Raw genomic sequence first — 128980 nt, 5'->3', positions numbered from 1 at the left:
TCAGCCAGGCCGCAGGGGCTCTGAGGTCTGGTTAGGACTCCCACTTTACAGATGAGCAAAGTGAGATACTGGAGCTGAAGTACCTTGTCCGAGGTCACCCTGCCAGGCCGTATCAGAGCTCTGATTTGAATTCGTTTTGGTCCCTATCTAGCAACCTTTGAACTTCACTTCAGAGGCCTTTATACATAGCAGGGGCTCAGGAAATGGTTTGTTTGTTTTTTTTTTTTGAGATGACACAAAAACGAAGTGAGGCTTTTTTTTCAGAGGCCAGAGGAGGAGACTGTCTCCTGGCCGCAGAGCTCGGAGGAGGTTTGCATCCCTGGTAACCCTTCACAGGACCTGCTGCGGGGAGCTGAGTGCTTTGTACCTGGTTGCCTGGGCCAAGAGGTGAGCCTTGAGGAAAACAAACAATCTAATTCCAGGGGGCCCTCTGTGGCCTCTCCCTATCCCTCCCCTCTCCCCTCTCCTCCATCCCCTCCTTCCTTTTCTTAAAAAAAAATTGTTTATTTTTATTTGTCTGCACTGGGTCTTTGCTGCAGCACGCGTGATCTCTGGTCTTTGCTGTGGTCTGTAAGACCTCTACTTGCGGCATGCGAACTCTTAGTTGTGGCATGTGGGATCTGGTTCCCTGACCAGGGGTTGAACCTGGGTCCCCTGCATTGGGAGCTTGGAGTCTTAGCCACTGGACCAGCGGGGAAGTTCCCTTCCTTCCTTCTTTCCTCTTTTTTTCCCCTTCTTTCTGCCTTTAAATCTCGCTCTCCCTTTTTTCTTTTTCTTTCTTTTCCTTGTATTAAAAATGACCGAGAAGATTTCCTTTCGCACACTTCTTTTTCTTAGCTGCGATCGCGCGGGGTGTTGGGTGCTGTGTTTGGTGAGGGAGCCGACCGCCTCCTCCTCCAGGCCAGCAGCCCTGCGCTGAGTCACTCCGGTCCGGCCCCGCATCCCGCCCCGCCCCCGTGGCGTGTTGGAGCCCCGCATCCTCGCCTCCACCTGCTGCCCCTCCCGTCGCGGCTCCCTTCATTAATCCCCGGGGGCCTCCTTGGAAGGAAGGCTGGCCACACACAGGCGAGTGAGCCCTGGTCTCTGCCCGCAGCTGCTCAGGACAGAGAGAAAATTCTTAAAGCCTGGGACGGGGTGGGGGTGGAAGCCCCCGGAGCAGGGCTACGCGGTCTGGAGGCAGGAGGATGGAGCCAGACCCTGAGAAGGGGGCGGTGAGAGGGACGGGCTTCCGGGGTGCAGCCTGTTATCTGGGCAGGAGCAGGGCCCGAGGCCCATGCCTCTGCCCAGGGAGAGGGAAGGGGCGCTTGGTTTGCAGGGAGGGGGTGGCCGGCTGGGGATGCGGCTTCAGTGGGCCTCAGTGTCCCCATCCGTCACCAACTGGGGCTCAGCCACTCATCTCGGGTGTCCATTCCGACCTGTCAGGATGGCGAGTCTGGGGCAGGCTGGGGGTTCCGTTTTCCTCTTGGAGGGATGCTGGGCCTCCTGACCCACAGGGACGTGGCAGAGTGGTGAGGCTCGCCTCTGGGTGGCCTGCGTGCCAAGGCAAGACCCCTGCCCCGACCGGGATCTCAGCAGGGCTCGGTGCGGGCCGTGTGGCCTGGACGGTGCCCCACCCCCAACCCATGCCCTTGTGCCTCCTGAGTCGGTTCTTGCTTCTTTAGGACCTGGTGGCCTCCCGGAAGGCAACACCTTACTCAGGTGAGGGCTGCCGGTCTGACCTCGAGCAGGGCATAAATGGCACCCAGGGGCGGATGCGGGGAGACGAGGAGCAGATGACGCGCGGGGAGGGAGGCCGGTGTGGAGCTGCCCCTTCCTTCCCCTGACGATGGAAGGCTCCCATCACGCCCGCCGTTTTCCTGTCACCCATTGTCATCTGAGGTGGCTGAGGTTTGTGAGCTTTTCTAAGCCGTTGTCAGGCTATGGGAGACACAGTCCTGTGGCTTCTTAACTGATCATTTCTCATGTGATGACTGACAGGTGGAAAGGGGACTTGGGGCCTCTGGGGCTGTGGCCACAGCCTGGGAGACACAGGGACAGGGGGGCACCCCCCAGGGCTTGGGGTCTCCCTCTGGGGGTGAGCCCCTCCCCAGCCTCAGATTCCCTCTGAGGTAGGTGGACCGCATCATCTCTTGGCTCCTCCCAGTTGAAAAGTTCTCTGATCTAAATCCATCCATCAAACACTATTTTGAGGGTTTCGAAGTGAAGCCTGGGTGTTTTACATCAACCTACACACCTACCCTGAATATTCATCGGAAGGACTGATGCTGAAGCTGAAACCCCAATCCTTTGGCCACTTGATGCAAAGAACTGACTCATTGGAAAAGACCCTGGTGCTGGGAAAGATTGAAGGCAGGAGGAGAAGGGGGCGGCAGAGGATGAGGTGGCGAGATAACATCACCAACTCAGTGGACGTGAATCTGAACAAACTCTGGGAGGTACTGGAGGACACAGGAGCCTGGCGTGCTGCGGTCCATGGGGTTGCAGAGTCTTACGTGACTTACAGACTGAACAACGACAACAGCACAGTTATGTCACTGCTCCCAGGGTTTGAAAGTCTCTTTTGACAAGCATCTCAGGTGAACACATTTCTGGACCAGAGGGGCTCTGTCTCATGAGCCTCTTTTTCTGAGGAGCTGACTACTCCCCTCTACATCCTGTAGGTTTGTTTGCTCCCAGTGGGAAGTTGCACAGTGATGAAGGTCTCTGTGTTACTCTGAAGGCCCTCACGTCTTCAGTGTGATGGGGGCAAGCTCAGTGAGAGACGGATTGAAAAAAAAACAGTGCCATCAGTAAATATCAGAGGATGGGGCAGGGGGAAGAGCTCAGAATAAGAATCCTAAGTACAGTTATGTAACAAATCAGGCATGCTATTATTCTCACGGAGCCATACTTCTGCTCCCCAAATTGACTGGTGGAGGTATTTCCAGTTCAGGTCCATTTGCCGTTCTGTTCAAGCTCATGCTGTTTCTGGCTATGGTGACTGACAGGCACAGCCCTCCAGCATCCCAGATGCTGGTTCACGGTTCCCAGCCCCCTCTGAGGTTTTGTTGGGTCGCATGACTAGCTCTGACCAATGGGCTGTGAGTAACAGTGACATGTGTGCCTTCCCGGTTGTGGCACGTAAGAGCCAAGGGGACATTTTGATATCACTCTTCTCCTGGGGGCCACCAGGAGTGGCTTGGAGAGGCAGGAGGGCCGCTGACGTGCAGGGAATCTGCCTTTCTTGTGTCAAACTGTCACCATTAGAGATGATTTTGTTTCTGCAGCACAGCCTGTCTGAGGCTGACTAATGTGAGGATGTAGAAATGAATGGTACCCACATCACCGGACTGGGAGTTCTAACTCTGAAGCTCCTGCCTGGGAGCACTGGGCTGGCTGTGGAACTTGGTTTCCCCTCCGGGAAACTAACTGATATCCAACTGGTGGGGAGGGACGTTGGAAGGGTAGATGTCAACAGTCCAGCCCAGGCTTGGCGCGTAGTAGGGGCCCAGACTGTGTCTGTTCTCGTCTGGAAGCCCATCCCCGTGTTTCCACTCCTTCGCAGCCTAACAGGAAGGCAGTCCTGTTACATCCACGTCATTCATGCCTGCGTTTGGTCAGAGCTGCAGATGCCTGTGTCTGGGCGTGGACCCAGCACTTCTCAGAAGTGTGAACCCTCCAATCAGCTCCCCCACAGCTGCACACACAGGCTGGAAGGTGACAGAGCCATCCGGAGTCAGTCCTGCCCAGGCTTCAGCTTTCTTAAGAGGGGTCCATGGGAGGTGGGGTGGAAGGGAGGGGGTGAAGAAAAGAATTTTCTTTCCCATCTGGCACGTGTAGGAGCTGGGCTGGTTTTGTTGGCTTGGATGATTCACTAGTGTGAGGGGTGGTGGGGGAGGCGAGGCCAGTGGGTCTTCTGTTTCACCCCAAATACTTTTCAGTAGAACTCCAGAGACCCAACTCCTATCCAACCCCATATCCCTAGCCCTGAGTGGTCGTCGGCTACACTGCAAAGTGGTTAATTCTCTGTTGTCTCTGACTTTTTGAAATTCTTTGTTTATTAAACCCCAAAATGAAAATGAAACCTGACCACACGCCAAGCTAACACCTCAAGCGGCTGAAGGATTTCAGAGGCACAGGCTCATGTTTTAGAGTCAGCCTTGTGGAGATGCTGGGTGTGAGTTTACTTGGGGGGAGGTGTGATCTGAGGGCTGATGGGAAGGCCCTTCTGTACCCTTAGAATTTCCCCCACTGACTTTCTGCTCTTCCCCAAGTTCTGCCTTTATAATAGGAGTCTGAAGTTCGTGCAAGTGCCAAGTGGGAACAAGAGGCCAGCAGAGGTGTATACTTGGGGGTCCAGGATGGAAGGAGGAACCCAGCATCCATCATCTCAGCTTCTGCTTTCTTCTCTGTGCCTCGATCCCGGCTTGGCACATGACGGGAGCGTGTACCGGCTTCCGAGGGCCACCGTGACAAAAGCTTCACAGGCTGGGGGACTTACAACAGCAGATGTTTACTGTCTCACCATTCCAGGGTGGGGAGGCAGAAGTTGGAAATCAAGGTGTCAGCAGGGCCATACCCCTGCTGAAGGCCTAGAGGACGATGCTTCCTTGCCGCTCTCATTTCAGATGGCTGCTGGACTGATCTTTGTCTCCATGGACATCCTGCCTTCTTCTCTGCGTTTCTCTCTGTGCATCTTCTCCTTTTCTTATAAGGACTCAAGTCATATTGGATTAAGGGTTCACCCTAATCCAGCGTAAGGTTGCCTTAACAAGTGATATCTATAAAGACTCTTCCCCAATAAGGTTACACACCCAGGTACAGGTGTTAGGATATCAACATATTTGGGGGTGGGTTGGACACAATTCAATCCATAACAGGGCACAGCCCATATTTACCAAGTGAATGATCAGACACCAGGGGAGCAGAGAGGGCTCTGGACAATGAGGGGCAGCTGGCTCTAGACAGGGGGGCTCTGCAACTAAGATGCTCAGATATGTCCAAACATCACATGGGCTCGGATGCCTGAGAAAGGCTGGCCTTCACCCAGTTCACCACTTTGAGGCCCGGGGTCCTTCCCTTCCGAGAGCCACTGGCGTCCTTTTCTAGGCCTTTCTATTCATTAAGTGACTATAGAGAGACCAGACCCCAAGCCGAGTTTTGATGAGATGGAGAAGTAAAAGATACAGTTCTGACTCCCAAGGAGCTCCCAGCCAAGCAGGGAAGATGGCTGGGATGGTAGTTTTGACACCGCAGGCTGTAGACGTAGGTCTCTAATTCGAAGCGGAATCGTGGGAAGATGTGGCAGAGCAGGGTTTTTTAAAAACTGTGGTTTAAAAATATTTTATTTTATCCAAGTCAGGCCCCCTTACCGTGATCTGAAGAATACTTGACCTCACAATCTCTGGGGAAAATCTGGGCGGTCTGACTAGGATCCGGATTTTCTCTGCTAATACCAGGGCGTGGGTACTGCTGACAGAAGCTCTTGCGCACGATGGCTCGGGGCTGGAAGCAAAAGCGTCTCAAACACTGGTTGTGAAGTTTCCAGGGGAGACTGTCCTCTGCAGGAGGAGCAAGAGCCACCCTGTAGCCTTCCCTGTTCCAGAAAGATCCGCAGTGAATACATAATTAGGCCCTCTGTAATTACCAGTTTGAATCTGCCTAGGACACTAGGGCTCCCACCCCCTAATTTACCTTATAAATTTATTCTGCTAAAAAAGTCGAAAATGTCAGTCTTCTGTGAAAGCTGCATAAATGAATTATCTCCCCGGATGACAGAAGGTGGGAAGGAGGGGGAAGCTTCGAGAGGACATTCTTTATTGTGTGTGTCTAAGAGTACCCCCCAACTTAGCACCAACCCGCGCAGAGCCCAGCCAGGCAGCGGACGCCGATGGGAAGGGGACAACCCCAGCTTCTCAGCATCCCTGGCAGGTGGGGAGAAGCGCTTTTAACACCTGCCCCTTTGGACTTCAGAGAATCCGGCATGCAGCACCAGGCAACAGAGGCCCCCAAACAGAAGGGAAAGAAGCGGGGAAAGGCAGCTTTTTAAAAAGGGTCCCACCAAACCTCTTCCCTCAGTGGCCCCTGCCCCTCGGATGGTACCCTGCCAGGACAGTGTTCACTGCATCTCAAAGCCAGGTGCATCCCTGCCCCCCACACCACAGAGCTCTTCAGAGTCCAGTCACTGCTCCCCTGATTCTTTTAAGAAAAATGTAAGGTAGATCTTCTATGCCATTTTAGAAGGTTTGAAATAATAAGTTCTTATAAAAGCGCTGCTGGTCACTCAGTAGTGTCCAAATCTTTGTGACCCCCATGGACTGTAGCCCACCAGGCTCCTCTGTCCATGGAATTCTCCAGGTAAGAATACTGGAGTGGGTTGCCATTCTTTTCTCCAGGGGATCTTCCCAACCCAGGGAATGAACCCAGCGTCCTGCATTGTAGGCTGATTCCTTACCTTCTGAGCTACTGGAAGTGAAGTGAAGTGAAGTGAAGTGAAGTGAAGTCGCTCAGTCATGTCCGACTCTTTGTGACACCATGGACTGTAGCCTATCAGGCTCCTCTGTCTGTGGGATTTTCTAGACTAGATTACTGGAGTGGGTTGCCATTTCCTTCTCCATCTGAGCTACTAGGGAGCCCTTTTTAAAGCCCTGCTAACCCCATCATCCTAACACAATAGTTGTTGTCATTTCTGTCTCTCTTTCCAGTCTTTTCTTCATAGGTGGTCAGTTTTTCTCCCCTCCTGCTCCCTAACACAAAGTATATAGGAGCCTCAACTTTAAGTTTTTAATTTCTTGTGGCTGATTATAAAAACGTAAATGTCGGCTATGGGGAATTTGGAGATTAACAGAAGAAAATGAACGGTGAGCCCCCATCTCCAAGATGATGCCTGCACATTTCTCAGTCGTAGTTTTGTGCGCTTGGCTTTTTCAAGGCCCCCATGCAGGTGTTTTTAGGTCTTATGCTGAGGTCTTGCTGCCTCGTTCATTCAAACCTACTGTGTCCATCACTGTCCAAGGAGAGAAGGTAGACCCTGCTGTCTGCTTTGAGGAGCTCAGAGCCCAGTGATTTGCTATAGCCTGCGTGGTGATAAAGACAAGGTCTCCAGAACATAGCAGGTGCTTCACCACACATAAATATGTTCAAGAATGAAGTCTAGGGAAAATTACTCTTTTCACTCCTGAAACAAAATACTCAAGTGTATACCACAGGTTGGGTTGAATGTGAATTTCCTCTTGACATCAGCATAAGGCTCCATGATAATAATATCTCTGATGTGCTACATTTCTACTATGGGCCTGGTCCCATGCTCCAGGCTTTCAGACAGATTATCTGATGTCCTTGCTGAGAGTCTTGGAGGACTGGGATAGGAGGACCTGGGACGCTGGGAAGGGAAGCAGCTTGCTTGAGGTCTCCCAGCAAACAGCAGGGGCGGTGGGGACCTGACCGCTGTGCCTCTTGGAGGTGTGGATCAAGAAGCTTGTGCATCTCGCAAAGTTGCTAGAAGAATAAACACAGGTCAGGGAAGGGACCAGGCTCTGCACTCTGTAACAATCTGCGCCAGGATTAGTGATTTGTCTGATCTAAACTTTAACCAGCAGACCCCCCGTCCACCCCTGTTCTCTTGTCTTGCGCGTCAAGCCCCTTTCCTCTGCTGAGTCCTTTATGATACTTGGCATCTCCAGACCTTCTTTATTTTTGCTCCTTCATCCCATTTCTAGATGATTTGGTTTCAGAGCCATGGTCATGTTTTCTGAATTTTGCTGTTTCCCCAGGGTGTGTGTGTGGGGGATTCCTCTATTAACCTCATCTTTGGTTCTTTTTATATCTCCTCTTTTTCCCTGGGTCTCGGTCCTGCCTGCACTCACTTTCCTTCGCTGACTTAATTCCATACCCAGCGGGGCCTCCAGGGGCCGCCTTGCAGGGTGGCTGGGAATCCAATCTGGCCGGAGGCTGGGGGCATGTTTGTACCAGACACCAACTCGGCAGTGATTCTTGCTTTGCCTCTTCGAGACTGGCCTTGACTTCCTGGGGATGAAGGGCCCTCTCTTCCCAGGATCAGATAAGATAAACTTCTTGAGTTTCTGACCTAGCAGGCCTTGAGGGTCTGGGAAGAACTCTGTACTCGGTGTTTAGGATCCCCGCCCCCTTCCCTGGATTACTCCCATGGCACTGGGGAGGCACGGCCATGAGAACCTTCGGTGGTCTGTGACGCGGCCCCTGTGGTCCTATCCTGTGTCTGCTTCACCACACAGTCCTTGGAGCAGGGGTGGAGGGCAAATTCAGGTCTGTCTGGACGAGGAACCATACGACCGTCTTGGTGCCCCGTACGTGCTTGGCGCGTGGCAAACCCCCCATCCACCCTATCCATGTGTGATGTTGATGTGTGAGTCACAGCGATGCTGTGGGCTGACTGCTGGGTGCTAGCGACCGGGCCTGTGCTCACCTCTGCTCAGGCAGTCAGCCCACAGGTGCCCTGGAGCCCCATCGGACCAGGGAAGTCACTGAGCTGAGAAGGAAGGTCCTCTCCTCTCTCTCTGGACCAACTGGCCAGTGGGTGCCTGGTACACAACCCGAGACCCCAGGTCTGCGCCCCCAGCTGCACGCAGAGGCAGGATCATGCAGGACGGAGGGAGAAACTCGAGTTGGAGGTGGCAAACAGCTCTCCTGGGCACCGACAAGAGTCTGGCCTTCTCTCCTGGCAGGCTGCGTTTAGGGGGCCGGTGACTCATCCAGAACCAGCCTCCATTTTTCGTGTGGAGGAAAGCCTTGATGGGCGCTGGAGGCTAATTGCACTGCGCTGGGAGTAATGCAGCTGCTGTAATCCCTGTCACCTCTAACGACGCAGTGGGAGCTTCCGGGGCATCACGCTGGGCGTTTGGGGGCTGTCTGCATTTTTGGTGAGTGTCACCGTCAGAGGTCGGGCAGGGCACCAGGGACAACCAGGGAAGCGGCCACGTCTTTAATTAAAGGAGGCCCTCTTGTGACCACTGCTCAGCCTAATAAGTTGTCTTCAGTCACAGAGAAAGTTGCTATTAGACCTGATAGGAAGCAGCAACTCAGAACAGCTTAGCTCTCAGGACGAGACCGTGTTTCCTAACAGTTTCCAGGAATGACATCGCCACCTGGCCTGGATATTCCGGCTTTCGGGGGCGGGGGGAGTCTTCCTGTGGCCCTCTCCTGGGAACCTGGGGACTGGCCTGCATTCACCCCTTACTTGGGAAGTGTAACCCTTAGAGATCGGAAGAAACCTGGGAATAAGACAATTCAATAAAGTCACAATAAAACATCCAAAGCCTTTCATACTTTTTCACTTTCTTTAACTCAATTTATTTTTCATTTTGTGGACAGAGATTTAGTCTGGGTATTAGTTTATGATTCTTTTTTTGCTGAAGGAATTACTCAACACACACACATATAAAAAGGAAATATTATTTTTATCATTTATTTTGTGCCATGTATACCATAGGAGAAAAAAAATGGAGCGAAATCACTTCAGTACCGCTGTGTTTTTCATTACAAAGTTATTACATATAGAAATTACTCCAAATTATCTGAAATGAATGGAAATTATGAGGTTTAAATTCCCCAGGTTACTGCAGGCACAGCTCTGGAAATTTATTTTGTCATCTTGCTGAACATAATTGCTACAACAAAATTTCTTCCATTTTACAACTGCAGCATAACTTATTTATACCGGTGTAGCTGTAATTTTACATCAATAAGTTGCATGGGAAGGAATACACAGGTGGTAATTGAAAACAATAATTTGTGCTGAAGTCCAGGTGGAACGGTTGGCTGAGGAAAAGACTTCAGTTACCGTCGGCAACGGCGTGTGTCACTGTGGCCTCCTCCCACCATGGTGTCGGACACCCGTCAAACCGTCCAAACGCCCTCCGGCTTGGCCCCTGTGGCCGTGGCGGGGAGAGCCAGGGCTGGTCTGCCTTTGCACCATGGCCCGTGCATCCTAGTCCTAAAACTGAGGCCACGGGACCCCGGGGGAAGTCAGGGAGGCCCCGGTACCCCCCCACCCCCCCAGCTCCTGCCTTTGTCTCCTCCTGCTGTCTGACGCTTCTGGGTTGGGGGCCTTTAGGTGTGTGCGTGCTAGGTTGCTTCAGGCATGTCCGACTCTTTTTGACCCTATGGACCATAGCCCGCCAGCTTCCTCTGTCCATGGGATTCTGGAATTCCATGGCAAGAGTACTGGAGTGGGTTGCCATTTCCTCCTCAGGGGGATCTTCCCCACCCAGGGATCGAACCCTCATCTCTTCCATCTCCTGCATTAGCAGGCAGGTTCTTTACCACTAGCGCCACTGGAGCTAATTAAGGTGTTTGATAGATATCAGTTGGAGTATGAGTTCTTGCCAGAAACAACGACAATTCGATTCCCCGAACACGACGCAGAGCGTTAAATCCACTAATGCTTTCTACATTACTGTGTTCCTACCCAGCTGGAATGTGTGGCCTGGGTACAATACCGAAACGGTCCCCAAACAGGCGTCCTCACTCCTCAGTTCTCTAATTGTTCCTGTTAAGCAGATACAAATAATGAAACTGCAGATGCCTGTGCTAAATCCTAGCAGCTGATGAATCTATGCTTTGGAATCTGGAGGTTCAAATTCAGATGTGGCAAAAAATCGACCATAAATCTGCCGTGTGTAGATGGTAGACCATCGGAGACAGGTCAGAGATCGGTGTCTTTGCTCCTGTGCAGGGTTCCATTTCAGGACACGTGGGAGGGAGAGAGAGAAAGATGGGCAGAGGGAGAAGCAGAGTGGCTTTGTCGCAAGTTCAAATGGGAAACGTTACTGCCACATCCATATTTTAAAAGCCATTCTTGTTTCAATGATTCCAAAGGCTTAGAATCACACTAAAATCATTTTTTTTAAAAAGGACCCAGTTTAAACTAATACCAGAATGCACAGTAATCCGGAATCTCAGTTTTCCCTGGGCAGCATTAATTACCTTTTGTTGTTGCGAATTGTCTGCCTTGTAAATCGAGCTTTGTAAATTGTGTGTCTTCAAGCAGAGGCAGTGTTTTAGAATGCACACAATTGAAGAACTTTGACAACTTCCACCTTCTGTAGACATATTATTCTATCTCCACTAATGCGCCTGCGGTTCAAACTTTGAGTTGCAGAGGCTTGTTTATTTGTCAGCTTGCAACCTGCACCCTCCTCTAGTGGGTGGAGGGAATGGCCCTTAAATGTTTTCTAGGATACAAGCTACCTTAGTTGAATTCACTCGAAAGTGTACATGGCTGTTTCTAAAACTACGAAACCGCAGATGAGGTCTCCCAGATCCTCCTGTCTTTTTCAGCTCTGGAAGGCAGAGCCGAAGAGAGGTGTTGGCCGGTTTTTAGTTTTATTTTTTGGTAAGCGCCCCCTTGCAGCATCCTCATTAGCAGTGCCTTTGCCTGACTCATGCCTCTCTCCTCTGTTCCTGCCTAAGCGAGTGCTTCCCCCTCACTTCCCTTTTTCACCACTTCCTTTGTAGAGCATCACAGCGCAGACAGGAGTGTTCAGAGCCTGCGTTCAGATTGGGGGGGGGGGGGGGGGGGAGCTCACAACTGACTCAGACGCGTCTACAACTCCAGCTTAGCATTTACTGAAACTTCCTCTTTCTCAAACTGCTTAAGGATACAAACTAATTAATCCTCACGGCCTCATAAAACCCTTGTTAAGAAGGTGATCATTATTGCCTCCTTCGCCGCCCCTCCCCATTTCCTATCAGCAGACACCTCACTGTAGCTCCAGTTCCGACGACAGCCTCTGACAGCCAGAGCTGGGTCTGAAAATACTCTTCTGAATCCCTGTTCTTTTCCCAAATGAACCATTTTAATTCTCTTTCTCTTCCTTGTCTGTGCTCTAAAGAGGGGGGACTGATGGTCACTAAACCATTGACTTCAAGCTGGTGTCTGGGGGGGCGGGTGTGTTTTGCATTTTCAGATATGCAATTTGGAGAGTTGATGACAAGACAGAAAGCAGAGGAGAGATCCTTTCTGTGCAACACACACACACACACACACACACACACACACTCGCCACAGCCACGCTGATCTCTGGACGTGGTGGGTGGGATCTGGTGAAGTCTGACCATCCTTGTGAACAGTATTCCCACCAAAACGACCAACTGGGTGATGCCAATCCCGACCAAATTTGAATTGATGACTCAACTAAAGAATTAAAATTAGCAAGGCAAGAAAATTCCAAATGAGGTGAGAAAGCTGTAGAAATAGTTCCAGATCCCCTAGTACTGAGCCATTCAATATCATTTCTGATGACAGGGACAGAGCTAGGAACATTCGATGTGGGTGTAAGTCTTTTTCATATACGGAGAGCTGGGTAAGTATTTTTTTTTAAGGAAAATAATACATGAATCAGGAACAGTGACTTTGGTTTAACCCCTCATAGGCTGCAGCTATGAAAACAGCAGGCAGGGAAGCCTCACAGATTTCCAAGAGCTTCCATCCTTCCGGAGTCAGAAATCTACCACTGAATCAAGCCCAGGTATTACTGCAGACATGAAGAAGGTGTGAATGATGTCATGCTTTAAGAAAAGCAATGCTGCTACATTCAGTGCATGGAAAGAATCAAACCAACACTTGTTGGAAGGCAAGTTTTGTGGTTCAGCCTCTGCTATAAGGTGACAATGCAAAAAAACCAAGACAAAACAAAACTCCAAATCTAGCAAAGCTTTCATTGAGAGCTATTGGGTCCTAGAAATTTGCTGTAATATTCAGAAATGACATAAAGTAATTCTAGAAGATATGCCAGGAAGCTTAAGATGCCTTTTTTGTCTTTTGGAATTGAAAGCTCCTAGAGATTCAGAAACAGTGAGGAAGGAGATAAGGACCATCTTGGGAGCCTGATTAATATGTACGTAAATATGATTTGCTTAGGACTTCCATTGCGGTTTCATAAAAAGTTTAAAACAAGTCAATCCACCGATCAGATGGATGCATTTTATTTATCCTCACCATCACAATCAATAGCATTTACAGATGCTGAGGAATAGAAATCACTAGACACAGTTTGCTTCTGAGTTTGCCCAACTGTGAATACGAAACAATTTGCCTTCTCTTTGCCGGGATTTTTTTTTGTTTGTTTGTTTTTAAGCACCAGAAATAAAGCCCAGGATAATTTGATAAGACAGGTTTTTGAGTTTTTATGTTGCTGCAAGTTATCTGACTACATTTTAGAGGGTGGAGCCTTGTGTAAAAAAAACAAATGAAACATCCATTTTCTTTCCGCAGAAATTTTGAGAATTCCCACTTTTACTGACACTACACATCTTGATTGGTTCCAGTTTTTTGGTAAAGACGTAATACAAAATATAACAGCTCAGAAGGCAAAGACAGCATTGCAGAATCTCGAATAGTGCTAAGAGTTAAGTACTGAGAACTGTTCAAAGAATTTTAAAAAAGCCTGGCTTGGGGGGAGGGTGTCCTGTGACAGTTTAATCTGCCCCCACTGCATGGCACACTGGGAACCAGAGCCCCACACAAGGTTAATAAAAATGCACTTTAATTTGACAAAAGGATTTATCAATCTCGAACTATTCCTCAATAAAGAAATTTAAAGAGACTGAAAAATATGAAGGATTATCTGCTGGAATGCACTGCGAAGCTAGAAATATTTGTGAGTTCAAAAAGCTTTCTGACACCTTCTTCTTTTTTTAAAAGATAGTGCAGAAAATGTGGCATTTCTTTCCATCTGATCCCTGTCTGCACAAAGACCCAGCTCTGGGCCCAGCACACAGTAGGTCTGCAGTAGGTTTTGGAGAACACAGCTGGAAGTATTGTGGTATTTAGCGCCATATTTGTACTCGCACTTTCCCCTTTTATATTTTCATATGTTAAGCACCTGCACCCCCCTCCCCTCCATTTTGGGGAAGGGAGTGATTTTATTCTAAACAAAGCCTTGGTAGATCAGAGTATGGTGTGTGTGTGTATGTGTGTGTATGTGTGTGATCAGAGTATGGGGGGTGTGTGTGTGTGTGCGCGCGCGCGCGCAGTAACCTCAGAAGGTTCTTGATCATCGGCCTGCCAGGGGTCCTGGGGAGAGTAACAGGGCCGGGGCTGGGGCCCGAGCTCCGCCACTCGCTCCGCCACTCGCTCCGCCTGCCTGTTGTCTGGGCATCAAGCGAGTGGGGAAACATTAGCGCGGGCCAGCTGCCGAAGCCGGGCGGGGTCGAGGGAGAGGTCAAGGTCGGCGGAGAGGCGGCTATTGATCCGGCTTGGAACGCGAGACAGGGAGCCCAGCAAGACTAAAGGGGGAGCTGTGAGACCAGACATTAACAGCTTTCAGCGCTAATGATGCCCGTGCCAGACGGGCAGAGGGAAAAAAAGGAGACTGGAGCGGCAGCTGGGATCGCTCGCTGCTTGCGCCCGGCCGCCTCTCCCGAGAAGAGGAGGAGGAAGGCGAAGGGGCCAGCGCGGGGCCGGGCAGGGGCAGGGCAGCCTCTCCCCGGCCGCCGCGAGGTGGAGCGCGCCGGCGGGCGGCGGCGTGTCCAGCCCTGCGCCGGCCCGCCCGCGCGTCCTTCTTCCCGCCGTCGGGGCAGCGCGGGGCCAATGAGGAAGTGCTCCCCGGGTCAGTCGCGGCCCGCGCCGCCCCTCGCCCGCTACTTCCTGCTGGGGGTGGGGCGGGGTGCCCCCTCCCCAGACGCCGCCGCCCGAGCGCGCGCGACTTGGCAGCTGCCGCTGCGCGCCCCCCTCCCCAACCTCCGACCCCGGATGCCTCGCTTAATCCACAGGGGGCGGGGGGCGCTTTCTTGAAGGGGGGCTACCCAGTTCCACCCCCACTGCCCGCAGACCCGAGTCCCCATCCTTGTAATCAACCCCGGGAGAGCGAGGGTCAGCGTGCTGGGATTTCGGGCGCCGGGGAGCAGGCGGCGTGGAACCGCCGGCGATTTGAGTCCAGACCTGCCTGCGTGCGCTCTGTGACCTTGGGCCACGCGCTCACCCTCTCTGGACTTCACACCGCCCAGTTCTCAGCAACAAAAAAAGCTCTCCCAAGTTTAAGAATGTGGGCGAGTTGGGATGGCCGGTGTATGGTATTCTTGAGAAGTTTATTAAAGGTGCGTGTCGGCATTTTTTTTTTTTTTCTTTTTACTTAGGCCACTTTCCTGGAAAGATTTTCGTGGTGGGGCTGGAGGAGAGGGAGGTGCTTCCAGAGTTTGGACCACGTGGAGGTGGGGTGTCGGTGGTGGGTGGTGGGCATGCAGTCCCGGGTGGGGAGGTCGTGCGGACTGGCTCTTCGCCCGCCCCCCTTCACCCCCCTCCGCCCAGTCTCTACCAGCTCTTCCCCCGACCCTGCAGCCCGGTCCACAAAACTGCCTGCTAGAACATATTATTATTTTTTAGGGGGGGTGGGTGGCTTGGGCAGGGAGCTCTTTCTGTCCTCGCTAATGGACGCTGCGCTCTGGTAAGTTGTTGGTGCCGTCGCCCCACCCAAGACCTTGGGGGTGAACAACGCCCCCACCTCCGCCCCCGCCGCGTACCCCTCCAGGGAAAAGGCCCCGAGGGAGGCGGCGCGCTCGGAGGCGTCACGGCCCAGCCTTGCGCTCCCAGGAGGCCGCCAGAGCCCGGCCTGGGGGCGGGGTGAGGTGGGTGCAGCTGGGCTCGCCCGCGAAGCCCAGCCCCGAGCCAGGCCCGACCCGCCCTGGCTGCCTCCCGGCCCAGACCCGAGAAACCCTGGGAAGGGCGAGGGGGCCGGCCGCGTGGCGCGTCCAGCCGGGAGGTCAAGTCGCGAAACGGATGAAGTTGGCCGCGGCCGGAGGAGGGACGGGGAGGTTGCGGGGGGCGGGGTGTGGATGTCCACGCGAACCGCTCCTGGCCTTGTCCCCGGGCCACGGACAAGCTCCCACACCTCCTCTCAGCCTCGCCGGCTGGAGATCAAACGGCTGACAAGGCAGCTGTGTCCTTCCTTTCCAGACTGACGGGCGATTTCAAGTCCTGCCCTAGGCGGAGGAGCCCTGGGGGTGGGGGGCGTTACTTCCAGGCTGCAGTAATTGTCAAGGAGTGGGAGGGGACTGGGGGACCCGAGGGGGTCACCCACGCGAGTGTGTCCAAAGATCCGGCCACACCTACTTCTGGGTCGGCAAGTATGAGACGCTCTCCCACGTGGAGCACCCCTTCCCCTCACCCCCATGCTTCCGAGAAACCTCGGCATTAGGGGTGGGCTCCGTGTTTGACCCCCAGACTGAATGGGTCACCGCTAGTGACCCCCAGGGAGCGCAAAGATTTCGGGTGGACATGCCTTCGGGAATGGGACTCCAACAAGGTCTCACGTTTCCCCGCCCCCCAGTGTGCCCCGAATTCTCTCCTCTTAGTATCTTTTATTTTGTCCCCGTGGCTCTCCCACAGTTTGAAATACCAGGATTTATATGGAGACACTTTTTGGAAGTTTAACCCCGACCCCTCAATAAAATCAAAGTGAAAACAACCAAGCTACTTTCCAAGGAAGACCGAGCAATTGACCATGTGCCCCCAGTTCCCGTGTCGACCCCAACACTCTTTCATAGCCGCCGCCCCCCCCCCCCACAAGAGCTTTCGAATGAGTGGGTGGGGACTTGTGTTGCTTCAACTTACTTCCACGCACACCGCACTCCGCCCCCCTTCTCTGGGGGTCCAGCTCCCTAGAGGGGAGGAGGGATGGAGAGGATTTTCTTTTATTTAAAAATATCTTGCCCACGGCCCTCCCTCCCTCCCCCCATTTTGCGCTGCCAGTGCACGGGGAGGAGAGGAGCGCACACACACAAAAAAACGCTGCACGTGTGGCCGGCCTGAACTGCGGGTGTGCGCACGGGCGAGTGTGTGTGTGTGTGCGCGCGCGCGCGCGAGTGTGCCTCTGTGTGTGTGCTTTCTTGTTCTCTTACAGGGTACAATGTTAAAAAGCCACCGCTAGTCGCCCCCAGTGCTCCGACTCTCTGGGTCTTTTTGTCTCTAGTGCAGATTAAACGTCACGTCCGCACTTGAACTTGAATTTTATCCCATTGTACAGAGGCAGCCCCAGCCATAGAGAGACCGAGAGCTCCCAGAGAACCCGGACTCCGCCATCTTCACGTTGCAATCTATAGCTCCCAGTCCGCGCCCGCACCGACCCAGGCGCACTGGGCGAGCCGCCCCGCAGCCCAGCTCCCCCCGGGCCAGCGGCTCCAGGGGAGCGCTGGGGAGCGCTCGCGGGGACCCGGCAGCCTCTCCGGCCGGCGCCAGCCTGCCAGGTGGACTGGGAAGGAGCCGCTCCTGGAGTCCCCCCAGAGCCTCGGAAGGGTCAGTCTCCGAGAAAAAAACAGGCAGCCCGCAGAAAACCCAGAAACCACCGAACCGGGGCAGTTTTTACATTGCTTTGGGTTTTTTGAGGGGGCGGGGTGAGGGGGTACGAGACAAGTCCTCAAGTTTTCTTGGCTGTTTTTTTTTTCTTTTCTTTTTCTTCTTTTATTTTTTATTTGTTTGCATTTTCCCCCCTTCCCCCTCCCCCCCTCCTGGTAGAAGTGCGCTTTCCACCTACCAGACCCTGAAAGAAAGTGTCAGGAGCCGGTGCAAAATCCGATTTAAGTTCAAGGAGACATTTGGAAGTCCAGGAGGCCAAGCAGTTTGAAGAAGTGTATGCAATTTTTTTTTCCTTGAAAAGAATATATTTTTGAAGAAGCCAGCCAGTCCGCGGCAAGCAGCAGCAGATTTTTTTTTTTTTTTGCCTTTCTCCTATTTTAGATCGAGAGGTTTTGCTTTTTCTTTTTCCTTCTCTTTTTCTTTTTGCAAACAAAAGAAAAAACAGCATAGAAGAAAGCGCAAAATAAAGAAGAAGAAGAGGAGGAAGAGAGGGCAAGAGAGGAAGGAAAAAAAAAAAAACAACCAAAACACCAACCCGGGCAGAGGAGGAGGCGCGGCGGCGGCAGCGGCGCGGCGGCAGCGGCGGCGGCTCGGACCCCCTCCCCCGGCTCCCCCCATCGGTCCAGCTCTCCGGGCGATGTCAGAATAGATGCCGGGGCAATGTCCCGCCGCAAACAGGGCAACCCGCAGCACTTGTCCCAGAGGGAGATCATCACCCGTAAGTGTCTGCGGCGTGCGCGCGAGGGGCCGGAGCGTGGGGCTCCGGGCGCCCAGGGCTGGGGACACCGAGCCGGGTGCAGCCGGGCCGGGTGCCCGGGCGGCCCGCGGGCTCGCACCGGGGCAACGGCGTCGGCCCAGAGCCTGGTTGCGGGGGGCGGCAGGAGGGCCTTAGGAAAGTTTCTTTGCAGCCCGGGGAGTCCGGGCGCTGCGCAGTCCGATGCGCCCGGGGCTCGGGGGCCTGCGGAGCGGGCTCCGGGGCCGGGGAGGGGGCGCGCAGGCTGGAGGAGGTGTGTGTGTGTGCGCGCGGAGCCCGGCTGGACGCTCGCCCCTCCGAGCGGCGTGTGTGGCGGCGGCGGCGCTGGTGGCGGGGTTTGGAGAGGCGGGGGGAGGGGGCTGGGGGAGCGGAGGGGGAGGGGGGAGCCGGGAAGTGGGGAAAAGTTGGCGAGCGCGTGGGTCCGCGCTGACGGCGCGGGCGGAGGGGAGCGGGGTGCGCTCGGGCCTGGGGGAGACGCGGGGCGAGGGGCGGCCGCCGGCTCCGAGTCCCCCCAGTCGCGGCACCCGGCCGGGCCGGGCGCCGGCCACGCCGGTCCTCAGATTCCGCTGCCGCCTTTCTCTCCCCTCCTCGTGCTATTTGCAAAAGAATCCAGCTGCGCGGCTGTTTGCCGGGCTCCTGCACCCCCACCCCCATTTCCCCACCTCCGTCTGTCTCCTGGGATGTTCTTGTCTTCTTTCCCCCCACTCCAAAAAAAAAAAAAGGTGGGGGACATCGGGGGCTGGTGAAAAATCCTCGCCACGCTGGGGGGGTGGTGGGGGGAAAGGGTTGTCAGCTCGGAGTGGGAAGAGAGGAACGTGCTTGTAAAATAGTGGGGAAAAAAAGAAAGAAAAGAGGAAAAAAAGGGAAAGAGACCTATCCATCTCTTACCCATCTGCCTATCTCAGATCTTTCATCTTCCCCTATCTAAATAAACAAGGCAGGGTCGCAGTGGAAATCCACCGGCTGAAATCGTGTGGATTTCAAGCAAGTGGCGGGGAAGGCAAAGTCAGGCAACGGGGCAGAGACGCAGCCGCTTCCAGCGCCCGGGTCGGGTTTATTTAGCGAAGGGAAGAAGCCTGCGGGAGCGGGCCAGGTACCGGGTTGGCAGGGGAGCTCGCCCGGGTGCCTCCACACTTGCACCGGGAAGGTCGGCTCGCCGCGCTCCCTGCCAGCCGCAGCCCGCGGGGCTGCTGCTCCGCCGTGCGCAAATCTTTCCCCGCGGTCCTTTCTCTTGCGGTGCCGGAGTCGCCGTTGCTTTTTTTTTTTTTAATTTTTCTTTTAAATTGCAATAGAAATAAAACATCCTCTGGGTGCCATCGAAACCGCGGGCAGGTTGTGTTCCTTGCCATCCTCCGATCACCTTGTCAGGCTGGGGCCCGCTGCCGGCGCCGAGCTGGAGAGGGCTGTGCGCCCATCCGCCGCCGAGGACTGGCTGCGCGGCGGCCGAGAGCCGAATATTTATGTTATATTTTAACAAATTTAAATAAATAAATAAATATATAAAGGGGTTCTCCCCTCCCCTGAAAACCCAGCATAGGAGCCATCTGCTCGGAGCCTTCGCTGCTGCCATCTCTTCTTTGTTACAGCTGATACATTAGTAAGAATTTGTGGATTTATGATTATTTTTGGGGAGGGGAATAGATATGAAAGTGGGCTTGCCTTGGGAGAGGGACGCCTTTCTGGAGGGAGGGAAGAGGGCTTCTCTGATATTTTTCATTATTGTAACACCAAAGAAGACTTGCTGGTTGCATTTAAAACAAAATGTTTTGCAACCAGATTTGAGCCTGGTTTGATCAAGGTCCTTTTCGCCCGTTGACATTTAGCCCTTTATCGAGCCTTTAGCAATCTCTTATTCTACACCCCCACTCCCCACTTTAGATGGTGGAGCGGCTGTTAGAATGTCTGTAGTTGCAGACACCTAATTTCTCCAGGAGGCAATTTGCCCCACAGAGGCTCTGTATAATTGCAAGGGTTGCTTTTGAGGAGGGGGAAGTTGGGGGGGGTGCTCCGGGAGGGGGGAGTTATGAGGGGGGCATTGCCAAGCTGGCAGCAGCGAAGGAGCCAGGAGTGTTTGCATTTGTGTGTAAAGGGGGAAAGAAGCAGGTAGGTTCGCTTTGCTTTTGCCCTCTCCCCGTCTGGCATTCCTGGGACCTCGGGAAGAAGCCCTGGCCGCGAGCACGGGTGGCGGCTGGGCGGCGTGGGGGGCCAGGGGTGCCTGGTGCGACATCCTTCCCTCCTTCGTGGCTGTCTCAGCCTTGCTCAGAGCAGAGCTGGGGATAGCCTGGCTGACACTGGGACAGGGGCTGGGAAGGAGAGATGGGGAGAAGGAGACCAGGGGATGGGGGGGCCAAGGATATCCTGCCTGCTCTTCAGGGGCCCATGGAGCCCAGGGCATGTGCAGAGGTTTAAGAAGGGAGAGTGGTCCAACCAGTTCTCAGACAAGGCTATTTATTATCCCCAAAGCAGCTGGCTTTTCTGTCTGTCCTGTGTCACCCTGGAGGTGGGACTGCAGGCAGGGGGAAAGGCAAGAATGGGATGCAGTTTAGGCTTAGGGCCTGTACAAATGTGTCTCTCCTCAACGATGCAGGAGTCGTGGGTCTCAGGTGCTCTGGAGCCCTGGCCAGCCAAGTGGGTGCTGTCACAGCCCTGATCGGGGACCCATGTTTTAGCTTTTAAATGTGAAAGAAACTACCTAAAGCATGGTACGTCTTCAGTTGGGTGGCAGCCCGCTGGCTTCAGGTTCTTTTGAGATGATGCAACTTGGGATAACTGATGGTCTGAGACATAGAAGAGCACACAAACCGCATCGATAATCTTGGGGGTGGGGGTGGGGGGCTGGCAAGGCGGAGAAGGACTCCATAATGAGCTGGTTAAATTTACAGACAGGGCCAGGGAGAAGAGGAGTGCGGGAGGAGAGTGTGGGAGACAGCTGGGGATGAAGACCTAGGCTTCTGGTTTGTTTCAGAATGTTTGACCCAGATGGATGTGGCTTTCAAAGCCGGAGGACAGACACAGCTATTAATAAAAACAAATGCAAAACAGCCCAGTGACAATAGTGAAGAGGGGAGGATGAGGGACAGTGGACTGACCAGGCAGAGAGGGAAGGGCTGTGAGCCGGCTGTGCCAGGCAGGGTGAATGGACAGGCAAAGGAACCCCAGCCTGAGACTTCCCGGAGGAAATAGCAAGCCCGGGGTAGATAACTCAACTCCAGTGCAGGTGATTTTATTTTTCAACAACCCCCCCAACAGGTTTCCTTGGAAGATTAGTAATTTTCCGTACGAATTCACGATTTTGCAAAACAACTAGAGAGACCCAAGATTTGATGCAGAAGTTAGGCTCACCGTGTTAATTCCATGGTTGCCTTTTAAATTAGGTTTTGTTGTAGCTGTATGTTTTGAAGGCCGCTGTGCTTACAATTATCTTAACTCCCCAGGGTAGAGTGTATCTCCAGGTGTCCACGTATCTTTCAAAATTGGGCCTCTGATAAATTTCATCAGATCTGGGCCCCTCTGTTTTTTTGATAATTCTGGGAGGGGGGAGTGAAGTTTGTCCCCCTTCTGCACAGAAGGGAACCCCATATCATTAGAAGTGTGACATAAGTCAGCTGCTCTGATTCTAAGGGAGAGTAAAACTGTGTTCATCCAAGGTGTTATGCCAGGCTGATTTTATTCATTTGTAATTCACACCTGAGAGAAGACAGCCGTGAGCATATTTTAACAACCCCTAGTATTTTTAAAGGGTAGTCTTTCTCCCCCTGAAAATTGTGTACAGTGGCATATTTCTTTCTTTCTTTTTTTTTTGAGGGTGGGAGGTGGGGGGGGGAGTGCCCTCTGTCTGTTCTTTGGCCTTGGCGATTTTTGTCTGGCCTTCAAAATATGTCGTAACAGAAAAGCGAGTCATTTCTGAAACGCCGGAGTGAAGACAGTTGCTTTGGGGAAGCCGGCCTTAGGAACGTGGAGGGAGGCTGAGGTCAGATTGGTTGGGATGCTTTGATGGGCACTGTGCAGGGCTAACTGGGTCTTAGGGTTCCAAAGGGCAGGCCAGCTGTGGGTGCACTGGGCAGTAATCAGCCTTCTGTCTCAGGGGAACTGGAAGCAGGCAGAGCAGTTGGGTTCCCACATACAGTTCCCCGCTGCAGAACACACCAGCTTCTAGCTCCTTATCAGAATCGAGCTCTTGGCACTTGCCTTTGGGCTCAGAACACGGCTTGCCCTCACCTTCCCTTTTTCCTTTTCATCTCCTTTCTCCGATCGCTTTGCATTCTCTGTTGCTTGTTGTGATAAAAGACTTTCCAAAATAAACTTTCAGTTGAATTGGCTTTTGGTGGATGGCAGGGCTGCAACGCCCAGCGGTGCCTGGCACCACTTGGCAGCTAGGGGGAGCTCGGTGCCCGTGTCATGCGTGGAGCTGGCGCCGCGAGGGGCCGGGACCGGGCTTCCATCAGCCGCGAGAGCCGTTTACGTTGCTGCAAAATGTCTTAAGTGTGAAGTTGTAATATTGATTTTCCTGCAGAGAGTCGAGCAGGACAAAATGAGAATATAAGTTTGAGAAATCTATTTTCAAGCTATCGGCATTGATTTACAAGCCTTCGCTAGGCAGATGGGGGGACAGTTTTTCTTTTTAATTTTTTTTTTTTTAAAACAATTGCAATGCTTAGTTTTGCACGAGTGTGTTTTCCTCTGGTTCGTCTGTGGTCTTGACTTTCTGAATTCCATTGGATCGCCGAGGCACACGGGATGGAGTGTGTGTGGGGGGGTCTGGGAAACGTGAACCTCGTTTTGTCCGTTTCTGTGTTGTATGTCACAGACCCTGGGATCTGCCGCTGCCGTGGGGAGTCATGTGTCTAAAACAGCTTGATGAATGGAAATCCTTTCAGCTCAGATTTTATAACACTCGGATTCTCAATTCCATTTATTAGGTAATGTTCCCACTGTACTAAGGGGAAAAGCATCAGTCCCCAAAGAGATAAAATGCCAATTCAAATAACATGTAAAACTTTGTTTGAGAGGAGTATGTGCTTGCGAGACCCAGCTTTGCTAATGCCTTTCACCCCGAACGGTGCCCTTAATGGACGGCCTTTAATGAGACGATTTCTCCCCTAACCGTGTAATTTTGTGCTGGGGAATATGTGTGCTTTTGATCACAGGATTTCTGGGTCTATAATGTCTTCTTCTCCAAGTTCAAGAAATCTGCAGACAGCACAGTTAACCCTGAGTCTCCTGTGTTGAGTTCAGTCCATGGGCAGAAGAGGTTACGTGGAGACAGGAGAGGAGTGCTTTATTCTAACCTGAAAGAGAAATAAATTAGGTCAGACAAAAGCCTAGCGCTGTCATCAGCCGGGGAAAGAGCCTTCACTCTGCAGTACAGAGGGCCAGCAATTTATCTGATGATTTCTCTACTTCATTTAATGTTTGAGTCAAGCCTGTTGTAAGCACAGTGCGGCAGTGAGCTCATTTGACAACTCAGAGATAAAACGCCACTGTTGTCTTGAACCCTTGGGCTGGGGCCGTGGCCTCTGGCCTGTAGAAAACCGTTTAAAAAAAAAGTCATTTCAGAAATCCCCAATCCTTTGCCTTGGAACTTGGGGGAGTTTCACAAGCTGTAACTAAATACAGACTACAGGTTCGACAGCGTGTGAAGAAAATAATTATACGAGCGAGGGTCAGGATGGAGTTCCTGACCTTTGGGGACCATCTCCTGCGTCTCCTGTGGCTTAAGGAAGGACCCTCTGGCTGTCTGGTTAGGTCCTACCTTTAGCTAAAACTCTCCAAGGACTTTGGACTGGGTTTGATGCTGTTGTCACATTTGGGAGAATGATGGAAAATAAATGCTCTTTGGGGACTGTGGCCACCGTCAAGTTGTTGATGCTGCCCGAGCATCCTTCTCTGAAGGTAGTGTTAGCTTTGGGCCTACTGGCATTTTTTTTTTTTTAAAGGGAGAGGGCACGGCAGAACACCAGGGATGGATGTCTGTGTCACCCGGGTGCTCTGAGTGTGGCTTTGTCACTTTCCAGCTCTCCGTTTAATCCCACGATGGGGCCTGGGGGCCCATGTGTTCTGTCCCCCACCCCCTGTTCCTCATCCCACAACCCTTCCTTCCCAGACAGCCAAACGTCAGTGAGATCTACCCGCGCTGTCGTCCCCTCCCCAAGAAAAGCTGTTTGCTGACCGGCACCCTTGAGCAGTGGTTTTCCCCAGGCATGTATAAAAAGTGCCGAGAGCAGGCTATTTGGAGAGACATGAAAGCAGAGGGACACACTTTGAGCGTCTTCCGCACGAGCCGGTGAGGGGAGCGAGGGGAGAAGCATCGTTTTTTTACTGGCAGAAGTGACACCAGATCGCGGTTTGATTAATGGTGCTACATTCAGGGGGACTCTCGTCCGGCATTTTGACATATGCAAGTCTTTTGTGTAGTTGCTGAAATTCAAGAAATTCATTCTTTATTTCTTTTTTTCCGAGGCAGCTGATAATCTGCTTGGGTGTTGAATTAGCCAGCCCGAGCTCTGCTACGATAATGAAATCCCAGACCACACCGAATTAGGTAACTTCAAAGTAAAAAAAAAAAAAAAAAAATCCTCTGTTTTACACAACTTTTTTATGACCCCCTTCGACTGAACTGCTGAAATGCAAATACACTTGAGAATGTTCTAACGAGTTCTATACTAAAACAGCAAGCAAAAATGACTCAGTTAAGTGGAGAGCCAGCATTATTGTGATGAACGCGAGCCTCAGAAATGGATGCACCGCTGAGAATTAAAAAGCGGGGGGGGGGGGTCAAGTTTAAATTTCTACCTTGGAAACGAGATGCTGGAAGCAGTTTCCACTCTTGCTGTTTTGCTGTGAGCCTCAGAGCCTCGCCTCCAGTTAAAGGCTCTCAGTTCAGCATCCTGTGTGGACTGTCCCTTTCTTCTGTTTAGCACCTTTGAAAAGGCGCAGCATTAAATAAAACAAATCTCTTCATTGGGCCTCGAAGAATGCTTTTATATGTTTTATTACGAGCTCTGTCGTGTCTGAAAGTTGAAGGTGTTTGCAGGTTTGTTGAATCTTCTGAATGTGTTTAGAAGGATTTCTATAGCAAAGCATTTTTCTTTAAAGATCTATCTGATTTCTCAAAACGTAGGTCACTGCATGCTTTGGTATCATGGGCTTGACTTTCTTCCCAGTCACCTGTTAGTAGTGGAGGGCTCTGTGAATACACCTGAGTGGTGTTTCCTTGTTCGTGGGGTCTTTTTCCTGCTTTTGGATGTGTGAGACCCGGCCTCTGGAGCTCAGTTTTGGGGGATCTGGAGAGGCAGGTACACTGGGGGAGGTGGGAAGTTTGGACTAAGTCTGTCGAGCAAGTTAGGGGAGTTTTCAGGGAGCCGATTTTAACATGCTTAAGTACCCTGAAACCAGGCTGGGGGCATAGAGGACAGTGTGTGTATGTGGGAGGGGGGTGCTCCTCTTACCCTCAGAACCTCCCCCTTCCTGAAGAGTGCTGGCTGGGTTCTTCCTGCACCCCAAACATCTCGGATCAGGAGTCCCCACTTCTCTGAAATGCAGGTCAAGCCTGGGCCTTCTGGCGATAGGCCCGGTCAGCCAGACCCCGGGTCGTTTTCACGGACAGGGACATCCACATTACAGATAAGGTTGTGCCCCAGCCTCCTTCTTTCTGTCCAGATGTCAGAAATACGGAAGATTTCACTTTGAGGCAGGTGCTGCGTTTGGCACGGAGCAGGCAGGGCCTGGTGGGGTTGGTGGCGGGCCCCGCCCGGCCTGTACCCTTCCCTCCAGTGTGAATGTGGCGCGGGGCCTGGGCCCCCAGTGATGTGACACCTGGAGTGGGCTGGAGTCTTCCTCCTGCGCTCCTCCCGGGAGGACGGGTGGTCCAGGAAGAGAGAGCCCAGACCTGTGGGATCTGCCTGGGACCAGCTCGGCTGCCCCCTCCCCGGGTCCAGCAGCAGCCCCAAGCCTTTCTTGGAGGCCAGACGGGGCTGGGTCCTAACCCTTCCTGGCCCTTTGAGGACGTTCGAAACACGTGCCTGGCTGGGATGAGGCTCATCTCCGACTCCTCTGCCGGCCCCGCGTGATTCCCTCCGAGCGGAGAACTTCATAAACCTCTTGTCGAGCCTTTAGGCGTCCTCTAGTCATAGATTATTTTCTCTGCCAGGAATTGATTCCTTCTCTCTCCTGTCTCCACTGCCCACGCCTCCCCCGCTTCCCCAGCCCCCTTTCCGCAACGGTTGTCATTTTCTCTTGGATCCAATAAATTAAACATTGATGGCAGCTCAGAAAGTGTGCTCCGTCGAGGGGTGCATTTTGGTGGCGCTTAGGGGTCTCGGCCCCTCTCTGGATGTTCACGGGGAGGAGAGTGACAAATCCTTTCGCAGACTGTTGGTTTGGAGTTGGCTGGCGGAGGCTGTCTTCGTAGGAAGCAGGTGTAACGTGTCTTCCCGTCGGATGCGGCGCTCCGGCGCGTGGATGCTCAGCGTCTCTTGTAAACACGCGTACAAATAGGATGGCGGCGGTGACGTTGGTGGCACAGGATTTTGAGAGCCTGGCATCCCTCCCCCACCGCCTTCCCCTACCCACCCCACCCCCATCACCGAAACAGTACTTCTCCGTGGGTTTCTCCTGGTCTGTGGCTTAGCCATTAAGGACAGAGATTTGGATTTGAATCGACGCAGGGTTAAGGGGACGCCGGCCTGTGTGCTGTGTGTGCTCTGGGGACAGCAGGAGGCCGGCCCCTTGGTTGGAATTCCCCGAAGGGCAGGTGCCGGGGTGATTAGAGGAGACCCCAGGGCGGGCAGGGCCCTTGGAGCCCTGGCTCCAAGGAGCGTGTGAGGGGGGTGGGGGTCCCTGGCCAGGTAAGGCCCGCTAAGCCTCTGCAGCTGCTGGAGGGGGGGGCCTGTGGGCCGCTTGGCCCGGTCGGTGTTAATGATGTCTTTCCATTTCTGTCTTCTGCCCAAATTCCTTCCCTGCCAGCCCCGAGGCATGGGGGAACTGGTCTGAGGATCAAGTGTTTCCCCGTCCACTTAACAGGAATGTCCATTAGTATCTGTGAACCCTGATTTCATTGCTTCTAAGTGCATTTATGAGCCGGGAGGAGGCCTCGCCTTGTAAATGAAATGTGGTTTTGTTGTAAAAGAAAATGACAACAAACGTGTAGCTGTGTGTGTGTAAATATATATTTGTCCATGTGCTTTAGGATGTCACGTTTCAGAACCCACCCCAGCCAGTACCTGCTGTTGGAACAAGTCATCAGCTGCCCTCAGTCATCTTTCCTCCTGTTGAGTCAAACGTCTCAGCCATGCGTCGACTTTATTCGGCTCATGACAGTGAGGGCAGCAGGGTTTTCCAGAGCTGCTGACTCTTGGGGGAGCTTTGCATGAAAGCGGAAATCCTCTCACCTGGTAGATGAGGAAAGGACCTCATCTTTGCCTTCTTTATTTTTTTAAAGGCTGGAGTTTGCAGGACAAGGCAGCCAGAGGGGCTGGTTTGTAGGGTCTGGGAGTTTGAAAGGCTGTTTTGTGTATATGTGACTTCTCTTTCCTGGTGCTTTCTCATCCCTGGGTGGCAGTTTGGGCGACTCTGCCTGTCACAGTGGGGGCCCGGTCCTCTGAGCCTGTGTGGGCAGTGGATCTCCATTCCGCCCCCACAGGACTGAGGAAGGAAGGTTTTGGGGGGGGGTAGGCCCATCTCACTGTGCCCTTCTCTGAGCCCGGGCAAGTGGTTCTTTCTCCTTTTATTTCTTCTGTGAGCGATCGGCTTCTAAGAAGGGACACAGGCGCACACGCACACACATGCACCCCCACGCCCAGCTCGGTATCCGCCTGCCAGAGGAAATGAAACCACAGCCCGCCTTTGGGGGGTGTCTCCGAAGGCCTCAAGCATGAGATTCAGCAAGCTGTCTGGGTCCACCCGCTCTGACCTAAAAGTTTGACAGTTTGGGGGTTCGGGGTGACGTTGCTACCTTCCTGGGAAGTGCCTCCCGCAGCAGCCAGAGCCCAGGGCTCCATGCCCCGGGGGAGTGGGATGGGGTGGGCAGAGGAAACCCCAATCCTTGAAGTTGGGCGAACACCCCCTGTCATCTTCAGGAGTTTTACTTTCAGCACCACACGTGGGAGGGGAAGGAGATGTTTTTGTTTCTTTTCCTCCTGGGTGCCTTTGGAGGAGGCACAGGGCTGGATCCTGGGTCTGGGGACCCGAGTTCAGAGCTGTCTTTGGGCTGGGACTCCAGCGGGGCCTGGCTGCCCAGACTGGCTGGCTGCAAGAGGGCTGGAGGTAGAACTCAGACCTGCAGCCCAGTCAACGGCCTCGGATACTTTCAAACTCAATTACTGGGGCTCACGAGGGCTTGCAGCAGGAAGAAAGTGAAAAGGCAAAGACTGCCAAATAAAGGAAGGAATACCAGATGTTACCAAAACAAAACAAAACAAAAAAAAAAAGAGGAAAAGGAAAAAGTGCTGGTACAGAGTCCCTTAGCAAAAGATGGAGAGGAGAAGCGTGAATACCTGTGAACAGGCCTGCGTGACCTTTGCTCAATTTTAAATCAGCCTGTTTCTTTTGCAAGAGAAGAGAAGTTTGAGATTATGTAGCTTAAAATCCCCAGCAGAGAGGAACTATTCAGGCTTCTCAAAATTCCCACCGGGGAGAATGGACTGACGGACTCGGCTGAAAAAGTTTAATGAAAAGCAAAACCAAGACAAGGGAAGTCAAGATGAAATTAGATGACAGAAAACATCTCCCCATCCACAGAAAGGATGATCAGGTTGGGGTTCGGATGGATGAACTATTGTCTTTGTTTGTTTTTTATCAAATGCCCTTATGGATGCTGCCAAGTGCCGGGTCTGCTCAGGAGGGCCCAGTACCTCCACTCTCCCTACCAGAGAATTCACCTCTGTTTGATTTGAATTCTCGATTTCATTTTGTCCTTTTTTTTTGCTTTTTCAGCTCATTTCCTTTGTGCCTCTCTTTCTTTCTCTCTCTCTCTTTTTTTTTAACAAAACAATATTTTGACATCCTCCTCCCATTTATTAAGAGTTCCTTCTCTAGAAATGGTGCACAACACATCCTTATATTTCTAAAGAACTGTTTTCACAGCCCTCTCCTTTGGCTCTGAAATTATGTATATGTAATTGGTAATTAAAGGTGCGAGCTTTTCAATATAAACAGTATTGCTCAATGTTAGATCATTAAAGGGAAAAGAGGCACCGAATAATTACCTTTAACATTCTGACAAACCGTGAGCCGGGAACCCGGTCCCCCCTAGAAACACTGTTCGGCGTGAGGGTTGTGATTACATTTTAACCATAGCAAAGCATCTTTTCATAAAATAAATTGGTAAATTAATTATGTAGCATTGTCTTCCAACTCCTTTTTAAGTAAACTCTGATTTCTTTTTAAAGTGTAATTAATGGTTTCTGGGGCTGCCTTTGTGCACACTGTTTTCTCTTACCTTCTAGGTTCTTTCCTTTTTCTTTTTTGTTAGAGGTATGCACACAAGAGATTTCGGATTTCTTCGTCTGCGGGGTGTTTTGGGGCGGCCACACTTCCAGTGCATTTCTACATGTAATTCATCGAGGGCTCTGCTTTTCTAGCAACACGGGCGGGATCTCAGGTCGTCACTTCCCTTCTCCGCAACACCTGGGCGCCCACCCGCGCGTGCATAGGTCACGCGTGTCCCACGTCCTGTGCTGCCTGCTTGGTCTCACGCACGGACTCTCACAGGCTCTGGAAAAGCGTGTGCTCAGAACACACAGAGCAGTGATTTATAATGTAGGATGGAAGATGCCACAGAATTTTTTCCTTAAATTATCTGTTCTTTGGCTCTGGCCCGTCAATAACTTCACTGCCACGGAATGTGTTTTCCTCCATTCCGTTTCTTCCCTCTCTTCTTCTGTGGTTTTCATTATCCTTTCTTAGATGCCATACAACTTAAAACGTACCTGCCTCCTCGGGTTTCAGACCTCTGGCTGCCCCCTGGCTTCTCGGAAGACCCCACCACTGGTGCTGTCTACACAGCCATTGACATTTGCTCTTGACCAATTCCACCTCGAGTTTGCTCAGACCCTGAGCGTGGATGCAACGTCGCTGTCCAGTTGCCTTATTTATGACCTGTTGGTTGGCTGCGTCTCCCAGGTTTCCCGAGGGGGTTGCTGCTTTTTGAGGCGTTTACTAGCTTCAAAATATTTGGGTCCCTTGCCCCCTACAAAACAAAAATGAAAGGAGGTAGGTAGATCGGCTGCTAAAGAAATATGAAAACATACAGCCCATTGCAAGTGTGGTTTGTCCTCTGCCAAGAAATGCTTTTGGAGTCTGAAGAGTTATTTTTTTTTTTCTTTTCTTTTTACTGGGAATGAAATAAAAACCGACCAACAAAAAAGGACAGTAGGGAGTTGGTGAGAGTCGGCAAAATCTACAAAGCGATGGGAGTCTGACCAGGAGCAGAGTGTTTGGCAGGGAAGCCGGCTGCCTCGTTCAGCTGACTAGCCGCGTCTCTTCCCTGCATTTTTTTTTGTTTGTTTGTTTTTTTCCCTTCTATATTTCTTTCTGAACCAATGCTCACATGTTGCTTTCTGAGCCCGGGTCCTTTCTTTCTCTTGGAAGGACCAGCCCCGGGACGCCTGTCTGGGTTCCTGTTTTCCTCTGTGGTGTGCAGCCAAGTCTCAGGTAGAAGAATGCAGGCAGGGGCGCTCATGAATGGGGAGGACCTGAATGAAGGTGGGAGGGAAGAGGGGTGTGTGACTCCCGCCCGAGCGGGGAGAAGCAGCTCTGGCTCGCTGTTCTAAGCCTTGGCTGCCCGTCGGAATCACCTGAGAGCCTTTAAAAAAAAAAAAAGAAGACAGCCTGAAGTTTGACTCCCAGTGTCATTGGTCTAGGGTACTGCCTGGGAGCCCGGGGTTTTCAAAGCTCCCAGGTGGTTCTGAGATGTTGCAAAGTTTTCGAGATGCCTCTCCATCACACTGCCACCAGATTGGGGATGGTCCAGCCCCCAGTGGAACCAGGATGTGTGTGGATGTGCAGGTGGTCATGTGCGTGTCCGTATGCTGAACTGAGGGGAAACTGGCAGGAAATAAACTAGAAAGCAGTAAGATCTGCACCGCTTAAGGGGCAACCTCTGGGAGCTGCAAGGGCTGCTCCTGGAGCCTCACTTTGCCCATCTGTGGCATGCAGGATGGCGAACCCCTTATCTCCAGGAGTCTTGGTGGGGGGGAGCGTGGTGAACCCCTCGCATCCCGCAGTAGAGGGGCCTGCTTCTTGGTGGGGAAGGGTTGGAACGAACGATGGGTCTTGTGACTCCTTAAGCCCATCTTGTCTTCTCTGCCCCTCCCCTTGTGCTTTCTCTCTCCAGCAGAGCCTGAGCATGTGGAGGCCGCCATCCTCGAGGAAGACGAGGGTCTGGAGATAGAGGAGCCTGGCAGCCTGGGGCTGATGGTGGGTGGCCCCGACCCTGACCTGCTCACCTGTGGACAGTGTCAGATGAACTTCCCCCTGGGAGACATCCTGGTTTTTATAGAGCACAAGAAGAAGCAGTGTGGCGGCAGCCTGGGGGCCTGCTATGACAAGGGCCTAGACAAGGGCAGCCCTCCACCCTCCTCGCGCTCTGAGCTCAGGAAAGTGTCCGAGCCGGTGGAGATCGGGATCCAGGTGACCCCCGACGAGGATGACCACCTGCTGTCACCCACGAAAGGCGTCTGCCCCAAGCAGGAGAACCTCGCAGGTATGAAACATTGCCCTTGCCTGGCCGCTGCAGAAGCCCACTCACCCGTCGGGTCCCAGGCCCGCCCTCGCCCCTCGCTGTGCCGGGGAGGGGTGGGGCTCGCCCTCTGTCTGAGGGTGTCAGTGCTGGGAGGGCCCGCGGGGCTACCAGGATGGGCTTGCCCTTGCTGAGGGGCCAGCATCCGGGTGACCCTCGGGAGGAGACAGGCCTAGGGCTCAGAGAGGCCCAGCGGGCTGAGGCTTGCTTTGCTTTTGGCAACGGACTCCCGTGGTGGGGGCCTCATCCACAGCTGGCCGGGAGAGCAGGACGGACCTTGGGAAGGCTAGCTGGCTCTGACTTTGCTGGTGTCCTTGGCTTAGTCTCTGGCTTTGGAGCCTGAACGTCTCGGGTTGGAATCTCTTCTGCACAACTTGGATAAAGTCAGTTTCCCCATCTGTGAAATGGAGCGAATGAGACCTATCTGTTGGAGGTCGTTGTGAGGCTTGATGAGATGTTGCGTGTGGGCAGGGCCTGCTGGGGGCCCTCGTTTTTCTCGTCCACTCTCTGGCTTCAGTTTCCCATCTGTCCAGAGGCCCCTTCTGATGTTGCCTGGTCCTCGGAGTGGGCCCGGGGAGCGGCTCGTGGGAACCTGGCTGGAGCCGGTGCTTCTTGGGGGAGGTTGGCCATTGCCTGTGGCATGCCCACCTGGTGGGCCACCTGGACGCTGGCTTTGATCACCTGAAGGACACGTGCAGGGGCTGGCATCCTTGGGCAGGCCCAGGGAGTTGGCCTCAAGTTCTGTTCGGGTCAAGGCCATGGCACGCCAGGGCCTCTTTTAGGGAGCTTGTGCTCCATGCAGCCCAGAGCGGTGGCTTCCGGTTTGTCCTCCTGAGCTCAGGGCCCAGGTTGGCCCGTGTTTCCTAGAAGCAGTGGGACGCTCTCGGAGCACGTGCAGGGCTCGGATCCTGCCAGGAGACTTTGGACGAGCTCCTTCGGGGTCCGAGCCTCAGTTTCTCCCGGTGTCACCAGGAAGGACAGTCCTGGCGGGCCGGGTGGGTAGGTTCAAAGAGCAGGAGCTCCATCAATGCTTTGCCGGTGGAGCTTTTCTCTTGGGGGTACCTTCTGGCACTGCAGCACGCAAGCAAGTGGCTGGCCAGATGACTGTATCCATCTCCACAGCGTCTGGGTCATGGAAGCCAGTGGAGATGCTGGGTGCTACCTGGCCGGGGCGGGGGGTGGTGAACCAGGTGGAACCAGGACACTCTGCTCCCATGGGTGGGACAGATGAGCATGGCCAGGAGACCCCACCCCCCATCCCACCATCACCCAGGAGGCAGTTAGTCAGGGTGATGCAGCAAGTCCAGCTGCCCTGGGGCAGCCACCGGGCAGCTCTGTGACCCTGAGCCTCCCTTTGCCCGTCTGTACAATGGGGTTAATGAGCTCTGTCTCTGGCCTGCAGTGGAGTGCCGAGTCCTGCAGGCATGGGCTGGGCCCTGGGGAGACCCCGTCCAACCAGACTGGCCTGTGGGGCTGGCCTTCTGGCGGGTGTCCTGGCGTGAAATCTCCCACACTCTTAACTTGCCCAGGGCGTTGAGGAAAGTGTCCGCCGTGTTCAGGCCCAAGTCCCAGCAGCCCTGGTTTCTCAGAGCGCCGAGTGGGTCTGAGCGATCCTGCTTTCCTCAGGGCCGGAGCCCTGGCGCGGAGGAAGGCGTTGGGCCCCTTCTCTCTGTCTGACGCCGAGAGCTGGTTTTTGCCAGCGGCGCAGACACGGGGCGTCAGTGCGCACAGACCTTTCAGGAGTGGCTGCTGCCCACGAGAGGGGCCCCATTCATGGTTCAATGGAAAGGCTTCCTGCTTTCGCCAGGGCCCATCCAAATCCTCATTTCACAGAGAAGGTATTTTCCAATGAGAGGCTGCAGATCGTTGTGGGTAGGTTTGTTTAAGAAAGCGACTAAATATGATTTCATAAAAGGCAAAGTTAATCTCCACGGCGGCTTTGTCCTCACCCCCCACGCCCCCCGCCGCCCTCTGTCCCCACTCCCTTTCTCGGGGTTGTCATACTGCAGCGGCCTACAGTATTTTTATTCTGTGTGTGACGAAAGATATTCTTGGCCTTTTCTGTTCAGCAACAGGACGAATGGATTTCTTCATTCTCAAAAAAATATGTAAAATAATCCCTTAGAAGTCTAAGGAGATATGTTTGTTCAAAGCATTTAAAATGTTATTTTAATCAAAGGCACGAGACAGTCTCCATGCTGTGTCAGCTAGAGACGACCATTCCGTTTTAACAGCCCATCATGATTTTTCTTTCCCAGACTCCTTTTTTGCCTTTTCCCCTCCCTACTTTGACACCAACTTTTCCCTTCTTCTTCTTTTTTTTTTTTTTAATTTAATAAAAAGGAAAGATTAAAGAATAAAAACTTCCGTAGCTCAAATGTATAAAGTCATTTAATATGGTGGGAGCATTAATTATTTTAGCTTAATTGAATTCTGAGGACTGCAGTAGTTGCATTTTTGTAGACAAGCCCTGTTTATTATTTCTCTGTGTAGATTAACAGTAAAGGAAACACAGATAACTTTAGTTATTTATTGTAAAATAAATGTGTCAATTCATGTGTAAAGCAAGCTGCTGAAAGATAATTGAGTCTTTATATTTTAAGAGGGGGACTAGGAATTCCAGGCGCTTCTCCGCCCGGGCTTCCGGAAATCTACACAGCTGTTGCCCCAGCCCTGGGCAGCGCTGGCCTTGCCCAGGCCTTTTCTGTCCCTCCTTCCTGGCTGTGGCTGGGAGGGGATGCTCCAGCCTGTCCATGCTCCCCTGTCATCCGTGCAGCTGGCCTTGGTCGGTAGCTGGTGTGGGTGGTGGGTGGCGCTGATTGCGAGGACTTGGCCTCTGACTTGGTGGTCTGAGGCAGGGCGCCCATGTGGCCGTGAGGGTCCTGCTTTTCCTGGAGCCCACAATCTAAGCATGGTCCAGACAGGCGGGTCCCAACTCTCTTCCTACCAGGTGCTTCTAGAGGCTGGGCTCCAGAGATGGGCTAGGCAGGGTTGGTCTGTAAATATGTGGGGGGGGGGTCCCTTCTACTGTCAGGGGCTTCCCCAGAGGTTCAGTAGTTAAAAATCCACCTGCCGATACAGGAGATGCAGGAGACATGGGTTCGATCCTTGGGTTGGAAAGATCCCTTGTAGGAGGGGGCATGGCAACCCACTCCAGTATTCTTGCCTGGAGAATCCTGTGGACAGAGGAGCTTGGCGGTCCGCGGTCCGTAGGGTCGCAAAGAGTTGGACACAAAGTGACTGAGCATGCACTTCCATGTTAAGGACAGCCCCAGGCTGAGAACCCAGCTGGAATTCTGTGAGTCGTTACCCCAGAGTGGCACTTGTTTCTTGGGATGCCATTCTGGAGATGGGTATAAAAAGATCAGTTAACTACTTTTTTTTTTTTTTTTAATGACAGAGGAGTAGGAGAGTGGAAAGAGGATGTTTCTGAAGCTTTGTCTCCTAGGGCAGCGGTCCCCAACCTTTCTGGCCTCAGGGACTGATTTCGTGGAAGACAGAGTTTTTCCACTGACTGGGGCAGGGTGGGGGGTGGTTTGGGGGTGATTCAAGCACATTACATTTCTTGTGCACTTTACTGCTATTATTGTTACATCAGCTCCACCTCAGATCATCAGGCATTAGAGCCTGGAGGCTGGGGACCCCTGTCCTATTGCATTCATTCATTCGTTCAACTAGTACCTACTGCCCTTTCCCCACCCTGGACATCCCCACTGGAAAGAGCCCCCATGGGGCAGCAGCATGGTGGGAGGGTGGCCACGTGGGCACAGGGCCAGGGTGTGAGCTGCCCTGCCCTTGATGCATATAGTCGAGTTCTGGGGTGCTGCTTTTTGAAGATGTGCTGGGCCTGGAGGAGGTCCCTCGAGCTTCTGTCCAAGGCAACCCCCCAAGCAGACGGAGGGCTGGTGCTGGCCAGAGGTAGGGGCTTTGGCTGGAGCTCTGACCCAGGGGCAGGCCTCTGATACACGTCTGTCTGTATTGGAGTTCTTCCTGTTTCTTAAGATCCCTTCCCGCCGCATCCTCCCTGCCTCTGAGGAGGGTTCTGATGGAGCTCAGGGACCCATTCATCGAGGGTAGCAGGAGTAGTGAGCCCTGGGAGGGGAGGTGAGCGGGGTCCAGGCTTTGCCAAGAGCATGAGTCTCTGAGCTCTTCTCTGGGACGGGCGTCCCGAGGAGGGGTGAGGCAAGGCGGGGTTAGGGGATTTGGGTTTGCCATCCACACTGGTGAGCCCAAGTCTGCGCCCCACCCTGCTTTCTGCTGGCCACTTGCAGTGTGACGTGCCCTTCTGAGCTGCAGGGTCCTCATCTACCTAATGATAATTGTGACATTTAGAAAGGATGTGTGCGTGGCGTGCATGCTGCGAATACGAGTGGGCCCCTCTTCCTTCAGGGATGCTCTGCTGTCTCTCTCTGGCTCCATCATCTCCCGGTGTTAGAATAGTGACCATTGGTCTCCCTGGGATCTGGGAGAAATTTCCACTGGGTTCTGAGGCTGCCCGTCAGAAGCAACTTCAGGACGACAGTCACGTGTGCCGTCTGGTGTGTGGCCCCTCCTTTCCCATCTTCGGTCACATTACCATCATCTGGTGACAACGTGAGGGCAGGTTGCCCGGGAGGAGGCGTCTGGAGGGTTGAAGGAGCGAGTTGCTCTGGTGCCCGTCGGCCAGGGTGGGATTTCCAAGCCCCCCCAGGCAAGTCGCTTCATTTTTCTGGATCCCGGCTTCCTCGTCTGCACCTACTTTTTTGACTTCATGCTCAGAATTCAATGAGATGAGAGTGTTAAGCGCCCACCTGGTACAAGGTCTGGTCTCAGGTAGACCCCGGAGCAATGGAAGCATCTGGAAAGCTTTGAAAAGAGCGTGGACCTTGCCTGGCGGTGTGAGATGCTTGCCTTTCAGAGTCAGAGTCCTGAAAACTTATCTTGGATGTCTCTCAGCCATTCCCTACAGCTTGCGCCTTAGAATTCCCATTGTATAGCCCCTGATCACAGGTATTTCATTTTTGCGCGTTATCACCCCTACCACAACCAAATGAAGCTATCAGGGGAGGAATGAGCCATCAGCTGTCAGCCATAGGTTTGCCTTTTCTTTGCTCCTTACCCCAAACGCCAAGTGTCAGATTTCTGGAGAAATGCAGGAGACAGGCGGCAGGTGACAGGAGGTGGCAGGCCCCCCTCGAGTGGAGGCGGCCGGCAGGTCCGTGCTGTGATGGCTCCGCCTGGTTCCTTTGTCAGGAACCAGGAAGGACTGGAGATGCACCTGGAGGTGGAGGGCAGGGTTCACGTGGCAGGCAGGGCACACACCCCCAGCTTTGGTTTGGGGTCCCAGTGACAAAATGCATTGCAGAAAAGGGCTTCTGCTCAGCCAGGGGATTTACACTGCTGCTCAGAGAATGCTCGTTTCAGACTGTAAAAAATAAATAAAATAAGTGTGAGAAAAGAATATTAGCTTGGCCAGTGGGAGAAACTAAATAACTTGCTCGTGCTGGAAACTGGAGATAAACCCCACTTGCAGGTTGTCTTAAAAAAAAACTTGCATTTGATATATTTAGAGTTGTTATTTTCCCTTCAAATTAAGATTAGTTAAATCCATGTGTGTTGTGGCATGGATTATATTTTTTTTATTACTAAATCATGACAGCTAATTATTAGTTCTGTCTGCACCAAGGGGTTGTGGACTGTTCTGTCTGAGGGACATGGCCCTAGGTTCTGGCTGGGGTGCTGGGCATTGCAGGACTGACCTCAGAGCTTGGGCAGGGCTGGTGGGTGGTGGGTAAGAGGGGGCCAACCTGGTCACCTGCTGACATAGGTGCTTTTCTTGGGTTGAAATCTCACCTTGAAAGATGTCAGTCTTGAAACAGATACTGTTAACCCCACTCTGAAATAGATATTTCTAATCCCACTTTGAGTTGGGGCTCAGAGAGGTTAAAGACTTGCCTGAGGTCACACAGCAAAGTGGAATCAGACTTGGGTCTGCCTGGCTTCTTCATATAGCACAGGGTATGGAGGCTTTTAGGGAGAGGGATCCTAATTTGCCTGGCTGGTGGAGCCATTGATGGCAGGCACTATCTCCAGACCCCATTCAAGGTGGTCTTTGAAGCCTGTCCCAGGTGTGACTCTTGGAAACACTGCCAGGAATCCTCAGGCCCCCAGAAACCTTGGTGCAGTCCCAGGTTGCCCACACTTCCTGGTGAAGGTTTGGAGAGACAGGTGGCAGAAGAGCAATAAAATAAAAGCAGTAATACATGAATTCAGATAGACCAAGGCTAGAACTGGTATTTTGCCAGTGACTTGTCCTAGGACCTTCAGCAAAGTGTCCACCTTTCCAAATCTCAATTTCCTATAAAATGGAGTTAATCTTTCTTATCGGTCAGGCTTGTTCTAAGGTGTGGTTTAGACAATGTATGCGTATACTGGCTTCCAGGGGGCTCAGTGGTTATGAATCTGCCTGCAATGCAGGAGACGCAGGTTTGATCCCTGGGTCAGGAAGTTCCTCTGGAGAAGGAAATGGCAACCCACTCCAGTATTCCTGCTTGGAGAATCCCATGGACAGAGGAGCCTGGCAGGCTACAGTCTGTGGGTTCGCAAAGAGTCGGACACGACTGAGAACACACCCATACACACACACGCACACACACATGCCTGTTACTAGGTCCCTGTGCATTTGTAACTGTTAAATAGTAGTCGCCAGTGGAGTGCGTGGGGTTCCAGCCTGAGCCGGAAGGATCTCTGCCTTTGCCCATCCTTGCCTGTTAAGAGACTTGTCTGAGCTTGTGTACTTGGTTGTTGGCAGGGCTCTGACCACACCAGGCTGCCCAGCCCTGCAGCTCAAGGCAAGCCGTTTCCTCTCTCGGAGCCCTGGTTTCCTCTCCTGTAAACGGGGATGGGCGGCCTCAGGGAGGCGGGAGACGGCAGGTAACCTTTGTAATCTGTTCACACCATGGCAAAGAGTGTCAGTAAGCTCCACAACACGACTGTAGCACTAAGTCATCGCTGGAGGTTGTATTGAACTAAGAAGGAGATGCAAAATACCGGTCAGTGAAAGGGTCAGTTCCTCCCCTCTTTCAGGTTAGGGACCTTACTATCTGATTTATATAAGCGGATCCATACTTCCAGCAGGAGTGCAGAAAAGGGGAAGGAAAGTAAAGGAAGAGAGAGAGAAAGGTTCTCAAGCGGAGAACTTAACCAACATTCAGCCTCAATTATTATTATTATTATTAGGATTTTTATTTGACAGTAAATAGTTAGCAGTTGACTTAAGTTTTTTATTAGCCTTTTGACTGCTGCCCCCCCCATCCCCTAATTTTCATGGCTGACTAATGCATAACCAGCAGCTCCAGAATCTCTCAGGAGTGGGCTAAGACAGCTCCATAAATAAGGCAGCCTGGATGTCACCCCGTGCCCTTGGATTCCTCTTTCACCGAGGAGACAAAAAGATTTGAGTTTTTCGTATTTGGGTTTTTAATTTAACACATCCTTATTAGAGCTCACAACGTGCCAGTCACTGTTTGAAGGGCTTTACACGTATTAACTGATGTAATCCTCTCAGCAGCCTCACTGTGCAGAAGAGGAGGCTGGAGCACAGAGACGTGAAGTCACTGGCCCAGGGTCACACAGCCAGTGAGCAGGGGCTCCGGGTGTGAACTCCGGCAGTCATGTTCCTTCCTGTGGTGAAGCGTGTGCTGCCCGTGGTCACATTTCATCCCGAGTTCCCATCCACCGTCTCTGCCCCACTAGGGCGGTAAATCAAATACTACTTTCATTTTGTAGATGAGGAAACCGAGTCACAGCGAGGGAAGGCGCCTCGCTCACCCACCCTGCTCTGTGCTGAGTCGGAGGGCGAGGGACGGTGCCTGCCTAACCCGCCCGGTCCTGTGAGTCAGCGGCATAGTCGTGTCTAGAAACCAGGCTCCTGACTTCCAGCCAGGAAGTGACCTTCACAGGGCGGTGTGAGGGGTCCTCACCCGGTCATCTCCAGGGAGCCCAGGCACCCGGGGTTCCTGTGGGTCTTTGTGGCTGGCAGGGCCCCTTCTGCTCCCAATTTCCTAAGGGTGAAGCTCTGTGACGGAACCTGGGGTGTAGTGTGGGGTGCACCCCACTGCCGTCCTACACATGTCTCTGGAATTTTTGTGCCTTCTATCGTCTGTACAAAAGTCATCTTATTAGGAGCTGACCCCCAGGGTCAGGACTGGGTTAGCAACAGGCCTGTGGGCTTATTGCATGAAGCCTGGGGAGAGGCAGGCCCTAAACCTGCGGCCTGCATGTTGTGTGACCTTGAGCAGACCCTCCCCCTCTCTGGGCCCGAGCTTCCTCAGTGGAAAAGGAGTGACCAGCGCTTTCTAACAGATGCAGGAGCCTGGCGGCAGGGTGAGGGGTGGACTCCAACTTCCCACCTAAATTCCCTCCCCCCCCTTTTTTTAAAGAAGCCTAAAAGTTTAGTTTTATTGAATAAAGAAAGTTTATCCCAGGACTTTCCTACATAGTGGGCTTAGGAAATAAGTTTTCTTTGAAGATATTGGTCACTGAAAATGAAAGTATCACCTTAAAGGATATACGGGGTCTCTTTCTGCTCCAAGCTGTGACGATTCTTCCAGGAGGATTTGGTGCTGCCCTGTGACAGGCATCCAGTTTAGACTCCGGGTCCCTCGAGTGACCAGGCCCCCTCTGGGCACTGTCCCTCATCCTGTAGATGTGGGCTGCTGGTGTGGTTGTTAAGAGGACCTCTCCTTCCCCAACTGTATAGACCTCAGGCCCCACAAAATCTGGACCCACCTGGCCCAGGCACTGCTAGGCGGCAACCAGTGACCTAAGTGGGCAGGAGTGTCAGCTTTGCTGGAAGTGAGCCCAGGGAGGCGCTCCAGATGGCACAGGGGATCAGGTCTCGGGGGTGGGGAAGGCCTTTTTGGAGAATGTAAGGCTTTATCTTGTTTGTGTGCGGAAGTGTGCAAGATCCTGGTTCTGGACCAGGGGTCCAACCTGCACCCCCTGCGTTGGAAGCACAGAGTCTTAACCGCCAGGGATGTCTCAAGGCTTTGCTTTATTTTGTTTTTAAGTGGGTTTCCTTAGGGTCCTCTTCCTCATCCACTGGTTTTGATCTGGAGGGGGAGGGGCGGCCCCCAGGAAGGAGGAGTCTGTGGGGAGGCCGGGTCACGTGGGAGGGGGGAGGCCTGGAGCAGAGAGGTGGGACCCTGTGAATGAGAGACTCCTCTGGGAGAGGGGTTGCCCATTGCTGCTCAGACAGCATGGAAACTGGGACCCCAGGCTCCTTGGGGTGGAAAAATAGCAACGAAAGTGTCTTTGGTTGGAGGTGAGAAGTCAGAATCCTCCCTTCCTTGTGGAGAGGAGAAGGCAGTTCCTTGGATGTGCCTTCAAAAGCAGGTGGATCCCCCCCAGCCTGTGACAGCCAGCTGGTTCTAAGTCAAGGCACTGTTTGATCAGGGCAGCTTCCATGGCCTTCACGTTGCCAGTGTGGACACAGCCTTAGGTGTAGGCAGGTGAGTCCAGACTCAAAGGTGTGAACAGGTCCTTGCCCACCCATGATGAACCTGCGTGTGCAGAGACCCGCAGCCTGTCAGCCCCAGTGCCTGGGCTGCAATGGTGTGTGGGGGAGTACATCTGTCTAACCCAGCCGTGTCCAAAAAACATGCTTGTCACCCCCCCACCCCCCCGCCCCAACACCAGGTACCAAAGGGATCCAGGAAAGTAGCAGAGAAAGCACTGGCTTTATTTCAAACAGTGAAGGGACCAGGGATCTGACCCTCATCCCTTGCATTGGAAGCAGGTAGCCCGCCTGCTTTTTTGGTACCTGGTCCTCTGGCTTTTTTGGGCCAGAGCTTGCTTGGCATCTGGAGAGTTTAGCGCCCCCCCCCCCCCAGCAGGGTTTTAGGGGTCCTCCCCTGGGGCTGGGGGTCAGGGACTGCCTTTCCTGGGTTTAGTATGACCACAGTCGTCTAGGGTCCTTCCTTTCCCTAAAGGAGAAGCAGGACAATCCTTTGATGGCCCCCTCCCACCCCAGCGACTGGCTGAAAAGGTTGAGGCTGGTAGACCCCACAAAACCAAGTTCTCCAAGGGAGCCAGTGGAGTCTTTCCCCCTCCCACCCCGAGTTCAAAGCCAGCCAATTAAGAAATCTAAACAGTGTGGTCTTCTCCCCGCTTCGTTGACATCACTGGCTTGTAAAACTTTCCCTGCAGAAGGAGGCGAGGCGTCTTGATTCCCCGGGGAAAAAGAAGTATGTAATTTTCCTGACCTGGCCTTTGCTTGGGATCAGGAAGCGGGGAAAGAGACACAAACGGGGCCTAAGACACAAACAAGGTCCACGCTCTGGCGTCGGGGTCGTGCCACCCGCGGCCCCGCGGTCCCAGACGTGTGCGGGCAATGCCTGGCTCCCCCGGTCCGGCGAGGCTGCCCCCGCAGTTTAGGGCCGGGGTCGCTTGTGGGGCCTGGGTCATCGGCGCTTTAGCGGGGAGGGTGGGAAGATGGATATCTTAACTCCGCCCAATTCTTGAGACTGAACCCCTTTCCCGCTCTCCTGAAACCGGGCGCCACCTGCCCCACCACTAATGCAATTGTCGGTGAGTCGGGACGGTTGCCACGTGTAAGACACCTCTGGCCGCCCCCCTCCCTCGTCCCGCCAGGATCTCCAGTGACTCCTCCACCCCAGGCCTGGTTCTCTCCCCTACCCCCGAAGGCGCCCACCACCTGCAAATCATCCCCTCCGCCGTGGGAGGGGGGCGGGGACAGCACTTGAGGCCCCGCCCCCTGGGGGGCCCCTCCAAGGTGGGGGTCCCTTAGTCCCTCTTCCCAGCCGAGACCAGGCACACAATAGCCTTTTCCGTGGCGGGTAACGCCGAGCTCTGGCGGGGGCGCAGGGCTCCACCCCGACCCCTTACGGGAAATGGGCGGACACTCTGGCAACTTCTTGATGGCTCTGGGGCCTCCCCTGTGGCCGGTGCCCCTCTCCAGATCGGGCATGCCAAGGCTCCGCTCGAGGGTCGTTGGGCGCGTCTGGGTCCCGCTGGGGGCAGCCGGGCTGGCCGACTCTCTCGCGGCCACTCCGGCCTGCGCCCCTGGCGCGCGGGCTGTGCGACCATCAGCCCTTCTTTCCTGCCCTCCAGGTCCCGGGCCGCCGCGGCGCACGTACGCTGTGTCTTCCAGGGGCGGGAGGGCCGAGGGGGGCTCAGGCCCATGCATAATTCGGGGGCTTAATGGACCAGCTGCCCGAGCTGGGCGGCAAGGGGCGGGCGGAGGAGGCGCAGCTGACCCTGCCCACGTCTGGCCTCACCGGGAAGGCGCGCTCCTTTCTTCCTCCCGTGACAGCTCCCCTCCCCCCTCGGGGCCCGGGGTCCGAGGAGGGCGGAGGGCTGGGGGCGGCCGACTCCTCGGGTCGGCCTAGGGGAAGGGGGCTTCCTTCGCTCTTCCAGGCCACTTTTCCCTGGGGGCGGAGGCGTGCAGTGAATCCGAGACCCACCAGGACCCGGCGCCCGAAGGAACCGGGGGGGGGGGGGTTGGAATGCAGGTTTCTTGGGAGCACTTGGCTGCCCCGGAGTCTTTCTTTCCGAGACCCTCCCCACCCCGCCTCCCAGTCCCCAGGCAGCCCCCTGCTCCGAAGCCGCCCAACGAGCTCGCCCCTGGCCCTGGGCCAGCCCCCTTCCCTGGCAGCGCTGGAGATGGATGGAGGCGGAGACCCAAGGTCAAGGGCGGGGAGGCCGCCGGCCGGGGGGCCCTTTGTGCTCTCTGGGCCGCCCCCTCCTCCCACCGCTGCCGCTGCCCCCTCCCCGGACCCCCGGCGGGCGCCCGCGCTGGTGACCTTCCTGGGGGCGTGGGGAATTGCATTTCAGGACCCAAGAAAAGTCCTGCGAGCGGCTCCCCCTCCTCGAACCGCAGTGCACAGGGGGCGGGCCTCCTGGGCTGGGGTGGCGTTCCTTCGCGGGCTTTGGTCCCGGATCTTGGGGAGGGGCTGGTGGGGGGGTGTCCCCTCTCCTCCTGCTGCCTAAGCTCTGGAGGGTCGTGCCGCCCTCATCCTCCCGCCTTGGCCCGACAGAGCCCGGCGGTTCCCTCGATCCAGGTGAGGCTCGGTTGGAAGGCGCCTTCTTCAAAGAGTCCCCTTGTGCATAATTTGTGTCCATTCGGAGCCAAAAAGCCCAGTCCAAAAGTGGTGTTCTTCGGAGCTTTTTTTTTTTTTTTGCGGGGGAGGAGAGGGAGCCTGTTTTTCTAGAGGGAAATCCTGGGGCTGGGATTTAAAACACTCAAGAACAAAAGTGTTTTCCCAATTGTGTGGGAATGCAACCCTCCACCAGAATGGGGCACAAAGCCTCCTGGAATTACAGGGAATTAATGTCAGTCCTTCCTCCAGGCCGACCTCTTACAATAACTCCCCCAAAGAGAATTTGAATGCAAATGGTCACCTTGCTAGGAGTCTCTCTTTATTTTTGCTTCCTAAAAATTGGCCTCCAATTGTTTAAAGCACTCCAACAGGCCCTTAAAGACCCAGAAAAGCATTGGTTGGACGCCCAATGTATTTACCACAAAGCTCTTAAGAGAATGTTCAAACATTTTCCCAAAGCTGTTGCTCTGGAAATAAAAATGTATGCTGTTTGCCTATAGAAGATTAAAAGTTTACCTTCACCATGACAGCTTTTCTAGCTAGAATTGGAACCATGTCTCTATTTTCCATTATTTCAGAAATAGGTCTATATCAAGCGGAATATATTTGCTGTAACGAGAGTCAAGATAATTTGAAAAAATATGTATATACATATATATTTATGATTTGGGCTGACCCAAATCATAACAGAATATTAATATGGCACTCTCTCTGCTCTCAGAGGCTAATGTTTTTTGTAAACAGTGCCTTCGTGGCATTTTGAGTAAGAGTTGATCTTAAAAAAAAATCTCAGATTTAGCTTACCCGAACTTTTGAGCAGCTTGCTTTTTTTCTGCTGGAGGAATCTGACGGCATTTGTCAATTTTTTTTTGAAAGGCCTACGGAAAAGGTAACAAATTCAACACTTGGGAACTCAAAGCCGCTGCCAGTCCTGGACAGGAAGGTTTTCTTATGTGCCTGGACTTGCTCGTTGATTTCTCAGACGTCCATTTATAACAGTTCTAACAAGATAGAATCTGCCTTTGAATATCTGTAAATACGGGTAAAGATCACAATCCCGCACGCATAATGGTCCAAGACTGAAGAGGCAGATTCTCGTGTTTGATTAATATTTATGTTACCGGATTCCTTTACAGAAAGAAAGAAGAAACACTAATTATGGGTGTGTGTTCCAGGGGCCCCGTGCTGGGTCTGTGCAGTTCCTTTAGAGAGATGTCCATTTCAGGATATTTGGAGACAAGGTGTGTGTGTGGGGGTGGGGGATGGGGGTGACTTCAGGTTTTGCTTGCAAGACAGGTAAATGTGCAATTGGTGATTTAATGACTGTCACAGGGAGGAGGAGGCCACCTTATTTCTGTTTTCTTTGACGACTCAACAGTGATGAAAATTATGAGTGATTTCTCCCTCTTGATTTCGGTTAAGGTTTGGGGCAGAGTGGTGGAAGGCTCTCGTTCAGAATCCTCAGAGAGAGCCCGCAGGCCCCCGAATCCTCGTCCTCCTCTAGCGGACACACACCTCTCTGTGTCTGAGTGGCCGGTGGGCTGCCTTTGAGGCGTGTTGTTCTGAGCCATGGGACAGGTCTGCAGGGCCCAAGTGGCTAGCCTTGTCACGTGTGGAAGCTTTGCTTGAGAATGAGGGATTTTGTGGGTTGGATCGTGTTGAAATACCCGTGGAATTGGTAGCCGGAGGGATCCCAGGGAGGCCTCCTCCAGAGGTACATTAAGCATCTTCAACATTATTACTTTGAGCAATCTAGGTTTTCTTAGAGGGTTTTCTAGGAGCGTGGCCTCCAAGGCAGCATCTGACTCTGGGTTAAATTTGTCTCTGCCCTTGCTGATTATGTAGGAGCACCCCTGATGTAGAGACAAAAACACCTACAGGGCTGAAATGGGTTTGTTCTTAAACAACCCAGGGCAGACCAGGTCATCTCTTCATATCTTCATCTGTGAAATGGGGCTATCCCATTGTTTACGCTCCTGCCACCATCCAGATATGAAAACACACCATTCTGGAGGAGTGAAGTACGGTAATTGCTGATTGCAAAGACATCATGAAAGTGTCGACTGTTTTTGTTTAGTCCACGGGGGCAGGGTGACTAATTTGCAAAAGGGAAGGGAACCAAACAGCTACTTGTGCAGCCTGTCATTCTATACAAGGGGAAGGAACTAGGGGGTTGAGGAGGGGTGTGAGAGGCAGGACCTGAATTTCCGATTGAGGGACCTGATACCAATAGGAGACCCCTTTCCTCATCCTGTTTCATTTTAGGGAGCTGCCCCCTCTCCCTCAGCTCCTGGTTATTGTTTGGGACTGCCGTATGATTCAGAATCCGAGTACAGAGCTGTTGTCCTTGACCTGAACACCCCAGAAAAGGTGTCTTTCCTGATATGTGTTGTCTGGCCCCAGGAGAGGAGCATAAAGGGAGTGTAGATTTGGGAGGGGGAGGAATGCATACAGCAGGCAGCCTGTAAGTGCATAGTCTTGCTTGGTGCAGGTGAGGAAAGTCTCGGTTTGCGATACCACCGCATTGCAAAGCTAACAGAAATTGTGTATGCCCACTGAGCACACAGCTGGCTGCCCTGAAATGGTACCTTCACAGGGGAAATGGGAGGCCCACGTGTCCTGTTGGAGCTTCGTCTTACATTTTTGTTGTTGTTTTTCTTTCGATGAGGCTTTGAGTCTTTTTTTCCAGCAAATCCTGAATGACCTGAATTCGATTTTTAATAGGAATCACCTCTGGCAAGGCCCCAAACCTCTGGCTTAAGTTTGCTCGTTGGAAAATACCAATGCTTTCTTTGTATATCTGGTTGGTTCCCTCTAGGAGGGCCAAGACCCCAGGCTTGAGGGTGGGAGTGGGGGAGTGTGGCACTCTGCCTTCTCCACAGGGGATGCGGTGGAGCCCTGGTTCCCTGGCATCGGCGTGGGAGCTGCAGTCGGGTGGCGGGGGCACGGCAGATCCGCGTAGCCTGTGTTGGTGCAGGCTTGGAGCCAGAAGCTGGCTGGTGCTCCTTAATTGAATACAGATCTCAGTCTATTCCACGTGGGCATGCAAGGGTGGGCAGTGAAGGCAGTGATATTTTCCTTTGGACTTGGAAGTCCAGAACCCCCCAACCTGGAGAGCTTCCTCCCTGGTCCCTGCACCCAGCTCACCTGGTTTTGCAAAAAGAGGAAGGCAAATGGGTGGCTGGGGGCGGGGGGCGCGGTGTACAGGATCTTGCTGCACCCGTGTAAATATTGTTTGTGTGAACTGTGTCTTCTATCTTTGTTCGTGGCAGCTCGTTAATTAACCAGCCGATTACTGCTGCCTTCTTTTGACACATGCATGTATTTTGGGGCAAAAAGATTCTTGTTCTCCTAAAACTCTGAACGGAACCATTCACAAAGTCCTCATCTATCCTGGGTTCCGGGCTGCTCCCCGTCTTCTCTCTGTCCCCCACGGTCCCCCTGCCTTTCCCCCACCCCCAACACCGTCCCCTCCTCCCCACCCTTCCTTCAACCCAAGTGGGCTTGTAGTTGCGTGGAGGACAGACGCTAAACACAGCTAAATAAATCATGTTTACGCTTGGCGTTCTTGGTAGTGAAAAATCTGTTGGCTGTTTTTACTTCCTTATTTCTCAGCATTTGCTTCCTACCTGTTTTTGAGCACATGCCCAGAAATAGTAGTTTTGTCAAACGAGGGGATAATGCCAGCCAGCCTCTCTCTCTGCCAAGGAAGCTGCTGCATTTTGCAAAACAGAGTGACGTTTTTTAAGTGACACTAATGTTTTTTTTTCCTTTCCCCAAAGAAATTAGGATGTAGACTGAGGGTATTAAAATGCACTTAGGGAAGGGGGTGGGGGAAAACCCACCCAGTCACTCCCACCCCACAGCATGGGGACCTGCGGCTGGCAGGTTTAGAAAGGGTCTCACTTTTGTGTGCACTTGGCCGCTCCAGGGGCCAGAGGCAGCCGACGGATGAGAAGGGGCTGTCTCGACCCCGAGAGCTGAGTCAGGTTCATTTCAGCCCCAAGACTTAATTTTCTCTGCCATTTTGGATGATGTGGTACATGATTTTTTTTTTTTTTCCCGTGTTTTCTGGTTGGTTCTGTGTCTGTTTAGCTTCAGAGGCCTCCTGAGCAGTGCTGGCTGTGATTACCCTCAGGTTGTAAGCTCAAGTCTGGTCCAGGTTCAGAGAGGGGAGCTTGTTGGGATTCTAGCTAGACTATCATTGTTTATATAGAAGAGCAGCCAGGGAGGCGTCCCTTCCTCTGGGTTTTTATCCACGATGCTGTTTGGGCGGTCTCTGAAAAGTCATTTTCACCATGTGAGGCTGTTTGCTGGGCAGAGAGTTACAGCCGAATATATTAACTACAGATTTAAAAAAATACATTTTTTTTTTAAACCGTTTCAAAATCAAAACAGTGGTACAGAAATGTTGGGTGTTCCTGCCAGGAGGCGAGGCTGGTCTTATCAAGGAGTCTTTGCAGTGAATTCAGTTTGAGTGCAGGACATCGGCTCTGCTTCAAAGAGAGCCGAGGGGAAAAAAAAATGACAACAAAATCAAAGTCAGCGTGCTCTGATTCCCCCCCCCCCAGTTTCTAATGGGAATACTCTGCAACAGAAATGATATTTCCATTGAGGACCCCACTACCCGTTTCTTTAATTACATTAAATAGCGGTATAAACCTCAGCTGAACATAAACCCCTGTTACAGTGGCGCTGGGAGTGAGGCTAGATTGAATCGCAAGGAGCAGTGTTACTGGTGTTAATGTGCTAACAATCTTTATTAAATTAATCCTGCGAAGTGTTAATTTTTACAAATTTTGTTGTGCACACACTGTACGTCACCGTTGGTGTGTTGGGAGAGGAAAATGATTTCGTGTCGAAAAGGAAGTAAGAAGGTGGCTGTCAGACGGCTCCCTTAGAAGGGAAATTTGTGATTTTCGCCGTCAAATGCTACCTGCGCTGAAAGGAAGGCTCACAATATGTATGTGAAATGCCATCTACATACAGAAAACTCAGTTAAAGGGAACTACTTTGTTGAAAGTAATTACAGGCCTGTTCATGTTTTAGTCAGTGACATTTCAGACTTGGCTTAGAAATATAAAGAGGCCATAGAAAGATTTTGTTCTTACGTGATGCAAAGCATTGAACCTCATATTCTATATGTCCATTAGCAAAAGGTAAAAAAGAAGTGAAAGGAAAAAAAAATAGATTTAGTCAACAACAAATGCAGGAGGGAGCTGGGGTTTTTATTATAGCAGTAGAGATCAATTGCATGTAACTCTAATAAATAGAACTAAAACCAGAAAAAGCATTTTTGCTATAGCAGGTTTTTTTTTAAATACAATTAGATTTTTCTGTTTTTTTTTTCCTTTCCCTTACTTCCTCTCTTCCTCCCTTCCTTTACTATTTATTGTTTTTTAAGCATTCCACTAATCGAGTTAAATTTCTAGTCCTTATAAAACAAGGAACTCTGCTGGCCCTTGTGGTTGCATATTCCCTTACTGCCCAGGTAGAGAATTTTATGGTTTGCTCATAAAAAAAAAAAAAGGTCGATGATGCCTGTGTGTGCAAGCATGTGCTCAGTTGTGTCTGACTCTTTGCGACCCCATGGACTATAGCCCGCCAGGCTCCTCCGTCCATGGGATTCTCCAGGCAAGAATACTGGAGTGGGTTGGCCATTCCCTTCTTCAGGGGATCCTCTCGACCCAGGGATGGAAGCTGCATCTCCTGCATTGGCAGGCGGATTCTTTGCTATTGAGCCAGCTGGGAGGTTCCCGACGCCTACCTTCTTCAAATCCACCACTCCGCCTGTACCTGCTGGCCCCTCCTGCCCACTCCTCTCGGGCTGAGTGATTGTGGGAACTTCCTTGCTGGGCTCGGCGTTGACTTGAGGGTCTTCTCATTGGATGTGCTGCCTTGTTTTCGTTCTTAATTCTCTGGGACTCTCACAGTTCAGACTCGGTCTTTGTGATTCCATCGTGCACTCTTCGCATGGCAGAGCCAGTGTTGGAGTTGGTGGGATCTGCAAACCACGACCACCTGTGAGCTCAGCAGTTTGTGAACGAGTGTCAGGATTCAGTACTCCCAGGGTTCACTCACGTGCCAGGCCCAGTGGATGCTGACGCAAAAGATAAACATGCCCTTAGTTTAAAACCCACTGTAGGCACCAAATCTGAAGAATCACTTCCTGGCTTACTTCCCTTCATGTGACACGTGACTTCTGTCTTGGCTGTGGATTCCTCCCCACCCGTCCCTTCTGCCTGAAATGAATGGGGACGTGTCTAAGGCCTGCCTGGCCAAGCTGGTCATTGGACCCTGGCCATCAGGGAAAGAGTCACAGCGTCCTGACCCCAAGTCCCAGATTCTTCCTGCTTGAGATCCGAATGATCTAACCGGTTTCTGATTTCCACATGTAGACTGAGCTTTTCGGCCAGGGGTGCTTCGTGAAGATACATGTATTCGACTGTGGCTCCTGCTGCTGCCCAAGAGAAAATTACCGGAGGCTCTTGGGTGTGTCGTGTTTCAGGGCAGAAACGCTAAAGATGGAAGCCACTACCCAGCTTCTGATCAGAAGGCCCAGATCAGGGGGAAGGGGACATTCCTCTGCTAGGTATTGGTTGGCTGTTTTTGCTGGCGAGACTCATAGAGTCTGTCAACTCGGGTTTGTCCTTGGCCTCTGTAGTTTGCATGGAATGCATGCAGACATTTTACCATGTCCATGTTGCTGGTGTATGCATGCGTGCGTGTATGCATATGTGTATAATCTCTCTATAATAGATGTGCATGCATACATTTTTCTAGCTAGTGAGACACGTGGCTTCACCTTCTGTTGTCCCCAGGCCTGCCCATTCCAGGATTGTGGGTCCTCCTTTGGCTGACCCTCCCTGCTGAGGTCGCCCCAGAGGATTCATACCTGTTTATCTGTGTGTGGCCGGAAGCCATGGCACACAGGCCTCCCCTCCCGGCTGGAGGTCGAGTGAGTGTGTTTACTGGTGTGCCGGCAGTTCAGAGAGCTCCAGAGATTTCCGCAAAAGACAGCAAAAGGGGAGTCTGAGCCGTGTGCTCTCTCCTGCTGGTGCCCGCTAGGGGCTGGCATGGTCAGCCTCGAGTACTTGGTCAGCTGCCTCTGTCTTATCCCGAATGGTCCTTAGGGTGTGGTTCAGCCTGCCTCCCCAGCAGCGCCTGAAGTCTCCGCTGCTCCCTCTCTGGGCCCTTTGGAAGGGCCATCGAAGGTTCTGGAATTTGTGATCTAAGCTCACCAATCCTTGACGCAGGGCGTGGGAAGGGTTTTGCTGCCTGGTAGTATTTTAGCTGTTGGCATCTTGTGGAGATTGGGATTGGAGGCATTGGAACAGTTGCTTTTGGACCTGGCGGGGGCGGGGGGAGCCATGTGCCCGCTTCTAATTGCAAGACGCAGCTGCTTGGGGAGGGGGGTGTTCCATTTTTGAGCCCTGGTGGAGGGAAGATAGTGAGTTTGGTGGCGGGGTTGGGGGGCACGGTTGTTCCCGTCCTTGCCTCTCCCTTTTCTGGGGTGTGGGGAGCAAAAATAGTTGAACTGGGTGATTCAGCGTGTCGGATCTCAGGAGCGCACGGGGCGGGGATGGGGCCACGCACAGCGGAAGGCTGCCTGGCTTTCGGGAGTCAGGAGGGCTGTGCTTCTGACATCCTCTCAGAGGCTGGGTCTTCTTGAGAATGTGTGGGCAGGAAGATGCCTCGAGGTCACTGTGGGCTCCAAATGGTCTCTGGATGGTCCTTGGGGGTATGGCAGTGGATGGGGCCTTAAGCCCAGAGATGTTCTTGCAGGCTCCTCCCTCTCTGCTGCCTGGCATCAGGTACCCACGGTTGTTCCTCTCTAAACCCAGCCCGGCCCAGGCTGCGATGAGGGATGCCAAGCAGCCCCTTCCACCTGTGTTGGGATTCCCACCTCCCAGCCAGGTAGAGGACGGCTGTTTGCAGCATGTGGCCCCAGTAAAGGCCAAAATGGATGGGAGCTATGTTTTTATGGCCCCCTTGGAATGACCCTGAAGGAAGGCTTGAAACACAGCTGTGCAAACCCCTTGAGACTTCATTTCTCCTTTTCCTTGCTTCTTTTCAAAAGGATACTTACCCATGTATCCCCAAGCCCAAACCCACGGTAGTCAGGCCTTCCTGATGGGTGTTCAGACTCGTGTGACTAAATTTGATTCCAGTAGTGGGAACTGGGACTTGGGGAGTCCCAGCTCCCATAGAGGGTTTCACCTCTCTGTGCACCGAACACTCTGGTGCAGTGACCCAGCCGTGCCTCACACCCACTCATCCAGGGCTGGGGACCTGACCTTGGGCTTGAAGGTTCTCATGGTGACTTGCCGTGTCCACTTCCCTTTCTGCTTTGACTTACTGTTACATATTTTATAATGAAATGCAGAACAAGTTCTAGTCTTTTCTGGTTCCCAGAACTTGGTTATTAAAAACTAAGAAAAAGACATGAAATAATACCTGTAGAGTGAAGGAATTTATCCCCCACCCCACTACCCCTCCCCGGGGACCCATATAGCTCTGAAACTGAGTAACAAAGAAGACTGCTTAGAATCTGTCTTGTCTCTTCCCCCTGTCTCAGCCACTCCCCCACTCCCTACCTCCTCCCTTGTTCCTCCCCAAAAAGGAAGAGAGAGAAAGAACACAGAGGATGGGAAAGCTAGGGCTTGTCGGGTGAGTACCGGCTGCCTGTCTCATTTAAGGTAGCACTCTGCTTCTTTCAAATAGGAAATTGCCAAAATGGATGTCATCGGCTGCTAATTAGATGTATTTTAACTGCAGGATCGTTTTACCAGCTAATACCCTTATTATGTGCTTCACTGTGAACCCGTGGTGGAGCTGTTAAAATAGGAGCCTGTGGCCCTGGCAGAAGGCTCAGGGAGGCTGGGGGATCCATGGAGCCCTTTCCCTCTGTGGCCCCACAGGGGCCACACCGGACTCCGTGCTGGAGGCTGAGTCCACTCGCCTCCCGGAGAGGTCCCCATCTTCCCCAGTGACTACCTGTCTTAGGTGATTTGACCAGGGCCTCAGTAGAGGAGGCCGTGAGTTCTCTGGGTTGAAGACCCCGAGAATCACACCCTCTCTTGTTCTAGACATCATGGTCCCCTGCCTTTGGCCTCGAAGCAACAAATGACCATGTACTGTAGATAGACCTGGCAACTCAAGGCCGTATCCTCGTCATGAGGTGCCCCAGATAGGCAGGCCAGAACCTCCAGCGCTGGGTTTTCAAGTCTAAGCTGGCCTCCCTCCGTCTTCCCTCTACCAAACCAGACCGGTGGCTTGCTCAGTCGGGTCCAACTCCTTGCGACCCCATGGACTGTAGCCCACCAGGCTCCTCTATCCATGGGATTTTCCAGGCAAGACTACTGGAGTGGGTTGCCATTTCCTTCTCCACTACCGAACCGGAAGGAGTCCCGATTCCCCATCAGGGTTGAAGGGGGGCTGGGCTAGGACCAGAATCAGGATTCTTCAGTGAGAGCACAGCATTTGACTTCTGTGATTTCTCTCTTTCTCTCTCCTCTCGACCCCCTCTGCCCTGCTTAATACATAGCTTTTTTTTTTTAATCATCCTTAAGACAAAGTAGCTGGCAAAATATTGAAGCGATCAGAAAGAAATGTTTTTATTTGCCTGGGTGCGAATTGGGTTATCTGCCTATCTTGTTTATGAAATTCGGGGCTGCCTTTCCTGCAGTCTGTTCGCCTCTCAAATCTTTCCCGGCTCCCATTTCCATATTTCTGCGTGCATGTTCTTTGTTAATCACTTGGCAAGTGCTTATTTGAATATTAAAAATTTCTTTAATCATCAAAGGCAGGAGCACAGTCTCATGAATATTCATATTTTCCCCCTCCTCAGACTGGTGTCTCGTTCATTACCCTGCAGTAAAAGCCAAACAGCCATCAATCGCCCTCATTATAGGCTCTGGCCGTTGTGATTGGCTGCTGCTGCCCAGAGCTTTTTTTTTTTTTTTTTTTAAATTTTTTTCCTCTTCTCCTATGAGCTGTCTGTACCTGCCAGCAGCAGCCCCCCCACCTCTAAAAAAAAACCAAAATCAACAATGCAAGAATAAATTTCTCTGGTTGAAAAACAACTCTGCAAACTTGTCAAACAGTCCTCGTGGTTTGCTGCCACTGAAGTGGCCACCAGCGCTACCTGCCCCCACCTGCAAAACAAAACAAAACAAAACAAGAAAACCAAACCAAACAACCAGGAAAAAAAAAGTGTGTGTTGTGGTGGGGGGTGGGGTGGGGAGAAATTAAATAAATAAATAAAAAGGAAGAAACTTGAGCCTCAGAGATGAATATTTGTCAAGAGAGTTGACGTAAGTCTCATTTGCATAATGACTTTGTACTTCTGCATTAATAAAATTTGCATATGAAGCCATGTTAATTACTCCTGATCATGCTTTTTGCATTCATGCATAGTAATTTTCTCCGACTTGTGAGAATTAATGTCTTGGCATGGGGGGAGGGGGCGCGGGGACCATCAGGTTTGCTTGCCAGTGGTCCGCACTCACACACACTCGCTCCCTGTCTGTCTCCCCTCTTTGATCTATGACTCATTTTTGCACTATCGGTAGGAGTTCTTGGCTTAAAAAATGTATCAATTGAAAGGCAGCAGTAGGGAGAAAAATATACATCTCCTGTACCCGTGTATTCTAGAGCTCCTCTTTGCTAGCTAGGGATCTGTAACCCTCCCATGTGGGAGGGGATACGAGGATGCAGCGATGGGAAAAAGGCGAGCCTTCGCCTCGAAACCAGGCTGGGGCTTTTCCAGGCGTTTTTTTGTGTGTCTGCCTCGGTCGGTGTGGGCGTGTTTGCTGGGTACTGCGCATGTGTGCGGAGTGAGGGCGGAGGACCATCTGCAGGGCCCCCCCGCCAGAAGGGACATGGTCACAGACTCCCCCACCGGAGGGAGGCATTCAGAATCACCCGGATTTGGAGCTTCGGAAACGTTTTAGGGGTCTTGTTTCTGGACATTTTGTCCCTCCTTGTTTGCATGGAGCGACAGTCCCGCCCCTCTGGGCTTGGTGGTCTCGGACATCCAGCCTCAGTTTTCCTTGTTTGTGGACAGGAGGCTCCTGATAGCCATCTGATGGGAAAGCTATTGGGCTTCAACGAGATGACGTGTGCAGCCATTGTTGGCTTCTCTTTCCTGTAAGGAAAGTGAACTTCCACGACAAGGAGTGAGCCAGCAGAGGTCTTATTTCTAAGCCACCTCGGATCCCTCGTAAAGCCGAGATGGCGTCTGGGCGTCCCTCCACCGCATACCTCGGTGCACGTGTGTCTCTAACAGGTCCAGAGGGGAGCCGGCCTGGACCTCAGAAGAAAGCGTCTTTTTAAAATGAGTGCCTTGCAGGGCTTTGTAGGGGGCCATCGCTGCCGGGTTGTGGCGGGGGGAGGCGGAGACCCATAGGGAGTTAGGGAAAGTTCCAGAACGGAAAATAAATGCATGATAGTGACGGTTATTGGGTGTTTACTGGCAGCCTGGCTCTGGCCAGGCGTGTCCTGACCTTCCTTAAAAGGCGAGGCTCTGAGACGGTGACTCAGCCCGGGTCACGCGGCCGGGAGATGGCAGAGCCGAAGCCGGACTCTGAGGCAGCCGGGCCTCTGCGCTCCGGGCTTCCTCCGCCTGTCTGTAGGTGTATAGTCTGGTCACAGGGTCGAGTGCTCTGTCCAGGGCATTCTGGATTCCCTGGCTGCATTTTGCGAGGTAGCCACCCCCAGGGCTGGGAGGTGGTTTGGGACAGATGCTGTGGCCAGTCTTCATGTCGGGCTTAAAACAAAAAAACTGAGATAAGGTTCACATAATGTACGATGCACCGGTTTGAGGTGCGCAGTCGCTGGTTTTGAGTTTGTTCACAAGGATGGCCGTGCAGCTGTCAGCACACGGAGGCCAGAGTGGCCCTGCTCACTAGCCCTGACCTCCCGCCGCCCACCCCGTTCTGGGCCCCTGATAGCCACTCCTCTCCTTTTCTGGCGTCTCCCTGAATTTGCTCTTCTGGACACTTCCTGTCATCATACAATAGGTGGCTCCTCGTATCATCTTTGGCTTTTGCAGCTTCAGAAAGAGGCTGTTTTGGAGTTCCGCCTGTGGGCGGGGTTCTGGTTTAAGCTGCTCTGGGTGGGATAGGGGGACCTCCCCCAGGGCAGAGGGGTCTTATGAGAGCACCCTGAGAGGCCTCTGCGGGCTGCTTAGGATTGGAAGCCCCCGCGCCCTTGCTGCGCCCTCCTCTGCCTCCATGGAGCGGCTCCTCGGAGCAGGTGGACTTCGAGGAGGCCAGAAGTCTAATGACGACACCCGGGAGCCCCTCTGGGGGCGGCCCGGCCCCCCACCCCTGTCGGAGTTGGAGGATGACTTTGACTGTACAGACTCTGGCCTCACGAAGCCCGACCTTTCCAGAAGGAGAGGGGTGTGGCTGGACCTGCCCTTTGGTCTTTCCTCCCGACCACGGACACACAGGCTCTGCTCCCTTCCAGCTTGGGACCGGGCGCTTGTTACCTGGGCGCTCCGGCTGGTTTTCTCAGCCGTGGGAAACGGTGGTGGCTGTGTGCTGTGGCCTCACCCAGAACCTGGGGGCCGGAAGTTGTTCTTTGCAAACTCCGGAGGCCCGACTCAGCCCAAGGACCCTCCGGCTTCCTCCCAACCTTCATGGCCTTGCCTCTCAGGATCCTGGGGCGCCCTGGTCCCCCGCATCCCTGCTGCAGCCCCCCCCCCACCTCCCAGAGGAGGCAGGGCACTTCCACACTTGGGAGACACTCCGGGTTCAAGTCCAGACCTCCCCAAGCCTCAGTCCCCCTCACCCCCGCCCCCTAGATTGGAGGTGGTCTTCCCTACGGAGCGGGGTGTTCGTGGTGAAGTGAGTCCAGCTCCTTGTGACAGGTGCTCCGCACAAAGCCACTGCCATCCGTGGTGTGAAGGCAGGTGTGGGCAAGGATGAACATACTGTCTCCAGCGCCGGGGAGTTTCGGGCAAGGGTCAGGCAGGGCAGGCTTCTGGGAGGAGTTCGGGGACACTGGTTTCAGATTAGCTGACCTTTCTTGAGGTTCCTGCATCAAATCTGGGGCATGGCCTTCCGCTCAGCATTTGTGGCTGGAACAGCACACCAGGTCTTGGCCACACCTTCCAGGGCTGTCATGGGCTCAGAAATGGCTCGGCCCAGAGACTAACCTAGCACACGGTCTTCACTGGCCTAGAAGGACCGGGTGTTGGTATGGGTGTTAAGCTTTGACCTCTTGGCAGGACACATGCAGGTGGTCTTCACATGCTCTGATACTCCTGGTCCAAGATAATACCCGTTTTGGAGACCCAGGAGGTACTGAGTTCTGGAGCCCCAGTTCTGGAGCCAGGCAGCCAGCAGGGTTTTGGTGGGTCTGGCTGCTGGCGTCTGCAGTTTTCTGCGGTCATGTCATCAGTTTCCTGGTCTGTGCAATGGGCCTGCTGAGCCCTGCCCCCAGGGCATGCTGGGAAGCTCACTCCTGATGAAGATTGGCAGGCTGCTGGCTTGCAGAGAGTTTGCAGGGCTCTGTGGCTCCCTCGTGGTGGCTGTAGAGTGGGCACATCCCCACCCCCCCAGACCTGTGCGGGGCCCTGAGCAGTCTGGGGGTGGGGGGAGCGTCCCTGGCAGAGCCGCCCCGGAGCCCAGCTGCCCGTCATCTTGTTGATGTTTTCCTTTTGTCTCTCTGATGCTTCCCTGCTCAATTATTTACCCAGGGAATTTGGGCTTCTTCACTTGTGGTTTTGGCAAGGGCTTCACACAAATGTTTTGCCCTGGTGGTCTCTTAGCCATTTAAGATAAACGGCCAAATCAAACGCAGGCCTTGCCGGGGAGCCCAGGCGAGCTGTGGGGCTGGGCGGAGACCGGCAGGCCCTTGGCCGGGCGTCGCGGCTGTCAGACATGGGGAGGTGTGAAGAGGGGGTGCCGAGCGGTGCCAGGGCTCTTTGGGGCGGCGGAGGGGGGGCCAAGGTTCAAAGCCTTTGAAAAGACCTTGGGGCTTGGGTGCTGCGTGTCGGTGTCAGTTGCTCTGGGTTGTAAAGGGCACCGGCTGGCCCTCCTCCAGGCGGGAGGCTGGGCAGTGCCCAGGCGCTGGGAGGGGACCACCTGGAGGTGTCCCAGGCTTGCACAGACGGCCCATCCTGACAGAGCGCACAGTGGCGGCCTGGGACTTCCCGGCTCTTCCGGGGGAGGGGGGGTGGCCCAGATGTGGGAGGGAACAGATCCCCCAGTGGAGTCTGCTCCGGGACACACCAGAAGCCCCGACCTGGGGAGACCTTCGCGGGATCAGGGGTCCTGACTGCCCCTGGGTACCCCAGCCCCGGCCGTTAGACCTCCCCGGGATGGGAGTCTGGTATCCGCATCGCAGCTGTAGCCTCAGGACCCCGTCAGGCCCCGCCCACTTCCCTGGCCCCGCCCCCAACCCTGGCTGCCCTCCACCCCCACCCCGCCCCCACGGCAGGGGCTGGCACCCTGCGCCCCCACCCCACAAGGGCGGCCTGCAGCCCTCTGCCCCGGGCCCCGTTCCTTCCACTCCCCGAAGCCCTCGCACAGTCCAGGGTCCGACTGACCAGCCTTTTCTATTGTTTTCTCTCCAGGGCCGTGCAGGCCTGCCCAGCTGCCAGCGATGGCCCCCATAGCTGCCTCCTCCTCCCACCCTCACCCATCCGCGATCACTTCGCCTCTGCGCGCCCTGGGCGCTCTGCCGCCCTGCGTCCCCCTGCCGTGCTGCAGCGCGCTCCCTGTCTCGGGTGACGGGACTCAGGGTGAGGGTCAGACGGAGGCTCCCTTTGGATGTCAGTGTCAGTTGTCAGGTAACCGACCGCCGCGGTGGAGTGGGGGGCGGGCTCCCGGGGGGTGCGGGGGTGCCCTGGGCAGGGCTGGCGGCTGCCTCTCTCGCAGGTGGGCTGGGGCAAAGGTGTGGGGGCCCACGGGAGAGGTGCCAAGGATGATGACACAACTCTACGCCGTGCCCCGGTCCCCATCGGTCAGGAGGTCCCCCCACCCCCATGCCTCCGCCCTGTCCGAGATCTCACTGCCAGCCTCCGGCTGTTTAGCTAAAGTTTAATTGGATAACGCTTAACATCTGAGGTTTTCTTCTGCCCTCGCCACTGCTCTCCCCACCCCAGCCACTACCCTCCCCACCCCGCCAAGACACGGCCAGGAGATGATTCTTTGGTTGTCTGTGTACATCGCCGGAGCCCTCCAAAATGCTGAGTTTCTCTTTGCGAGAATATGTTGCCCATTAACTTTTAGAAAAAAAGTTTCTCTGGAGGAGCCTTTTAGCTTTGGCTCTGGGAGGGGGTGAAACATTTTGAGGTGTGCGGGGTCGGGGGGGGTGGGGCGCGCAGGGCAGGGGTTGAGTGCCCAGCTCTGGGGTTGGCGTGGCTGCCCATTATACAGATGCGCAGACAGAACAGTGCGGCGACCTGACCTGTGCTGTTACCTCCCTTCTCCCCCCTCAAACAAAACCCAAACTCCTGTTCCGGCCTGGGGTCCCTGGAGTGTGCAGGCCAGGACTCCTCATCCCAGCCTCTCCCGCTTAATATCTCGGCAGAGCCTGATGTAAGACACTGAGGCCGCAGGAGCCTTGATGCTGATACAGACATGGGTGGTGGCGGGTGCCCGGCAGGGACCAGGAAAGGACAGGGTGAGTGCCCCGCCAGGGCAGGTTCCGTGTGTCCCTGCTTTGGCACCAGGCGTGTTGCTGGCTTTCTCTGACTTGGGCAGTGAAAGGGAGACTTGTGGTTTTTTTTGGAGGGGGGGGCAGGTTTTACTTTTAGCTGAAGCTGTCCCAAGGGGTGGCCCCTGTTAGAAACGCAGCTCTGCAGAGGGCCGTGGGCAGCCCAGCTCCACGCCTTCCTGCTGGTGGGCTGGTGGCCTGCAGCCTTCAGCGCCCCTTCCTGTGACAGATGGTGATGTCATAGGTACCAGGCTTGGGTCTTGAATGCACAGAGCAGAGACTGAATCACCCAGGAAGGCGTCTGCACAGTTTGCAAAGAGGGCGGCTCCCTGTCCCGAGCTGCCCGGGTGCCCAGGGCAATGGGGCATCCTGTCCCGGCTCCGTGGGTCTGTGCTATAACCCCTGCTTGCTGAGTGCAGGGCACCTGCTCCGTCCGGGTGGCCGCATGGCTCTAGTGACTTCCTGTAATTCATGCTGCAGCTGTTTGGTGGGGGAGGTCGTACTGTCGACGGTCAGCCTGAGTGTTCATGACTGGACTCGGTCAAGTTGGTGCAGGAACAGGCTCTCCCTGGCCATGGAGTTGCCTGGGGCTTGGCTCAGCCTTCCACTGTGCTTAATCTCTGGCTCTGCTTAGAAGCTATGGCTGAGTGCGAGTTAATTAACCCGTTTTACTGATGGGAAAGCCAAGGCTCAGGGGTTGGGGGGGGCAGTGGCTGGGCCCGGGCTGCAAACTGGGATTTGCCATCAGGACATCTCCCAACAAGGCCACCCTGCTTCCTGCTGGGTCGTGCACCTCTGCCTACATCCTGGGGAACGTTCTTACTCTGTCCTGCTCAGCCATAGTACAGCCCGCTTTCCTTGTAGGGAATGTAAGTTGAAGGCCTACTGTGTGCTGCCTTGTGCTAGGCATGTGGTGTACCTTGCATTTAATCCTCACGGTCACCTTAGGAGGTAGCTTTCCTGTTCCCACTTTGTGGTTGAGAAGATGAGCCCCGGAGACAGGAGGTTATCAAGGCCCCCATTCATGCACTCACTCATTCGTTCATTCTTGTGCAAACCGAGGTGCAGTTCAGCACGGCCGGTCCCAGCCCTCCTGTAGCTTGCAGTGTGATGGGTCAGGTGGTGGAATGGGAATAGGGACCAGAGGGAGCAGCCGGGAGGGCAGAGGTGGGCTTTGATCCTGGGCCGCCCATCCTGCACCCGCTTCCCCTTTGGCCTTGGCTCGCCTGGCTCAGTGGCCTTCCTGGACTTTAGAATTTGATGCCGTCAGGGCTGAGAGCTTCTGAGCAGCCCTTGTGGTTGTTGGCAGTGCCGGGGAGGGCGGGCAAGATGGGGCCGTGTCTGTTCCTTGGGTCCCTGGGCCTCTCCTCCTGACCTGCTCAGGGGCCAGCTCTCAGCTTCGGGTGCTCTGCCCTGATCCCTAGCCCTGATCTTTCCTCCTTGGGTCTGCGGTAATTAGCCTGTGTCAGTTTGCGCCATCATATTTTCAGATCAGTGTCAGTACCTGAAAAAAATCCCATTCCAGTGGTTTTTGTCCCTTTGTGGCTTCTGTCCCTGGCACTGGGCTGTTTGCTAAAGTGTTTTTAGTGCCTGTTTAATTAGTAGTTTGAGTGGAGTCATTAAATTCCCAGTAACCCGTTAGGAAGAAGCGGTCCTCTGTAAAGGCGGAAAGGGGCTGCCGGCCTTAACTTTGTTTTGTCCCTTTTTGGATCAGGATGCACTGAACCTCTGTCTTCAGCTTAATATGGAAAACCCCAGTGTAACCATGTTCATCAGGTTAATTGCATGCCTGTGAATGCATTCGAGGTTCTTTATAGAAGGATGTGATTTTATGGGGGAGAAAACCACACAAGTATGTGTGTTTGTGTACCTTTCCCTCTGGAAGCACCCTAAACAGCCCTGCTCCCGGGACCCCAATCCCAGATCTTCTGCTTGTCACAGTAGGGAGAAGGGACTTGGGGTCCCCTTTGCTTTATGACTGTTGAGTTGGGGGTGTTCCTGGAAACTGAAATGTTTTCATTGGGAAATTCCACATACAAACTTCTCCAAGGTGCCTGGGGAGTCAAAGGTCTGGGGCTCTGGTCCGGGCCCTGACTCCACCTGGCTGGTGACCTTGAATAAGTCATTTCCCTTCTCTGGACCTCAGTTTCCCCTTTTGGCCTTGCCAGGTGGCGCCTGTGGTAAAGAACCCACCTGCCAACGCAGGAGACGTAAGAGACTCAGGTTGGATCCCTGGGTCGGGGAGATGCCCTGGAGGAGGGCATGGCAACCCACTCCAGTATTCTTGCCTGGAGAATCCCATGGACAAGGGAGCCTGGCAGAGTTGGACACTACTTAAGTGATTTAGCATATACACACACACACACACACACACACACACACACAGAGTACAATGTTGTCGTTCAGTGGCTAAGTTGTGTCCGACTCTTTTGCGACCCCTGGACTGTAGCCCTCCAGGCGCCTCTGTCCATGGGGGTTTCCAGATAAGAATACTGCAGTGGGTTTCCATTTCCTTCTCCAGGGCACTTTCCCAGACCAGGGATGTAACCTGCGTCTCCTGCACTGGCCGGCAGATTCTTTAGCACTGAGCTACCAGGAAAGCCCATGTGGTACATACGTAGCATTTAAAAACAAGGCTTCTCTCTCACACTGATCTTCAGAGCAGAACATACTGATCAATTACTGAGATGCTGGGGTTACCTGTGTGGGATTTGGCTGGGGTTCCCGAGGTGGGGGTGGGGTTTTCAGAGGACCATTGGGTTTTGGACTCCCAAACCTTTTCCCTGTTCTGAGGCTTCCATGATTGGGAGGCAGTCATTAGAGACAGTGTCAGACTGTGGAGTGAAGACTGCTCTATCCTGTATTGGCTGTGTGACCTTGGACAAGTCATTTCTGCCCCTCTGCCTCAGTTTCCTCACCTGTAAAATGGGGTCACTGAAAGCGTGTTCTGAAGTTTGGATGAGGTCATGCACGCCAGGTGCTGAGAACAATGCCTCTTGCTGAGCGAGCCCTCCAGACATTCTGATTCATGCACGAGCAGGATGAGTCTCACATCATTATATCATTACCTGCCTGGCTCCATCTGGAATCTTACTTGAAGCTGGATCCCTAGTTTCCATTCTTAAAGGCATTTAGCCTCTTGGCTGGCTCAGGTGGTATACCAGCTTTGGGAGGTGGTGAAGGAACTGAGAAACTTCATTGCATATTTAAAAGCCGCAAATGGTCATCAGCCACAGTGATTAATACATGCGCTTGGTGAAGTTCAAGGTCTCCAGCAAGAACACACAGGATCCCGGCTCGGGGAAGTGAAGTGTTTGGATTTAATAGAAGGAGTCAGTTGCAGTCATTAGTATATGCTGAAATCACAGGGCAATCTTGTAAAGTTAAATTCAATTTACTTTTCTACTGAAATTGTGCTTGCTGTGTTATTTAACCAGTCTGGGGTTTCTTGGCATGGGTTAAAAGGACAATAAAGATAAAAGAATACCTGTAAGTAAATAGTAGGGTTTCACAGTAGAATCTATCGTTTTTCTCCTCCTTCAATTATATCCCAGTGTTCATTTTGTGTTGGTTTTTATAACTGGAGCCTTCCAATGGGACGCCGTGAAGGAGACCACCCTAGCTGTGGAAGCTTGATGCAATTAATACAGTCTGTCTGGAAAGTGGCCTTATTTCTGGAAGTTTTATGTTAATGATATGGTCTGCGCTTTGCACATTTCATACTAGAACGAGAAGCAAGCTGTAGTTTCATTTCGGACTGGGTTTGATTAACACCGAAGGATCATTGGGCAGCTACAGGGCGACGTGGACAAGATGGCAGTGCTCACCCGGCCCCCACTGGGGCACCGCCTCCAGTCTGGGGCGGGCGGCGGGGTGCAGAGGCGCCCCCTGGGGCATGGGGGCCTCCATGGAGACCTTGGAGGGAGGGGTGAGTATGGGGTGAGGAAGAGAGGTTGAGTGTGGGCGTGCGCGTGTGGACAGAAGCCCTCCGTCCAGGAAGGTTCCAGACACGCCCTTGCCTTTCTCCTGATTCTCTCTGCACAGTCGCGTGCCTTACGGGGTCTTTCTGGGCTCACCAGGTCCCAGGGGCCGTGGCGGGGGGTTGGCTCGTTGTTGGAGGAAGGGCTCTCAGGGGAATTATTAAAAATGTAAAGAGTCATCTGTCCGCCCTGACTGATGTCTACATCACTGGAGGGGCCGGCGGTCCCACTTGTCGGTGGTGACTGGTGTGTGCCCCCGTGTCTGTCTGCCGACTTTCTGGGAACACATGGCTGTAGACGGAAGGCTGCATGGCTCCCCTGGTCGGAGGGAGCCGCCCCTCCAGCCTGGCAGAGGTGGCCAAGGGTGGCAGGGCTTGAGTGGACTCCAGGGAAGTCCCCTGTCCCCCAGAGCTGCAGACCCCAGATCTTGTCCGGCACCACGAGGCATCAGAGGGGGCTTGGGGCACCTACCCCCCATGCTGCCTAGTGGGGGGCTGGGGCACCTACCCATGTGACTGTCCTTAGATTAAAGGGGGGTCCCAGCAACATCCCCGGTGGAGACCGCTGCACTGCCTCACCAGATTCCACTTGCCTCTCCGAGCCGGCCCTTCAGACGTTCTGAAGGCAGAGCTAAATCAAAGAATTCTGTTCAAAATCCGCACAAGATGTTGCTGTTTTTCTGCTCTGACAGGAGAGGCATTTGGAAGTGCAGTTTCTTTCTTTCTTTCTTTCCTTTTTTTTTTTTTTTTATAGCTGTCTTAAAAAGGAGTTTGGCTGTTTAGCACAGCTGGTGCTCATTACATTATGCACTGGCAATAAAATAGCATGTGTAATTAATTTTTAATGCAGCGCTGGGTGCAGCGCTTTAAAGCTGTTAGCGGATGAGAAGGACCAGCACTGGCCACCGACATCACAGATCTCAGAGCAGGGCGGCCACGTTCTGCAGCTTGAAAGGAGATCCGAACGGGGCGGCGGAGGCTGGGCGCCCTCTGCTTGGATGGAGTGGCCCAGAAATGGGTCTGCCTCCAGTGACCCGAGGACTCAATATTTTAATGATCTAGGACCAGAGGTCCTGAGAGATCGTCTTACCCAACCCCTTCATCGTCCGGAGGGGGGACACCGAGGTACAGACTGGGGAAGAGGCCACAAGATGTGTTGTGCCTCTGCCCACTAAACGTCACTGCCCCTCTTGAGTTCATATTGGAAACTGGACAGGGAAGTTCGTCATCTAGCTGAAGCCATGTGATATGTGCAGTTAGATTTGGCCACTTCTAGAATTTTTGTTTTGGGGAGCCCTGAACCTAGCCTCTTGGACCCTCAGTTTTGCCACCTGCAGTGGGGACCTGCATCCATGTGTCCCAGCTTTGATACTTTCTGTCATTGTCCTTTGATTGCTGGCTGCTCCATCCCTTCTGTGGCCTGGATTTATGCTTGAAATTAAATGCCATTGTGGACACACATTGGTGGAAGTGCTGCAGGCATTGTGGGAGGCTCCAGAGACGGGACCGTGCTCGCTCCTTGTTCTCAAGGTGGGCTGGTGTTAATGTGTGTCTCTGGGCTAGCTGCTGTCTTTCTCTAAGCCTCAGTTTACCCATCTGAGAAATGGGACTCCTAGAAGTACCCACTCATCATCCCTGCCTTGGAGGGTCCCCTGATTGGCCTCCATCCTGGGGTGGCCACAGCTGATTGCCAGCACGTGGGGAAGCACAGGCAAAAGGAAGTTTGGAGGGCAGGAGGGAGAAGCCCGGCCTTGGGTGCTCCGTACCCTGGTGACTTGGTTGCCATCTCTTTGAACGTCTGTCCTGGGAGGTTTTCTTAGCAGGAATGAAGGAGGGGGAAGGCCCAGTGCCACCACTGCCCCTGAGACTTGCCACTGTGTCTCAGGGCCCTGACAGGACCCAGCAATGTTCTGGGCACCGTGCGTACCTCACTCAGGCACCCATCCTCATAACACCTGGAAGGAAAGGCAGCCCCATCCTTTCTGTTTTGCAGATTTTTTTTTCTTTAATGGCCACGTGATGTGACATGTGGGATTTTAGTTCCCTGACCAGGGATCGAACTTGCAGCCCCCTGTAGTGGAAGTGCAGCGTCTTAACCGCTGGGCCACAGGGAAGTCCAGCCCCATCCTTTTGCTCATGAGGATACTGGGGCTCAGAGAGGCTACGCAACACACCAGGGCTCACACAGCTCACAAAGAGCCGAATTGAGATTGGAACTCGGGCCTGGCCTGCCCTGAAGTTGTGTTCTTGGCTGTCCCTCCGGCTTCACGTCGGTGGGCCACTTGGTGGCTCAGAGGCAGGCAGCAGAAAGGCAGGTCACCCATGGGAAACCAGGCTGCGTTCGGATACGATCCTGGGAGAGTCCCCTGTGTCTTCCTTCCTCCACGGGTCATGCTGCTGCCTGATCTGGGCTGGACGTGGAGGTCCAGCGTCCTGGACCCCAGATGAGTGCCCTGGGGTCTCTGCCCTAGAGGACCTCGCAGTGGTGGTCGGGGTGGACAGACACTGGGAGGTACACGCTCCTTAAGGCCTTTATCTGCTTAAAGGAAATAAGCAGCTGGGCTCGTGGGAGCTGGGAGGGTCTTGGAGGACCACCGGGGTTCTCCTTGTGGAGGTGAGGTGGGTGGGGGGAAAGACTTCTTCCCAGGCATGGCCGGATGACAGATGTGTGCGTGGGTATCCCACTGACCCCATGAGCCCCCCTGTGGCCCCAGCTGGCCCCCAAGGGGTCCGACTTGTTAGTGACTTATGAAAGCACAGAGTATCGGACCCTCAGACCTCCCAGGGGGAAGTTTTGACATTGAAGAAGAGGCCTGGAGTATGGGGGAAGATTTTGTCATCAGATTGCCCTCGAGTTCCTTCACGTGCCGGGTTGACTTGGAGCCCCTTCTGTCTTCCCAGCGCTTGAGTCGGCCCAGCCTTCTGGAGCTGGTGGACGCTGAAGACCCCGCAAAGGCGTGTTCACGTTTGTGAGAGCAAGCAGACCAAAGCACATGGGGAGTGCGATGCACTCCTGTTTTTGCACATGGTTTCCTGGAAGCAATTTCTCCTCCAGAAGAAACCAGCTTTCATCGTCCTTTATAGCTGGAGGTGTTCGTGGCTGCCTTTTTTTTTTTTTTTTTGGTGGGGGGAACAAGATGTCCTTGACTTTTCAAACCCGAGGCCCAGGCGGAGCAGAGGAGGGACTGCGTGCTGTACATATTTCACAATCAAACCCAAATCGTCTAAACCATGAAATAAAGTTTATCCAAACATAATCAGGGCTGGCCAATTTAATCCAGAAAGCAGTGGGAAGGAACCCTTGGCGGGCAGGGGTCCCTCTGTGGTGTTCTGCCACCCAGCGTCATACCGGCGGGGGTGGTGGGGTGGAATCTGTAGCCTGCCCGAGGCTCCCACCCCCTCCTTGGGGGCGTTATTGAATAATAATCTGAGAGCCCGGGGTGGGGGATGAGGTGTGACCATGTGTGTGGTCGGGGTGGAGGATGTGACCACGGTGAGTTCCTCTCCCATCAGGGTCCTTACATGCAGCAGGGGACCATCAGGTCACAGCCAGGTCATCATTTCTGTGTGTCCCCCTCCCCCCTACTTCCCAGCCTCAGGCTCTCTGCTGGGGGCCTTCCCGCATACTTAAGCATCTCTCTTAGGAAGGTAACCTATTCTGTAGGTCACAGGTGAGGGTGAGGCGACCTTGACCAGAGAGGTGATGTGACTTGCCCGACATAGCACAACTGCTAGAGGGCAGAGATGGGATTTGAACCCAGGACTCCTCGGGTGTAGGGGCCACACGCTGCTCTTCTCCTCGCTTTCTGGTTCCAGACTGCCCACCCCGCTGGCCTTCCACCTGGCAGGTGTGGGGCAAGGTAATGAATCAGGGGAGCCGCTCAGGACTGGCCCGAGCCTGGGCCGATTGGAGGACCTGTGTTTTTTGATTTCAGGACAAGGGGTCAGACGGCTCGGAATTTCTTCTCCAAGGAGGTCAATGCAATACTGGAGTCACTCCCTGCAGAGACGGGGGCAGTTGGAATCTTTTCATAAGTCCAGACATTTTTAATGATGGCCTTTTGTTCACGAGAGGCAAGGAAGGGCTGGTGGGACCAGGCCCTCGGTGCCCGAGTCGGCCTTGGAGCCGTGTGTAGCCGTGCTTCCTGATGCAGGTGCCCTCTTCATGAATTTCCTGCTGTTTTGTGAACCAACATCTAGTTTTTTCTTGCTTCCCTGGTGGCTCAGTGGTAAAGAATCCACCTGCCGATGCAGGAGACGCGGGTTCGATCCCTGGGTCGGGAAGGTCCCCTGGAGGAGGAAATGGCCACCCACTGCAGTATTCTTTGCCTGGAAAACTCCTGGGACAGAAGAGCCTGGCGGGCTACAGTCCATGGGGTTGCAAAAAGAGTCGGATACGACTTAGTGAGGAGCCGACATGCACAGTTCTTTCTTGCCTTAACAGCAGGGAAACCACGGCCTGAGGGCCCACTGTGTGCACGGGCTGCATACAGTCGTCTCCACCGATTCTTTCTCACAACAATGTGAGGCTGTGTGTGTTGAAAATACATGAAATTTAGCATCTTAATCATTTTTAGTCAAGTGGCATTAAGTCCATTCACCTTCTTCTGCTACCATCACTGCTAGCCATCGCAGGCAATTTGTCACCCCAGATCGAAACTCTGTACCCGTTAAATGCTCACTGCCCATCCGCCCCGCTCCCAGCCCACAACCACTGTTTTACTTCTTCCTGTCTCTGTGGGCTTGACCGCTCTGGGGGCCTCCTAGGAGTGGAATCATGCAGTATTGGTCTTGCGGGTCACTCAGCACCGTGTCCTCAAGGTTCATCCACGTTACGGCATGTGTTCGGATCACCTTCCTTTTAATTTATCCTTTTAAGTTTTACTTTATTGAAGGATAGTTGATTTACAATGTTCTCTTAGTTGTGGGTGTCCCGCTAAGTGATTCAGTTGTACGTATGCCTATACCCATTCTTCTTCAGATTCTTTTCCCGTATACGTTATACCTTCCCGTTGAAGGCTGAGTCATGTTCATTGAGTGGATGGACCACAGTTGGGCCATTCGTCCTGTGATGGACACTGGTTTATTTCCACCTTTGGCTGCTGTGAATACTGCTGCTGGGAATGTGGGTGTGTGCGTCATGGTTGGAGACCCTGCTTTCAGGGTGGTGAGTACCCAGGGTGGAATTGCTAGATCACATAGTAATTCTGTTCGTAGAGGAAACCCCCACCTCTTTCCCACGGCGTATGCATCCTTTCACTTTCCCACTGGCAGGGCTCAAGGGGCCCAGTATTTCCACCTCCTCACCCGTAGCTGACTATTGGGGTTTATAGTTGAGGACTCCAAGCCTCAGGGGTGTGGACTCCAGCTGGCCCAGGTTACCTGGTTAGTAAGCCTGAGAGTCTGGGCTGGAACTGGCCTCCAGACTCAGCCTTGGAGCCTGTGGCTGTGGTCCTGGGCCACTGTCTTCAGCCCCTTTGAGGGTCTCTAGCGTCATTTGTAAAGGCTTCCTCGCAATGGCCCCATCTCCCGGGGTACTGTTTTTCAGCTGTCAGCTAAGCATTTCGTTAGCTTGAGCCTTGGGGGGAAGTAGATTTTGCAAATGGACAGTTTTCACTGTCCTTTCTGCTGTGTCCTCAGGGCGTTGATATGGGTCCAGTTCAGCAGGAAGAGTATTTATTTAGGGTGGGGACCCTTGGGAGCCAGGGAGAGCCGGCTGGTGTCTGAGGGTCCGCACGGCCCCTCTCTGAGCCTCTCCTGTCTGCAGGGGGTCATCGTCACGCCAACCTTGCTTGTCCCGGCTGGACTGGGAGGGGTTGGAGAACAGGCATCCTGAGTTGGACTCCCTGGGTCTGCAACTCCCCGGGTCTGCTCCTCTGATCAAGAGGCCTTGGGTCCTTGTTAAAGGGGAATAGTGGAAGTGTTGGTTTCTCAGTTGTGTCCGACTCTTTGTGACCCCATGGACTGTAGCCCGCCAGGCTCCTCTGTCCATGGGGATTCTCCAGGCAAGAATACTGGAGTGGGTTGCCATGCCCTTCTCCAGGGGATCTTCCCGACCCAGGAATCTCCTGCATTGCAGGTGGATTCTTTTCCTTCTGAGCCACCAGGGAAGCCCTGGTGGGATAGAGTGGGGGTTATCACGCAGAGCTGTGATCTCTCTGTTGGCCCTAGGGTTGCTGTAGCAAATGACCACCATCTGGGTGCCTTTGAACAGCAGGAGTTTGTTATCTCACAGTTCTGAACACTGCCAGTCCACAAGCACCGTTTCAGTAGGGCCGTGCTCCCTCCAAAGGGGAGAATATTCCAGCTTCCGGGGACTCCAGGAGTCCCTTGGCTTGCCGCTGCATCCTTCCTGTCTCTGCCCCTGTGGTCACGTGGCCTCCTCCTTGGGGATCTGTCTTCTCTCTGGGAAAATTAAAACGAAAAGGGCAACTGTCATTGGGTTTAGAGCCCACCCGGATAATCTGGGATGATGTCATCTCACATCCTGAGCTTAATTACGTCTGCAGTGACCCTTTTCCCAAATAAGGTCACATTCGCAGATTCTAAGGATTTGGTTCGAAACATCTAAGAACGCTTCATTTCAGGGGTGGCCATTCAGCCCACAGCACACCCCCTTCCTGCGTTGTGAGCCCCGCCAGGGCAAGAACCCCAGTTCGGTGCTCTCCGTGAACTCCCAATGCCTGGCACGGATTCAGGCACAGGCAGGGCTCCCCCAAATGTGTGGTGGGTTGAACTTGGAGCAGACCTCCAGTGGAATGACCACGTGTTCCTTTCCCCAGGAAGGCGATTCTTTGACACGGTCCTCTCTGGACAGCACTCGGACCTGCATGGTTTATGGAAAGCTGTGCGCCCCCCACCCCCTGCTCCCCGCCATTTCTGGCCTTGTGCCAATTCAGAACGCACGTATTAACAGAGAGGGAGGTGGCTTTAAAAACTAGTCTGCAATGAGTATTATGAGAAAGAAAATTAGTAGAGTTGAATAGATGCTAAAAATAGCTGGAGACATACTTGCCTATAATCTTATTTTTTTTTTAAAGAAAATATAATTATTTTTGTCAACCGGCTCTAAGAAGCCAGGAGTATTTTTAGTGTGCATCTTCTAAGATGTCCAGCATCTTTTTAGGAAGACGCACATGTGTGATGTCACCACGTCAGGCTGCAGGGGCCTCTGGAGCAAGGCGGGTATGCGGGTGAGTGAGAGCGTCGGGAGCTCAGACCTGGCCGTGTGGCCGTGTGTGTCTTTGCTGGGAGGATAGTCCCTGCGTGGCTTGACTGTGCCCACACCTGGTCCACTGGAGGACGGATGCTGGTTCAGCTCTGGGGCCAAGATGGTCAGGGCTGTGATGATCGGGTCTGAGTGGACCTGCAGGAATAACCAAGACTAGAGGGAAGACGTTCCGTGGCTTTGTCACTTGGAGCCAAACGTTGCCTCATGTAATTTTCTCCCTGGTTTTTCCCATTGCCTCTGCCAGGGTCCTGGGGCCTGGCACAGACTCCGTAATTGAAGGCCCTGAGTGTTTGTGCCTTGGTGTGTCTCCGTGTGTATATGCGAATGTGTGTATGTGAATGTGTGTAGTTGTGTATTCATGGGGATGAGTGTATTTGTGTGTACACGTGAGTGTTGTTGTTTAGTCTCAAGTCGTGTCTGACTCTTTCTGGTCCCATGAACTGTAGCCACCAGGCTCCTCTGTCCATGGGACTTCCCAGGCAAGAATACTGGAGAGGGTTGCCATTTCCTTCTTCAGGGGATCTTCCCGACCCAGGGATCAAACCTGTGTCTCCTGCACTGAAAGGCAGATTCTTTACCATCTGAACCATGTGGGAAGCCCTGTATGTGAGGGTAGGTAAGTGTATACGTGTGTATTTATATATGAGTCCATGTGTCTGTACCTGCATTTGGGTGGACATATGTGTGTGTGTGTGTGCATGTCTGTGCATATATGTGGATGTATGTGTATGTGGTGGCGTGGAAGCACTGTCAGCATAGAACAGGGCCCTCCCCGGAGCCCCCGCTCCACCCAGGACTGGGTGTTTATGGTGGAGACACTTCTGATTATTTTCCCTCCCTGAACTTTGCAGCTTCCTGGATTGCGGTGTGTGTGATCAAGTTTCAGCGCTGAGGCCCGCTGAAGCCTTTGAGGGCAAGTTTCTTCCTGGGGATGAAGTGCCCTTCTCTGGGCCTTCTGGAGGAGACTGCGTCCCCAGCCCCACCCCAGTCTCAGAGGGAGCCCAAAGTTCCCAATCCTGGGAAACCTGGCCAGTCTGGAGAGTGCCCCGTCCCGGAGAGCGTGCCGGTGTCAGGGGGGTGCCCACCTTCGCCCTCGGACGACTGGGTTCAAAGTCCCGACTCTGTCAGGGGTGCTTTGCTAAACGCTCACTGTGGGCTCCATCCTCAGTATCCCTCAGCCCAGCCCTGTGGGGAAGGCAAGCTGTTATCCCATTTTACAGACTTGGAAACCAAGGCAAGCCTGATTTCAGAGCCCTTAACCGCGTGAATAGACTTGAGAACGATCCCTGCTTTATCAGCTCTATACTGCCTTCAGCTGCAGATGGTCTATGAAAGGGGGTGAATAGCAGCAGGTATTAGTCTACTATTTTTATTGTCGCTGTAACTATACTTATCATCCCAAGTCTTACCATTGCCGTTTCCCGGGGTGGAGGGACTCCAGTACCCACATGGCTTTCCCCTGGTGGCCGAGTCCTGCCTCCTGCTGTCTTTGTTTCTGGGAGGGGACCGTTTTCATCCTTCCAGTGCAATGGGCATCCTTCCCTTGCATCCCTCAGTCCCTCCCGTGCCTCCCCCTCCGTTTTCAGCCTGTGTGTATTTGAGGTCTGATAATCTTTCTCCTCTAATCGAGATAATGAACACAGTATTTCCAGAACTGCTGCACTAAAAGTCAAGTGCAAAGTGATGGTTTTCATTTCTTGTTCTCTCTCTTTCTCTCTCTCCTCATATGCATCTCTGAAAGGAGGGATTGGCTGAAAGCAAACAGCTAATAACCTATGGATTTATGGAGCCAGCGCGAGCCCGGCTTAATAAGCTTTTATACCTGGAACCAGCGTTCTGTCTCTTTAAGTTGAGACTCCAACTTGCTTGGTATTTTACAGTGCCTGGTTTCATTTATGCTGGAGCCAGACTTACTATGTGAGAGCCGTCCGCATGCTGGAATTAGTCTTAAGCTTGCTTCTGTGGCGTTGCCAAATTCCATGTTTGTGTTTTATTTAGAATTCTTTTCACGGCCAGCCGATTCTGTTCCGGCGCACACAGGCGCTCTTGCGCCCCACGGAGAAAATAAGCAAGCTTGCGTTTTCCTTGGCAGAGGCCGTGGCCACAATAGACTGCGGTCTCCGAAACATTTTTTAAAAGCTATTTTAACCCATAACAGATGCATAAAGTCGGCACAGGCATGCCAGTTTTCTTAGTTTTAATTAAAAAATAATTACAGTCTAATGGGATGTAAGTGACACATTTGGATGAATGGTGGGTGACATTATCGGCAACTTATAAATGAGTGCCTCTCCCTTGGCCCGAGCAGAGGTGGGGAAGAGTTGGGGAGGGGATCTGGGTATCTATTCTCCATTGCAAGGTCGGGGCAGGGGTGGCGGCCCCCTGTCCTGGTCGCTGTCAGGTCCTGTGGAAACCTCGGTGAGTGGTGGGCAGCATAGAGAAGGAACCCTTGCTGCGGCTGGCCGGGTGACAGAGCTGCCAGGATGCGGCGGTGAGCATCTGAGGATCTGTGGTATCTTGCAGCATCCTGTGTCCAGTCATGCTTGATGGGAAATTCTTACCTGCGGGGCTCTTCCGCGATGTGATGGTGGTACTCAAGGCCCTTCCCTGGTGTGATGGTGGCTCTCGGGGCCCTTCTGCGGCGTGACGGTGGCCCTCGGGGTCCTTCCGCGGTGTGATGGTGGTACCCAGGACCCTTCCGCGGCGTGACGGTGGCTCTCGGGGCCCTTCCGCGGCGTGACGGTGGCACTCGGGGCCTTTCCTGGTGTGACGGTGGTACTCGGGGCCCTTCCGTGGCGTGACGGTGGCTCTCGGGGCCCTTCTGCGGCGTGACGGTGGCTCTCGGGGCCCTTCCGCGGCGTGACCGTGGCTCTCGGGGCCCTTCCGCGGCGTGACCGTGGTACTCGGGGCTCTTCCCTGGTGTGATGGTGGTACTCAGCCTCAAGCCAGCTCCCTTGATCGCTCCTCCCCTTCAGGAACCATCCCTCAGCTAGAAGTTGTGGGCACTGGGACCTGTTGGGGGCCATGTAAATAAGAAAATACAGCTGGGATGGTAAAGAGGCAGGAAAACAGTGGCTTGGCAGGTACTGCTGCTTGTAGAAATCTGTACCCCAGATGCTCACCGTGGGTCCTGCTTTTCCGTAAAATTCGACACTCATTGGAATCTGGAGCAGAGTTGGGCGGGTCTGGAAGGTCCCTGGGAGGGAGGGACGTCGTGGGTGTGGGCACGGGGACTGAGCAGGGAGGGAGGGGTCGGGCGTTTCTCCAGCTTCTCATCATGGAGGTGGGGAATCCCACCTCCACTAACTAGCAGCTGGTGGGTGGTGACAGGTTACTCTGACCTCTGAGCCCGGGTCCCGTCGGCCCCTGTTGGGCGTGAGGACCAGTGTCAGGCAGTGGGGGGATGGGGGCTGGGGGCTCTGTCTCCTGAGAGCCGGTGCTGCTGGGAGGATGATGCCTCGGGCTCCGGGTGCTGAGACCTTCCGTCTTCAGGAGGCGCCGGGAGCTGCATCATCTGGAGCCTTCGGGGATCAGGAGGAAGATGCCCTTGTGCCGGTCCTGCTGGTGGGCAGCCTCACATCCTGCCCACACGGTGCGCCGGGCCAGGGGCCCTCCCTTCTGCAGTGTTGCCAGGTGCCTCCGGGCGGGCCAGCCTGAGCAGTGCCTCCCAGACGGGAAGGGCTTGGTCCCCGGCCACCCCATCGAGTTAGGACCTGCCTGGTGGACCTCAGACCGCACCCTTTCCTCTGACACCCCGGCCTCTGCCCAGGCCCATGGAGGGTCCACCCGGTGGCTGACGGTGGATTCTGGGAGACGGGGAGGCGGGGGCCACCGGCTGGGGAAATCTTTATTTTTCACTCTCGAGGTGGCGGTACTTGTTGTCAGCGGAGCAAAATGAGTGTTTCTTAGACAATGTTTCCCGAGCCCAGATTCCTCAGAAGTGAAAATTAAGTTCCTCTATTAAATCATGAGTCATCCCAGCCCAGATGAGAGTCGCTTGGCGTTCCTCGAATTTTTGGAAGGGAAACCTCGCATTCACGTTAATCCTTTCAATTACACCTTATTGCTGAATAATCTGCCCGGCGTTCTGCATCGCAGCCCTCTGCCATCTGATCGCAGTCGGGGCTTTGCAGGCGGCACCTGAGTGGAGCAGACCCGGGGCCCCTTTTCCCTGGGTATTGGCACACCTAGGTTGGCACGGCCCTGCTGTTCAGTGCTCCGGGGCCTCCTGCGTTCCTGGACTTATTGCACACCCCCTGCAAGGTCTCTGGGATCTAATTGCTGCCAGTGATTAATGTCCAGTTGAAAAGACTCCCTATCTTGTCTGCTCATGTGAATTGGAAGCAGATGGGCGTGGGGTGCAGTGGGCTCCCTGCCCCGTGCCTGGCCCCTGCACAGAATCTCAGGGTCTCCTCTCCCTTTTGTGTTTCCCCGCTCAAGTGGTGGGTGCAGGAAACAGGCTAGGTGTTGTTCCCTCTAAGAAACTGGTCTCGGGAATTTCCTGGTGGTCCAGTGGTTAGGACTCTGCTCTTCATTGCTGGATCCTGGGTTTGAATCCTGATTGGGGAACTAAGGTCATGCAAGCTTCAAAGTTCAGGCTTAAATAAAAAAAAAGCAAACAAGAAACTGGTCTCTGGATTTGGTATATCTTTCCCGGGAGCTTCCAGTGCCCAAGTCCTAAACCAAGGTGGAGAGGGGTCCCTGGATGGAAGGGGTGGACCCAGAGACTTCCTGCCTGCACCCCGCTTTGGGGGAACAGAACCAAGGCGGGTGGGAAGGATGGAGAATGCAGTGAGGCTGGGGTTAGCCCCCCGCGCTGTGGTCTTCTGTGCTGCCCACCTGCTCACCCTCTCACCAGGGGCCCGGGCAACAGGCAGGCTGGCCTCTAGCCCCACATGTAACTTGCAGGGGCAGGGAGGAAGGGAGGCGGGGTCCTCTGGGGAGTCTCAGTTGGGCCTGGGCTGGGGAAACGGCAGCCTTGCACATTGAAGAAACCTGAGATTTGAGCCCTGTAGGATGCAGCTGTCAGACCAACCTGGAGTTGCGTCTCTCTGGCTTGTGCACCACTTGATTTTTTGAAATTTAGTCTTTTTTTGGGAGGCAGAGAGGGTTCCATTCTGCTTCTGCTTCTCTTTATTCTGTAAGGTGCTCCAGCCTGCCCACTGCTCAGGTGAACCCCCAGGTAGGAGGATGGTGCTTTGGGACACATCTGAGAAAGGGGACAGGGAGGATGGACCTGAGTCAGTGACCAGGATAGGGGAAGATTCTTGCTTTGGAATTGGATATGGAGTGTGGTTTCTTAAGTTTGGAATCATCACATCTTTTGGGGGATGTATGTGGTGGAGTCAGAGTGGGCACAGGTTCAAGTTCATTTACCTCTGTCAAGCTGAAGTTTTCTCTTTTTATGAGTAAGAAGAAATGTAGACCATGAAAAGCACAGGCTGAAAAAGCAGGTTGTTTATCCATTAAATTTCCTAGAAAATAAACAAGGGTTTAGAACGGAGGTACCCATGGTGGAGGACGGAACAGTGGGTTAGTGTTTGAAGAGAACCTCTGGGCAGGAGATGGGCCAGCATGTCAGAGCCTTCACAGCCAAAGCAACAGGTTCACTTATGTTAGGAAGGTCACCCTGGGGAGTAAGGGTTGTGGACTTGAATATCCAGAAGGAGGCATGTGTGTGTGCACGCATGTACAACATAGGCATATGTATACGTGTATCCATGTGTGTACATGTCGGTGTGTTTGCATGCATGGATGCATGTGCATGTGTGTGCATGAATGGTGCGTCCACGCTCCACCCTGAGGACCAGGATCCGTGGTCAGCTGCTCTGATGCTTTGTGAAGGACCAGGGAGCAGTGAGACATGCACGGTACCAAGAGGGAGTAAGGTGCCCAGATGATGGCCTCGTGCGTGACCGTGGGCCCTCTTGGGGACCCTGGATCTTTCTCTCCTGGTGAATGCTGGCCACCCTGCTGGTGCTTTCAGGGGCAGAGCTGGGTGAGCAGAGAGACCTACTGGGGAGTCTCCAGGCGTGGGCCTGTCCTAGCTCTGCCCCTTGCTAACTGGGTGATGGTGGCCCTTCACCTCGGTCTTGCAGCCTGGGTTTCCTCACTTACTAAACGGAGGTGAGGGAGTTACCTAGGTTCCAGTGTGTGCGTGGCGCTTAGCACAGGGCCTGGCATTGAGGCCCAGGAAGGGCACCTTCTCCCATCCTCCTAGGATGATCATTGTCATTGTTGATAGAGGGGAAGGTGTCTTCTCCATGGTGACCCGGGCTGGGGGTAGCTGGGCTGAGGGCGTGCTGATGAGGGCTGGGCCGCTGCCCTGGAATCCGCCCCCATGCCGCATGTGGAGACCTCAGGCTTTGGAGTACCCGTGTCCCCTGCTGGACCAGTGTGAGCTGCTCTGTGGGGCCCGCCTAGACCTCCTCGTGCCCCCTGGGAAGCTGTGCCCTCACTTCTCTGCTTGGGAGCCCCTGCCCTCTGCCAGCTTCCCAGTTTTGCTGCCCGTGTCTCTTCCCTTGAGAGGCCTTCTGCACTTTGCCATGAACCCAGTTCTCCGGATGGCGGTTTCTTGATCTTTGGGTGCAAGCTGCTTGGGTTCCTCTGGGAGCCTGTTCCAGACCCGGAGCGAAGGGGCTGGAGCCAGGGAGGTGGCTAGCTGAGCAGAGAGATCTATTCTCAGTTATTTCTCCCTGGAGAAAACCTTCTCTGTAAACACCTCTGCAGGCAAGATGGACTAGAAAACCCGTGGCCTCGCGTTTATTGTTGGCTGGTAAAGTTCAGAATTGATGCTTTTGAACTGTGGTGTTGGAGAACACTCTTGAGAGTCCCTTGGACTGCAAGGAGATCAAACCAGTCCATCCTAAAGGAGATCAGTCCTGACTATTCATTGGAAGGACTGATGTTGAAGCTGAAGCTCCAATACTTTGGCCACCTGATGCGAAGAGACTCTGATGCTGGGAAAGATTGAAGGCTGGAGAAGAAGGGGCTGACAGAGGATGAGATGGTTGGATGGCATCACCGACTCAGTGGACATGAGTTTGAACAAGCTCTGGGAGTTGGTGATGGACAGGGAAGCCTGGCGTGCTGCAGTCCATGGGGTCGCAAAGAGTTGGACATGACTGAGTGACTTAATCACAGTCATTCAGAGATTTATGGAAATTCCAGGCAACTCTTCTTCCCTCTCTGGTCTTGGCCATTCTTGTGGACCAATTGTCCCAGCTTTCCTATTTTCTATAATCCATGTTCTGTCTATTTCTCCCTGAAGGAACACTGTTGTCCAGAGCTGTGTTAGGATCAGGTGTGTATATAGCGTTGCCCCTTGCGGTACCCGTGGCAGACATTACTAGTCAATCATAGCTCCTCTCTTCTTTGGGCCTGGGCCTGGAAAGGCAGTCGCTACTAGTCGACCACATCAGCCCAGAAGTTGAAATTTCATTTCCACCCTGGCCTGACTTTGCTGTGAGGGAATGCTAGGGGAGCAGATACACCTTGCCACATTTCCTCATTGTTTGAGGGGAACCTCTGGGTCTTGTGGGTCTTTCTGGGTTCACTGGACACCTTGGGGGAGGTAGTTGAGAGGCCTTGGCTTAAATGTAGTTGTAAAGATGATGATTGCCCCGCTGTGGGCTGGTGTATGTTGGGGCCAGTCCGACCCTCTAGGACAGTGATGTGGTCAACATGCAGAGAGGCAAGGCCTGGCGTTTCCTCTCGCCTCCCAGAGCTGCCCCTGGGCTCCATGCCTTGCACCAGGCCGCCTGCTGTAGCTTCGTTTGATAAAATACTCGAGTGTTCCGAAGTGCACCGCTGAGAGGTAGACAGGACGGTTGACCTGGCCAGTTCAATCCCAGGCCTGTCTCCTGAGCTACAGGTGAGCTCGTTGGGGTCCTGGCCCCACCCCGCCCTCCCGGGTCTTGCTGTAACTTGGCTGCTTGGAGTAGTGGGCTCTGGTCCACCCGAGGCCGAGGATTCCCCCCACCCAGCACCCGGGGACCTGTGTTCGCGGGTCCCTGATTGAGATCACTGTGAGCCCTAGAGGGCGGGTGCAGGAGTGCGGCCGCCTGCTTCTCTCTGCTGCTCGTCACAGCCGCCACACGCTGGGGAGGCCTTCCCGCTGACCTGGTCCTGGTTAGGGACTCGGCTTGTTCCATCACATGGCCTCCGTGGTCTCCAGGGGTTTCCACCCCAGAGCCGTGGCCTGCTCTTCGGTCCCCTGAGAATTCCCTGCTGATGTCAATGGAGGCTGTATGTTTTGATCAACAAAAAGAGTTTTGGGGTCCAGTAGGAATGTGAGCCGAGAGAGACGGGGGCCCCGTGGGGCCCGTCTTTCTAATCCTTTACCTCCTGAATCCTCATCATAGCTCCCTGAGATGGGGTGGCCACTCCCATCTTACAGATGTGGAAACTGAGGCTCAGATGTGTCAAGGATCTCCTATAGAACCACAAGGGTATGAAGAAGCAGAAGAGGGAGGCTCATCCCAGGTTTCCAGGGCCCCAGCCCTTCTTTCCTCCCTCTAGACATAGTAAAGATCCCACCTGCCAATGCAGGAGACACAGAGATGCCAGTTCGATTCCTGGGTCGGGAAGTTCCCCTGGAGGAGGGCATGGCTACCCACTCCAGTATTCTTGCCTGGAGAATCCCATGGACAGAGGAGCCTGGTGGGCTACTGTCCATGGGGAAGCAAAGAGTCGGACATGACTGAGACACGCACACACACGCTCTCACTCAGACGTGGTTTGAAGCCGCCTCCCTCCCGTGCAGCTGTCTCTGCTCTCTGCCTGCAGGGAGCTGCTCCTTCCCTCCTCCTGGGTGTCCTGGCCTAGCTGCAGTGTAGATTCCTGCCTGTGTGTGCCATCTCCCCCCCGCCCCAAGACTGAGGCAGGGACCACTCAGTCACTTCTGCCTCTCTGACATGAGCATCCTGCCTGGCTCACTGAAGGGGCCTGCTGAGGTCTGGGGGACGAGTGGGTGGACAGGCAGAGTGGTCCTCCCAGCGAACACCCCTTCACACCACCCGTGGTGCCCTGGGCCATGAGTGCCTCAAACAAATCGGGCTGAATTTTGGGTGGAGGCTCTGCTCCCAGCCTCCCTGAATGGGATGGAGGCAGCTGGGCAGGTCACTTCCCAGGCGAGCGCTATTAACTAGAATTCCCAAGTTGAGCCAGAGGGAGCCTGAAAGCCCCTCTCGTTAAATGCAGCCCCGTGATAGGCTTTGCTTGGGTTAGTCTCCCTGTCTGCTTTGCGAAGGAATGGCTCTTTTATTACCTCTGCACTTGGGGAGACCTTGAGAAAGCTAGGTGTAGATAGGAGAGCCTGCCAGCAACCAGTGGCAGCAACCGCTTAATAGACTCTGAGTAAGCAACGTGGTGATTGGTGGATGGGGCCCCGGGAGACGCTGGCCTCTCTGGGGGGCAGGTCCCCATCCACACCTGAGATCTGGGGCTCAGTGAAGTCCCAGGGCCTGTGGCTGACACCCTCATGGTACCTTACGGGCTTTTCTGCAGGGGGAAGGGGTGGCAGCCTTGGCTGAGCTCAGGTTCAAACTGTATTGCTTAGGAGGTCGGGGGACTGGACCCTGGGCTTTTGCTTTTAAGCGTCTGGACCCTCGGGGGTGCCCGGGGGAAGTAAACGTCTCTGGAGCCTCTCTGGAGTCCACCTCCCTGAGCTGCCGCTGGGCTCCACCGCTCTAACCAGACCGCCTGTTGTAGCTTCGTTTGATGCAATACTTGAGTGTTCCGAAGGCTGCTGCTGTGACATTGGTGTGAGGGCATTAGCTCAGGGTCACCCCGTCCACACACCTGGTTTCCAGGTGGAGCTGTGAGACGCTGGAGCTTGGCCAGAACCCCATCGTTCAACCCTGTTGGTGGTTGGGAAGTGTCTGAGCTTGGCCTCCAGAGCTCCTTTGTGGGCCCTGGGTATCTCTGCCCTTTGGCCTGGCTGCACTCTGCCCGGCAAGCTCCCGAGTCACTCTGGGCAGCCCGTTCACTCCCACAGAGACGCATCTCTGGGAGGGGACCGGCTCTGCTAGGCGGCACTCCGTAGACACCTCTGGACGGATCCCTTCACTTCGCGCTCTTGTGTGGAGGAGCGGGAGGCTCCCAGGGCGTGGACTGCGATTGTGTCTTTGTGTTTTGTGTTCCCATCTCCGGGTCTTATCCCCCAGACCCTGCCCCAGAGGGTCTGAGTGTGTGAGTGTCTTGCCCGTCAGAAGCTGGTAGGGCACTGGAAGAGGCCACAGTGAGTGCCTGGGGCTCACCCAGCTTCATGCAGGGATTCCTGATCCAGAGGACTCAGCTGGAGGGAGTTGAGATTGAAAAGGAAGGAATGGGGTTCCCTTCCCTGGGTGAATTCCGAGAATGGGGTCTCGGTGCAGAGGGACCCCTGAGCTGCAGCGTCTTCCTGTCCTCATGCTCTTTCTCCGTTTAATATTTATACCATAGCTGCTTCCATAATGAAGGAATATGGAGTCTCTTCCTTTAAGCAAACCAGTAACAGGAGCGCTAGAACAATGGTGAAACAGCAGGAGTCCTGCCTTCAGGGGATGGGGAAGGTTGTTCCAGTAACCCACGCTGCAGTGGAGCACAGACTTTAGTTCTGAGCTTCCTGGCAGCCTTGGCAAAAAAGGGAGACATGGTGAGTTCTGATTTGCTTATGAAAGGAAGCATCATGGTTTAGGATAGAGAGATTTTTGCATCATCTTCAAGTCTGGGAGACTTGATCACAGGGCTTTTTTTTCTTTTTTCTTTTTTTTCAGATAAGACAGGGCTTTATCTGAGATAAAGGTCCAGATAGTAGTTATTTTAGGCTCTGTGGGCCCCAGCCATCTCTGCTGCAGCTACTCAGCTCTGCCATCTCAGGGCAAGAGCATCCGTGGATGATGTGTACTGGATGAGGGTGGCTGTTTCAATAGAACTTTATTTGCAAAAACAGTAGCCAGTGCCTGACTTGTAGTTCGAGGATCCCCGAGATAAGGAACAGTGACTATCACAGGGACGAATCACAATGGCGTTTTAGCACACAGAAGTGGAGACAGGTTCTCAGACTGACACCGGGAGAAGGTGAGATGAAACATTATGCAAGCACTAACTGGCCCTGTCAGAGCTGTCTTGCTCTGGGAGGTCTGGTGCTTTTATTCCGCATCCCCAGACATCATTCTGCTTCTTTGTCCCTAGAGAGAGGATCCGGTCAAGGAGGCCACTGGCTCCAACTCCGGGCAGGTGAACCTCGCTAGCTCGTGTGCTCCCTTGCCAGAGCTCCAGCCTCAGATGTTAAGGCAGGCCCGGTCCTACAGGCTCCCTTCCTGTAAAGGGCTCCCCTCGCGGGGTGACCTGGACGTTCCTTCAACAACTTGTTCCACAAAGGAAAGGTGTTTGAAGGAAGACCTTGGGGCTGGTTTTATGGCTCCACAGTGATGAAGAGGTAGTTGGGCTGGTATTTTATTATTTTTTTTGATGGTTGGAGGCAATAGATTTCTGTGAATTCTGCTCATTACCACTTATGCTCAGTTTTCTTATTAACTTATTCCTGACCTCATTCTACAAGGGCTGGGAGTGGGCAGGACTGCATAGGTATACTCTGAGCTCCTTTTCCTTCTCTGGAAAGTAGAGGTTTGTAAAGTTCCTGGGGCGGGGCCTGGCACACAGGAGGTGGGGGAATTGACTTTTCCCCTTTTCGCTAGATGTCAGTGTGGCCAACACCCTGCAGAGAGGCTGCTTTTTGCTAATTGTTGTCAGAAGTGGGTGGGTGGTGCAGGCTTTGGGAAAAATCCTTGAATTTCCCCAGACTGTGTGCAACCTGGATGGGGCACCCGGAATGGATGGGAGCTCTCTGTGGGCCCAGCTGGCTCTGGTATCCGTGTTAGAGTTGTTCCCCGATGCTCACTTTTGGGGTCTGGAGAACCACTGGCCACACCACCCTGAAGAGGAGCCCGAGAATAAAGCACAGTCACAGTTGCCAGCCCCAGAATTCACTCTCACCTTCCCAAGGCAATCCCACTGTTCCTTTAAGGACCTGTTTTAATTTCCTCTTTCCGCTGCTGTGAAAAATCACATTTCATTAAGCAACAATCATTTCATCCTCCCTTTAAAAGTAATTCGATGGAGGTGCATCTTCCGAACACCTGCCCACAGGTCTGCGGCCTGGCCCACCTGTCCTGTCCCAGGTACCCTTGATAAGAGAAGCTGTCACACCATGTGGGCTTAAGTTAGGGCCCAAACCAAGTGATTGCTGGACTTCCCTAGGGGCTCAGACAGCAAAGCGTCTGCCTGTAGTGGGGGAGACCTGGGTTCAATCCCTGGGTCTGGCAGATTCCCCTGGAGAAGGAAACGGCAACCCACTCCAGTACTCTTGCTTGGAAAATCCCATGGACGGAGGAGCCTGGTAGGCTACAGTCCACAGGGTCGCAAAGAGTCGGACACGACTGAGCGACTTCACTTCAAGTGACTGTGTTCATGTTGCCCATGTGGCCTTACTGGGGATGAGTTTGTGAGTTTACTAAGGTTTTTTGTTTGTTTGTTTTTTAGCATTTTTGGCCTCTTTGAACAAGGAGTGTACTTCATGACCACCTTCAGGGGCCCAAGGGAGTAACTAGGATGTTAACTCTCGTTTAGTCCGAAACAGTTCTTTCCCCACTTGGGCGAGATGGGAGGAGGGCAGTCACCTTTCAGTGAGAAGGGTCAAGACTCTTTGTCAGGCACGTGACCATGTCCGGCTCCCAGCTGCCCAGCCCTGGCCCCGCCACTGAGGATGTGCTGAGCGACTGTGGGGTGGGCAGCTCAGGGGTCAGGGTGGGCACTGGTGGGCGCAGTGTCTGGGGGGAAAGGGGTCTCCGTGCAGCCTCTACCTGTGTGCTGTTGGGGTGAAATGCCGGGGTGGGGGGAGCAAAGTCCTGGGTCCCCCACCTGCCTCCCTGCCCCCACGCCTCTGTGCCCACCCTGCACTGTAGGGCGAGATGCCTTCTGTCACTGCAGACAGGAGGAGCTCGGGGTGTTCAGCTCGGGCCAGCTGGGGCTTCACTGGAGCCTCAGCCTCTGTCCCTGTCTGTGCCAGGGAGCATGCAGCCTTCACCCCCAGGCCCCCGGGAATGGCCAGGTCTCCAGCGTTCCCCAGGGGCCACCCCACAGCTGAAGTTTGGATCCTGTCTGCGGCAAGCACCCAGGACCGAACTATCACCCCCTCCTTTATCTGCACACCCCACCACCTTGCCCGATGCAGCCTTTTCCATTCCCAGGTTAGCTCGGACTGATTGGGGTCCCAGAGGGCCCACGCTCTGAGGACTGGGCAGGGCCTGGAGGTCTGGGGCAGGGGCGGTGGCCTCAACCAGGGGGAAGAAGCCTTTCCATCTGCAGGGCCTTGGGAAGACAGGGCAGCCGCGTGGTACCCGGGACCTTTTGGCCATGTCCATTGGCCCAAAGATGGGGGTGAGAGGCGCTGGGGTGGGGGTGCTGCAGAAGGATTGATCAGGTCCCCAGGGGCAGAGGTGCTTCCCTCCTGCTGTGCTGTAATGGTGCCTACAGCGGCCTGTGTGTTGGGGGGGGTCCCGTTATAATTGCACGCCCCGCCCAGCTCAGAGCCTGGGGATATCTGCACCGTTCACACACTGTTTACACCCATGATGTTGGGAAAGATTGAAGGCAGGAGGAGAAGGGGACGGCAGAGGGTGAGATGGTTGGATGGCATCACCGACTGGATGGACATGAGTTTGAGTGAACTCTGGGAGTTGGTGATGGACAGGGAGGCCTGACATGCTGCAGCCTATGGAGTCACAAAGAGTCGGACATACTGAGCAACTGAACTGACTAAGTAACTGGCTACACCCATGATGGTGGGATGTGCGGGAGTGGACCCTCTGGTGGGTCCTTGCTCATGTGGCCGTCGAGGCCTGTTCTGTCTGCTGAGGCCTCGGGGATGAGAGTGGGGCTGCTGGGCAGTGGGGCAGCCGCTGCCTCCCCCTTGGTGGCCGGGAACCTTTTCCCCATCTCTCAGCCTCAGTTTCCTCCTCTGGGAAGTGGGGAGTTAATTGAGATGATGGGTGGAAGGGCCCAGCCTGGTGCCTGGGCATGCTGGAGGCTTGGGGAAGGTAGCTGTCATCCGTTCTGTCCAAGTGACCCAGTGGTATTGGACGGCCGAGGACAGGGACCAGGGGTGCCCTCGTGATTCTCCCTGGACATAGCTTTGCAGTGGCTGCCCCTGCCCCAGAGCACTCCGGCTGTGGGGCCCTGGGTTCCCGGTGGAGGGTGGGGAGTTGTCTGCCTGGCTCCCTCCGCAGCCAGAGACCCAGGCCCAGGGAGGGGAAGGGTCTTGCTCAGGCCCCTCTGTTCTGGGCAGTGGGATGTGGAGACAAGGGATGTGGCCCCTGGAGACAGCAGGTACAGGACCCAGAAACTGTGATGGGTCCAGGGGCCGTCAAGGGAGGCCGGGAGCTCTGCAGGGGCGTCTGACCCGGGACGTGAAGGCGGCCACGCGTCCCTCCCCAGTCTGCACGGAGGATGGGAGGTCCCTGGAGGCAGATGGGATGAGTGACGGCTCATCGGGTGTGAGGGAGAAGGCTCTCCGACTCTGCGGGCAGCCGGCTTGACTCCGGGGCCTCGGCCAAGGTGCAGAGGGGGCGGAGAAAGCTGCTGGCAGCACATCAAGAGGTACCCAGGTGCCAGGCTTGGGGGGGGGTCTGCTGTTTCTCCAGGGGGCGTCTCTCCCCTGGGAGACAGAGGAGTCCCAGCTGTGTGACCTTGGATGAGTCCCCGCCCCTCTCTGAATCTTAGGGTGTCTTTGGAAAACTGGAGGATAATGGTGATGACGCTGATGCGTCCTCAGATTGTTGCAAGGCTCGAATGAGGATCAAGGTGGGCTCCGGCCTAGTACACGGGAGGGCTGCCGTGTCTCCACTGTCCTCCCCTGCCCCCGCAAAGCCCCAGTGTTTCACGTGTTAATTATAGGTGACAACTTTTCAACTACTGATCCGCTTTAAGCAGTGAATGGTCAATTTGTTTTTTAGGCATTCTCTAAAATGAGTCTTGGTTTGGCTTCCAGGGTTAGAAATCCCTGGCTGAAGTTACGTTTTCCTCTGTAGAAATATTTGCCTGGGCCGCTGGCCACCTCTCCCGGGAAACTGGATGCTCTGTGGTGTTAATCCCGTCCTTAGGAAAGTGCTGGGGGCCTGGAAAGTTGGGACGATGCGTGTCCGTTCTCTGATCTGTCTCAGTGCCCAGGCCTCTCCTCACCACGCCGGGCCTGGCCGTGCCCACTTTCCTATGTCAGCAAAGCATGGTGTGGGTGGAGGGCCAGCCCGAGGCAGCTGGCTGTGGGCAAGGAGGCCCGGCTCCCTCTGGCCGGCCCGTGGACAGCTGGGAGGCGGCTTCCCATTCAGTATGGGTCAGCAAATATTGACCGAGGGCCTCTCTGTGCCAGGCCTGGGTGAAGGCTCCAGAGGTGACCCGCACACAGGCCCCGTCCTCGGGGAGCTCCCTGTCTGGACTCTCTGCTTCTGACTCTTTTCTGTGTTGACCTGGAAGCGGTCATGCCAGCCTCCTGCCCCGTCCCCTGGGGCATGTGGCCCCGGTGGGCTGAGGCCCAGGCATTTGCAGGGGAGACCAGAGTCCTGGCCACTATCCTGGGTGGAGGGGTGGGCCTCATGGTGTGAACACAGATGCTGCACCCCCCCCCCCCCCACCCCGCCGACCCCGACACCAGCTTCATGGGCAAGGTGTCTTCCTGGGGCCCTTGGCAGAACTTCTTTCGTCTTTGGGGGAACAAAGTGCCCAGGCCTCCGGAGGACGCCTGTCGTGGTGGGAGGGCTTCCAGATGTGGGTTCTCGAGCCAAGTGCGAGGAGCAGACCCCTGGCCCTGGTAGCTGATGTGGGTGGAGTTTCAGTCGCCACCCACGCCCCCTGGCCCTGGCAGTGCTTGGCACCCGCTCAGCTGTGGGCTTTCGGAACAGGGACAGGAAAGCTCCAAATGGGATTTCAGCTGGTCCCCCATCCCCCCCACCCCTGCCCACCTGCCCACCCAGGTGGGACTGGTCCTCCCTCAGGTCTGATCATCCCTGGGCTTGGGGGGGCGGGACCAGGGAAGTAGGTGGGCTTTCTTCTCTGTGACATGGACCCCCGCAGTGCCGCGGGTTTCTAAACACTCATGGGTGGGCCCAGCGGGCCTCCGAGCTCACCCATGCTGTGTGTTAATAAGATTGTTAAAAAAAAAAACCCCAAAAAACAAAAGCAAGCCCACTGAGACGAGCGTCCCTGTCCGTGGTGGAATGTGGTGCCTTCCGAAGCAGAGGGATGGAGAAGTAAGGGGGAGCTGTTTCACAAGAAATAGACACTCATATCTTGGGATTTGGGGAAACGGAACTGGTGAGGGCTTTTTTTTTTCCCTTCCCAGGCACTCCGTATTATTAAGACACTCTGTCTTATAAGGGATGTTGGATAATTAATCCTGTGGCAAGACAATAGCAACAAGCGTTCGAATATATTTAAATAATGAGGAGGCTCTTTAATGTGGACCCGTAAAATCACTGTGGGCCAGTGGATGGGGAGGAGGGTCAGGATTTATTGAAATGTACTTTTCCCCTTTAGAAGATGGGGTTTTCTTTTGTGTACACACACACACACACACAAACACACACACAAGCTCGCGCACACACAGAACATTTAGCCAGAACCCTGCTTAGGTTTTTCCCTTTTCAGTCGAAAAGAATCAATTATGCCTTGTGGTCTCTTTCCAAAAACCACTTTTGATGGTGTGATTTTGTTTCAGTCTACAGCGCTCCCATCAGCCCCCTTGGAAACAACGGGGGGGAAAAAAGAGCCCCTCTCACCAAATATCTGGGCATCTGCGCGGATTCTCAGCAAATGAGAATATTGACAGCAATCAGAATTCCGCGGCTGTTGAAACTTCGCCTCTAATTGAACTGGGAAAGGTAAACCCAGATTCAGGGCTCTGCACGCTGTAATTGCAATAATTTAATTTAGCTATTTAACCTGTAATTCAGTGGTATTTATTAAGGAGCATGGGAGAAAATGAGGCCATTAGGAGCCAGAGATGAATACATTGAAATGAAAATGAACACTTCTAACTGCCAGTTGACCTTCGGTTTGTAGCAGTTTTTATTAGGCTGGTCACGGTAATTACCAAGACGTGAATCGGGGAGGAAAGTGAATAATTCCGTAATGAACATTTTTATTCATTATCTCGCATTTTCAAGAAGCGGACGAGTTATCTCGCAAAAATATCAGGCCGACATGCTCTTTCTGTTTGTTTTTTGAAAAGTGATTGTTTGTGGACAATGGTATCATTCTGTGGGGACGGAGGTGGCGTCCAGGGTGTCCAGAGAGGCACGCTGGTGGGTTGTCGGGGCTAGGTGTGCTTCCGGGGTGCCCTGAGCGTACTTCCGGGGTGCCCTGGGGAAGATAGCTGTCCTGCATGATGGTGGTGGTGTTGTTATTCAGTCGCCAAGTCATGTCCAAGTCTTTGCAACCCCATGGACTGCAGCACGCCAGGCTTCCCTGTCCCTCACCATCTCCTGGAGTTTGCTGAAACTCATGTCCATTGAATCGGTGATGCCGTCCAACCGCACCATAGATGTTGTCAGACTGGCAGGGACCAGGAGCATGCGTGCATGCCTGCCAGCCCCGCTGGGAAAGTTTTCCCCCCAAATTTTCCATCAAATGGAAAGCTTTCAGGGATTTCCTGGTGGCCCAGTGGTTAAGAGTTCGCCTTCCAGTGCAGGGGTTGCCAGTTCAGTCCCTGATCAGGGAACTAAGATCACACATGCCTCGCAGCCATAAAGCAAAAAGACACTAAGAAATGGAAAGCTTTCTTGACTTGAGAACATGTAGGTATTCCTGTGCCCTTTAAGGGTGAGTTGTCAAGCAGGGCAGTATTTGGAGGGTCGGAGGCATAACTGGGAATAAGAAATGAGATCCCTTAAGCCCCTGGAACCAGGGATTCTATTATTACTGCGGGGTCACCATCCTGAAGACTCACCGTGGACGTGCCTCTGCAAGGCCCTTGTTGTGTGTGTGTGTGTGTACTCAGCCGTGTCCAACTCTGAGACCCTGTGGACTGTAGCCCTCCAGGTTCCTCTGTCCATGGAATTTTCCAGACAGGAAAGACTGGAGTGCGTTGCCGGTTCCTTCTCCAGGGGATCTTCCCAACCCCAGGGATTGAACTCGCGTCCCTTGTGTCTCCTGCATTGGCAGGCGGATTCTTTACTACTTGCGCCACCTGGCCTAGTGGACAGTTTTGGAAGCAAGTTTGGATTCCAACAGGAGGAGGATAACTCCATGAGCGGCATCCCAGCTGTACACCAGGACATCACGGAGCAGTGAAAAATAACGGTATCACGGTGTTTCCAGCGATGTGGGGAGATGCGTCCAACGTGATATAAAGAGAGAAAAGCACAGACCAAAAGTGTACACAGTAAGAGCTCAATCGGTAGATGTCCGTGTGTCTGAGTCCGCTGAAAACGACCTGTAGTGATAGCTAAGTTGTTAACGGCAGTTTACTTTGATGGTTTCTATTTTTCTTCCATATCGGTCTGTATTTGTAAAGTTTTCTGTTAATACAAGAAGAAAGTGTCCCTTTAAAAATCAGAAGATGCAGTGACAGTGACTTAAAGTTGTGCCGGCATTGGCTGATTGGAAAGAGAAGTTTTTAGCCGGGCACCCTGCCTCGGGCTCTGCCAAGCTTGTGGTTTCATTAGCTCCTCCCGCTTCCCAGAAAACCATCCAGCCCTTAGATGCAACAGGGGGATACAAGTTGAAAACACTAGTGTCAGCCCCGTGGTGATGGATGGCTCACCGACACGGAAGGCTTGGAGGCCTGTGTGTTTTGGGAGGTATCTTCTTCTTATTGACATGATTTCCATTCCCTTCTTGTGGCCCCAAATTGGGAGTCAGAGGGCCTCCTCCTCTGGAGCTGCCTGGTCCAGAGGTGGGTGGGGGGGCATATGGCGAGGACATTTGTTGAATTGATGGACCCGAGTCTCTACTTCTCCTCTGCTCCAGTGTCTGCCCAGTCTTTGGCCTTGGTCATTTCCATTTCGATAGAGTTGTTAGAAAGATTCGCGTCTATTCATGCAGCTCAGAAGAGGGAGCGTGTGGGACTGTGTGTGTATCTTAGCATCGTCGCAAGAGCCTTATTAGATACTTGGATCCTATCCACCCCCCAGACAGGGTCTTCATTTCCTCCCTGAGTGCCCCTTACCCTCTGATACCCACAGGAACCTCCTGCAGGCTTGCCTCCCGGAAAAAAATTATTCTCTTTCCAATTTTCAATTTTCTGACTTCACTCCTTTTCTTTATTAAGTGCACTATGGTTATTGGAGAGAAAGAAAGAAAATGACAGCTCTGCCCTGAATTCCAAGCATCTGGACCCTGCTTTGCATACCGACTTCAACTAGCTGGCAGGAAGGGGCTGAGGGTTCTTTAGACCCCGGGGCGGAGCCTGATGGGCGCTGGGTTTTCTGTACACGTGCCCGTCTGCCTATGGTCCTCTTCTCACTCATCTGCTCGGTGCCACCAACAGTAACCCTGCACAGTGCCCTAAAATGAGATGACTGGGAGCAAAAAGCTCTGTCTTGAACCGTGGGAAGGGCACCGGTGAGGAAGACAGGAAGCCACGCAGTTGCCTCCTGGTTGTAGATCTTGGGTCTCAGCATCGTCCCAGGCTGAGAATAAAGTTCACGAGGTTACGTATGCAAATCCCTCCAACCAGGTTTCTAGCAGGTTCCTAGCTTGTGGTACATGTTCCTTCTCCCCTCTCTAGCCCAGATCCTCGCTGTTAACACCATCAGTGTGATAACCACGATACCCACCTAACCCAAGGTGATGTGAGGACCAACATCACCTTGGATGTGAAGATAGCCAGTTTATGCCCAGTGAAAGAACTCTCAAGGTGTCTAACACAGCCTCGAAAGCACTTTGACTTGTCAGAGCATAAGGCATACATGCGTCCTGCTCACAGACCTTCCTTTTCATCGGTCTAGAACCCCGAGAGCCTTTTTCCGTCTCCTGCTCCCACAAATTCTGGTGAAGGGAATGGCAGCCCATTCCAGTGTTCTTGCCTGGAAAATCCCATGGACAGAGGAGCCTGGCGGGCTACAGTCCATGGGGTCGCAAAGAGTTGGACACGACTGAGTGACTAGGCATGCACACTCCCGTGAATACAGAGCGTTTTCTTTGTAGTCACATGTTTGCCCAGAGTGCAGCTGACCGGGTTGAACCTCTGAGGCTCCCTGGAATCCTTGGGAGCATTTGTCAAGACAGCTGCAGGTGGCAAACAGTCAAAGAGGACGGGCTTGCAGAGTAAGAGTCTCTTCTGGAAAGACTGTGGCCTGGGACCTTCTGTTGCCGGTCTGTCAGTAGCTATGCGTGTCATTGGATGGGGGACACAGAAACCTATCTCCCTGCAAAGCTGGCCTGGCTCAGGGGGCGAAGGAGGAAGTCAGAACACTTAAGTTTTCATTTTGGGGGGATAGCTCGTGCAGCCCCTCCCCCCCACTTTTTAAAGTTCGCAAGAGGGTGTCGCGGCCCTGCATCCCAGGAGTGCCCTCAGCGGAACGCAGCCGTCCGCGTCCCAGTGGAGGAACTCGGGACCCTTTCCTCCTCCTGGTTGCCTGGTTACAAGATCATCTTTCACGAGTTCCCGAGGAGGGGGCTTGGCTGGGGAGACACAGGAGGGGGAGTCGGGAGATAGTGTCTGCCGTTGGGAATGCTATGAGTACGTTCGATCATATCTAATTCCCATTTATATTACTCCGGACAGCCCCACTGCCCAGCTGCCCTCTCGAAGCCTCAGACTGCTGGGGTATTTTTGATGCATGAATGAAGACTGGGACGTGGGCCAGGACTTGGCTCCTGGGCTTCTCCATCATTTATTAGCTTCTAGTTTTAATTGTTTCCCGACTTCTTTCCAGATATTTATCTAGGAAGAATTGTCAGTTCTTGCTGCGCCGTGCAGATGTGCGGGGCAGGCGCCGGCTGCAGAATTTTAACGGCTTTTCTGGATGGCGGGCAGGATTTGGTCCAGCCGGTGTTGGAAGAGCACCTACTATGTGTCAGACGGTGCTGAGTGATGAAGGGATTCAGGAATGGATGGATCGAGGCTCCCACTCTGGAGAGACCTATTGTCCTTTAGGGGAGAGTTGCGGGGGGGTGCTGTTACTGGGAAACGTATTCACATTTGGTTTTGAGCGTCATCTGGGCTGTTGGCCCCTGGATGGGTTCCAGCTGTGTGACCTCAGGCAGGTTGCTTTACCTCTCTGAGCCTTGAAAGTCTGCATCTGAACCCAAGGCAATGACCCTATTGGAGTTAGTGAAGAAACATGAAGATAAATGCAGATCATAGTCTCGGGGGTCCCAGGGAAGAGTCTCAGTGTGTGTGGGGTGGGGTGGTGACAGGGTGCTGGGCTGGGAAGTGTAGGCTGTGGGCCTGCTGTGGGCCTTCTCCTCTCTTGTCTCACCTGTGAAATGGGAGTGCTGAGGGGAGCCCCACGGAAAAAGCATGGGGAGCCTTTGGTGACCTCACCTCCTTTTCTTCAGAAGGAGCCCTGGGTCAGAGTGGACCAGCCTGTTGGTGCTTGGGGTGGGTTTGCCGAGGGATCTAGAAGGCCGGGTTAGGAACCAGGGCTTGACTCGCTGAACACACGTGTGACCTGGGAAGTCTTTCTTCCACTGGACAGCCTCAGTTTCCCCACCTGGTACCATGGGGAGGGCTGAGTGACCTTGCTGTCACCTGCCTTACTTGTACACTTCGGGTGCCCCCTGGGCAGACACAGGTGAAGCCCTCAGGGGCGGGCTTCTCACCCATGGATTATAATGAGAGCACAAACCTTGTGGGATGACCTGAGGTTCTGCTGACGCGGTGCCCGTGGGTGGCCCGCGCCCCCGAGGGTCTTGTCGGCTCCAGGGGGCTGCAGTTGGCCCCGTGGTTAAGAAGACAGGCTCTTGGGCCCTATCGTCCAGGCCTGGGTCTCTTACTTCCTTACTTTCTACAGGACCTCGGGTCAAACACCTAAACCCCTTGACGCTCTCTTTCCTTCTTGTAAGAGAAATTTGCTTCCTCTTGGGGTCATTTCACAGACAGGGAATGTCACTCCGGACGCTGGATCCAGAGGAGTTGAGCACCTCGCCCAGGCTCGCCCAGCTAACCGCTGCCTTGTCGGTAGCAGAAGCCCTGGTGCCTCGTGCTTGGCTCAGGATACAGGGGGCGGCACTGGAGGGTGCCCAGAGGGCAGACGGCTACCTCCGCGGTGGGATGCGTGTCCAGAAGCCCCAGCCCCTTGGCTGGCCAGGTTGGGTGTGGGCTGTCCACTGCCTGCCCGCGCTGCAGCTGGGGATGGTCTGGGGCTGGGAGCGTTTGCTCTGTGCTCAGGCTCGAAGGAGGAAGGGCAGGTGACCGGTGCGGTGGCCCTGCCACCAGCCCTGAGCTTCCCGATGTTGCTTCTTCTCCACCATTTTGGGAGAATTATGGTGAGGACCAGGTGTTTCATGTGTAGGGACATGCACGTTTCTCAGACTTCTCAAGGAAGTGGGAACTCCTTGAATTTCCAGTTTGCTGGGGCACCATTTTGGTTGGCAGAAACCATCAACATAGCGGCCCATCAGTCAGTCAGTTCGGTCACTCAGTCGTGTCCGACTCTTTGCGACCCCATGGACTGCGGCACGCCAGGCCTTCCTGTCCATCACCAACTCCTGGAGCTTGTCAACTCATGTCCATCAAGTCGGTGATGCCATCCAATCATCTCACCCTCTGTGGTCCCCTTCTCCTTCTGCCTTCAATCTTTCCCAGCATCAGGGTGTTTTCCAATAGGGCCCCATAAATTGACATAAAGAATTTATTTGGGGTGGCTGCAGGAAAAGGAGGAGAAGACGAAACCCTTCAATTTGTCAGATTGCTTCTTGAATGTGAGGTTAAAAATCCATTTTAGATTTGGGTTTTTTTTTTTTTTTTAAAGACAGATTCTTCTGAAACTTGGCCGAAATAATTGAAATAAAATGATCCCAGAAGTGATTAAAAAATGGTGATGTCAAGCTCTCTTCAGGGTCTGGACCAGAACTTCTGTTAATGGTGGAGTTTGTAAATGTGTGTGTTTGGCTATTGTTTCTTCACTTCATTTCACTTATTATGTTAGATTTGGGTTTAATCATTTATCTTATATTTTAGAAGGGAAGCGTTTTTGCAGAAAAGGGTGGTGAGAGGATTTGGGGTGGGGGAGGTCAGCCCTCTGCAGCCGGAATCTGAGTTTTCTAGCATGTTGTGCCAAGTTGATGGTTATTATTCCCCCAGAAAATAATGACCTTTTTTTTTTTTTTTAAACTTGCTTTTAACATTCTGCCCTTGGCATCTGTTCCAGGCATTGTGGACGAATGTAGACTGTGTTCTGACAATGGGTTAAAGCAAGCACTTATTGAAAAGCATTCTCTACTTAATTACATTTCCTTCTTCTGGAAGCTATTTTAATTTTTTTTTATAATCACATGTTAATTGTGTATTAGCGGGGCCTTTCTGATTAGTTGAAAACATAATGAAACCTTTGTAAACAACACAGAGAGAAAGAAAGAGGAATGTGTGAAGCAGAGACAGTGGTGATGAGCCAGTTTTAAGAGGCCAAAATAACTACATTTCTTGAAGCCAGGGCAGGGCGGAAATGGTACCTGGAAGTCCCTTTTTTGAGTGACAGCTCCCCTGATGGGGAGGGCGGGACCCTGGCTCCTGATCAATGATGGAGCAGGGTGGGCTCATGAGTGCTCCCTCTCCTCCTGGCCCCATCCTGCTGTCATTCATTCACTCACTCATTTATTCACTACCCACTCAATTCACTCACTCACCCAGTCATTTATTTATTCACTGGTTTATTCATTCACTCATTCTCTTACCCATTCAGTTCACTCACTCACCTATTCATATTCATTCACCCACTCATTCATTTGCTCATTTGCTCATTCACTCATTCATTCAGTTACTCATCTATTCATTCATTTATTCACCCACTCATTCTTTCCCTCATAAATTCACTCATTCGTCCATTCATTCATTCCCTGACTCACTCATTCACATCCTTACTCTTGAAGAGCTTCCTCTCTTGGGCACTGACCTGATGCGAAGATTCTTGACACGCCTGCTCTAGAGCCTCAAGACAGGTATTAACCCCACTGGTGGAGAAGGAAACCAGAGCTCAGCATTGAGTTCACGCATTCAGGTTCAGCCAAGGCCACCGAACAGGAGAACCAGATCTGTCAGGCCCCAGGACCCAGCCCCAGTGTGGTTCTGCAGTGGCCGTGTCCCTTCCCATCCAAACTTCAGCAGATCCAGAGATAATCTGGTACCCGTGTGGGCAGCGTGAGGGAAGGAGAAACACTGGGTTTGGGTGTGTGTGTGTGTGTGTGTGTGTACGCGCGTGTGGCAGGGGGTGAGGTGAAAGGTAGCCAGAACGCGCCGGCATTGTTTTCTTTTCCGCCTTTTAGTAGATTTGTTGAGAGCACCAGCCCCAGTTTACAGTCCCTATTGTGGAGAGAGGGGCCCCGAAAGCCTTGCTCTGTTCCCGTGCAAAGGGCTGGGCTTGCAGGGGTTCTGCAGTTCCCAGGCTGTTATTAGGGAAGCGTGGCCCGGGCGCTTCAGATGAAAGTGCTACTGTGTGAGCGCCAGGTTCACCGTGCGCGCTCCAAGGAAACGCTGCCAAGGCAGCGTTGTGAACAGCCGCCAAGCAAAACACACACATTCTGTCCAGTGGAGCCAGCTCACTTCTGCAAATAGAGGAAAAATTGACTTTCTGATTTGGAGTGTTTCTACAACTAAGAAGAATCACTCTAGTGATTGTTCTAAAAATATTCTGGAGGCAGCACGTCCTCCAAGGCCTTGGGATTCTGAGTGGTCCTTAATTGTACTTCTTATTTAATCTCTCCAGATCGTACATGTGTGTGTGTGTGTATGTGTGTGTGTGTGTGTGTTTAAATGGACTTAAGCTTGCGTGGTCATCCTCCCCGCTCCCCCTCCCCCCTCCCCACGTGTCAGGATTGCTGCTGGCGTTAAAGAGTGGTATACGCAGCAGAAATTGTATTTTTATCTCTTTGACTTCAGGAAGTATATTTGGGTTTTCATCTCCTGCAGCCGCTGTTGCAAGGCTCACATCTGAGCAGCTGAATCTAGGGCAACCCCTGACGTCCTGGCATTGGTGGCCAGGCCCTGTTCTGGAGGGGAGGTGTCTGTTACACGAATGGATTTTTTTTTTCTTTTTCGGTGGTGGGCCAAGGGGAGAGGGTGCTAACACATTGGCTGCTTGCTCTCCGTCTGCCTGTCCAGGGTGGCATTTCCCCTTTTCGAGGCACAGAGCTCCCTAGGAGCCCCGGATATTTGCATCTCCAGGCAGTTCTGGAATTCACATGATTTCTGTAATGATGAAATTGACTGGGATTCCACAAGTCTGCTTACTGCCAAAAGCCAGTGATGGGGGCCCCTCCTCTCTCTCCGATCTGGTCTCAGAGTTCTCTCCTCCCCTTCTCACTCTGCCCCACCCTGATTCCCACCTTCCTCTTGCAGTCAGCGTTGCTAGGTGCAGCTGTGGTACTCCTGGGAAGCCCTGTTAACTTTAGCTGGAGCATCTAGCTCAGGACTGGCCACCCCAGCACTGCTGGCCTTTGGGGCTGGACCACTCTTTGCCATAGGATGTTTAGCAGCATCCTAGGCTCTGCCCATTAGATGTTGGTAGCACCCCCAGCCTCCTAATCACGGCAGTCGAAAGTATCTCCAGACATTGCCAAAATCCCAGAGAGGGGCAGAATAGTCCTCAGTTAGAACCACTGTTCTAGCTCTTTTTTTTTTCCCCCCAAACTGGCAGTTGCTGAAGCCAGGAAGAGAACTGGGGAATATTAGTATCTATTTTTAGGTTCACGAATCACCAATAATAATAGGGTGGAATCAAAGGCCTTGGATTTCGAGAGTGAGTTCCCACTGTTGAATTTCCCCCCTGAAGCGTGTTTTATAAAGAAGTCATGGGATGATCCCACTCTGAGGGGTGGTGGACGGCGGGTGGTGAGCTGCGGTCACAGCGGTACCTGCAGGCTTTGGAATAGCTGGAATCTGCACGTTCAAGTCATCGAGCAGTTTTCCTCAAAGAAAATTTTCACTGACTGCGCTTACAAGGCAAATCTGCTAGAATTAGGTATCTGATCGCCTTATTGGTAAATGGACAGTTCTGAGGACTTTGCTAGCGTTTCTGGCGTTACATGCTAGGACTGTCCCAGTTACATTGCCTCTCCTTCTTTCCTCTGTCCCCCCACCCCTTCCTCTCTGCTTGCCTCTCTGCTTCCCTGAGAAGCAGTCCCCCCCCACCCCCATGCACGTGTCAGCAGTGGAACCTCGCCTGCTCGCAGGCTGGAGTCTCATGTGGACACATCTGCTCTAACCGTCTCCAGGAATCCTGTGCCGTGCCTTTAAGTGTTGACCTGTTCGCGGGGGCACCCAGTAGGGCCAGGTGCCAGGTGCTGGGTTTCCTTTCGCCCATCAGCAGCCCATCTTTGAGAAATCTCGCGTTGGGCCGGCAGCGGGTTTCGTGCTGGGCCTCTCTGCAGCGCCGTGTGGCCAAGTCTGCGTGTGACAGCGTGTGAGCGATTTCCTGGGCTCAGCCAAAGCCCAGGCTTCCGCCGGTTTCTCCCCGCCAGCTGGCCGCCCGAGCCAGCCCTTGAGGTGCCGAGCCACTTGGAATCCACGGGGCTCCACAACCCCTGGGGCCCGGGCTCCTCTGCTTCAGACTGTCCGGTGCAAAGCCCGCAGGACCTTCCCGGGGGCCTCGTGCCTGCAGGCGCACGAGCGGTTTGGGCGGCAGCCTCCTCGCCCCACTTGCCTGCCTCGCGCTCGCTCTCCCCACCTCCTTTGTCACCAGACAGCCTCCACTCGCCCCTGCGTACTTCCTCTCGCCCTTGGCCTTGCCACTGTCTCCCTCTGCCCTCGTGGGGCTGGTGGGTGGGGGGTGCTGTGCCAGCCACGGGCAGGAGGCACGTCTTGCCAGCCTCCTTGCTAGATCCTTGGTTGGATCTAGCCACTGGACCATCCAGCCTTGATGCTGGTGTTTGGAGAGTGGCTGAGGGGTGAGCCTGGTATAATTCTCTCCCCCACCCGAGTGTGTGTGTGTGTGTGTGTGTGTGTGTGTGTACACCTGCATTTTTGCATGGACCTGTGTGTAGCAGGTGTGGGGGTGCTGGCCTCCTCTTTCCCCTCACCTCCGGGGGTGTCTGGCGCCTCTCTGAACCCTCTGACTTCCCGATCATGCGGGAAGGGCATCCGGAAACCCGGCGCTGGGAGCCGCGCCTGGCGAGGATGACCATCTCCCCGCTGCCCGCGGGTTGGAGGGAGCTGGCACTGTGGCAGAGGCGAGGCGTCGCAGAAGTGCCGCAGGTTTTTCATATGGAAATGTGAAATAATGGGGTGATTAAATAGAGCTGTATATTAAAGTACATCTGACATTAGAATTACCATAATGTGCTGTAGCCTTAGGCTGAGTACTTTATTTGCCATCTGCGTCGGCCCAAAATCCCCTGGGGAAGCGCTAAAATATTCTGAATAAACTCGGCTCGAGTTCTTATTGAGAGTAAAATACCATTTGTGGCACGTCGTATTGATTCGTCTTAATTGTGGTGCAGAAAAGAACATTCACTTGCTGATGACTTTTGTGCTCGGTGACAAGCTGGCTGGAGTTACTCTAACACTGCAGTTAGTTAACCTGGTTGGGGCCAGCCGGGCACCTCGGTTCCAGCCCAGAAGCCAAGGTGCCATCCCTTAGGGCAGAACAGCTGGGGCTCCCAGCAGGGCCCCCTGCTCTCCTCCAGGGAGGGCGCTGGGGAGCAGGTGCCCACGTGGGGGTGGAGACCCCCCCACCTCTTCCTGGCCTCGGCTCCCGGCAACCCAGAGGCACTGATGCATCAGAAGTTGTCCTGGAGGGTCATGACCTCGGTCTCAGCTCTTGGTTGCCGGGGATGTACTAGGCATACTTAAGAAAACAAAACTAAAAAAAGAAAAGAACAAGAAAGGAATCTGCTCACCCAGGCAAAGCCCAGCTTGGTTGGTTACCAGTTAGTGGTGGTGAGATCTGTTAACAGTCCCTCCAGCTCTTTGGCGGGGTGGGCGTGGGGGAGGGGGGCGGGGGGGGGGAGGTTGGAAGTGCTTATGCATTAAATATAAATGAGTCGTTGGTTGGGAGAACACTTGGTGATCCAGATAGCGCTGCCCCATTCATAAAGTCCAGTTTTTACCCTATAATTGCCCATCATTATACACAATTTAAATATTCAAACATTCTCCACAAACCTTGGGCTAGCGTGTTTTTATTACAGATTCAGAACAAGGGAATAACCTTTAACTTCAGAGACAAATGAGGCAAATTTACAAGTGCGCGTCTGCTGTTTTCTTGTGTTTTATCAATCCCCGCGGACCCGAACACTTTTGCTGTAACGCCACTCAGAACAATATACATATATTACTGCTTGTTTGTGGTGTGTGGCTATGAGTCCCCTCTGCGTTAGCTAACCTATATAGCTCAGCGTCGAGGCTCTCCATAACGTCAATTATCTCCTCCGAGCTAAACGTACACTCCATTAAAACGAGATTTACTGCCCCTGTAATACTTCTTGGGGTGAAGTGTGGAGATTTTTGTGGATTTAAGGAAACGGAGGATGGAGGCCTGCTGCATGATGGAAGTCATGAATTTCAGAGAGGAAAGACTTCCTGTGTCAGCCAGAATGTGTGCATGAGATGTGCTTGGCGTGTGCACACGTATGTACACGCCAGCATTCACGCATGCAAGCAGCTCACCGCATGATTGGTTTTGCCTCTCAATTTCTTAATTCTCTCTGTATTTTTCCATTAAGTGATAAGGATGATCTGCCCTATGCTTCCTCTTCATGTTCTCTGCTAAATTCCTGTCCCTAGCATTCTAGAATCCTTTCAGAAAACCTTATATTGGGGTGGGGGGAAGAATATATTCATCTGTCAGCTGACCAGCACCCACTGGGAAAGTGGAGGTTCTTTGCAGTGAAGTCTTAGAAAGCAGATTTCAGGGGAGTCTGATGATGTATTCGTCTGTCTCAGGGAAGACATGTTATTCCCAATGCCTTTGCATGCCTCATGCAACATGGGGGGCGGGTATGGTATAAAGATGGTCTGGAGGAATGGGCCGCAGGTTTCTGAGAATGCCGTCAGTGAGCTGCCACATACAAAATGACTCCGTGTGTCCTGCCTCCGGCTCCTCCATCTGACTAGCAAACACCAGGGTTCTCACCCAGCCCCGAGATGTCCCCGCAGTGAGCAATGTCGCTTTGTTCCGGGGCCGGCCGGCTGTTTCCTGAGCCTGAATGCACACCTGGTGTGACCACAGACTCGAGCAGTTGAAATCGAGACTGTTTGGGGGGAAATCTGGGGCGCATGGCGCTTGCAGCTGTGGTTGAGTTTTCACCCTTCCCTGTTCCACTGGGAGGCTGGACCGAGCCATTCCTGAAGGTGCCCCCACAGCGCTGGATGCTCAGATAAGCGGCTGGCTGGAATAATAGAACTTACGCTGGGGAGGCTGATTTAGAAGCCTCCTCACTTCCGAGGCTAGTGATCCTCATAGATGGGGTCTGAAGTTCTCTCTCTGTGTTTTCTACCTACCCCCCGCCCCAGCTTCATGTCTTTATGCCTTATGGCTTCATACTTTGGGCAGGTCTGGTCTGAAACCACACTCTCCCAGGGGTTCACCTCCATCCTTTCGTTGTCCTGAGATTTTGTTATACTGAACAGTTTGTGGTTTGAGTAAGGCCTCTAGTGTGGGCTTGAAAATCTTCATTTAAAAAAAAAATGGAAGTTTTCATTGTGATGGAATTCGTAGCAGTGGAATGCGGTCTCTCTGCAGCTCAGTCTTTGCCTGTTTTCAGAGCCTCCGTGGGCGGATCCCACGTCCGCTCTTCAGTTCCACATCCAGGTCCTCCCCTCTGTGAATCCAGGGTCCCACCTCCGTGCCTTTGGGCCTGCAGTTTCCTCTGCGGGGCACACCCTTTCTTTCCTTTCTCTGCAACGTGGACTCATGTTTCCTTCTGAGCTCAGCCCCAGGGTCTCCTCTAGGGAGAAGTCTTCCCCCGGTCCTCCCAGCCTGTCCCTCTCCCCTCCTCTGGGTCCTGGCACATGCTGTCTTAGTGACCTAGTGGTCTGAGCCTTAGTGGATGCTTGTGGAGTCGGTAGCCTCTTGCTCTGGACTGCAGGCTCCGTGCGGGCGCCCCTCTGCTCAGCGTGGGCCTCGCACACAGCACACACTGCCTGCCTGTGTGAAGGAGAGAAAGGAGGAAGGAACAAAGGGATAGACGTGTTGAGGAGAGCCTCCTGGCTTTTGCTTCATCGGTGTGCTTTCTGGGTAGAGATGGAGTGTGACCTTGGGTGTTGTCCTGAAGGGCTCCTGGCTTTTTAGGAGGAGACTAAGAATCCTGAAAGCTGGGCACCGTCCTCACACTGGCCGTTTAGCCCTGGCTTTGGATGGCGTGTGTGGGTGAGGGCGGACAGCCCAGTCTGGGAACCCTGCGCAGCCAGTGGGGGATGCCTCGGACGAAAACGCCTGCAGCAGTCTCCGCAGAGCCGGCCTTCCTCATCGCCTCTCCCTTCCTGCTCCCCCTCGCCTCCTTCTGCAGCCGCCAGAGCTGCTTTCTATTCGGTTCACCCACAGGTGCGCGTGCAGGGCCCCCCACCCTGGATCTGGGCAGGTGCCGCTGTCCCGCTGTCTGCCTGGGACTCACCTCCACGCGGTGTTTGCTGCCTGCCTGCACCCTGGATGCTCTGAGGTCACTCGGCAGGCCCTGGTGTGCCTCAGAATCCTTTGTGTCACAGCTTAGCCCCCTCCCGCTCCCTGGTCCCCACCTGTGGTCTCCTGGGGGTGGGGAGGGGTCGTGGCTGATCCCTCCAGGTAGGTCCTGCTGTGGGTCCTAGCACCCAGCACGTGGCGATCGGATGGATGAGCGAATGAATGAATGAATGAATGGGAAAGGCCTGTTCCCTAGACCGTTTGGGACAAGACTAGATTGCCTTGGGTGTAGTAACGTCCCAAGATGCTGCTCTGGCTCCGCTGGCATTTCTGTGCACCCAGGCCGTCTCGGGGGACGGCGGGGCCTCAGCGCGAGGCTGTGGTGGAGGCTGGAGGCCCAGTCCCCCAGGCCGAGGAAACTCCGGGCACCTGAAGCGCAGAGCTGACCCCTGCCGCAGGACGCTCTCAGAGTGAGTGGACTGCGGTGGAGTGAGGTTTCTCACACGTTAGGCCCCTCTATTCTCAGCCAAGCTCCGCGTGGCATTTCCTGCACACAGCCTGCAGCTTGCGGCGCCGGCCAGCTCGCCGCGGTGCACGGAAGCCGGCGGAATGGTTTGCTGTGGCGGGTTCAGGCCTCACCTCAAGGCCGGTTATGGCAGAGTCTGCAGGCCCAGCGGAGGGGCAGCCAGGTGTGTGTCGGATACAACTCAGGCCCGGGGCTCAGACCCAGGTGTGAATCTGGGCTCCGCGACCCAGCTGTCTGACCTTAACTGTGATGAGACCGAGTTTCCTTTTTATGCGGAACCTAGATTAGAACGCACTTTTCAGAGTCTCTGTGAGTGCCCTCCGGAGAGCACAAGGCACCACTGACTGTCTCATGCAGGTTGCATGTGAGTCAAGCCCACCAAAGTCAAGGACAGATGATGACAGGAGGTGATGAGCAATCCCTCAAGGCTGTGGGGGTTTCCCAGGTGGCTCAGTGGTAAAGAGTCCGCCTGCCAATGTAGGAGACACAGGAGACCCCAGTTCGATCCCTGGGTTGGGAAGATCTTCTGGAGGAGGAAATGGCAACCCACTCCAGTATTCTTGCTTGGGAAATCTTTATGGACAGAGGAGCCTGGCAGGCTACAGCCTGTAGGGTTGCAAAGAGTTGGACATGACTGAGCAGCTAAACTGCGAGGCTGTGGGGATACAGAGGGGCTGTGCTGGGGCTGGGTCTCAGAAGATGCTTGCAGGGTGAGGAGGAAAGGCAGGTATTCCAGGCAGCAGGAACGGCAGGCTCACAGAGCTGTGACCCAGGAGGGTTGGGGGGGCCAGGGCACTGGGAGCAGTGAGTCCAGCTGGACGCTGAAGGCTGAGTGCCTGGCGCTTCCTCTGGGCAGCAGGCCATCAAAGCTGTGACTCAGGAGGGTCGCTGGCCCGCCCGCCCGCCCACTCTGCCGAGGCAGCTCAGAGGTGGATCGGGGCGGTGGAAGAGTGTCTAGATTCTTTGGAGTCACCTGGATCCCAGCGTGCTCCGGTGGGTGGAACGCAGCAAGCAGGGAGGCGTGGGCGTGCTGGGTGGGGCCCTGCCCGGCAAGCCGGGGGAGCGGGGTGTTGTTGAATGCCGAGCTGAGCCCTGCTCCCCAGACGGCCTCACCCAGAGGGCCTTGCCCGGAGGGCAGGTCCACCCAGACCTGGGCAGATGCCGTTGTCCTACCTGTGATGACTCCAGGGATGCTGACTGCAGGGGAGCAAGCAGACAGAACCCAGCTAACGCAGGCATGCTTGACTCTGAAGCACGTGTGTATTCCACACGTGACTCTGAAGCACATGTGCGTTGCACACGTGACTCTGAAGCACGTGTGCGTTCGTCACCCTGTGTGTGGCCAGAGTCCTGGCAGTGGACAGGGTCAGCTTGGTCCTCAGGGAGCCTGGATTCCCGTTCCGATGATGGATTTTAAATAAATAACCCAAGGCCAGTCGGGTGGCCTCGTACAACTTGCTTGCACCCCCTGAGCTGCCTCTATCACTCCTGTAAGCAGTCATAGGCATAGAGTTAGCAGACTACATGGAGTGATGCAGGTTCTAAGCCCCCAAGTCAGCCAAGCCCTTGCATGCTTCTCTTTCCCAGCACCTTGAACTTGACCCTAGCACTCATATTTTTCATGAAATAATCAAGAGGGTTACCAGGTGCTCTCATCTCCTCTGGGATTCGAGAGCTGCGTCCCTGGAGACCAGCAGAATACCTGGTGGATAAGGGGTGGCCAGTTCCTGCTCGTTCAGTGAGTGAATGAAAGGCAAGTGTAGGACACAGCCTGCTACCTGTCCATTCAGCCCTGTCTTGTCTGGTTCTCCACTTACTGGGCCTGTGTGAGCTGGGGCCCAGGGACAGTAGTAGTGGCTGTCCAGACCTCTGGGTTCAAGAGGATTCCGAGGCCTGCAGGGCAAGCGCGGGGGTGGACTGGTTGATGTCTGCCACGGCCGCTGGCGGAGGGGCCTTGGCTGTGTTGGCTGAGGCTGGCTCTGCACGTCAGCACCAGGGAGACCTCTTAGCAGCAATAGCGTTTCCCGGTGGTGCTAGTGGTAGAGAACCTGCCTGCCAGTGCAGGAGAGGCAGGAGACTCAGGTTCCCTCCCTGGGCTGGGAAGATCCCCCTGGAGAAGGGCGTGACAACCCACTCCAGTATTCTTGCCTGGAGAATCCCATGGATAGAGGAGCCTGGTGGGCTACTGTCTGTGGGGTCACAAAGAGTCGGACACGTCTGGGCGACTTGGCATACACACAGTAGCAGTGTTACTGCCGTCACCACCACCAGCACCAATTCCCAACAGAGCACACCCGCTACTTTTCCACGAGACTGTCGGCAGGGTTTCACTGAGTTTTTGCAGTTCTCGCCAAGAACAACACGTCTCCACAGTTCCTAGCACATGGCTGGGAGGAAAGGTAAGCGATCCCAAGGTGTACACGACGGCCCCGTCTCCTGCCCCGGGTCCCTTGACTTGGGAGGGGCCTAGGTCTGCACCCCTTCCTCTTTTGACCAGGCTTCTGTCCAGACCACAGCTAGCTGTGTGGCTTTGGGCTGATCACCCTCTCTCTTCCAGTCCTCAGTTTCCTCATCTGTGAAATGGTGCTGATGACCGTCCTTGACCTTGGGGGTTGTTGTGAAGACAGTCCGCCTTAGCTGCGGGCGGCTCATGGAAGGGTTTAACGATGGTTGATTGTTACTGCTGCCATTATTCCCCCCAGCTCCACCCCCTCTCTTGGAGAGGCTGAGGTTTGTTTGGTAGCATGCGTTGGAAGGACTGATACTGAAGCTGCAACTCCAGTACTTTGGCCACCTGGTGCTAAAAACTGACTCATTGGAAAAGACCAGGATGCTAAGAAAGATTGAGGGCAGGAGGAGAAGGGTTCGACGGAGGATGAGAGGGTTGGATGGCATCTTTGGCTCAATGGACATGAGTTTGAGCAAGCTCGGGGGGCTGGTGATGGACAGGGAAGCCTGGCGTGCTGTGATTCATGGGGTCGCCAAGAGTCAGACACGACTGAGGAACTTGAACTGAACTGATTCAGAACAAGCAGGGGTGCTTGTAGATTTCATAGATGACTATGCTTAGAAATAATATGAACATGAAACTTACAAAGGTTCCCCCCCCACCCAAGGAAACCAATTGACATTTTCTTTCTGGGATCATGAAAGGGGAGACACTCTTTAATAAGGGGTCTACATATCTAGAGATAATGTCCTTAGTCGCTTCAGTTGTGTCTGACTCTTTGCAACCCCATGGACTGTAGCCCGCCAGGCTCCTCTGTCCACGGGATCCTCCAGGCAAGAATACTAGAGTGGGTTGCCATGCCCTCTTCCAGGGGATCTGATAATAGTGATAATAATTATTATCATTTTGGGACTGAAGAGATGGCACTGTTAGCAGGCATAGATTCTGTTGGAGGACCAGGTGGTTGGCCAGCGAATCCAGCCCTCGCTTTGGGTACTGGGCATCCTAAAATCCAGAGAAGGAAAGAGGGTGTCGGGGGGACCCTGGATCTAGCAGCCTGCCCTTCGATCTGACTGCCTAGCATCTCATCACCCCTTCTGCAGGTCCTGAGTGGCCTGCTGTCCCGGGGACTCACCTGCTCTTGTGAAATGTCTCCACTCCCGGGACAAGCCCGTGGTGGACCCGACTGGGTTTCATCAAAGGGTAATCGGTGTCCTTCACTGGGAGGACACACACTGTGTCCTTTTCATTGTGAAACAGGCCCCGACAAGTGTGCAGAGAACAGTCCATCTCTCAGGTGCTGCTGGGGGGCAGCTGGGATGGAGCCGGGGGGTGGGGAAGCCTCAGCAGGGACGTGGCCCTCCCCTTGCTCTTGGGGGGGAGGGCGGCGGCTCTTGCTTCTCTCAGTTGCAGCATCCTCGCATGCCGGCAGGGATGTGGACCTGGCCTGGCCCCTCTCAGAGGTCATATGTGAGCGAAATGCCTTGATGGCTGTGAAAATGCCAAACCAACTGTCACGTGCTTTGCAAGCTGCAGCGGGACATGTGAAGCCCAGACTCAGTTCGCTCTGCAGCATCCAGGCGCCAGGACTCTCACTTCTGCCTCCACTTTCGGGTGGAGAAAGGCCCCGGCTGGCCATCACTGCAGGCCCTGCTTGAGCTGGGCGGCGGTGTCTGCTTGTGGCTCTGGAGCAGCTAAATCCCCCGCAGGCAGCAATACCCTTCTATTTGGTATCACTCGGCCTTAGGAGAGCCCTTTTAAACTATTGCTCTCAATTACGGCCTTTTTATTGAATAATAACTCAATTAAAGGTGTGCTTTTTATTTAACATCCCTGATACCTTTATTGGGATTATTAGAGTAACCAGCATAATAGGGAGGAACAATTATTTCAGTGCTCATTAAAACACACACACACACACCCCTGCTAGCAGAGGGAGAGCAGCATTTCATTGCAGGAGCCCAGTTGTGTGTTGGTTCCCAAGAGTCACAATAAAAAATGATGTTTCCTCAACGTTTGCAAGTTTCTATTTCCCTGGAACCTCTAATGCATTAGGCCGGCTGCATTAAAATTCCTTCAGGGTTTTATTACAGCCAGAGTTACACAGAAGGGCACCCCCTGAAACATCTACTGCCAGGTACAAGATGGATAATAAAACACGAAACATACAAAGCCCAACCATAACATGTGCATGTGTGGGGATGTGTGGATTTTATAGGGATCGCGTGGGATCTCATTTGCTTCCCCAGCCCTCTTCGGAAGCTGACATGTTATTCCCATTCTACTGATGAGGAAATGAAGCTCAGAGAGGTAAAGTGACTTGGTTGACATTGTTGTTGTTTAATTGTTAAGTATGTCCGACTCTTTTTTTGCGACCCCATGGACTATAGCCTGCCAGGCTCCTCTGTCCATGGGATTTCCCAGGCAAGAATACTGGAGTGGGTTGCCATTTCCTTCTCCTGACCTAGGGATTGAACCCGTGGGTCCTGCATTGTAGGCAGATTCTTTGCAACTGAGCCCCCTGGGAAGCCCCTTGACTGACATCTTCCTGCGGGAATGGCAAGGCAGCGAGCTCATGCCGCTGTTCTTGTAGCAGTGATCTCAGGGAGGGTTCTGAATTAGAGGAAAACACAAGGGCCTCTCTTGAGAGCCAGTACAGCAAAGAAGATCTGGTGTTGGTTTCTGCCAGTGGATACCAAAAACATCTGAGGAAGGAGAAGGGAAGGAAGTAAACAAGGAAACACACTGGCCTTGGGTTCTGAGCCGCCAAGCCTGATGTCGCGATCCCAACGCAGCTGACATTTCTAGGTCTGTAGGCCAGGCTTGACATTGCTGGGTAAGTTGCTTCAGGGCTTCCCTGGTGGCCCAGATGGTAAAGAATCTGCCTGCAGTGCAGGAGACGTGGGTTTGATCCGTGGGTCAGAAGGATCCCCTGGAGAAGGGAATGGCAACCCACTCCAATATTCTTGCCTGGAGAATTCTATGGACAGAGGAGCCTGGCGGGCTACACCCTTCGGGGTTGCAAAGAGTCCTACACGACTGAGCAACTAACACTTTGCAACTTCCAAGTCGCTTCAAAATAATCTAGGCATTGACCTCTTGGTTGGAACCTCGGTGACAGCCACGGTGGCAACGTGTTGGGGCATGGCCCCTGTCTGGGCCATCAGCAAAGCTGGCACCAGCTGGAGCTTCCAACTCACCTCTGGGCAAGTGGCCCTGAGCTCCAGGAGCAGGGACCGCCCTGCGTCCGAAGCAGCCCTCTCACCAAGGGACTTCTGCCACATTTAAAAATGAGCCGTCCGTGACTGTGTGCTGCCTTTTAAAATATTTAGCGAGTTTTTTGAATAGAAGAATGTTCTGAGTGGCTCTTCAAAGCCTTTCTGACATTGTTCAGTTTTCAAAAGTGAGCAGTCCCAGTGCTCAAGGCTACTTCTAGGCAACAGATAACCGTGAAGTGGAAGTATGGAAATGAACATTTTATTTAAAAAAGAAAAGTTACGGGGGAGAGTGGAAAGAGCATTGTCTAGGAAGGGCCTTTGAGGACTGGGAGATTTAAAAACATTGGAAGCTGTCAGATCCTGAGATAGACCGTCCCCTGCTGTGAATCTTGCTTTGGTGTGGAGGGAAGTGAGGGGACCAGATTGTTCAAAGGCAAGGAAAAGTGCTTACCCTGGCATGATCTGGAACCCTGGAATCCGATTTGGTGGGTGCACAGAGCTCTTCCCCACCTGATGAATTCCAAACCGGTTAACTTCCTCCTCCGGCTTTCCTGGTGGCTCAGTGGTAAAGAATCCGCCTGCCAATGCAGGAGACACAGGTTTGATCCCTGGGTCGCAAAGAAACCCCTGAAGGAGGAAATAGCTATCCACCCCAGTATTTTTGCCTGGGAAATCTCATGGACAGAAGAGCCTGGCTGGCAACAGTCCATGGGGGTCGAGAAAGAGTTGGACAGGACTGAAGGACGAAACTACAGCAAACAAAACTTCCTCCTTAGACTTCTCTAAGTTAGAGTCTTATAAATGTCTTTCACTCTTTTTGTTTTGTCTTTTTTTTTTTTTTTTAATAAGAAATGGAAACCTCTGAGTTCTTTAGAACGTGCAGCTACATGCTTCTCAGCAGCTGCTGCTTGAGTTTAAAAAAATATATTTTAATCGGCCATTTCATTCCTGGCCTGCCTGAGAATTTTGTACTGTCTTCTGATACCCGCATTCCTCAGGGGCGGTAGAACTTTCTAGAAAGTGTGTGGCCATCCGAACAAGGAACAGGAAGTGCTCCGGAGAGACCCAAGGAAATGAAGATGATAAAGAAAGAGGTTAGGGGAAGGGAGGCGGCCCAGCTTGAAAACACAAGGAACCAGAGCGGCTGTGTGTGTGGAACTCGGTTCCTGAGAGCGGCCGGAGCCCAGGTGCAGAGTCCACAGTGCTCTTTTTTTTTTTTTTTTTTAAATTCATTTGTATTGAATTACAGCTGAAACCAGTGGATTTTTAGAATTGTTTATTGGCTGTGCCGGGCCCTTGTTTTTCTCGTTGCGGTGCTCCGACTTCTCATTGTAGTGGCTTCTCTCTCGCGGAGCACAGCTCTAGGGTACGTGGGCTCGGGAGGTAGTCGTGGTCCCGGAGCTCCAGAGCACAGGCTCGATAGTTGACGTGCACGGGCTGAGTCGCTCTGAGGCACGTGGGCTCTTCCCGGATCAGGGATCGAACCCACGTCTCCTGCACTGGCAGGCAGCTTCATTACCGCCGAGCCGCCAGGGAAGTCCAGTGCTCTTTAATTGGAAGATCTATGGCCTTGTGGGAGGTGGTGCTTCATTTGTGTTATTAGCTCCTGGTGTCAGGGAGGGATGTTTTCTTTATCTTCTTTTTATTACTTATTTATTCTGCCTCGTTCCAGAAAAGGATTTGAGGAGGACTAAACACTATGGCGTCTGGCCAGCTCTCCCGTGAGACTGAGGTGAACCGTTCGGTCGTTCCCCACATATATCACCTAATAAGCCAGGACAGGCGATGGCGCCTCCAAGAAGGCTGTGCATCTCTGGGCTGTAGCATCGTCATGTGCCAGCAGGGACATGGTCCTGGCCTGGCCTCCCTCAGTGGTCATGCAATGATGAAATGCACCAAAAAAAAAAAAAAGGCCTTTTGTTGCGATAGCGAGGAGGCATGCAGGAAGGGAAGGCTGAGGTGTTGGTGTGGCCTTACTGCTCCCAAAGCGAGGAACACGGCTGCCCAGGGCCTTGGTAAGGCCTCCCTGCCCGTTTCTTGGGGGAAGATTCTCCTGAGGGGCTGCAGCATGGGGAACTGAATTAATGCAGATATGCTGGGAGAAGGAAGTTGCCCAGACACCCTGGGGAAAGAAAATGGCCTCAGAAGTTCTCCTGGAGCTGGGTTTAAAAACGAGGGGAAGCTGAGCTTTGGAATCCTTTTTCCCTTTCTGTCTGTTCCCCCATCACCCACCCACTGGTCTCCTCACTACCAAACCTGGAGACACATGTCCTGTTGGACACGAGCATGCGGTGATGACCAGGCTTGGAAGGCATGTCTTGGTTCCCAGCGGTGGGTGATCTGGCCCAGTTGGGTCCGTGTTGCGGAGAATCTCCATGCTGACCCCTGACTCCTGGAGGACCCCACACACTGCATAGCTCAGGGAGGTCCAGGCCCCTTTAAAGCCGTCAAGTCTAACCCGTAAGGGCATTTGTTCTCAGAGTCCACAGAGTTCATGCTGCTAAGGGTGAGGCCCCCAGGAAACATACTTCTCGGGTGGGAATCAAGGAAACAAAAACTCCGTCTCGCTATGGGATTTCAGAAGTCCCTCCTCTTTTGAGGGGCTGTACTCCCCCCTGCCCTTCCTGATCCTGGGTTTGGAAACTAACATGCACCTTTGGCTCCACTGGGGAGTTTGCAGCTACTGTACTTTATCAGTGTTAAAATCTTCCAGGTACAAGGCAGTCTGAAAAAACAAAAAGGGTTTTTTTTTCAAGACCTCGGCTGTGACGCCATGTTCCCTTTCCCTTCCCCGGCCAGTGAGCAAGTCTGATGGGGGAGGGCAGGGCCTGCCCACACCTGTCCCGTTTCATGTGGTGTGTTAGGAGAGCTTCAGGCTGGAGAAGCAGCTAGTTTCACCCTCAGGTTGAGAACGTCGGCCCTGAAATAGGTGCTGGTTGGGAGGTCCAGGCTCCCATTTTGTGACCGCCCCCAATGATGGGGGCAGAGACAGGGACGTTTTGGCTCCACGCCACCAGCATCCACTGACACTGGATGCCAATGCCACAGCCAGTTTGTCACAAACTCACACTTGCTACTGTTCATCCTGATCTCCCTGTCAGATGTGACACTCTCATTCAGTCTCCTGACAAGGGACCTCATATAGGCCAGTGCCCTGCCCCGAGGGGTCCATGCTGTGGTTGGGGGGGTGTGTGTGTCTGTGTGAAGCCATTAGGTCAGTGATGGGGGGTGGGTAGCTGCCAGCCAGTAGTGATGTTCTTACGATGCTGAAGTCCTGTTCCTATGTGCATCCATGTTTAACGTGGACGGTGCTTTCTGCACAGACACTGGTGTATGAAACCCCACGATTTCCTGTAGTTCAACTCCCAAATGACGCAGAGGTTATCAGCCAGTTCTCTTAAAATGTTTGCGAGGTGACTCAGTTTGATTTGTGTTTCTTAGAACTTCCTTGGATGGAAGATTTGCCTAGTCATGACTGGGTGGGGTGGGGGGGAGTTGTTTTGTCCCCCAGAGAGGTTTGGCAATGCCTGGAGAGATTTTTGATCCTCATGACTGGGAGGGGAGGGAGTGAGACTGGCTTCTAGTGGGTAAGCCTCCAAACATCCTACAAGGCACAGGACAGTACCCACCACCCCCAAAGAATTATCAGGCCCTACATGATGGCTGAACTTTGCCCCGCTATCTTAGGCAGCCCAGCCTTTGTATACTTCCCATTGTTGGAATCAGGCATTCTCACAAATAACATCTCCTTTGGCTTCTGAGATGATGGGTTTAAAGACATCATGTTATAAGGGCACAGAGCGAGGTCTACCAATTGGAGTAACTTGCTAAAGGCCGCCACACAGAAGCTTCTCTAGCCTATCCGTCAGGGGGTCTGCCAGGGGGTCTGCCTGGGCGTCGCCGGCCTGGGCCTGCTCGGCAGCGGTCCGCTGCCGCCCCTGAGAGCCGCGACGCCGCGGCGCGCGCGCCCCCGCCCGCATCTCACGTCTCTCTTGCCTCTTTCTGTCCGTGTGTCTCCCCAGGTAAAGATGAGCCTTCCAGCTACATTTGCACAACATGCAAGCAGCCCTTCAACAGCGCGTGGTTCCTGCTGCAGCACGCGCAGAACACGCACGGCTTTCGCATCTACCTGGAGCCCGGGCCGGCCAGCAGCTCGCTCACGCCGCGGCTCACCATCCCGCCGCCGCTGGGGCCCGAGGCCGTGGCCCAGTCCCCACTCATGAATTTCCTGGGCGACAGCAACCCCTTCAACCTGCTGCGCATGACGGGCCCCATCCTGCGGGACCACCCGGGCTTCGGCGAGGGCCGCCTGCCGGGCACGCCGCCGCTCTTCAGCCCGCCGCCGCGCCACCACCTGGACCCGCACCGCCTCAGCGCCGAGGAGATGGGGCTTGTCGCCCAGCACCCCAGTGCCTTCGACCGAGTCATGCGCCTGAACCCCATGGCCATCGACTCGCCCGCCATGGACTTCTCGCGGCGGCTCCGCGAGCTGGCGGGCAACAGCTCCACGCCGCCACCCGTGTCCCCGGGCCGCGGCAACCCTATGCACCGGCTCCTGAACCCCTTCCAGCCCAGCCCCAAGTCCCCGTTCCTGAGCACGCCGCCGCTGCCGCCCATGCCCCCCGGCGGCACGCCGCCGCCACAGCCGCCGGCCAAGAGCAAGTCGTGTGAGTTCTGCGGCAAGACCTTCAAGTTCCAGAGCAATCTCATCGTGCACCGGCGCAGCCACACGGGCGAGAAGCCCTACAAGTGCCAGTTGTGCGACCACGCGTGCTCGCAGGCGAGCAAGCTCAAGCGCCACATGAAGACGCACATGCACAAGGCCGGCTCGCTGGCCGGCCGCTCCGACGACGGGCTCTCGGCCGCCAGCTCCCCGGAGCCCGGCACCAGCGAGCTGGCCGGCGAGGGCCTCAAGGCGGCCGACGGCGACTTCCGCCACCACGAGAGCGACCCGTCGCTGGGCCATGAGCCCGAGGAGGAGGACGAAGAGGAGGAGGAGGAGGAGGAGGAGCTGCTGCTGGAGAACGAGAGCCGGCCCGAGTCGAGCTTCAGCATGGACTCAGAGCTGAGCCGCAACCGGGAGAACGGCGGCGGCGGCGGCGGGGTGGCTGGCGTGCCGGGCGCGGGCGGCGGCGCCGCGGCCAAGGCGCTGGCCGACGAGAAGGCGCTGGTGCTGGGCAAGGTCATGGAGAACGTGGGCCTGGGTGCGCTGCCGCCCTACGGCGACCTGCTGGCCGACAAGCAGAAGCGCGGCGCCTTCCTGAAGCGCGCGGCCGGCGGCGGCGGGGGCGGCGGGGACCCGGGCGACGACGACGACGCCGGGGGCTGCGGCGACGCGGGCCCCGGGGGCGCGGTCAACGGGCGCGGCGGCGGCTTCGCGCCGGGCACCGAGCCCTTCCCGGGCCTCTTCCCGCGCAAGCCGGCGCCGCTGCCCAGCCCCGGCCTCAACAGCGCGGCCAAGCGCATCAAGGTGGAGAAGGACCTAGAGCTGCCGCCTGCCGCGCTCATCCCGTCGGAGAACGTGTACTCGCAGTGGCTGGTGGGCTACGCGGCGTCGCGGCACTTCATGAAGGACCCCTTCCTGGGCTTCACGGACGCGCGCCAGTCGCCCTTCGCCACGTCGTCCGAGCACTCGTCCGAGAACGGCAGCCTGCGCTTCTCCACGCCGCCCGGGGACCTGCTGGACGGCGGGCTGTCGGGCCGCAGCGGCACGGCCAGCGGGGGCAGCACGCCGCACCTGGGCGGCCCGGGCCCCGGGCGGCCGAGCTCCAAGGAGGGCCGGCGCAGCGACACGTGCGAGTACTGCGGCAAGGTGTTCAAGAACTGCAGCAACCTGACGGTGCACCGACGGAGCCACACCGGCGAGCGGCCTTACAAGTGCGAGCTGTGCAACTACGCCTGTGCGCAGAGCAGCAAGCTCACGCGCCACATGAAGACGCACGGGCAGATCGGCAAGGAGGTGTACCGCTGCGACATCTGCCAAATGCCCTTCAGCGTCTATAGCACCCTGGAGAAACACATGAAAAAGTGGCACGGCGAGCACTTGCTGACTAACGACGTCAAAATCGAGCAGGCGGAGAGGAGCTAAGCGCGTGTGCGCATGTGTGTGTGCGCGCGTGCGTGCGCGCGCCTGCGCGCGGGGGCCCGGGCCCCACCCCGCGCACCTGTACAGTCGCCCCGTCGCCAAGCGAGAGAATGCTGACCTGACACTTGCCTCCGCGTCACCGCCGCTCGGCGCCCCCCGCGGGTCCCCGGGGCCCAGGGGAGGCGGCCCTCCAACCTAACCTGTGTCTGCGAAGTCCTATGGAAACCCGAGGGTTGATTAAGGCAGTAAAAGCAAACAAACAAACAAAAATTGTGGAGCCTTTTAACTGTGCAATAATTTCTGTATTTATTGGGTTTTGTAATTGTTTTGGCATGTGCAGGTACTTTTTATTGTTATTCTTTCTGTTGAAATTCCTTTAAGAGATTTTGTTGGGTATCCATCCCTTCTTTAGTTGGTTTTTTTTTTCTTCTTCTTTAACCCAGTAGTAGCCTGAGCGATGACTCCTGGGCTCTGTAGAGGGGAAGCTATCTTTTAAATTATAATTTGGGGGGGGGGGGGGGGGCGCTGCTTTTTTTGAAATCTAAGCTAAGCATGTGTAATTTCTTGTGAAGAAGCCAACACTTAAATGACTTTTAAAGTTGTTTACTTTTTTATTCCTTCTTTTTTTTGTCCTGAAATAAAAAGTGGCATGCATTTTTGGGGGGGAGGGGGGTGGATGTACAGCGGATAACAATCTTTAAAGTTGTAGCACTTTGTTTCAGAATTGGAATGGAGATGTAGCACTGATGATGTCCTGAGTAAGGGAGGCCTTTTCTGTGTTGACTTCAACCTTGCCATACATAAGGAAATCTTTGAATGGTGGGCTTTCCCTCCCCCCCACCTCCCCAAATACTCAGCACTGCCAGAGAAACAGGAGTTTTTGAGGACTTTACCCCAGGAAATGGCCCAAGAGCGTTCTAAAATTGTGCATTCCCAGCAGATCCCATCTGTTTCTTGGAATGTCGGTGTGCCCTGGAATGCCGTCTCTGCTATTTGCCATAGATTAGACTAAATAAAATAGGCTGAGGGTACTTTGGGGGGTAGATAGATGGTGGTGGCCTGCAGTAACACAGAAAGAAAAGAAACCAGCCGTGTTCTTTCAGGCTTCTTCTGGCTTGACCGTTTCTCTCTCTCTTTTTATCACCCTCACCACAGACATCCTAAGTCATCTCTTGCTACCAGTGACAACAGACCGTTTCTCAAGCAGACAAGTGTCCTGATGGTGACTTGAGGGAAGTTAGTATTCTCTCATGCAATGCACACTGATGACATTATATGGATGGGGTGGGGAATCTTGCCAATTTCAGTTCCCTTTTACTGCAAAGCGGGAAGAGTTCCATCCGAAGGTGCCCAGCGCTACTTCCCAGTTTTTGTGTTTTTTTTCTATCCCGTTAGGTTGGAAGGTACTAAACATTGGACTGTTCAGATTAGACATTTGAATTCTGTTGACCCGCACTTTAAAGCTTTTGTTTGCATTTAAATTAAATGGCTTCTCAACAAGAAATTGCAGCATCTTCTTCTTTTTGGCCCAGAGGTGGGTTAAACTGTAAGGGATGGCTGAGATTGAGTGTCAGTATTGCTAAGCGTGGCATTCACAGTACTGGCACTATAAAGAACAAAATAAAATAATAATTTATTGGACAGTGTTTCTACTGCCATTCAATTTGATGTGAGTGCCTTGAAAACTGATCTTCCTATTTGAGTCTCTTGAGACAAATGCAAAACTTTTTTTTTTTCTTTTGCAATGAAAAGACTTTTTTAAAAAAAGTAAAACAAGAAAAGTACATTTCTTTAGAAACAAAGCCACATTTACTTTAAATAAATTTTCAAAAATCCTGGTTGAAGACGTGAAAATGCCATAAGACCCAATCAAATGAAGAAATAAACCCAGCACAACCCTGGATATCCATTAGCTGAATTAACCTCAGCCCCTTTTGCCTGTGGGACAACGCTGCTTAGATGTGGAGTGGAGGTGACTTACTGCTGAATTAAAACTCAAGTGACACAAGGTACAAGTTGATATTGTTGAATGAAAAAACAATTCAGGAACAATGGCTAATTTTTTTCTAAAGTTAAATTTAGTGCACTCTGTCTTAAAAATACGTTTACAGTATTGGATACATACAAGGGTAAAAAAAAAATTGTGTGTATGTGTGTTGGAGCGATCGTTTTTTTCAAAGTTTGCTTAATAGGTTATTAAAAAAAATGCCACAGTGGCTGCGTGTATATTGTTTTCTTTTGGTGACGGGGTTTTAGTATATATTATATATATGAAAATTTCTTGATTACTGTAAAAGTGGACCAGTATTTGTAATAATCGAGAATGCCTGGGCATTTGACAAAACAAGAAAAAAAAAACCCTTTTCTTTTCCTTGAAAATGTTGCAGTAAAATTTAAATGGTGGGTCTATAATAATTTGTTCTTGTCACAGTAACTGTAAAGTCGGAGTTTTAGTAAATTTTTTTCTGCCTTGGGTGTTGAATTTTTATTTCAAAAAAATGTATAGAAACTTGTATTTGGGGATTAAAAGGGGATTGCTACACCATGTAGAAAAAGTATGTAGAAAAAAAAGTGCTTAATATTGTTATTGCTTTGCAGAAAAAAACCCCCCACATTTCTGATCTGTGCTTAATTCTCTCCTCCCACCTCCCTCTGGAATGGATATATTGGTTGGTTCATATGATGTAGGCACTTGCTGTATTTTTACTGGAGCTTGTAATTTTTTAACTGTAAGCTTGTCCTTTTAAAGGGATTTAATGTACCTTTTTGTTAGTGAATTTGGAAATAAAAAGAAAAAAAAAACAAAAACAAGCAGGCTGCCATAATATATTTTTTTAATTTGGCAGGATAAAATATTGCAAAAAAAAAAATTTGTATGTTAAGTCCTATTGTACAGGAGGAAAAAAAAAAAAAGGGTTGTTTGACAACCTTCGAGGAAAAGAAACAAAAGGAAGTAGCTAAATGCTTTGGTTCACAAATCATTTTAGTTGTATATATTTTTGTCAGAATTGGCCTCTACCAAGGACTGTTTGAAATAGGGCTTCAATCTGAATGCCCTGAACCTTGCATCAAGGCTCCCTGGTGTGGCCACAGCAGACCGGATGGGAAATTCTTTATTCGCGTTGAGTGGAGAAATCAGTTTTTTTGTCGAGATGTCGGTACCATTTCACAGAGCCCTCCCTCCTGTACCAGGCATCTGTAAAGATGTCAGACTTGGGGGAGCGAGCGCACGCCTTCTCTTCACCACCTCCACCGCCACCTCTCCCACCCTTCAGAGCAGAAAGAAATGCAAACCGAGCTTTTTCTAGTCCTTGAGAGAACGTCAAGCAAGCAAGCAACACAAGACAAAAAAATGTAATAAAGGGAGCTGGCGTGTCAGCCAGGCGCAGGTGACGTGGTCTGCGGCTGGGACCAGGGCAAATTGAATTTCAGGAAGGACTCCCCATCACAGCCAGGACCTTTTAATCTGTGGAGAGTGGTGGCCTGCTGTCTTTCTTACCTGCTCCGCTGCTTTCTCTCCGGAACCTACATTCCGTCAGTTTCCAAATGCCTAGGGCCTGGGACGAATTCGGTGCCTTTCCACAGTTCTTTCTCTTTCCTTCCCGTGTGTTTCCTCTCCATCTTCCCACCTCTGTCAGTCCTTGATGTGCTCATTTTTATCTGATTTATTTCTCCCTCTCTGTCCCCCCTCTTTTTTTTTTTTTTGTAAAGCCAAGTAGCTTTAAGATAATAAAGTGGTGGTTTTTTGGATGAGGGAATAATACGTTTTAAAAAAATACCTATATCAGGAAGCCATTTTTTATTTCAGGAACTCTAAGAAATCATTATATTTCAGGTTATGAAAGTATAAGCAAGCATCCTTTCGGGCAATTTCTTTACCAAATGCAGAAATATCTCTTCTGGGCGCTTTTCTGTTTAATACGCTTTTCCTCTTGCCACTTACCTTTGCAAAGTAAAAAGAACGGGGGGAGGAGGTGGAAGATCAAGCTGAGATGTTTGTTTCCTACCTGTTCGACCCGAAGACCCACGGGCTGCCCTTTTCTCCGGGTGCCCTGAGGAGGTCCTTGAGCAGCCTCCAAGGCAATCCTGTAGTTACAAATGCTAGCCAGCTCTCACCAGCTTCCGCAAAGTCACCACGATGCCAGAATCAAGCCATCCTAAAGCACAAAGATTGTGTCTCTGTCGACTGCAGAGAAATGAGCATTTTTGCTTCTCTTTTTTTGTGTTTAAAAAGCCAACACTGAAGCAGATGACCCAGTGAGAGAGGCCCCGGGCCCCAGGGGGACGCAGCCGACCCCAGGCTGGTTTTCCACACTGCCACAACTTGGTTCAAAGTTGCCCCCAATTGGAACCTGCCACTTGCCATTTGAGGGTCTTTCATGGGGGAGGAGGAGGAGGCTGACTTCCTCTAAGCAGCAACGTGAAAAGTAGGGAAGTCAGCCATTCGTTCCGGTCCTAAGTGACAGTCAAGGATTTTTGTGGAACACAGGCAAACCCATGAATTTTGGTGCTCCTTGTATCAGCTCTGCGAAGCAAAGTTACATTGAGTTAAGTTGTTTGCATTTGTACTGGCAAGGCGAAATATTTTTATTACCTTTTCTATTACTTATTGTATGAGCTTTTGTTGTTTACTTGGAGGTTCTGTCTTTTACTACAAGTTTGGAACTATTTATTATTGCTTGGTATTTGTGCTCTGTTTAAGAAACGGGCACTTTTTTTTTTTAATTATGGATAAAATGTTGAGATGACAGGAGGTCATTTCAATATGGCTTAGTAAAATATTTATTGTTCCTTTTATTCTCTGTACAAGATTTTGGGCCTCTTTTTTTTCCCTTAATGTCACAATGTTCAGTTCAGCATGTGTCTGCCATTTCATTTGTACGCTTGTTCAAAACCAAGTTTGTTCTGGTTTCAAGTTATAAAAATAAATTGGACATTTAACTTGATCTCCAAACCTTGTCCTTTTCTGTGTCTTTCAAGGGTAGGGGATGGACAGCTTATTTCCAAGGGTGAATTAAAGGTCTTTCTCCATTTTTCTCCTGACTCAAACCCGTTACTCTTGTCTCTGAGAGGACAGGAAATAATGGCATGAGAGACCAGCAGTGCTTTTTCTTTACCCCTGTGAAGCACTGTGATGTGGAACAGTGGTTCTCACTCCTGGTTACACACTGGAATCACGTGAGAGTTTTTCAAAATCCCCGTGTCCAGGCCCCACCCCAGACCATCTTCTATCAGACTCTTTCGAGGTGAGATCTAGGCATTGGTATTTTTGAAAATGACCCTGGTGACTCGCAAACAGCCAAGTTTGAGACCAAGTGGTTTAGAAGTAAAAGCCGTTGTCTGGGAATAACAAGACTCGGGTCTAGTTTAAATCAGCTAGCATTTCCTGAATTCCCAGGGAGAGCCACTGGGTGAGGCCTTGAGGGGTCAGGAATGAGTGGGACAGAGGTCCTTGGCCTGGTACCCTTGGTTCCCCATCGTGAAGGGAGGTTGTCTGAGTAGAGAGCATCTCCACCCATCCGTGAGTTTGAATGGAATCACACAGGACCACCACCTTCTTCCTGTCCCCCGTGTGAGAGGTTGATAGATTGGAGCATGCTTTCCTTGGGGATAATATCACAGATCTGGAGGAGGAGGCATGGTCTTTAGGAAGGAAATAGCCTTTCACTGGGCTTTTTCCAGTGCTGGGCTTGGAGCAGTCAGCAAGATGGAAGGGGAAGATGACAGCTTCCCACTGGGTTTCAGCCACTGCTTTCTACAAGTGAGAGGCAGAGCCCAGCCCTGAGTGAAAAGAGATCAAAGACCCATTGAGTTCTCAACTACTTTTTTTTTTTTTTTCTGGTCACGTCCCAAGGCATGTGGGATCCTAGTTGCCCGACCAGGGATCAAACCTGTGCCCTCTGCAGTGAAAGCATGAAGTCTTAAACACTGGGCTGTCAGGGACCACTCTTGACCACTCTTCTTATGTTTCCTGGTCTTTAAAACACAAAAAAATGTTCCACTCAAGTCACTTTTCTGCAAACTCACTGGGCACCATCCAAAAACCAGGTAGGCAGCCTGGGAATCTTTGCAAGGAGACTTTGCAAAAAATGAAAACACCGAGCTATGTTTATGAAGATGCTGTGTGGGTTCTGCCCAGAGAGGTGATAGCAGGAGTGAAGGTGATGTGTTCCTCTGTGTCCTGTCTCCAGAAAGTCACCATTCTCCCAACATATCTAAGCACTGGACAGATATGGGTTTAAAGATACAGGTGCTGGATTTAAAGCCCAGCACCAAAAATGGAGTGGGTGACCATTCAGGAGAAGCCCTGCCCTGCTTTCTAGGCTGTTTTTGTTTGTTTGGTTTTTTGTCCAGTCGCTCAGTTGTGTCGGACTCTTTGTGACCCCCTGGACCGCAGCACACCAGGCTTCCCTGTCCTTCACCATCTGCTGGAGCTTGCTCAAACTCACGTTGGTGAGTTGGTGATGCCATCTAACCATCTTGTCCTCTGTCATCCCCTTCTCCTGCCTTCAGTCTTTCCCAGCATCAGGGTCTTTTCCAATGAGTCGGCTCTTCGCCTCAGGTGGCCAAAGTATTGGAGCTTCAGCCTCAGCATCAGTCCCTCCAATCAACAAAATTTCTAGGGTATAGAGAGTAAAAACTCCCTGCGAAGAATTACGTTCTTTTCTGTAGGTCCTGGGCTGCAAGTCTATCCCTCACTGGCTTTAGGATGCCCATGTCTGAGCCATGTGATTTTTCCTGCCTAGAAAACTGAGCAAAAAGCAGAATTGAAATGCTGAGCTGCTTTCTGATTGGAGCACAAGGGAATGTGCTCATTTGGGGAAGAACCTCCATTTTAAGGTTGAGGAGCAAACACCTAAAGTGAGCGCTAACCGTGCTTGGGATGATATGTCATTCACACTCAGCTGGTCCCTTCCAGCCCAGCCCTTCTAAGAAAGCCAAGTTTAGAGATCACCAGCAGGACAAAGGAAAAGCTCCCCTCAGTCCTCGTTATCTCACCAGTGGCTCTGTGACCTCAGGCCAATCCTTTCCCTGTTCTGGGCCTCAGTTTCCCTATCTGTAAAATGGAGTGTTAAGATCATCTGGAAGGACCCATTTAGCCTTCAGATCAGCGTGCCGTGTGCGCAGAGAGGAACGAAATTTGATGGGAAATTTTAAGTCAGAAACGTTCCCTATGTAGCTGGTGAAAATCAGGGTGAGAATGGGTTCTCAAGAACAGAAAATCCCATGTTTTTGGTGGCTGTACCTCGGAGTCACCAGTCTCAAGGCACAGGGTCTCGCCTTCTCTTTGTCTAAGTTGTCCCGAGCATGGCTGGGCATCAGAGTAGGCTGCTAAACACCTCACTCTTGAGCTGTAAGTTCAGCAATTAAAACTGGAAAGCATCCTCTTCTACTTCGGAGGTAAAACGAAATGAATAGAGCTTTTATAAAAAAAAAATGTTAATGTGATGAAACAGATAATGAAACTTGTAACTTTCAAGCCAGCGAAGATGAAATTCTGACTTTCTTATGTGCTGGTAAAATCTTAGTCACTAATTGCCTGCTCTGCCTAACCTTCAAAACAATTTTATAGGATTCTGGTTAAAGACCATTCAGGATGTGCTAAAGAAGTCAAGGCAGAGCGAGCTTAGAAGTCTATTTAATTCCCAAAGCCAAGACTGAGCTGGAGGTCAGGCCTGGGCACACAGGGAGGTCAGGCCTGGTCTTTGCTCTTGAGAGCCTCCTTGTTTGATGAGAGAGGCTGCAGGATGGGGCAATGTGGGCAGTCAGAGGAGCCTGGAAGAGGCAGGCAGTAATCGGCTGTGGAGAGGGAGGATTCGGGAAATTGTGCTGCTCTTTGAAAGATGTGTGAGGATTCACCAGGAAGATGAGGACAGGTGAGGAGAAACGGCCTGTTTTGCAGAGGGTATGGTGCAGGAAAATGCACAGTTGTTGGAAAAGTACAGTAAAGCCCATGGAGAAGCAAAATCATATAGTTAGTTGGACCCTGAAAAGCATCTAGCACAAATCCATCTAATAGAGGAATCTTCTCCCAGACCCTAAAGTATAGTACATCCATCTGTTCATTTATCCAGCCATCCATCTGTCTGTCTACCTGTCTGTCTATCCACCCATCTGTCTATCCATTCATCCATCTACCTGTCCATCCTTCCATCCATCCATCTATCCTCTTATCCTTTTATCCATCCATCTACCTATCCATCCTTTCTATCCATCATCCATCCATTTATTTATCCATCCAGCCAACCATCTACAAGTTGTTCATTAATGAACGTTTATCAAAGATCTATGCTGTGTCAGAGATCCTGCTGAGAAGTTACAGATCAGGAAGACTCACCCCTGCCTTCCTGGGGTTTACCTTTTAGTGGGCAGAATGGGACATCCATCCATCTATTCAGTTATTTATTTCCTTAATGATCCGAGACTTCCTCCTGAGTGCCCCACACTCCTAGGCCTTGAAGATGCAGTCCAGGGCAATTAGCTGGGGAGGCAGTGAGTGAACTGACAGTCAGAGCTCTGTCTTTTGGATGGGAGCACAGGGTCCAACAGGAGGCTGGAGGACACGCGTCCTTCATTACAGATTAGGAAACCCAGTCGTTGTTCCGTTGTGTCCTGCCACCATCCAAACTGTCTCCCTGCACTGTGGTTTCCTTCTCACAGGCTATGATCAAAGTACCTGTGTTCCTGTGACCTTTTATAATCAAAGATGTAAAAAATAAGAAACGTCTAGTGTGGGACATATCCCAGGATGTGAACCCCGAGGTCCTGTCTAGAGGTGGGTGGTCACTCTCTCTGTCCAAGCCCCATGATGCTATAACGATCCCAACATGTTGCTCATGGGACAGGCCATGCAAAATATCTTCAGCTCAAGATGCATTGCAGGCTGAAATTTCCAAAGGGTAGGCAGGGTAGGCAGGTCGTGCAGGAAAGCCAGGAGCTACTGAGGATCAGAGATGGTGTCTCTCTCCCCCTTCTTTCTTCCTAGCTCTTCTTCCTTCCTTCCACTGACAAGATTAAAAGCATCTACTCCACGCCCCATGGTACAATGAGGATCTGGTAAGTGAAAGGGAGAAATTCAGAGGTAGACCACAGGTGACACTCCCAGACCTCCAACCTCATCTTTGACTCGCAGCCTGACTCAGTCTTTGGGCCTGCGTTTGGTGGTGTAATTGAGGGTTCCGTTTTGTTGCCTCTATCATGTTTCAACCACGTTCCCCTATCTTCTTTTGAAAGCTCTGGGGTAGTGTGTATTAAGAGCTAAATGATACTGTGGTTATTTGATCTGGTTGTGTTGTTCTCACAACTGTACTAAGTATGTGCTGTGCTGTGCTTAGTCACTCAGTTGTGTCTGAGTCTTTGCGACCCTGTGGACTGTAGCCCGCCAGGCTCCTCTGTCCATGGGATTCTCCAGGCAAGAACACTGGAGTGGGTTGCCATGCCCTCCTCCAGGGGATCTTCCCAACCCAGGGATCGAAACCAGGTCTCCCACGTGACAGGCAGATTCTTTACCATCTGAGCCACCAAACAATTCCTAGAGAGAAGAAGAGTTACATGCCTACAGATGGCCACTTTGACATTTCATTCAATTCCTTTTTAACAGTTTCACAAACTTCTGAGGAGGCTAAGAGGAAGTATAATAAAATATAAATAAGAAGCAGAGTTATAAATAAATAAGAGATGAAACGATGATCTAGGCATATACACCCATGTAAAAATACAGCCTGGAGAAGCAGGCTATATGTTGCTACATTTAAATCGTAGATCTGAGTCCACATTTCTTGGTAGCTAAAGGGAAAAGAAGAAACATAGACACATAGCTTATTATTCATGAGGAGAAAGCATTCCAGTGAATGACACATATAGACAGCAAGATGTTAGAAGTAGCCTCTGTATTCAACAAAGAAGGAGTGAATGAATGAAAAAGAGTTTGTTCAAATGAAATATTTATCTCCATTGGAAATGAGGGGATTGAAGTCTTTGGTAATAGTTGAGATGATGTTAACTTTTAGAAGAAGAGAAAATATTCATATGCTGTGATTCCAAATGATCTAACTAAGTGCAGGTGTGGATCTGACTCCACGGTGATTATGGTTTCTGATCGTGAGTTCATCTTTGTGAGTTTCCCTCTGGGTGAATCTGATGACTTCTGCTATAAAAACTTCCTTTAGAACATATTCATGGCTGTTCTCTGGGGCCCCCGCATCTTCAGTTGATCTGGAAAGGGAGTGTAAACCTGATCCCACATACACTTGGCCCCGGTGACTTCTTCCACCCAAGGTCCAGAGAGATCACACACTTCTTCCTCATGTTCCAGAGGGTGTAGCATTTCTTGTCCGGCAGAGCAGTTCTTCAGAATCCAGGCTTTATGAAGAAGGATCCATTCTAGGTGCCCAGGGTCACAAGGACGGATGCCAGAGCTCTGGTCCCTTAGTTCAGGCTCTGTTCCTGGACTGGCAACCCACACACCATGGAGTCTGCTCTCTGCTTTGGCTGTGATTCCTTTTGCTTTCCAGGATCCCCCCTTTTATTGTAGTTGTTTAGTCGCTCAGTCATGTCCGACTGTTTCGAGACCCTATGGACGGTAGGCTGCCAGACTCCTCTGTCCATGGGATTCTCCAGGAAAGAATACTGGAGTCGGTTGCCATACCCTCCTCCGGGGATCTTCCTGACCCAGGGATCCAACTCGAATCTCCTTTGTGGAAGACGGATTATTTACCACTGAGCCACAGGGAAGGCAAATTACATCCAACTTAATTTTTTAAAAAAATTACAGTTGATTTTATTGTGTTAGTTTCTGGTGTATAGCATAGTGATTTAGCTATATATATATAATATTGTGTATATATATATACACAATATATATAACAATATTGTAAATAAATAAATATATAGATATATATAAAATTGGGGTTTCCCTGGTGGCTCAGATGGTAAAGAATCCACCTGTGATGGGGGAGACCTGGGTTCAATTCCTGGGTTGGGAAGATCCCCTGGAGAAGGAAATGGCAACTCACTCCAGTATTCTTGCCTGGAGAATCCCATGGACAGAGGAGCCTGGTGGGCTACAGTCCCTGGGGTCGCAAAGAGTCAGACACAACAGAGCAACTAAGTACAGCACAGATATATTCATTTCATATTCTTTTCTATTACTGTTTATTATGAAAGGATTCCCTTGTTTTTGAGTTTAGACACACACACGCAGAGATGCGTGCGTATGCTATATATAACTATGTACCATGTAACTATATACAGTATAACTCTACAACTATAGTTGTATATCAAACTATATATAGGTCTATACAATCATATATATGAAACTATAAGCATATATAGAGTTATATATACAGGTATATAACTACTCTATTGTTATATACACATATGTTTTATGTCTGTAGTTATGTATATGTAAGTCTGTGTGTATAACAATATAATAGGAAAATGAGTGTTTGTGACATTTTATTCTTCTGGAACCCTTATCCCTGATTTCTAGCACTTAGCATTGGGAAATAAATATCTCTTTTGATAAGTCCATGTAGTTTATCTTGTGATTGAATCATGTGACTTGTTGCATTTCCCTTCTTGCACAGGAAGCTCCATGTAAATTTAATGTTCAATCATAGAATCTGTATTAGTTTGAGATTAAAAAAATACTCCTCCTTTGATCCATGTGGTGATGTAAAAATATATCCTTCCTGCAATGTTCTATTTTGACAGCGTCATTGGACATGTAGTGGCTTCCCAGGTGACTCAGTGATAAAGAATCAGAATGCCAATGCAGGGGACCCAGGTTCCGTCTCTGGGTCAGAAAGATCCCCTGGAGGAGGAAATGGCAACCCACTCCAGTATTCTTGCCTGGAGAATCCCATGGACAGAGGAGCCTGGTGGGCTATAGTCCATGTGGTTGCAAAGAGTCAGACACGACTGAGTGCCTAAGCATGCACGGTGGACATGTGATCTTATTGTAATCTCCTCAATTCTTTTTAGAGGATGGTGAGATAGAGAATTGTAGATAAATAGATAACTCCCTCCACCCTTGGGGCTGTTGCAAGACATTCTACTGAAACTACTTTGCTTTCCGCAGACCCCTGAACCTCTCTGTCAATGGTTGGTCCTGACGACCATGTGATAGCCCTGGTGTTGTCAATCTGAACTGTTTTCAAGGTCTCCAGTACTGTTCTTTGTCGTCTTGTGAACTTGGAAACTTGTGTGCAGAGGAAAGAATGTGGAATTTAGAACTGGATGCACTTGAGACTGAGCAGGAGTCTCGGCTCTGGGGTCTGTGGTCTCTTGGCCTCAGTTTCATATCTGTACTATGGGGACAAGGTCTCCTCACTGCAGAACTGTGAGGGTCGCACAGCATAAGTTGGCCAAGGCCCCCTGTACCTGAAGGTGCCCAGTGAAATTCCACTTGCGGTCCCTTTCTTTTTCGGGTCGTGGTCACAGCTTCCCAGCAAGCCCTCAGCCATGCCCCCTGTCACCCCAGCCTCTTTGCCTCCTGCCGCCCAGCTCCCCACACCCCTCAGTCTGCAGAGAATCCGAGGTCTCCCACCCTGGACTCCTGGGCCCTGGGAGGGTTCGCCCCCTCCTGCCCCATCCCCACCACGTGTGTATCTGGGGGCGCCTCGCTGGGTGTAGTCACGGAGACACCCACATGGCCCAGTCCCGAGCGCCTGGCAGCTGGGCAGGGGGTGGCTGGCATGTAGGGAAGGGGCTGCTCTGTGGGCGGGGTACTGAGCCGCCTGGCCTGCCCTTGCTCGTGGGAGGGGCCGGGGCCTGGCAGATGGGAGCCATCATGTTGCACGGTCTCCCTGTGTCTTCCTGTCTCTCTCCTGCTCCCCCGCCTCCCTCGCCCTCCGCTTTCTTGCTCTGTCTGTCGTCGCTGAGTTGCCTCCGTCTCTCCGTATGTTCTTGCGTCTCTGCTCCTTTCCTCCCTCCCCTGCGCTGTGCATCCAGAGTGCACACACTTCAGGGAGCGTCCCTCTGGGCAAAGACGCTGTGCAACACCCATCTGGGTCATCCTGGGGGCTCTAGGGACCGGTGACCCTGTCCAGAATCCTGCTGCTCCCTGGAAAAAGCCCCGCAGGCTCCCTGAGGACATAGAGCCCCCTAACCTAACCCAGATGCCAGTTCTCACACTCTTTCTTGTAGGAGTGTGACCCATGGCGCTCAGTCACTCAGTTGTGTCCAACTGTTTGTGACCCCAGGGACTGCAGCCCACCAGGCTCCTCGGTCCATGGGATTCTCTAGGCAAGAATACTGGGGTGGGTAGCCATTTCCTCCTCCAGGGCTCTTCCTGACCCAGGGATTGAACCTGTGGCTCTTGTGTCTCCTGCATAGTCAGGCGGGTTCTTTACCACTGTGCCACCTGGGAAGCCCCCCCACAAAACCCATGGCGCTTGCATTTAAAATACAGACTCCCAGCTCATGCTGCTTGGAGATTCTCAGTCAGCAGGTCTGGGGCCTGGAATATGCATTTTAAATATACATCTTGAGAGATTCTGAGGCAGGATATTTGGGGAAGTTCACAGGTGAGAAGCCCCGTGTGGGTCAAATGAGTGCCCATCTCCAGAGCTGACCTCTCCCCAGACCCTGCCCCCATCAGCTCGTGCCTCCTGGCTCATCACCTATGTTTTCTCCCAGGTTTTGCCCCAGCCAGTCCTGTCTCTTCTCAGCCTGTTTCCTTCTGTGCAAACTGGGTGGATGTGTGTCCCCTCCCCCACAGCATGGTTGAAGGATTGATGAACTGATGCTTGAGGAAAGGCTCTGAAGAATTTACATTCCTAGACGTATGGTAGGAAGTGATGGATATGATAAATGTGTATGCTCAGCTGAGCCTGACTCTACGACCCCATGGACTATAGCCCACCAGGCTCCTCTGTCCATGGGATTCTCCAGGCAAGAATATTGGAGTGAGCTGCCATGCCCTCCTCTAGGAGATCCTCCTAACCCAGGGATTGAACCTGCATCTCCTAGGACTCCTGCATTGGCAGGCAGATTCTTTAGCATTGAGCCACCGGGGAAGCCCAGATATATTAGATAAACAATCAAATAAATGATGACCACCCCAAGTCCTGGAGATCAACCCTCAGTATTCACTGGAAGGACAGATGCTGACGCTCCAATACTTTGGCCACCTGATGTGAAGAGCTGACTCACTGGAAAAGACCCTGATGCTGGGAATGATTGAAGGCAGGAGGAGAAGGGGATGACAGAGGATGAGATGGTTGGATGGCATCACTGACTCAATGGACATGAGTTTGAGCAAGCTCCGGGAGATAGTGAAGGACAGGGAAGCCTGGCGTGCTGCAGTCCGTGGGGTCGCAAAAGGTCAGACGTCACTTAGCAACTGAATGATAACCCCGAGTTCACCTCACTGGCCTCTGTGCATCCCTCAGAGGAAGCCTCCTGCCCTGGGAACACCGTAGGCTCTTCTCAGACATGCGGTCTTTCCCCACAATGTCCCTGCCTCCTCTTGTCCCCTTCTCCCTCCCATGTCCTGTGGGACACATGGCTCAAGGTCCCCTCCTGCCCCACCTCCTGGACCTCCTGCTTGGCAGACCACCTGATGCTTTCTCACCTATGGACACTTAAGCCCTGGCATGGTCCCCTGTGGCGTTTAGCATCCTGAGTCCTGAAGGCCTATGGGTTTGGGAAGGAGGAGGTGTCCCACTGTGCTCGGTGGAGGGACACCCACCTGTCGGAGGGGGAGTGCAAAATCCCAGCAATCAGCTGCCTGCTCCTCCGAGCCAGCAGCCAGGGAGGAGGTCAAAGCCAGGGGCGAGACCACCAGGTCCCTGGAACTTCCTTATGCCATGAGCCTTCTCTGAGCCCCCTTAGATGATAGAACCCTTTGGGGATCATCTCCACTGTAGCCACTGCCTTCCTTCTGGGCCTCGACTAGAGCATCCCTCATGGGTCCCTTGGTGTTAGCTCTGAGGCTGGATGACTTGGGTGGGGATCCCAGTCAGCTTCTTTCTCTACCAGTGACCACCTGGGGCCTCAGTTTCCTCACCTGTAACACATGGGTAATAATGCTACTGATGTCCTGCAGTTGTTGCTGTGAGCTGTGAAAGTCACTCAGTCGTGTCTGACTCTTTGCGACTCCATAGACTATACAGTCCATGGAATTCTCCAGACCAGAATACTGGAGTGGGTAGCCTTTC

At 53.0% G+C, this 128980-nt stretch overlaps 1 protein-coding gene across 10 annotated transcripts; it reads left to right on the top strand.

The window, feature by feature from the left end:
• The first annotated feature begins 14567 nt into the window (after nt 1-14567).
• Nucleotides 14568-118770, top strand: BCL11B (BAF chromatin remodeling complex subunit BCL11B). Of its 10 annotated transcripts, none has more exons than XM_043489679.1 (5): nt 15245-15401; nt 16980-18026; nt 31396-31764; nt 58489-58704; nt 111754-118770. In XM_043489679.1, the coding sequence occupies exons 2-5, from the start codon at nt 17969-17971 to the stop codon at nt 113817-113819; spliced, it is 2709 nt and encodes a 902-aa protein (XP_043345614.1). In that variant the 5' UTR covers nt 15245-15401; nt 16980-17968; the 3' UTR covers nt 113820-118770. The 10 variants fall into 10 exon arrangements, with proteins under 10 accessions (XP_043345618.1, XP_043345614.1, XP_043345615.1 ...); XM_043489681.1 differs by lacking the exons at nt 15245-15401; nt 16980-18026 and adding an exon at nt 29342-30713 and having other exon boundaries at nt 31399-31764; nt 111754-112575; nt 112651-118770; XM_043489683.1 differs by lacking the exons at nt 15245-15401; nt 16980-18026 and adding an exon at nt 14568-15054.
• The last annotated feature ends 10210 nt before the right edge of the window (nt 118771-128980 follow it).

Source organism: Cervus canadensis, chromosome 17 (genome assembly GCF_019320065.1).
Source record: "Cervus canadensis isolate Bull #8, Minnesota chromosome 17, ASM1932006v1, whole genome shotgun sequence".
Taxonomy (NCBI): Eukaryota; Metazoa; Chordata; class Mammalia; order Artiodactyla; family Cervidae; genus Cervus; species Cervus canadensis.
The sequence above is the reverse complement of the archived record's forward strand: the minus strand, read 5'-3'. Positions and strand labels throughout refer to the sequence as shown.

Bases quoted from the DNA above. Each gene is read 5' to 3' on its own strand.
- BCL11B (XM_043489678.1), top strand. From the start codon at position 30,602: ATGCTCACATGTTGCTTTCTGAGCCCGGGTCCTTTCTTTCTCTTGGAA. The intron at 30,714-31,398 runs GTAGAAGAATGC...TCTCTCCAGCAG, and splicing joins GGTGTGCAGCCAAGTCTCAG to AGCCTGAGCATGTGGAGGCC. The intron at 58,705-111,753 runs GTAACCGACCGC...GTGTCTCCCCAG, and splicing joins ATGTCAGTGTCAGTTGTCAG to GTAAAGATGAGCCTTCCAGC.